This window comes from Ahaetulla prasina, chromosome 1, assembly GCF_028640845.1.
Source record: "Ahaetulla prasina isolate Xishuangbanna chromosome 1, ASM2864084v1, whole genome shotgun sequence".
Taxonomy (NCBI): Eukaryota; Metazoa; Chordata; class Lepidosauria; order Squamata; family Colubridae; genus Ahaetulla; species Ahaetulla prasina.
Window position 1 is genome coordinate 408230 of NC_080539.1, and position 140553 is coordinate 548782.

Here is a 140553-nt window from a genome sequence, read left to right on the forward strand (position 1 = left end):
AACTGCAAGCCCCACAACTCACACTCATCTCATCGTGATGGTCTTCTGGATACTGCCAAGGCCCACTGGGTTCTTCTTTTTGCCTAATCCCATCAGACCCCAATTGGCCCTTCTGACCCCTAACAAAGCCCCCCTGCCATCCTGTCTAGCCCAAGGAAGAGCAGCCCACCCCATGGGCAGCCTGACAGCCCCAGTCTAGAGAAGCCCCACTTCCCACCCTCTTCTTCTCATCTGCCAGTGACTTCAGAGCTTTACTGCCCCCCTGAAAGACCCATGTTGTCTAAGGATAAAAACCGGAAATAATGCTTAGTACGGGAGAGGACAAGGACCTGCCCAGCTTCCCCAGGACTGGCCAGCCATGTGGATCCAGAAGATTTCCTTTCTCCTGGCTCCCCAATTCTACAAAAATCTTCACTTTCCCATTTTTTTGGGGGGGGGGGGAGCTCCTTTCTTGTAAGGCAGGCACCCCAGGATCATTGTGATAAACAGGGTTCCCCCCCCAAGCAGTGTTTTGTCCTAACCATTAAAAGATTTTTACAAAACATTTCTCAGCCTGTTTTACTGCCTGTGGAAAAAGCTGATAACTTTTATCCCTCTGTGTTCACCCCACTGCAACCAAAGGCAGGCTCAGCCCAGCCACTTCTGGCCACTGTTCACTCCGTTGTCCTTGTACTCTTTTCCCCCAGACCTCGTTTATTCTGAGTGTTGCACAATTTTTCTCCAAACTGTTCCCTGGTTTTCCATTTTTGCTGTTTCTGAAAATATAAAACGCAACTAGTTCCAACCTCTGGATGGCTCCTTCTGAACGAATAACTAAGGTGAGACCAATTCTGACATTCCATCCAGTGTTTTATTATTCCTTCTCTGCAGGTCTCGGGACCTTCCTTCACCTCCACCTGAAGCCAGATTTTTATTCTTTAGCCCCCCCTCCCTCCTGGGCACCCTCATCCACACACCTGGCTCCTGTCTCCAGTCGAGCTGGGCACTCCCTGCCGAGCCACGTCTCCGATTCTGGCTGGTCCAGGCAGGACCACTTGGCACGCATCCTGGGCAAGGCATTCAGGGGTCCAAGTGGGCTTCTGAAGGCCACTTGAGCCAGTGAGGATCCCTGGCTCACCTGCTGCCAGCTGTGCCAGGCTGGGCTGGCAACTCTTGGGCTAAGCCCCCCTGCCCAAAAACTGCTTCCAATTGTTGTGGGGGCCCTGCAGGAAGATGGTAGCAGCAGGACCTACCACTCACCTTCCCTATGCAGATTTGCAGGCCTTGCCTCCCCCCCACTGTGCCTCAAGGGGAAATGCACACCTGGCAAGAGGCGCAATTGGTCCTCACTAACAGCTACATTAAGCCATGGTTTATTGACAGAGCCAGCTAGTGGGGCTCACGTGTGATCTATCACAGATCAAAACCAAAGTATATTGTAGCTTAATGTGATGCTGCTCAGCATTTTCCAAGTTCATAATATACACAATCTCTATTTGGATGGATGAGGACTACAGGCTTGTTTTCCTTCACGGAGAGGAACATCTTTTAATGACAGTCCCTGAGGTCACATTGATGGCGCAGTTCTCGCTCTCTGGCCAGGCTCGGGGAAGACCCCCTTGACCCATCTGATGGCATAATCACTCGAGATGGGTGATCCACCCATGGGGAAAGCCCGACAGGGGCTCCTCTACGGATCATGGCTCCCTGCTCAGGGCTTGGCTCCTGCCGGTGGCTCAGCTGCTGGACTGGTCCTGGGAACAAGGCTGGTCAGTCTCTGTTGCTGCTGGGCTCATCACAAGAGGCTGGGGAAAGCAGTCCTCCAGCTTGCATACCAAGGTGGGCCCCAGGGGGGGAGCAAGGGCCCAGAGCCCTAGGAACCATCAAGCTAAGAGGGGAGGCCTAAGGGGACTACTCCCTGCTGCAGACCACCTGAGGGTGAAGAGAGAGCCCCCATCCAACGCCTCCTCCTACTCCTACTACTTTGATGCCTCCCTGGCATCTGAACCCACCTGCTTCAGGGACCCCGACTCCATTTCATGCTCCCCTGAAGCTGAAGTTCCACAAACTGACCCCCAGCCAGAGCTCGCCCTCCCTGCCTGCCCCAATTCCAGACTGGTCTGTGAAAGAGCCAGCCACTGCTGCAAGGCCTCCCAAGCCCAGTGGGTCATCCCCCACTCACTCACTCTGCCCCTGATGGTGAGTGGGAGATGGGCTTCCAGTCTGGGACCCTTAAGTCTTTTTCTCTGCAGCTTCCTCTTCTCACTTCCTGATGCGTTTCTGGTGTTTCACTTATATGGCTGGCTGGCCCCCTGTATGATGTTGCCCCGTCCCTCCCTCCCTCTTTGTCCCCATCTTGTGTGGAAACAGGTGGGCTGTAGCTGCTGGGATGGGGAGAGTCCCATCTCCCCGGCTTCTCAGGAGTGCAGAAACAGGAGCCCTCTCCTCCCCGGAGGCAGCAGCCATGGCTGTTTCATGAAGAGGCTTTATTCCCTCTCGTGGCAAGGGTCCCGTTTGCTGTGGGTGGGTTGGGAAGCATCCAGTGCTAAGAGAAAGGATGGGACGGTCTCAGAGGAGGTGTGCAAGGCAGGCCTGACCACTCCCCAAAATTGGATCTGGCTTGGCTTGGCCTGCCTGTTGCTTGGTGCTCCTGCCCAGCTGCCTGCCCCCCTCCTTTATTCACCATCCAAGAATGGTTCCCAGACCAGCATTCCTAATGGCCTCCAGCCACCCTCAGGCAGGTCCAGCCCTCACCCCCCCCCACCAACCTCCCTGCAGGAGCTCAAGACCCTCCTCTTCCTTCCAGAATGCAGGTTGTGACCTCCCCAAGGAGTCCCTGCCACCCCAACTTTTGTCTCCAAGAGATGGTCAAACACGCCTTGCACAGAGATGCAAGGACTATTTTGTGCTGGGGGGCTCCAAGCCCCAGTCGGGAAGGTTCCCATCTCTCTTCCCCCACCCTACTTAGCTGAGGAAGAGCCAGGCACTGAATTAAGTCCCTCCCCCACATTTCTGCCTCCTGCCTGTCCTGAGCTCCTGGTTTCATCCCTGCCATCCTGGCACATCACGCAAGACACCTTTGGCCAAGGAGGACGGGAACCTGTGCACCGGTTTTACTTTATGTGTGAACACAGAGGTTACAAAAGAACGGACATACTTTTGCTCAAGAGTGTTTTGAGGTTCCCACTCTGCCCAGTCAGCCCGCCTGACTTTCTGTGGTCTGGGAGGATCCGGCTGGCAGCTGGTCTTTCGTGCCAGGGCTGAAGGTGCATCCTGATCAAGGAGGAGATGGAGGTCCTCCCATCCGTTGGGAGCCCTGGCCTACTGAAGCCAAAAGAGCAGCTAGTGTCCTTCCGGCTGGTCCAGGGGGGAGGCTGGGCAGCTGTGGCTGGGGCCTCCTCTGGTGTCTCTGGGGCCTCGCTTGGTCTCCTCAGGCCGAGAGTGGACAGGCCAGGGAGGGGCAGAGCCTGCCGCCCTGCTCAGGATGAGCCCCTCCAGGCCGGCTGGGGAGGGGCAGGGATGTCCTTGCCTTACTGGGAGCTCAGCTGGGGCACCAGGTGGGGGCTGGCAAGGCTCCTAACCCCCCATTCCACTTGCACACGGGGTGCAGGGCAATCCCAACCGAGCAATCCCAGGCCTGGTTAGCCATAGACAGTAGCCGACTGGGCTGGGGGGAGGCCGGTGGCAGGGGCTGCCCCACATGGCCGAGCCCTCCCCGGAGGGAAAAAGAGTACACCCTGGTGCTCAAGAGCGGAGGGTCAGCATGGCTCCAAGCGAGACCAGTCAGCGGAAGATCACTACTAAGGCCAGGGTCCAGATGAGAACAGCAGCACGGAGGGTCAGTGTGGCCTGGCCCCCTGAGCTCCGGCCCCCTCCCGCAGCCTGCTGGACTCCACTTGGGGGAAGCACGGGGGCCCGATGGCACTTGCCCTTCGGCTTAGGCAGCAGGCCCAGATTGGGCTGGTGTTTCAGGTCCTGCGCCTCCTCAGCACTCTTCCAGGGGCCCAGAGAGGCTGGCCGGCTGCTCCGGTTGCGGCTCTTGGTGCAGTTCTTGAGGGTCTTGCGGGATCCGGGGCGCTGCCCAGACTGGATGCCGTAGCCCCCTGCTGCGCCCTCCCCCTGTTCTGTGGAAGAGAGGAGGGGTGGGTGGTCCCTGGGGGGCAGCCGGGGCCCGTGGGTCTGGTGCAGAGACTCCGAGGCCGAGCAGCTCCGGAAGGTGTCAGCCGGCAGCTCCTTCAGGTCCCGGCCATGGAAGTGCTGGGGTACCTCGCAGGGGACGGAGGAGCTGGAGCCCCGGAAGCGGCGCAGCCAGTCCCAGAGCGAGCGGGCCCGGCAGTCGCAGCTCCAGGGGTTCCCATTCAGGCGCAGGTATTCCAGGGCGGCCAGGGGTGCCAGGGCCTCCCCCTGCAGCTCGGAGAGGCTGTTGTTGAAGAGGAAGAGGAGGGTCAGCTGGCGGAGGTCATGGAAGGCCAGCTGGGGGATGCTCTGTAGCCGGTTCTGGTGCAGCAGCAGTCGGTCCAGGCTGACCAGGCCCCGGAAGGAGTTGGGCTGGAGGCTCCGGAGCTGGTTGCCATGCAGGAACAGGTGGCTCAGGTTGACTAGGTCCACAAAGAGGTCCTCCTGCAGGTAGCCGAGGTGGTTGTCCTGCAGGTAGAGGTACTGCAGGTTGTGCAGGCCCCTGAAGAGCCCGCTGGGCAGGGCACTCAGGCCGCACTTGTACAGGTGCAGCGCATGCAGGTGGACCAGCCCCTGGAAGGTCTCGGCCGCCAGCTCCCTCAGGTGCCGGTTGTCGCCTAGGTCCAGCTCCTCCAGGCGGCTGAAGCCGCGGAAGGCCTCAGGGTCAATGAAGGTCAGGTTGTTGGAGTAGATCCAGAGGGTGACGATGGAGGGGCTGAAGTGGCCACGCAGCAGCAGCGAGATCTGGTTGTTCTGCAGGAAGATGCGCTCGCTATCCGCTGGGATCCCCTCTGGGATCGTCAGGAAGTTGTGTGACTGGCAGCTGACTGTCATGGGCGATGGGTAGCAGACACAGTCGCTGGGGCAGCCCTCAAAGGCTGGGATCACCACACCCAGCAGGAACAGGCAGAGCTCCAGGCATTGCCCTGCAAAAAGGAGAGAAGCCCAGAGAGTGAGTGGAGTCCAGGGACACACACACACACACACACCGTCCCCACAGGCTCTACTGGCTCCCTCCCTGTCCTGAAAGAGGTGGCCTGGGCTATCCCTTGCCCAAGGTCATTGGCTTCTCCTGTGCCCTAAAGCCAGCTAGATCACCTCCCAATCCCAGGGTGGATCAAGGCCTGGTCCTGGTAACCCTCACAGGAGGGTCACTTCCACTGTTTGTGTGTGTGTGTGAGAGAGAGAGAGAGGGAGAGAGAGAGAGAGAGAGACTCCCTGGCCATCAGGAAGGAACTTGTACTAGCCCGCCCAGCCCACTGCTCTTTTGGTCTCCTGGGCATTCATTTCTGAGACCAGCAGCAAGGTCATCACTCCCCCATTAGCCAGCCGTGGTGCCCCCCCCCTCAGGAGCCCCCCCCTTCTCCCTGGGTCCTGCCCCAGCTGCTGCCCTCCCAGCCTGTCTCCCAGCCATCCTATTCCCGAATTCTGCGGAAGAAGAGCAGGATCAAGGCCAGCCAGTCCCCCCCACCATAATCTATTATTTATTCTCTTAAATATTAATGCCCTGCCCTTTGCCAAGTGGCACCAAGGTTGCTATAGCATCCGACTGCAAAAGACCTTTAATTGCCATTTGGTTTTTAATCTCCCCATTAAATATTCACTTATGTTGGGAGAACAAGTGAGCTGAGGGGTGGGCGGGATACCCTCGATCTCCTCCACTGCTCCCTAAGATCAGGGGCCCACTTGATTATCTGGGGTGGGAAGGCAAATGTGGAGCGAAGGGATCAGGAAGCCCCCAGGTTTCTCCTTCTCTTGATCCCAAGCCTGGGACTACAATGCCCAGAATGCCAGGCACTCTGGCTGCTTGGTCCCAACACAGTGCAGAGCAGAATTGTTCATATTTGGGTGGGGGGTGGGGAATGTATGCTTGCTTTGGGTTGCGTTTCACGCGAATCCCCTCTTTTCTTAACTCTGCAGCTTCCGCTGGGCTGGGTTCCCTGTCCTTCCAAACCCCTACGCTGCCTCTTCCCTGCACTGCTTGGCGGCTGCGCTCGGGCACCGGCCGGCCTCGGAGTCGCGGGGGTAGCGCAGAACCCGCGCTGCCGCCTCGCCTCCCCCGGCACTGAGACCTGCAAGGGACGATCCATCCCGCGGCACCTCAGCCTTTTAGCCGAGCACCGGCTCAGGTGGGCAGCGCAGCGGCACCGCGAAGACCCGGCTCGTGCGAAGGCGGCCCCGACCTCCCCGGGGCGCTTCGGGGGACGGACGGCCCGGAGGGGGTTGTGGTCTCGGCCGCCCGCCGCCCGAAAAGCGTTCCGGCGGCCCCTCTAGGTGGCCTACCGGCGGACCGAGCGGCTCCAGCCTGGGCGGACTCATTGAGGGTTGAGCCTACCGGGAGCCCCGGCAGGGGACACGAGCCCCCCCCTCCGCCCGGGAGGCATCTCCGCGAGTCGGTCGCCGGAGTCCCGCAGCCTTGGTTACTGTCCTCCGCGCGGCGGCCGTGTCTTTTTTGCCGCCTCCCGGCAGGGGAACCTTTTCTGGGAGAAACTGTGCGCCCCCCAGTTCTCGGTGACTCTAAGTCAAAGGGCGTGGAGCTACAGGTTGGGATGCCCTCGGGGTGCCCCTTTCACAGACCTTCCCAAGCAGTTCCAGACAGACAGCGTAGGGGGGGGGGGAGATGGAACTATGGGGGCCACCGGTGAACTAGAGCGGCCCCAGTCTGCGGGGTGGGGCTTGGGCACACAAAAGCAGGAACAGGACTAGGGCAGCCCTTCCAGCCCAAGACCCCCCCACACACACATGGTTTTGCCACGTTTCTCTCCGTGGGGTTTAACCTGCTTCTGAGTGAAGAAGGCTAAACTCCCATGGACACCTTGACTGGAAACGGTTGGGAGAAAAGTTTGGAGAATAACTCCCCCCACCCCCTTCCTCAGTCAAGCAGGCCAGGCAGCTCCATGAAGGAGTGCAGTTTCTTCCCCCCTCCCCTTGAGTGGGCTTTCCTGCCCAGCTTTGGGGCCTTGGGCTGGCGGAGAGGGAGGGAGGGAGGGAGGGGCTGGCTTCCCCCCAGGCTGGCTGTATAACCACATAGCCAGCCTGGCCACTCAGGGTGGCAGCGGAGAGCCAGCAGGCCAGCTGTTTGGAATTAGGCTTTCTGATGGAGCGACAGCTGTTCCTCTGGTAATCACCCGGCCAGGCTGGAGCATAAAAATCATGAGATAATTTGGTCTTTGCCCGATTTGGCCAGGCAAGCTGTGGCTTAACAGCCCTTCTGACCTCCAAGGGTGGCACTGGGCAGCCTCGGGCCTTTGCTGCAGAGGGCAGCAAATGCTCCCCTTTGCCACTTGGACCGCCCCCCAAGCTCCCCCCACAACCCAAAGACATTGGTTGGAAGGGGAGGGGAGGGGCTCCCCCTTGTCAGATTGGGTTGTGCCCATCCCCTCCTTGTGAGCAGGGGAGGGTGCCCACTTGCTCTAACTACGGGCAGGTGGATGTGAGGGGAAGGCGGCCAGCCAAGTAGCACCACTGGGAATCCCTTGAGAGGCCTGAGGGTCTCTGCTCAGACCTCAGTTCTAGGTCAGGTGCCCCCTGGGCTCATTCCCACTTCAAGGGAAACCAGGAAACGGGGATTTTAAACCACAGTCGGAACCTGCTGCACCGGCTTCCTACCCACCATGGTTGCTGCCCAGAAAGATCCAGGTAGCTTGGCACAGAAGGGCGTGCAGGGCCCATTCTGGCCCAAACTGACTTCAGGTCTCCCTGAAGCCAGCAGGGTAAATGACGTGAGAACCTGATTTTATGGGTCTTGACTTGACTGAAGTTAGGATCTGGCATATGGTTTTATTTTGATTGCTGCTGTGGATAGTTTTAATTTAAATGCCTATTTTTTTGTTGCTCCGAATGACTGCAACCCACCAGGAGTCTGTTTCGGCCGCAGTGGGCATAAATTTTGTACATATAAAGAAAAAGATGAAGGAAGGAGTCAGCCTCTTCGTCCCAGCAGCCCCCGAGGAGAGCATTTATTGAGGAAGGGGCTGCAGGAAAGAGAATGCAGACAGCTCTTCTTGCCTGGGGGGGGAGAAGGTAAGGGAGGGGGTCTTCCTGCCCTGCTCTGCACATGCAGCCCCTCTTAGCAAGCGGGAAGGGATAGGAGGCCATTGTCAAGGACACAAGGGAGCCCCCCTGCTCCCCCGCCTCTCAGCTCGCCACTTATTGCAATTTCAAAGCTGGCCATAAATCTGAAGTGTAATAATAGGGAAAATCAATACTGGACAGGCTGAATCTTGCAGGCCGCCCAGCCCAGGGGCTCCCCAGGGCCCTTTCCCTAAGCCAGACGAATGAGTGCCAGGGGAGCCGCTTCAGGTGCCACACCAGCCTGCAGGGGAGGAGAGGGTGGAGGAGAGGCTTGCTCATCCCAGCCTCTAGATTCCTCCTTTCCCATGCAGAAAGCCCACTCCCTCCTTGCCTGGGCAACAGAATGGCCTGTGTGGCTGCGGAGGGCCAAGGGGGGGTCTTTCAGAATGTGCTCTCTGGTTGGGGGAGGCTGAGGGGGAAGGCTTGGAACAGTTGGGGTAGTTGCCTGATCACTGCAATTCAACTGGTTGGGGGTCACATAAAGGGCCAGTCAGATCTTCCCTGGGTGAGGGTCTCTCAGGCCAGCAAGGTCAGAGCCAACCTAGGGGGCAGCCCCTGGTGCCTTCAGGGCAAGGGAGGGCTAGGGCCCAAGTAAGATGGAGGTGAGATGGAAGGAGCCAGTTTGGCCTTCACAGAAGCTGTTCAGGGTCCTGACTTGGGATGAGTACTTGGCATTATTTTTATTTATTTATTTACATTTATATCCCGCCCTTCTCCGAAGACTCAGGGTGGCTTACAGTGTGTAAGGCAATAGTCTCATTCTATTTGAGTCAACCTTGGGCCTGGTGGGATTCGAGCCTGCAGTAATTGCAGGCTGCTGTGTTTTAATAACAGGCTATCTTACAGCCTGAGCCACCACGGCCCTTATTATGCTTCTCTTTCTGGACCACTCAAAGAGCTAACTCACCTTCTCGATGGCTTCCCTGGAAAAGGAAGATGGAGAATGGACCCAATTATCCAGGATTATTTGGGTCGAGCAACGGCTTCTCGAGGAGGCCATGTATCGCTACAAGTCAGGCAAAAATGTCCCTCCTTTAGCAAAGTGGCCACTGCTGCACGGAGCCACCCACGCCCCACTCCTGAGCCACCTCCACAAGTCAGAAGTGAGTAGGGCAGGGGTGAAATTCTCTTACCTTTCCTACTGGTTTGCAGATGTGCGTGCGCCATGCGCTTGCTCGCTTTGCTTGCGCCGTCGTCTGCACATGCACAAAGCCTTCTGTGCATGCACAGAGGCTTAACATGTCACAAAAAAGTGACATCATGACATCCACACAGATGGGCAGAGCCTCCCGCAGCCGCCACTACCAATTCGCCTGAGCCAGATAGAACCAGCTGAATTTCACCCCTGAGTGGGGGTCTCTAAAGGCGGCCAGGTTATAGTCCTGCCCACTTCCTCAAAGCCACCCCACCCAGATCACAACTCCATCGTGCTCCAGGCACGCAAATTCAAGTAGCTCCATTTGCTAGATGCCAGGGACACTCCTCCCCCTGGCCCTGCACATGGCCCTGGAACTCTTCCCACCTCAGCAACAGCCAACGGTCACCTTGAAAGAGGCCACTGGGTGACCATCAACTAACACAACAGCAGCAGAAAGAAAGAAACAATTCTGATCGCCAATTCATCCCTAATGGGGATCTCCGTTGGCCCAGTTCAATGTGCTCTGGGCATCTGGACTTTCTTGCAAAACCAGGGGACACTTTGATCCAATGCCTAGGGAGAGGCTGCAGGGTAGGGCAATTCCAGGCACTGGCAAGACCTCAGTCAGGCTCCCCCAGAGCCTCAAGGGCACCCCAAACTCCTTCTGGAGCCCATCCAGAAGGATGCCCTCGAGGCTGGGTGCCCCTCTGAGGGGGGAAGGGAGAAAACACCAGCCAGTCCAAAAGCCACCAGAGAGCAATCAGCCCCTGGCACTGACAGCAATGCCCACTGCTCCCTGATGGCATCACAATGGCCCTGAAACAAACAGGTGCGGCGTGTGACACCTGGCATGTGCCAGGCCCTGGATGACTTGGGATAGGCACACGGTTGCCATGGTGGCCCTGCGAACGTGAGTTGCTGCTGCTGCTCCCAACTCTTTGCATCCTTGTTTACCTGCCAAGGCAGGTGGCCTCTCGCTGCAGGAGAGGCCCTGGCAGAAACGAGCGAGCGAGCGCCAACCTGTCTCTCCTGAGAGTGCAGTGGCCAGGAGGGAACGGCCTCGGCGGGCAAAGGCAGGCAGCCTAGTTCTGTACCAAGGCTCACCTATGCAGGTGTCTCAGGAAAGAACCCAGGGCCAGAGCCTCCAGCAATTGCTACTCTGTCCTGGTGATCAGCTGAGGAGAGGGAGGTGCAACTGCTATAGCTCCCAGGTGTGGCCTGGGGGTGCAAGTGGGCACAGTGCAAATGTCCTTAAAGCCCCCCCCCAATGCATAAGGCCCTGTGCTTGGGCACCTGACCTATGCTGCATTTCAGCTGGGTGACATCCATTCCCCCCATGGCCTGGGGCCCCCCAGACCCCAGGCTCAAGATCATCAGAGTGAAGAGGCCCATTCAACATCATCCTCTGCCCCAAAGCTCCTTCTGTCCCACCTTTGGGAGAGAAGGGCCTGCTATCACTCAAAAGCTTAGAGGAGGCGCTGGAGTCTGGCATCTCCTACCCACCCTCCAAGGAACAGTGGGGCTGGGACCCATCAGCTCCTTGGGAGCCTTGGCCTTCTTCCTTCCCTTGTATGGAGGGCCTTCTTTCCTTCCCCCCCCCCATATCGGACCACAGCATCAGGCACCCTGTGAGGGCATTTCTGCTTTACCCCTTTCTCTGCCAAATTGGCACCACTGGCTCCCCTCCCCTTCCCATCCCTGAATGTACCAGGTGCGACTTGCTCTCCCCCACCCCAGAATAGCCCTTCCCGGCTCTTCCTATCCAAATCCCTTCCCCCATTGGTAGCTGCGCAAGGGGGTCTTGGTAGAAATGCCAGAGGCTTCTTCACCCAGGAGCAAATAAGCTTCCCCCAAGTCTCTTACCAAACCCTTTTGCGGAACCCAGTTTTGCCTGTGTTCCCCGCGTTCTCTCTTTCTGCTCTAATCCTTATGCTGCTTTGCTTCCCGCCGCTGCTCAACTCCAGCCGAAGGAAAGGCGAGCGGGGAAACCAAGGTAGGGGCTCCGGGTGGGGTGGGGCGGGAAGGCGAACGGGGGTCTGCCACGGCTCGGACCCCCGGCCGGTCTCCAACGGTGCCGCAGCCTTTGAAGCGCCTTGCTGGCGGCCCTTTCATCCCCCACGACGTGGCGGCGGCGGCCACGGCTGGAGCGGCAAGCAGAGCTGCCTGGAGAGGTGGGGGAGGCTGCTGCTCGCTCCCCGTCTGATGGCCGCTGATAGCATTGATCCCCCAGCGCAACGTCTGCAGCTCCCCGGCTCTTCCCTTGAAGTGCGCGGCTCCTTTGTGCTCGGCCCTTTGCAGGCGCTTTGCGGCGGCTCATTTATGCAAAACCGGCCTTAAGCCGGCATTAGCGGGGCGGCTGCGGAGCTGGGGAGGCCGCGCTAGGCGACGTTGGCAGCCGCCAAGCTTCCTAGCTTAGCTCTGGGCCGCTCCTCACGTGGGCCCGACGGGCTCTGCATGCTGCTCGGGCAGCCAAAGCTCTCGCTGCCTGCTAGTCGCGCTGGAAAGAGAGGTCGGAAGCTCCGGCCAGAGCGTTTCTTTCTGGCCTCGTTTTCGTGGGGAGCAGAGCAGAGCAGCTGCGGCCTGGGTCCAGCACCGGGGTCAGTGGCAGTCTACCTCTATGCCAGGGAGGACCTGATGCTGCCCTCATTCCCTGCAGAGGCACGCAAAGGCGTCTGAATGGCCAGAGGGGACCCAAAGCTTCTGGCAGGAAGCCTCGGGAGCCGGTCAAAGCCCCTCCAAGACCAGGCCAATGTGTGGGAGGCCCTTCTTGGTGCTGCCAAGGGCACCAGAATGCTGGCTGTGCCAGGCTCATCTTCCTTCAGCTGCCATGCCAGGTGGGCCTGAGCCCAGGAAAAGAAGCTTGGCATGGAGCCCTCGTCTCTGGACAGTGCCATCAGGCACTTTCTCTGGGCTGCCACTTACGGCCTCTCTCCTCCCTGGGAGTGGTTTCACTCAAGTCAGCTTTCCGTGTGCCAGGTGGAAGGACTGTGAGATCACAGCACCTGCTGTGGGACACCCCCCACCCCCCCTCCTGAAGAGACTGCTGGGAGGAATGGGGCAGGAAAAGGAGAGGCAGCAACAGCTGACACCCCATCCTCCGTTGTTCCATATGAAAGCAGGAATTCCCCATCCTGGCACGTTTTGTCTTCTGCACCCTCTGCGCTATTCCCAGGTTAGACCCCAATATGCAAGCGACATTGGCATTTCTGCAAGGGGGGGGTGTTTAGTGAGCTGCAATTTGCAGGGGAGCCAGCAAGGCCAGGCCAACCCCCTCCCCAGTGCCACCTTGGCAAATGGAGAAGGGGGCAGTAAGGCCGTGAAGCCTCCCCAGCAGGGGCACTAGTGCAAGGGCTGTGGGGACATGTGGGTGCAATGCCACATCCAGGATGGTGATTTGGGGCATGTTAATAGAACCCCCACTTCCAGGAACGCATCCTGGCTTCATATCTGGCTGGAACAGAACAAACCCCCCCAATTGGCAAACTCTGACTGATGCAGAGCAACCTGGTCCCAGCCCAGCTGCCCAAAGTCACTCACGTGGCAAATAAATTAAATTAATAAACAAAATAAATAAAAATATCTGTCTTCTACCAGCTTGGGCTTCCCCCTGCAATCCCCTCCTGCTGGGAAACAAAGGGCAAACTGTGACATCTGCTGGAAACCCCTCCTGGCACACACGCGGGGCACCCTCTAGTCCCCTGGCCAAGCTGTGGGGAGCCCTTTGCCACTTACCCCCTCCTGACCTTGTGCCTGGATGGGCCGCTCTGCATCCAAGAGGCCTCCAGCTTCCCCACTCAGGCATCAGAGAGACCTTGAGAGCTCCCCCCTCCCTCCTATGGCTGATGCAAATGCAGCCTGCCCACTGGCCCTGGTAGCTCCCCTCAGCCCAGTCTCAGCCAGCCGCAGTGCCCATTAGGAGCCTCTAATCCAATCACCCAGGCAAGCCAGCGAGAGTCGCAGGCAGCCGATCAATTCGCCCCGTTCAGACAGTCTGATTCACACATAATGGAGTTGAGCACCCGAGGGACCCTCCATTAGCCTCCGCCCTGGAAGTGGTGGGTTCTGCCATCCCCTGGAAGGGCAAAGAAAGGGGGAGGCGGGGACCCTCTTCCATCGTGGGTGGGTGGGTGGCAACAGGGCCAGTCAGCCTGGGGGGAGATAGGATTGGGGAGGGTTTAGCAAGGCACCCTTTGAGTCCCACAGCAAAACACTGCCTGGGAACAGCTGATGCCAATGAGCAGTGGCAACCAGGTGGCAACCTGTGTGAGAGAGAGACTGCGGGGGGGGGGGGGCAGAACTGGGCCCAGGAAGAGCCTTGGGCAAGAGCCAGATCTTAATGGCCCATTAGGGGCCTGGGAGGAGGTCAGTCAAATAGCCTTGCTCTCTGCTGGGGGGACAGAGGGGGGGCTACAGACACTCCAGAGTCACCAGGAAGTGTTTTGTTCACAGACGTCAACATGCCCACCCATCCCCCGAGACAAAAGCCAAGCTCCATGTGTGGCCCTGGCACTCTGGCTCAAAGCCCCCCTAACCTGGCTCAGACCCACGGCTGCACGATGGCCATGAACTCCCACACTACCTCTGAGGTTGCCCCCAGGATGGCAAGTTGAAGTGCCCAGACTGTCCGTCTGGAGGGGCTCCACTGTCAGCTGAAAGGACCTCAAGCAAACGAGCACGAAAGCTGGCACAATTGCAGCATACTCCGTACTCCTTCAGGCCCAGCCTCACCCCAGTTCCTGGAGTAGAGTCTCACTCTGGTTACTTGTAGGGCAGCACCCTGGGAGTCCTCCCCTCTCTTTGCTCAGCCAACTGTGCTGCCTGAGGAATTCTGGGAGTTGAAGTCCACGCGTGCTAAAATTGCCAAGGATGGACACCCCTGCTCCAGGGTGATGCCAGGGGCTAAGATTTCATTTGTTGTTCAAAAATGAAATGAAAAGCTGTAGTAATGCCTTTACAAGACTTTTGGTATCGTAAGAAAGTAGATTAAAGTAGAATTTCCTTCTTTCCCCCACTTTTACTCTCCGTCTTTTTTCATATCTAATTTGTTAATTTGTATTATTTATTTTATTACATATGCAATCACTTTGAGTTGCTAGTTTTGCATGTTTCTAATGAGTATTATTTAAGAAAATAAATAAAAATACTATAAAAAATTCAAGAGTTTTCATTCATTTACAACATCCATTAAAACACTGTAAAAATTATAAGAAAGCAAATAATAAAATAACAGAAAGCAAAGGAAGCAATTAAAAGTTTGAAAACCAGTGCAGCTCTGATTAAAAATGTTGATCTGTTTCTATCATTGATTGAGTGATCTGATTTTATTTAATTTGTATGGCTGCCCGTCCCCCAATTGTTCTATAGCTGGGCAGCCAGCAACCAGTTAAAACAATAGAAATGTCCAACACCCAACTCCACCCCACCCCCGCCTGGGGCAGCACACCTCCCCATCAAAAGCCCCAAAGGACCCCTCCCAAAGGGCTCACTTAACTTCTAGCCTGACCCCACCAGGGGAAAAATGGGTGCTTAAGGGCCAATGTCTGACTGGGGAAAGGCCAAAGAGGTTGTAGAAAAAATGCTTTTAAAAGGCTCTGATGATCCCAGCTGAACTGCGTGATCATCAGAGGCTTTTTTTTTTACTTTTAAAAGCATTTTTTTGGCCAAAGAAAAATTGCTTTTAAAGTAAAAAAAAAACCTCTGATGATCACACGGCTCAGCTGGGCATGGGTGGGAGGGATTTTTGCTACCGGTTCTCCGAACCACCCGCTGCCATCGCTACTGGATTGGAGCATTTTACCTCTGCTCGGGGTTGGGAGAGATGGGTTGCCTCCTTCTCCTGGCATTTGGTTTTGGCACTCTTGGCATAACCAGCTTGGGCCTGACCCTACTGGGGAAGGCTCAGGTGACTCCTGGCCTTACCTGCTGCAACAGCTGGAGGGAGGGATGGAAGAGCTCCTTCCTTTCAGAAACCATTGAAAGGAGCTGCCCTGCTGCAAAGGCCCAGCCTCCTGGCGGGAGGGGGAACAAGGGGGGAGCAGAGGAGCAGATACCACTTCTGACTGGCTGGCTGGCATCTGCTGGCTGCCTTGGGGCACCAGGCTCTTGAACTGTCAGAGCAGCAGCTGCTCCCCATTTTGTGGGGGGAGGCGAGGGGTGGTGGTCGTAAGCAGCAGCAGATGAAATCCAGCTCTTGACCCCTGCATCCGTGTTTGCCTGGCTCTTTGGGATTCAGCCTGTCCTGTGCCCCTTGGGCTGCCCAGGCAGAGCTAGCCAAGCCTCTTTGCCCTGAGGCTGGTGAGCCTGGGCATTATCTTGGCCCGGTCAAACTGGCGGGCTGGGCACAGGCAGCAACTGGAAGCCTGCAGAAGTCCCTCCTCAAGGGCTCGGCTGTCCTAGCGCCAACAGCACTTGGGCTTGAGTGGGCTTTTTAAGGCACCAGTGGCCATCGTGGCTCCAGCCTGGGACCCCAAGCCACCTGGAGGGCCTGAGTGAAGGGTTCTGGCGGCTGCTGCCAAGGAGCTGGCAGATAGGCTGGAAAACAGGTGAATGTGGCAGGGGCCAAGAGGGCAGCCAGCCCTCCGGGTTCCTTCTGTTTATTGGTCCTGGGTTACCTGCAGCTCCCATCAGGACCCCCGTCTGAGCGGCTTCCAGCCCTGCTGAAGGACCCAGGATTGATTGGCTGACTGGGTGCCCTCAAGTTGGTGTGGACCACACAAAGAGATTTCCTCTCGGGTGAGTATTCAAGATTAAAACAGAAAAGACTAGCCAAACAATAAACACTCTTATGTAAAATATTCTTCTGCTTGAGATCCTAAGACTAAGTAATCATGTTGAATGAGAATAATCTCTCTTTTTAAACAAAGACAGAGCACCACAATGCATTTTAACCTGAAATGGTTAAAAAAGGGAGAACACGTCAAAAATGCACCCCATTCAACATTAACTCAGGATCTTATTGTTATGCTACGTAACCCCAAGCTGTTGGCACACCCAACTGGGCCCTCCCTCTGGAGGGCCCCATGGAGCACCTGGGCAGTCCAGTTTGGCCATTTACTTTATGCCAAGGGGACCCCAGAAAGCCTCTGCAGGGCTTGAATGAAGGCCACTCAGGGAAGCAGCTAACACTTTGGAAGGTCGAGGCTGACCAACCAAGAACACAGAAGTGGGAGGGGTCAGCGAGTGTCCAGTGTGCCTTCGAACCCGTGGGCACAGCCACCGTGCCCCACAAAGGATCCTGAAAGGGGGGGTGGGGGCCAAGCAGCAGTGGGATCACTACTGAATGAGAAGCAGCAGCTGCAGACACAGGGCCCTTCTTGGCACCCCCTTTTCTCTTGAGGGTCCCCTGGCGCTTCCCAGCATGGTTAACTGGATGGATCTAGTTGTGGAGAAGCATTTTCTCAGGAAGAGGAAGATGGCCCAGGAGTCACTTGCCCCTGAGTGCCAGAAGTGGGGATGGGGGGCAAGCGCCCTCCCTTACATTTCAGCAACAGCTCTAGGAGGAGGGGGCCACGGAGGGGGGGGAATAGAACCATGCAATTTGGGCTTTGTAGCACCTCAAATCTGGGGGGAAGGAAAGGGAGCAGTGAAGACCCGTGTGGCTCCCAGGGGGTGGGAGATCCAGCTGCCTCCTCCTCCTCTTCTTTCCTCGAACAGCACGCGCAAATTCAACCAGGAAACGCCCCCGCCATGCCCGACTCCATTCCGCCCGCCCTCTCTCCTCTTAGTCTATTAAACCAGCAGGCAGTTTTGACACCGACCCCCACACCCCGTCCCTAGCGGCTCCACCTTTGCAGCATGGGGGTGGCGCGCGTATGTTATTGGAAAGAAAACAGCTCGGTTCAATCTTCAAAGCCCACCGAGGAGAGCGAGGAGAAATCAAACCGGCGGCCGGCCCAAAAGCACAATTAGGGCTGTGAAGCCTTTCCGCTCCTCCGTGAAGGAGGCCGTCCCTGCAGAGAGAGGGGCTGCCAGGCAATTTCCAAGCCCGCCGACTCTCGCTCCGGAGGCTTTTTAAAAAGAACGGAGGATTTGCGCTGCCTCTCGCCGGTGGGAGGAGAAGGAGGCGGGAGCCGCTCCGGAGCCCGAGAAAGGCCGGCAGACGCCGCTCACTTGGCCGGCGGGGGGAGCTCGGCTGTCAGGGAGGGAGCGGCCAGAGCAGCCTCTGGCGATCGTGCCCGGGGGAGGGGGGGATGACATCCCGGGGTCCGGCCTGGGGCGGCTGCTTTGCCAAAGAAAGAAGCGGGGTGCAGGGAGCCTCCGGACTCTCTTCCCTTCTTCTAACTCGTTGAATTAGCGGCAGACCCGAAAGCAGCAGGAGCTGTTTTCCTGTTGTTGATGTTTTGCACAAACACGTTTGCTGCTTGAAAAACAACTTCTGCTACCCGGGCCCGACCCGCGTGTGGCGGCGGCTGCAAGCTGCGCCCGGGACCGTTTCGCTTCTTCCGCAGCTGACGGGGGGCGGGAGGGACGCCCCCCCCCGGGGCGAGGTGGGGTAGAGTGCCCTAGCCGGGGCCTTCCAAGTGGGGCAGAGGGCCAAGGGAGCTGGCTGGGGCAAGGAGCCTCGAAGTTAACGCCTAAAAACATCCCCCCCCATTTTGCGGAAGACAGATGGCGACCCCCACGCGAGTGGCCGCAGGATGGCTGCAAGCTGCCCTGGTCCCCGGCAGTGGCTGAGCCGCGGGGCTTCCGAGCAACAAAGCTTGGCAGGCAGTGGCCCTTGCTTCCTTCCCGAAGCCCTCCTGCAGGTCAGGTTTCGCAGCCTTGGGCTGCCTGGGGATGGGGCACCAGCGCTGGGACCGAGGCAGAGTTCCTGGGTAAGGTTTGCTCTGCAGGCCGGGGGGGGGCTCCTCCTATACCCACAGCAGGTCCAGTCCACACTAGCGCTCTCTCCTCATAACTTAGCTGGCTACTCACGCTGCCTCCCTGTCCTGTTCTTCCAGGGTGTGAGTGCCCCATGGCTGCTGTGGAGCCAGAGGACCTCCTCCTCCCTGGCTCTACCTAGGGGGATGTTGGTCCCAACCACCACCAAGCACAGAGGACCCCCCATGCACCCCCCTTTGCAGAAGCATTGACTTGGCTGACCTGGGTGGGGAGGGGATGGAGGGTTTCACAATCTGCCCCAGCTGGGGGTGCCAGAGGCCAGCTTTGGCCAGGAGGGAAGGTCCCGCTTGGTGGGGTCACCCACTGTCCAGCGTTTTTCCCTGCCCTGCTGGGTCTGCCTCCCCCTCCTCAGAAGCCGGATTAATGGCCCTGCGCTGGTTCTGTCACATGCAGAGAGATGGATTCTTCCTGGAATTTACAAGTGGCTCCATCGGAGGAATAAACAGCCCAGATAAAAATTACATTGTCACAGCGCAGGTGTGATAGATGTACCAGACACACCACGGCATCGTTTGCCTGGCAGAGATTATATGCACGGGAGCCCTGGCCAGCAGGAACAAGGGCTGGCTGGCAGGGGGGCAGTGTAGCTCCTACACATCCCCCTCTGTCCTCCTCCACTCTGGCTCACCTGCATGGGGAAGAGGGAGGATCAAAGAGGAGGGGGCCATAGGACCACCCTGGGGATAGCATCCAGTGCAAGTTCCCAGGCTGAGCAGCTGCTTTGGGGGTCTGCTGGGGGGGGGCACTTTTATTCAACTGTGGAAAATAAAAAATTCTTTCCTCTTATTCAGTGGGGAAAAGTTTGGGTGCACACACACCCATAGAACACACACATGCAAAGGCAAGTTGGAGGGGTCTCTCTAGTGCTGCAGTTGCATGAAGAATTGTTAGCTGCATTGCCCATTGACAAGCCTAATCTATTGATTAATATCTTCTAGCAGAGAGTTCCACAGGATTAGAAAGTTTCACAAGTTGCAAATATCTACCTGCTTTGCCACGATTCTTGTATTTCTTTATTATTATTTTTTTATCACCCTGAGTCACTTGACAGTGAGATGCAGGGCCAGATAAATTTAATACATAAATAAATAATTTTTGTACGTAGTTCTGTATTATTCTAGCTGTGAGGATGATGACGATGATGATAGTGAGAACCTTTTAAAGCTGGCTGCTGCATCAGATGAGCTTGTCTGTCATCTGTTGGGTCATTGTCCTCCAGCCTTTTGTCCAGAGGTGAAATCCACTTACCTTCGCTACCGGTTCGCAAATGTGAGCGCACGCGCCTCCTCCACACATGCAGAGAGTTTTCTGCACATGCGCAGAGGGTCAGAAACGGGATGTGATGACAGCCGGGTGGGTGGGTGGAGCCAGCGCTACTGGTTCGCCCAAGCCAGATAGAACGAGCTGAATTTCACCACTGCTTTTGTCCTCCCTGATCCGCCACAGGGTGGCTGGGGCAGCACCCAATTGGTGGCATTTGGGAAGCCATTGGATTTTCTCCCTTTTTAATTCTCCCTATTTTACTTGTGTTTCACTCTAAGATTTTTTTGGGGGGGCTACGCGACATCTAATTGCCAGAAAGAGAGAGAGAGAGAAAACAGCCCCTAACCAAGTGGCAGAAGCAGCGGCCTTGTGGCATCAGTGGGGGAGGGAAAACTGGGCATCTCCAGCCAAGAAAGTGGGGGAAGGGCTGGTGGGAAGGGCTCACCGAGCCTTGGCTTTGGCTGTGGGGATCGGTACCTGTAATTTCTGTGCAGCTGGACCAGGCATCTCACCAGGGTGGATGGTAGCAGCACAGAAACACAGCCTATATCTGCTCTTTTGTCCCACAAACTATCCCTGCCAGCCTGCCCTCCTCTCCTGCATCTCCCCCTGGCAGACCCCCATGTCTTCCCCAGGGGGCTGGGGTCGGCCTGCCCCTTCTCATCCCTCCCGCCCTGCCCTGCAGTGCTTGGGCCCATTAATCAGCCGGGAACTGAGCAGCCCAGGCCGGCTGGCCTTAACCTGTCCATATTTCACAAGGGTTGCCAAGAGAAGGCAGGACGTAAAACCAGATTGAAATGCAGGTCTGTTTGCTGTTTTCTCCAATGAAATGGCCCTGGGTAAACAGCAGACGCTCCCGGTGGAATCCCAGCAGGCTTAAACAATAAACCTGGTTACAAACTCAATCTAGTGAAGATATCAGATCAGAAATTGCTTCAAAAACATGTCAACAGCCGCCCTCCCCAGCAGCGGGAAGACTTCTACAAAGCCAGCTTGCTGCCCTGGTGCCCTTCTCCTGCCACTCTAGCAGCCAAAGATCCCTCTGGCCCAAGGTGTTCCCCCTATACCTTGCCCCTTCCCCTGGAGGCCTCCAGAGACTCACGGGGGGGGGGGCAGCCAGCCACTCCCTTGACAGGGGCTGACCACAGGAGCGAGGGGCAGGGGGCTGAGCCCAAAGGGGGGTGCCTCTTGAGTGGAGACCCCAGGAGGTCGGGCAGCTGCGTCTGAGGCAGCTCCCCCAGAGGAGAGGGCCCTTGGATCGGCTCCTGTCATGGCTGCAGGCCAGAGGCCCGCCCTGGACTGGGTAGAGCCAAGGATTCCTTGGGCCCCTTACAAGCAGAAGGAGAAGCTTTGGGGGGATGACATGCTGTTCTTCTGAGCTGCTTGGCTGAGGGAGGGGATGATTCCTGCTAGCCAGGAACGCCTCACTCCCTCGGAGGAGCTGCCTCCCCGCCATCTGTGGCAGCTTCCCTTGGCACAAGGGCCATCCTGACTTTGCCACCTCCCCAATCTGGACTCTGCTGCTTCTCCCATCCCTCCAAGCCGTGGGGCACAGAACCCCCACATTTAGGAAGATGGTTAAGATGGTCAGCCTTGGGAGAACCCAGTCACCAAAGCCAGTCACCTTTTCCTTGAGGTGGGGTAGCAGTGAAGCAGCCCCTGGCTCAGTGCTCCTTCTGCCCCTGCAGCTGCCAGGCATCCTCAGGGCTACACAGACTCCCACCCTGCTGGGAGAACAAGTCCCATTATCCCCAGCCAGCCTGGAGCTGCAGTCCCACCCTTCTGGAGACCCAGGCTGAGGAAGGCCTGTCTGATGCCAGGGGGGCTGCCACTTTGGATGCAGGTCTGGGAGGGAATTCTGTCCAGGAAGCAGGCCCCTTGGTCTGCCAGGGGGATGCAAGTGCCCCCTCCCCACATCTGGAAATAGGCAGCTGCTCTGATGGCCAAGGCAGCAGGTGCTGCTGTGGGAGGGGGGCTGCTGGGAGGGGTCAGGGCCTGCTTCTCACAGTCAGGCTGCCTAGAGCTGAGTGGGGGCAAGAGGCAGGTGGGCTGGCTGGGTCTGTGGGAGAGTTGGGGAGGGGGCTGCAGGTAGCAAAGCTGGGGTCCTGACGGATCAATTTCCTTGTGCAGCTGCTGCTGCGAGTGGGAGGGGGAAGCAGGCAGGAGGAGGGGCGGGGGGGGGAGAAGCTCTCCCTGGATCCCATGAAATATTCACCTTGTTTTGATGTGCTGCTTCCCCGCTCTATCGATCAGAGGCAAGAGGCGAGAGTGGCTGCCAGCAAGAAGAGAGGCCGAGTGGCAGCGGGGAGGGGGAGGGTGTTGCACATGCCCCTGCATGAAGGGGGGCTTTGCTTTGCCTGGCTGCTCTTTGTTTCCCTTTGCCTGGCCTGCCCAGGGTGGGGCTGGGGGTGGCATCTCCACACCTGTCTTTCAGCCTGCAGCCCAGGTGTGCAATGGGGTGGGCTGCTGTCAGTCTCTGCCATGGGGTGCACAACCAGGGAGCTGTTGGGGGGTCCCTGCACTCCACTGGCCCAGCATGGATCCTAGTGTCTATTTTATAAGATTGCTGGGTGGGGCGGGGTGGGGAAGGAGGGTGAGCAGGGGCTCAATTGCATCAGCACCCAGCCCAGCTGATCCTTCAGGGTTGTTGTGGCAATGAAGAGGCTCAGCCACCTTGGACATCTCTCTGCCAACCCTCTGCAGAAGGTGTAGCTCTGCTATGGCAGGGCAAGCAAACCCCAGCCTCCCTTACACTGATGGTGTTCCCTAGCTGGGTCATGAAAAGTCTGCAAGAAAACCACCAAGCTCAGAGAGCACCATGGACCCCAGTCCTCCTCCTGCTCATCTTCCTCCTCTTCCTCTTCCTCCTCCTCATCTCCACAAACCCCACTCCTTTCTACCACTGATGATGTTCCCTTGTTTGGGTCATGAAATGTCTGCAAGGAAAACCACCCAGTTCAGAAATGATCAAGGACCTTGCTGTTCAACTGTGAGTGGCAGAAATTCTCCTATTGGAGTCCTAGTTTTTGCCAACTGGGGCACCAGCAGAGTCCAAGGGCACCCAGGAAAATCAAGCTAGTCCCTGCAGCCTCCCAGTATGCCAGCACAAGCCCATCTTGGTCAAGGCAACTGCATTCTGACAGCCCCTCAGACCTGTCAGCCTGCAATGTGCAAACATTTCATACCAAATGATGAATTTTGTGGGGAGAACGTGGCTTGCAGGGCCCATTTGCCTTCAGCCCCACTTTGCCAAAAGGGGCAGCTAATCAGGCACACCCGTGAGGGTCCTAGATCCACAGCTGGGGAGGCATCCCCCGCAAAGGGTTGTGGTTCTTGCGAGGTCTGAGATGCCTGTAAGCATGTCTTCGCACAAGCAGCATGGAGGGTCCCTCAGGTGAGGACACCCTTGTGGGCATGGAGTGCCTGGCAGGACAGGCTCTGGATGGGCACAGTGGGCTCCCCTCCTGAAGGGCAGGAGGGAAAGTGCGCCCTCCCCCCAGCCCCCCTCCTTCCCAACCAGGCTCAGCTACCCCTGGCTTCCCTGGGAGAACCCAGCCTCTGAGGAGAGCAGGGTGGGTACTGCACTGGCAGGCAGGCAGGGCCCCGTTCTGCAGTTGGCACGGCAGGCGCTCTGCCCACCAAAAGAATCAATGGGGCGTTTTTCTCAAGGGTGGGATGAAAGCCTCGGCATCTGTCTGTGGAGGCCACCTAGGTGAGTCTGGAGACAGAGGTTCAAATGCAGCCGAGGATGGGAGGGCAGAGGTGAAGTTTTCAAACTCATCAAAGGCCCCTTCAAGCAAGCATCTCCTTCCCAGAGGCTGCTGAGGTCCTGAGGGGAGCATCTGTTCACCAGGGAGGCAGCCCGGGCAGAAAACTCTCCCCACACCCACCCACTCCATCCCTGGACATCTGCAGGCGCTCACCCATTGTCAGGTGAGGCAGACCGGGGAAACGGGGCAGCGCAGCCGGTGAGAAACATGCTACTTGACAAACATCGGAATGTGGCATGTGTTATTTTGCTGCTCAAAAGGAAAAGGTTCAAGATGATCTGGGTCACCCGGTGACCCCTAAAGATCTGGCCAGGACCCAGGCGAGCATGCTGGGCTGCAGGCAGGATGTGGGGAGGCCAGGCCAAGGATCTGGGCAGCAGCAGGGAGAGGCAGCCCAGGGCCAGAGAACAGCCTGCAGGAACCGGTCCTCCGCCTTGGCCTGGACTCCAGCCGGGCTTGCTTGCTTGGCCCATCTGCCCCTCCCCCCCGCGGTGCCCCCTTCACTCGGCCATGTTATTTATAAGCCAGTCCTGGGCCAAATGGCCCCACAGCTCATCGCTTCGGAGGAGGCGCCTTCATCAAACATTTAAGCCTAAAAGCAGCCCTGGAAACCAAGCCAGGCAAATGGATCCAAAGAACCACCGGGATGGGGGGAGGATGGCCTGAATCTCTTGCACGCCAGCCCCCCAGGACCTGCACCCCCAGCCCGCCAGGCATGGCGGAACGGTGGTACGGCATCTCCGGAGGGGCTACCTGTCCAGGGCAGCCATTAGCAGAGGGGGAAGAGGGAGGGGACCTTCCACAGAACACCCCCCCCCCAAGAAAGCCTTGGCTCAATCAATCCTGTTTTAAGAGCAGCTTTGCAGGATGCGCTATGACTCCTGAGACCCCCGCAAGGCTCTTCTGTGAGGCACGCCAAGCCCATCTCCTCTGCTCTCCGCAGCCATTTTCCTTCCCCCCCCCCCCGCTTTCTTCACCAGGCTGCAAGGACCATGCTGAGGGAGGGGCAGCAGTCTGTACCCCCACCTCCATCCTGGGACCAGCCCTGACTCAGCAGGCCCAAGAGTGTGGGGTGGGGCTGGCCTGGAAAGGGGGCTTTGCCACAAGGGGGACGGGGGGGGGGCATCTGCCTGGCTGGGCTAGCCCCCTCCGCCCATCGAAGGCGGCTTCCCGCAGGAAGGAAGGAACTGGCGTCTTCGCAAGAGACCTACTTTCAGGTTTAATCCTGGTGCTTAAAGGATTTTTTTCACTCGGAGGGGAAGAGGCCGTGTGTGATCAGAGGAGAACTGCAGCAGGAAGACAGGCTGCCAAGGGGGGAAGGAGTGGGAAAAGGGGGGGGGCAGATTTCTCACCCTCTGAGGTTTCAGAAAGGGGGAGCAGGCAAGCCCGTTCCTGGGGGAGACTCCCTGGGCAGCCTGGACATTTCTCCTTAATTTCTGTTGATGTTGCGTGCCTATGTGTGTGCGGCGGGGGTGGGGGGGGAGGGATGCTGGGCTCCTGGCCTCTGTGCCCCCCTGCCCCAGCAGCAGAGGGCCTGGCCCCACAATCTGCTGACCTCCAGTATCTGTCCAAAACAGCCAGCAAACACAACCACAGCACAGCTGTGTAGAAGCCCCTCAGAGCCCTGTCTCGACCCCTTCCTCAGCTTCCAAGCTGTCCTTGGTGAGGTGGGGGGAGAAGCCAGAGGGTTCTCAGAGAAGCAGGTGCAGCAGGAGGCCCCAAGCCCTCCTCCCCTGATTTGCAGGGCACTGGCCCCATCTAAGGGGGGAGAAATGCAGCAGGAATGTGACCTCTTACTGGGGGGAGGGGTACAGCAAGCTGAGTGCAGACCCTGTGCTAACCTTTGTCAGCTACCCCCACTGCTGCCATGTGAAAGAAGGTGGGCTGCTGTTTCAGAAACTCCCCAGGAAACTGGCTGAAGCCAGGCTGCCTGCTAGGATGGCGTCATTTGCCTTCCTGTGCTTGGCAGCTGCCAGTTTAGGTCAGAAAAGGAAAAGAGAGCCCTGAGGAAAAAGACATGGGCACACAGGCAAGCCCTTTCAACTAAGAATGCTTTGCTAGCAAGAGGCGAGGCAACTGATGTGCCAGGCCTGATGCCCCATCATGTGTGTGCCAGGGCTCCAGGGGTTCTGGCGAGGAGGGCACCAGGGGCACAGGCCCTCCCAGCTGCACCCAAAAGGCCCTTCCCTACATGGGCTCCCAAAGGCCCTACAGGGGTCTCCCTGGCAAGCCTACCCACTGGCACCTCTATTTCCATGCTCCCAAAGTCCAGGGTCTGGCTGGGAAGTGCCTGAGCTTGGCTGGCTTGGGCTGGTGCAACCAGCCACGGGGGTCATGTGTGGACCCTAGGATGGGCTGAGCTGCTTGTAGGAAGAAAGAGGAGCCGTCTGCCATTCTCTGCCAGCCCTCAGAAGCTCTCCAGCGTTCCAGTCCCTCAAGGGCACCACAAGCAGGCAGACCCTTTTCTGCCCATCTGGGAGGGGGAAGATGAGGAGGAGTCCTGATTACCCCCCCCCCCCCAGGGTCAGCCAAGCAGGGCTGCCATGCCCTGGGGTTGGCCCAATCCCACCCTCAATCCAAAGGGCAGATAAGAGCTGTGCTGCTCCACGCAAGGGTTATGGGTCAGGACCCCCAACGCAAAGCTCCCTCCCAAGTGGGCTGTGACAGCAGCACCCCAAAGGGCCAGGGGGAGGAAGCCATGTCCTTCTGAGGACTCCAAACCCGGAGCTTTGCCTGAAGCCAAAAAGGGGCTTCTCTTCAGGACAGCCTTGCTGCTTTCTGCAGCCCACGCCCACCCCCCGCCGACTGTAATTTCTCCTAAAATAATGCTTCTGTTTTCTATAATGAGCCTCACACAGCAAAATATTATGCTGGCTCTTTGCATACATGGTTTTCCTCCCCTCATCTTTATTCAAAGATAGATTCTACCCTGAAATTACGCTAAACCAAGCTAAATCTCAAAAATAATAACACAACCATTGCTATATCCTGATGAAATTAAACACTCCCCAAATTAACAAATAAATCCCAGTTTGCTGGCTGAGGCATCTCATGGCATCGGCTCTTGCCGGGGAAAACTTCAAATCACCGTGGAGAAAGCAGTTGCTTTAAGTGCTTGGCATGCCAGACTTTTTCTGTGAGGAACTAAGTAGACAACCCCTCCCCCAAAGGAACCTTGTGCCTGATCAACCACCAGGGCCGAGAGCCCAGCTGTGCCAGCCAGGGAATACCTGCCTCCCCAATTCCCCCTGGCTGGCCATGGGGGGGGGGGAGGGTCAGTTGGAGGGTTGTCAATTCTTGGCACCCCAAGAGGCCCAGGAGCCAAGTTGAAGGCCCTGAACTCATGACAGATAAATCTCATGCCCCCCCAGAAGCCTCCCCTGCGCCCCATGGAGCTCCCCTCTGTGGCCACTTCAGCACCTCAGGCCAGAAGGACCCTTCCTCTTTCCTCCTGTGGTTGGCAGGCTGCTGAGGAGGCTGCGCCCGTCCCTCTTGGTTGCCTTCGTCTGCTTGGAGGCTGCCAATGGGCTAGACCTGCCTTTGCCCCCTGCCCTTGCTGTCTCTCAGCTGCTTGAGCAGAAGGAAAAGGCATGCCATGTCCGTTTGTGGCCAGCAAGAGGCCACACCTGTGGTGCCTGGCCTGTGCTCCAGAACAGTCTACCCATCACAACTGTCTTTGTATTCACTGCCTTCTTCCAGGCAGCCCCTGCTCAGTCCAGGGGATGGGAAGCCAGCTCAGTGCAGAGGCTCAGCCCTCCAACCTCGTTGACCTGGAGGGGGCAAGAGGGAGAAGGCCCCCTTCGTGAGTGCCTCATGGTGGCCCCATGGTGGCCAGGACCTATTTGGCGCAGAAGGCCGGGCTGAGTCAGAGGAGGCTCCTCTCACCTGGCCCAAAGGAAGACAGGTGCCCCTGCCCTGCCTGAGCCTGTCCCTGGGCAAGACAGACGATGGCTGACGGTTTAATCCATTTATAAGCTCTTCATGGCTGGATGACAAATAGTCATATGATGAATATGGTTGAGAACAATTACAAAGACAGAAAAACTAGCTAAGAATTCACACTGGGGAAAGCATCCCCAAATTGCACCGGCCACCATCTCAGTTTATTGCAGTCACTACACAAAGTGGTGTCAGTGGACTTTGGGGGATGGGAAGGCAGAGAGAAGGCCCTCCCTGCAGGGTGGGGCCCTCTGCAATGGAATTGCTGTGGCGATGGCACCTGGAGTAGGCCCATCCTGCCCAAACACCAATCATTAGGGAAAGATTGAGAGGGGGCAGATAATGGACCTGTCAGTCATCAACCTCCTTCCCAACACTTAAGAACAACCGCAGTCAAAAATGACCAAGCCATCACTTCCACCTTGGAAGTCAATTGTTCTATAATTGCTATCCTAATGCATATCCTGCACACCTGGAATACTGCATCCAGTTTTGGTCACCACATTATAGAAAAACATTGAGACTTTGGAAAATGTGCAAAGAAGAGCAATTAAGATGATTAAGGGCCTGGAGACAAGGTTGCAGGAATTGGGTTTGGCTAGTTTAGAGAAAGGAAGGCCTGGGGGTGATAAGATAGAGGCAGTTCTTCCTGCGGATTTGTGTTGATTACAAAAAGGATGTTGAGGCTTTGGGGAAAAATGTGCAAAGAAGAGCAACTAAGATCATTGAAGGTATGGAAACTAAAACATATGAAGAATGATTGCTGGATTTGGGTTTAGGCAGTCTAGAGCAAAGAAGGACTAGGGGTGACTTGACAGTGGTGGTCCAGTAGTTGACGGGTTGCCACAAAGAAAAAGGGGTCAACTTATTTTCCAAAGCACCTGAAGGCAGGACAAGAAGCAATGGATGGAAATTAACCAAGGAGAGAATCAACCTAGAATTAAGGAGAAATTTCCTGACAACAGTGAGAACAATTAATCAGTGGAACAACTTGCCTCCAGAAATTGTGGGTGCTTCATCACTGGAGGTTTTTAAGAAGAGATTGGACAGCCCCTTGTCTGAAATGGTATATAGTCTCCTACTTGAGCAGGGGATTGGACTAAATGACCTCCAATATCCCTTTCAGTTCTATTCTGATTTATGTCCAAATTGATGTGCTACCTAGGCAATGGATGGGGCTAGGAAAGTAGTTCTCAAAACCTTAGTAACTTTTAAGAAGTGTGGACTTCAATTCCCAGAATTCCCCAGCCAGCTGACTGGGGAATTCTGGGAGTTGAAGTCCACATGTCTTAATGTTGCAGAGGTTGAAAAATTCTGGCCTAGGTACAAGACCATCCATTCTGAGAGAACCCTGGCCTCGGATGGGTGAAAGCCAACCACCCCAATGGGGTTGTTATTGCTTTGGAAACTGGCTTCTTGTGTTCAGGAAGGTATTTCCCTTTTATGAAGGTAAGACCAGATGCGCTGCTGGAACTGAACAGCCACTCTGCTGAAAAGGTGAGCAGAGTCTGAGCCTTCTGGAGAGGAAGGGGAGGGAGGGGTTGAGGAGCCGGAGAAGATGGGGCTGGGGGCTGGGCGGGTCCTGTTCTGCTTTCCCAAGACCTGCATCAAGGGAATTAATCAATCAGAATAGAGCTGGAAGGGACCTTGGAGGTCTTCTAGTCCAACCCTCTGCTTAAGCAGGGGACCCTATACCAATTCAGACAAATGGCTGTCCAGTCTCTTCTTAAAGACCTCCAGTGATGGAGCGCCCACAATCTCTGGTGGCAAGTTGTTCCACTAGTTAATTGTCCTCACTGTCGGGAAGTTTCTCCTTAATTCCAGGTTGCTTCTCTCCTGGATTAGTTTCCATCCGTTGCTTCTTCTCCTGCCTTCTGGTGCTTTGGAGAATAGGTTGACCCCTCTCATCTTTGGGGCAGCTCCTCAAATACTGGAACGCCACTATCAAGTCACCCCTAGTTCTTCTTTTCTCTAGACTGGCCAAACCCAATTCCTGCAAATCGTTCTTCATATGTTTTAGTTTCCATGCCTTCAATCTTCTTAGTTGTTCTTCCCTGCACTTTTTCCAAAGTCTCAACATCTTTTTTTGTAATCAACAGAAGTCCACAGGAAGAACTGCAGAAGTGACCCAGAGACTGGCAGGCACAGCTGTGGTTGCAAAGGAGAAGGGGTCCCCTGGTCCCAGGGATGTCCAGCCATGCAAACCAAAAAGCCAGAAGCCCAGGCAGGGCAGCATGGGTAGGAATAGCCTTGTTTGAGTGGCAGCAAGCAGGAGGAGAGAAGAAAAAGGCCTGGGGGGTGGGAGCACTGCAGGATGGCTTTCCTTGACCATGGAGGGGCGAGAGCAGGAGGAGGAGGAGGAGGAGGCATCTCTGCATGAGACACACCCTCTGGCACACAGTCTCCAGGGGCCCGGCTGCTCTGGGCCCGAGAGCCTTGTGTCTCTCGGGGAATCCTGCAGCCTTGTTGCTCCGCAGAGCTGCACAGAAAACAAGGGCGGAGACTCTGAGGGTAGCCGGCCCTAAAGCATGGTGGGGAAGGAAAGACTCTCTAGGCAGGGGCACAGGGAGAGCTTGTGGGGTTCCTGCTCTCTGCCCCCTTTTGCAAAAGGACTCCCCAAGCCCAGGGCCTGGACGGAAACCAGCCTTTGCGGCCCACTTTCCCTCCTTCCAACGGGGTGTTTATTTAGTTTATGGGATATCATACATGGACTTGCAATATATTAACACTTCCCCTAAATAAAGAGCTACCTTCAGATAGGCCATCTAAGAGGCTTCTCTCCCTCCAGGTGGGAGCTTCTACCCTGCCAGCTGTCCTTCTCTTCTCTGTACCTCAGCTAGCCCTGGCAGCATCTCATGGCCGCACCGGGGCTGTTTCCTCTTCCCCTCTAGCCAACCTGGGCCGACCAGGCTTCTAGGCCCTTCGCGTTGGAGCGCCATTTGCAGCAGCTCCAGCCGGTCGGTTCGCCGCCTTTCCCGCCCTGCTCCTTTCCACCCACCCCCCAACCTCTTCACATCCCGCCGTCCAGGCCCCTCTCCATTCAGCCTCGAATCGGCCCTTTCGGCTTCTCTCAGGGGTCGTTGCCCGGGAAGACCCCCCACCCTCGGTCCCCGAAAGCTCCTCAGAGGAGGGTTGCCGTGCATTGGGTCTCGAGCTTCTCCTTCCCCCACTCTAGAGCCTGCCCTTCCTCCCTTCCAGCCCCAGGGAGATGCCGGCGCTTCAGCCCAGCTCCGCCTCTGAGTCCAGGATCAGCGCTGCCGCCGATCTCAGCGTGGGAAACGAGCTCACGGCCAGCCCAGCGGTGTCCCGGGGCACACGCAAAGCGCTTCCCGTCCGTCGTCCGCTTGCCACCAGGCAGCAGAGCCGGGGCTTCCGCAGCTAAGCTGTAGCCTCCCCCACTCCCTGCCGCCGCCTCCAGCCTGCTTTCGGCCGCGTTTCCGCGAAGGGAGGCCCGAGTCCGGGGCAAGCTGGGCAGCCCCGGCGGGTTCCGACCCCAAGAAGCGCCCTTCCGCCCTCATCGGCCAGGCCGCCGAGAAAAACAGCCCCGTGGAGAAGGGCGGGCAGGCGGCCAAGAGGCTCTTCTCAGGTCCGGCGGGAGCGGAGCAACTTTGACCTTGAACCACCTTCCCTCTCCGGGAGCGCCGCCGCCGCCGCTTCCCCACCAGCTTCTCACCGCGGCGAGTTTGCTCGGAAACTGCGCCCCCCAAGCGGCGCCAAAGCACAGCCGTCCCTCGCGGACGCCGCGGACCGAAGGGGCGCCTCGCAGGAAAATGAATCTGGGTTGACGGGATGAGCCGTCTTGCCTGGCGACTCCGGAATCCGGACCTGACTTGGATCCGGGTTGAAATCGGCACCCGACAAATAGCGATGCTTGCAAAGGGGCGCGATTGCAATCCACTTCAAAGGGGGCCAAACCCGGGATAAAAGCCACATGTCCAAGTAACACACAGCTGGGGGGGGGGCTGTCGCGGCGCCCATCACTCTCTGTTTGCAAAACGCCCACCCTCTTTTGATGGAGCTGAATAGGCTGTGCGTTTCAGGGGGGAGGGGCAAACTTCCTTGTCCAGGACCCACCTGTGTCTCCCCCCTCCCCCCGCTGGACCAAAGGGGCTGTGGAGTCCTCCTCAAAGGCCCAGCCCATCAAGCGCTGCTCAGCGGGAGGCCAACCTAGGGCAATAGGGTGCCCTTCTCTCCCTCCCCCCACCCCCACCGTGGCCTTCAAGCATAACTGGTCCTCCCATCCTTGTGATCCCATTCACCACCTTTGAGAGACAATTTTCAGCTGATGCCAAGATCGCTGCACCCCCAGAACTTGGATGCCCTTTAGCAGTCCCCCCACCTTTTGGTTGCGATTTTGGCTCTCGGCCATTTGAACCATGAGCAGAATTAGACTGAACTATAACCCTTATCACACACACACACACACCGTCTAGCCCCAAGCTAAAGGACCAGCCCCTGCCTGAAGAGCTTGCCCTGGTGTGTCCAGCACAAGAGCCTCCTCTCTCCAGCTCTGCTGGGTCCACCAGCCTTCCTTCCTTTCCTATCTCCCTCCGCTGGATGCATAGGCTTCCCACTGAGGCTCCCACTTTACAGATGGGACTAGCCCCCCCCCCCGCTGCTCCACAGGAGAACCCCAGGATCTGAGCCCCCCTCCCCCAGCCTTTAAAGCCCTTTCCTTAAGGCTCTCCTTGCAGGGCACTGTCCGGGGCTCCTTTTGGGGGGAGCAGAGCAGGGGGATCTTGCTTGGCCATCCAGAAGCCAGATCTGGAGGAATCCACTCTCTGGCCCTGTCCGGGCTCCTACCACAGTGACAACACAGCCAAGACCTGCTGGAGGGGAGCTGCTGATTGTTTTTCTCAACCCTTCCCTCTTATATTTTGCTTTTACCTCCTAATCTAAATATTTATTCCCTAACCCTTTCCCACAAAGCCCCAGGCGGCTTGTGATTTATTGTGACTCTGTCTGCAGAGAGGCTTTTTCCTCGCTGTGTTTCAGCTTCAGGATTTACCTCTCCTGCGGTTCCCCCCAAGTGTTGCCATTGAAGTAGGTTGACTCCTCTGCCCCACCTCTCATGCCTCACCATAACAGGCACAGAGGGGCAGGAGTTCGGGCGGGTGTGGGGGGGGAGGTAGCCCTGAGTTTGCCAGGCCAAGGCTACTCAAGTCCAGCCTTCTGCCTCTCACCAAGGCCACCCAGGCACCCCCCCCAGGACGTTCTCAATGGGAAGCCCCAAACCAGCACTTTCCCTTAGCAGCTGGGATGTGGGGCTGCAGTCTGGCACAGGGGAGGAGAGACTTGCTCCCCCACCAGCCTAGTAGCCTCTGGCAGCGGGATCCACCTCAGTGCATTTGTCCAGGATCTTTGAAAACCATGAAATCGCTGGGCAATTCCACACAGAGGCCTCCCATTACACCAAGCTGTCCTGCAAGGCACCTTGTCCTTGCCAGGTGCCTCAAACTCTGATGCCACCCGTTAGGCAGCTATGACCCCTCTGGATTTCTTGGGCCAAAACAGCACCGGCTTCTGGTGGGGGGTGGTTGGCTTTCAGCCACCCATCAAATGTGCCCCTTTCCCACCCCTGTTTCTAGGACATCCGTACAGGGACTGGGCTAGCCTCCATAGGTCACTGGGGCTGCGATGGAAGCCATGAGCAGCGTTGTTTGTATTACTATTATTAGTATTGTTATCACCGCTCAGCTCAAGTATTCCAAGGCTCGCTGGAGCCGGCAGGGCAGCCGGGATAGCCCCAAGACTTACAGGCCCGAGCAAAGGTCCATCTTGCCTCACTGGCCTATCTTTTGGAAACGGGTCACCGCCCTTCTGCCCACGCCCAGGGGGTCGTTCCCTGAGGGGAAAGGGGATGGCCAGAAACTTCGCCCCTACCTTCTTGCGTTTCCACCTCGCCCTAGCTTGTCTTCAGCACTTCGGACTGCTGCTTCGTCGGGCCGAAACCCCGAGCGACAGAAGAGAAAAACAATTGCCGGACGGCTGCTCCCGAGACCCCCGGCCGGTTGTTGCGAGGAGAAAAGAGGCGATCTGAGCAGAACAGTCCACGACCCTCGGGACTGCTTTTCGGTCCGCTCACGCCCGCACCCCGAACTGGCCTGCGCGATTCTCCCGCCGCCCCGCCGCCCCTTCTTCAGACGCACAAAGTAGCTGCACTCGCGCACACACACAGTGGTCCCGGGCCCCCCACCAAAAAAGCAGGCGACCGCGGAGTCGCAAGAACACATAAAACCCCTCGCCCGCCTGTCTGCCCCGCCGGATCACCCTCCCCACCCCCGAGGACCTGGTCTGGGGCTGCCCTCCCGATTAACAGCGGCCCGGCGCCTGCCGGGATCGCGGGCGGGCGTCGCCCCTCAGCCTACTCCAGCTGGAGAAGCTGGGTACGAAGCCCTTTTGGGCAATGCGCAGCGCCGGATTCCCACGGGCACCCAGCAGCTCCGGGGCCCCGGGGAGCAGGCAACGGGTAGACCAGGAGGAAGTGCGCGGGAGGAGGGATCTCCTCTGCCAGCCCCCAGCCCACTTCTAATTCCACGCTCTGGACTGTCCAGGTTAGACTTGCTGCCCCCCTCGGGAGCGACTGCAGTTTCGCTCCGGCCCCTCACAGGAGGCGCTGCTCCGCCCGACCCCCCCCCCGGGATTTACATCACGTGCCCCGCTGCTTTCCGTGGGTCCGCCCGGCCGGAGATAGGGGCCTTCCTCCCGAGGCCGCCGCCGCCGCCGCATCCATGTCCGGCGCTGAGCGGATCAGGGCCCTCGAAGATGCGGGCGCTCTGGAGCCGCGAGGAAAACAGAGGCCGCGGAGCCCGCCGCGCTCGCTAGGCCCCCACTCGCCAGGCCCGGAAAGTTTCCAGGGCCGGTCTCGCCCACTCGCCCCCTGTGCCTGCAGCCCCTGGTGAAGTTTGGCGGCCGCGGCAGCCCGGCGCCCTCCCAGACGCGGCTCGGCGGACTCACCTTGGCGAAGCATCTTGGAGGCGCGGAGGCGCCGCGGCCGGTCCCGATCCAGCGCTCACAGCAGTGGGCGGCGGCGACGGCGGCGGGGACTGCTGCTAATCCGCCCGCGGGTCGGCGGCGCTCCGGGCAGCGGCATTTCGCGGCCGCAGCTTCTTCGCCTGTGGCCGCGGCGGCTTCCCGGCTCCACTTGGCTAAGTGCCTGGCTGCTCGGGGCCGGCTTCGCTCGGCGGCGCTTTTAGGGGGGAATCCGCCCACTTGGCTGGCGCTGCCTCTCGGCTGGGCGTCTTCCTGCGCCCCCGGCCCTCGGCTCGCCTCTCCCCGCAGCAGCGGCAGCGGCGGCTGGGTAGGGCTGGGCTGGGTTGGGCAGGGCTGGGCAGAGCTCGGCCTCCCCTCCCTCGCAACAGCAGCGCGCCGCCTCCTCCGCTTCGCCTCCGCCTCCTCGCCCGCCTTCCCTGCTGCCCATCGAAAATTTATGAAAGTCTTTTGGAGCGCCGCGCGGCGCCACTCCCCGGAGCTCTCGCGGCTGAGCCAGGCGCAAGAGCGGGCTTGGCGGGGCTCCCGCTCCGGACGCCGAGCTGGGGCTGCGCAAGCGGGTTTAGGGGCCAGTGGCCGCGGGGCGCCAGCGGAGGTCGACTCGGCTCCCTGCAAAGGACCGCCGTCCACACGCGCTCTTTTCGTGGGACTCGAAGTGCCTAGGAGCTGGGGGAGGGCGAGGGGGTCACCGCCTTTCTCTTGGAGAATATTGGGGTGGGTGCGGGATGAGAATGGCGAGCCGAAAGCTTTGATTGACAACCACGGTCGGCATGGTAACGCGGCGGCGAGACCCTCTCCCTTCTTATTGCTATGGAAACCAACCTGAGCCGTCGGACCGCTCCCTCCGCCACACCTTTCGCCGCTGCTGTCACGCGGCCGCCTCCCGCGCTGCCATGGGTGGGAGGGTCAGGGCCAGGAGGGGCGCCTCATTACTTGAAGGGTAGGATTGAGTGCCCAGAGACCTCCGACGCCTGGCTGTCACCTTTCTCATCTTGACCTTTGCTCCGGAGGCCCCAGGTCCAGCTTGCAGGTGCTGTTGGAAGTGAACTGGTGTCTCTTGGTGATGGGGGTCCTAATGAGTCAAGGCCCTGAGCTTTAAGCCCACCACACACCATCCAAAGCCCCCCCCCCAATCCATGGGATGTAGGATCCTTGCTTCAGTTAATCCAAGTGGCTTAGTTTTGGATTGGGGAGGATTGGGTTTACTGGAGAGAAGCCCCAGGCTTTCTCCCACTTCCCCCCATAACTTCTGGCCTGGAGGCTCCATCTCAAGTGTCTGAAGTTCCACTGACCTAGCCGTCTGGCACAGAAGGACCAGCACAGGTGGTTCTACACAGCGCCTGCTTCGCCTTCTCTAGCTTCCATTCGATCTGTACAAGCCATCCTAGGCAGAACTGGCTGATGAGCAGTTGCAGAGGGCAGTTGGGGTGGGTTGAAAGCTGCACTCTCCTCCCTTCCCCACCCACAGCCCCTCTTCAGTTCTTCCAGCCCTGCAACTTTCAGTTTGAAAAGTGGGGGGCCCTAGCTTGGGAAGGGGATTCAAACAGGGAACGTGAACACAAGGAGGCCCATCTCCCACATGTGGCACCCAAAGCCTTCCTGCTTGGGGAAAATATTTCCCCCAGCCCCCAGCCCCCACCCCTCCAGCCTGGGCAGGGCCTGACAAGGGACACCACATCTCAGCCCTGGAAGGTAGGGAGGTCAACCAGCTGGGACTCAGGGAGCCCCTCCCCACACTCCATCTAAATGGAAAAAAGCAGGAAGAGGACATTCCTATGGTAGCCCATGGCTGCATTCACAGGACCACCCCCAGCCCCACCCTGAGTGGCTGCTTTGAGGGGGGTTGGGCTCACTTGCTTCATATGTGCAGAGACCCCCTATAATGTATTTAGGTTCGATGTACACCCAACTCAGATCCCTTCAGGAACTGGGAGATGTGAGAATGCAGCCACGATTCATCCCAGGAGTCACCACTTGAGCTCCTCCTCACCCCTTAGGGTGGGCATGGGAATGAAGAGGGGAGGGATTTCTGCAAAAGCTTCATCCTCCGGTTGCTTTGGGGAGTAGGGAGAGCAATACTGAACAGGCCTAAGTAGCCCAGAATCCACTCCCACCAGGGCCAGCCCACCTCTTGGCCAGGTGGAGGCCTGTGTGTGGTGGTCCATGCCATCTGCCACGTAAAGGGCACCAGCATTTAGCAGCCTCGGGAAAGGAGAAGCCCTTTTGAAGCCCTCCTGCTTTTGCCCCTGCTGGGCTCTGGGATTCAAGCTTCCTGCCAGGAAGTAGCAGAAAGACCTCTGATTCCTAGGTCAAAGAGTGACTGTCCACCTTATGGTGAGGCATAAGAGATCTTTTCCCAAGGGGTTTGGAGGTACCTTGTCTCTCCCTTGCATTTTCTGCCCCCAAAGCTTCTACCCAATGATTCCCTGGAGACCCAGTTCCAAAAGTTTAGCCAAGGAAATCAGAGACACACCTCGGGACTGTACGGATCGGGGAATCCATGGCTTGTTGCCCTCTTTCCCTCTGCCAAAAGCAGGACGGCCTTTGGAGAGGGACACTGCCGGCTGGCTCTGGAAACCGCCCCCCAACCCAGCTTCTGTGGGTACATGACGAATTAGCCCTTCTGTTCTGCATTGAGGTTGGGGCCAACAGATTGCAACGCACAGCACAGACTGTGTTGTTTTTGTGTTGTTCTCTTCGGAGGAAGGGGGCAGTTCTGGCCCAGATGCCGTCCCAACCGTCTCCCCACTGACCAAGGCAGTCCGGGCTGCTCCTTCCGTGGGGCAGGAGGCAGACATGGATGGGGTGCACTCAGCAGGCCACAGCTGGATTCTCCACCGAGGAGACCTTCCTCTCTTGTGGTGAAGACCCCGTGCCGTCTTTGGCAGAAGCCCTCCAAGATCTGGGTGGGGAAGGGGTTCTTTTGCCCCAGATTAAGCCATGGCCTTAATTGGTCCGCAGGAACCCCTTGGTTCAACCCCCGCCATGTGGGTGGTCTTAGCAGGTGGGGATCAGGCAGCCTGGGTGGGGGGAAGGTGCTTCCTTGGCCAAGGTGAAATGAAGTGTCCCACAAGTGGCTCCCCTCTCTCATCATCCCCCAAGCTCCTCCAGGAGGGGGAGGACAGCCGTGATGAGTGGGAGCTGCCAACTTGTGGGAGCTGGAAGCAGAGCCAAACCCACAGGCTGCCCAGCCCTAGAGAGGTGTTGTGAATTACTCAAGCTGCTGAGTAAGAGGAGCAGGGAGGGGGCAGAGCAGCTGCCACTCAACCAGGGAGGGGGAGAGGGGGCAGGCCCACGGGGAGGGGAAGGGTGCATGGAGCATGGCCCAAAACGCCCCAAAGGGGGCAGCCGGCATGGAGAGGCAGCTGCTCTGGCAGGTAGGCTCAGAGTGGGGGGAGCACAGGGGAGCCCTACTTCAGGGAGGCTGGTTGTGCCCAACTTTGGCCAGGGCAAAGAGGGAAGGAATACAGGCTGCCCCCTTTGGTTTGGGGGAGGGGAAACAAGTGGATTGTCCAAAGGAGAGAACAGCTTATAACAAAGAAGAGAGAGAGGGAGAGGGACAGACAGAAAGATCACCTTCAGCAGGCCAAGTTCTACCTGGATAAACAGGTGAGGCAGCAGCAGGTAAATCTCCTGAACTACAGGCTGGCCCTGAGGACACTGCGGGAGGGGGGAATCTGGGGTGGAAGGAAGGGCCATGTATCTCCTCCCCACCCCAGCCCCTGCATGAAAGAGGGACGCAGCCATCAGCTGTGGGGGCTCTGCTTATTCATGGAGCTCCTGCAGAAATCCTGGATGCCCCCTTCTCTTCCCTGCTCCAATTTTGTTCGCCTGTTTTCAGAGGGGCAGGAGAAAATGCTTTCTCTGGGCTGGGAGCACCTCCTCTCCTCCTCCTCTGGACATGCCAGGCTTGCCACGCTGTACTGGCAATTAGATTTCCCCTGGTACCGCTTGTGGGTGGCCTGGCTCCCAAGCTCCTATTTGCAGGGTGGCAGCAGGGTGGCTCCAGTGTAGCAAAGCAGGAGGGCTGGACCCCTGGCAGCCAGGCCTGGAATGCCCCCTCCCCGCTGTCCTTGTCAGGGAAAGTCAACTGAGGTCAGGGGTGTCCTCATGCCCTCCAAGGGTCTCTACAGAACCTTTGGCCTGACTGTCAAGGAAACATCAAGGAATTCTGACAGCCCGGATGGTTTTTTGCTGAGCCTGGCTGATTTGCAATCTCCGAGCTTCACCCCAAATGATATTTCTGAGCCCTCAGGATGTGAAATGCAATGCCAGCCGCATGTACCTCATTCTCACCCTCCCTTTGAGCACATAAAGCCAGACCCCCCAATTATTAATGCTACCTTTATATGTCATCCAGCTGCCTAGCTGCCAACTGCATGGCACAGGGCCTGATTAACTGAGGGACGCCTGTCTCCCATGGCGTCTTCCCTGCAGTTTGAAGCTGAGGCGGCCGGTGCCCCCCGTATCCCTTTGGTTAAACAGCACCATACTTTGGGGCCCTGGAAGCACCCCTGTTCTGTCACTGGCATGAGGCTCCCCAAGGAATCCAGACAGCTCTCATCCGGTGGCACTCTGGAGGGCCTTAAAGGCCTGTCTCTTCTCCCAGGTTTTGGGGCAGGGGGTTGGCATCCTTGTATACAGGATGTTGCTACATATAATTTCATTTAATATAACTGTCTTTTCCAGAAGAATCTTGGGCAGTTTACAAAATCAATAGAAAAGTAAGGAATTAAACCCACAATGATAGCCAGACCATATTAAGGCACAGACCGTAGATTTAATGAAAAAAACAGTACAAGGGGCTCAACCAATGAAGCCTCTCCCCCCCCCTCCCCGCACATTAACTCCAAGCCTGGGAAGGTCTTCAAGACTTCCCAAAATCCCAAGCAATTGGACACCGCCTGAATTTTGGGGGAAGAGGGGATGGGGAGAGGGATGCTGTTCTACATGTTTTAGCTGGATTTACCATTTTGTTCTCTATTTTTTTAAAAAAATTGATCCCTTCTTTAGCTTGTTTTTCGTTTCTTCCCGTAGGTATACATATTATATTTTAGTCCGTAATGAGCTGCCCAGAGTTGGCCTGGAATTAGGAAGCGCCTAAATCAAATGAATTACATAAAACATAACCAATCCAAGGGCAAAATAACACTGAGAGGAATCGCCTGGCGGGGTGTGTGTGTGTGTCACAGGTTTGCTGCCTTTGGCCAGAGCTCTTCCAGGACCCCCTTAGGAAAGGTTTCTCCACTCCCCAACCAAGTTCTGCTCAGCTGGTGGAGGTGAGCAAAGCCAGACTGCTTCCCAGCCATGCCTCAGGGACCCTCCATGAAAGGGGTAAAGGCAGGGGGTTGCACTAGAAGACCTCTAAAGTCATTTCCAACCTAGGATTCCAGAGCTTGCAATGTCCAGAGGAAGAATTGGAGACGGATCTCCACCTTGCTTCTCGGGGCAGCTCAACCGGCTCCCCCCATCCCGGGGCTCAGGAAAGAGGGTCTCCCACCCCAAACCTTGCAAAACTGAAGCCTAAAGGTGGGGGGATCTACGCGGGGGGGGGAGGGCAGGGGGCTGGTCTTTGGGATCCCCAGCAAAGGGCCCTTCTCCGCGGATGAGCCGGCCCGGAAGACCCTTTGCCCGCGGGGCCATAGGGAGGGAAGCACCGTCCAGTCCAGCTCCGCCTCTCAAGGAGCCCCCCCAGGCGAGGCCGGCTGGCCGTGGGGTCGCCAGGCTCCCCTCCCCAAAGCCGGGTCGCAGGAGCGAGGGGGAAGTTCAGCCCCCGACCGAACGTCACCCTCTGTGGACGGCCTGCGGGCGGGGACTATGGGAGCTGTAGTCCCCAAGCAGCAGCGGACGCCGCGGGAACGATGGGGGGGGGGGGGCTCAGCCCCGCCTTCTTTCTCGGCGGCCGCGAAGGCGCTCTGCGCACGCTCAGGAACCCGTCGTCTCCGCCCATCGGCGGCTCGGCGCTCCTCTGGCCGGCCTGGCTCCCCGCTCGATTGGCGCTGCCTTGGCGGCTCCACGTGGGCGCGACGGCCATGGCGGCGGCCGGGGAGGGAGGCGGCGGCGGCGGCGGCCCTCATGCTCTGGCGGCGGGTGAGCGGACCCCCGGGGTGGGGGGCGGGAAGGGGAGGGGCGCCCAGGTGGGCCTGTGGAAGGACATGGGGGGAGGGGAGGGGAGGCAGGAGGCTTTATCCCCCTTCCCCAAAGGAAGCCCAAGAATAACAGGATTGGAAGGGACCTTGGAGGTCTTCTAGTCCAGCCCTCTGCTCCAGTGGAGACCCTATTCCAGGGCGTCCAGTCTTGAAACTTTCAGTCTGTGGACTTCAACTCCCAGAATTCCCCAACCGCCCACGTTCCTCCCAACATGCTTGGACATGCTGATTAGAGGCCAGGGAACAATCTAACATTCCCTGCAAATCACCCAGATTCTTAGCCTGTATAGATAACGTGGCATCTTCTCATGCAGACATTCGTGCCCCAAACCAACATTGCTTGTAAGCCGCTCAAGAGTCATTGAGGGTGAGTGGTTGGCCATATAAATCTTAATTCATTAATTCCTGCAAGACCATCAGAACCATATTTATGGCTTTATTCACAGCTCCGTCACATATTCAGTCATATATCCTTGTCCTCAGTTCACGGAGCCATTTACTAAATGCTCCTTTTGTTTTCATTCATGCTTTTGCTGCATGCAGCGGTCAAGTGTTAATTCCATATTCACACACGGAACATGCCACAATTCAAGCTTACACATTTTATTCTGCGTTTTGTCTAAATCGGCCTAAACTCCCCTTCAGGACCCTTCCAGTCGGAATTCTGCAAATGGCTTCCCACTCGTGGGTGGCAAAGTAATAATCCACTTGGAGAGTTTGTGCTCCCTGTTGCTATGCTTCTCTTTGTGTAGGGGAACAAATTAACATTCTTGTAATCATCAGGCACAGACCCAGTTGACGTCTCTCTCACACACACACACACACACTCTTTGAATGTGTCACACGGCGTCTCTGCAAGCAAACCGCATCCATGATTTCAATATTTCTCCAGTTACAGCAAAGACACCTGCAGCCCTTTCAGCTTTCTCATGGCATTTATAATTTTCTTTTTCATCTGTTTCTTCCTTGGATGCTAATATTTATAGCAGGGGTGTCCAACTTTGGCAACTTTAAGACCTGTGGACTTCAGCTCCCAGAATTCCCCAGTAAGCCAGCTGGGGAATTCTGGGAGTTGAAGTCCACAAGTCTTAAAGTTACCAAGTTTGGACATCCTTTATTTATAGCTTTATCTTCAAGTCTGTTTCACCCCCAGTAATTTAATCCACTTGCCATTTTTAATTCTATTTCATTTAGCTAGTGGTGTTTTGCTAAGTTCTTTGTTCCAAATCAGTATTTTATCGCCATCAGAATTGCCCTGCGTTTTCTCTGCCTCTTTTAACTTTCCCCATTTCTTGTTTTCCTTTCCTGTCTTGTGAACTGCTGCCCTCAGCACAGGACCTGAGTGGGCACCAATTGCAGTCTGCCCGTTAGTGATGGGTGTTCTACTCGTTACTTGCCCTGAAAGTTTTTCTTTTCCAGATTCCAGGGAATGTTAAAATGGAGTTGCTTTAACTACCTTTATAAGACTTCGTGTTCACCTAACTCCCCACTGTCCTTGGGATAGAGAATAACAGAGTTGGAAGGGGCCCTGGAGATCTTCTAGTCCAACCCCCTGCTCAAGCAGGAGATTCTAGTCTATATCATAATTTCAGACAAATGGTTGTTCAGTTTCTTCTAAAAAAATTTCCAGTGTTGGAGCATTTACAACTTCTGCAGGCAAGTTGTTCCACTGATTAATTGTTCTAACTGTCAGGAAATTTCTCCTGAGTTCCAGATTGCTTCTCTCCTTGCTTAGTTTCCGTCCATTGCTTCTTGTCCTGCATTCAGGTTCTTTGGAAAATAGGTTGACCCCCTCCTCTTCTCCCTGACAGCCCCTCAAAGCTGCTATCATGTTCCCCCAAGTCCTTCTTTTCATTGGATTAGACAAACCCAATTCCTGCAACTGTTCTTCCTATGTTTTAACCTCCAGCCTCATTGAAGATAATAATAATGATAATAATAATAATAATGATGATAATAATAATAATAATAATAATAATAATAATAATAATAATAATAATAATAATAATATTTTAATTTTTATACCGCCCTTCTCCTGAAGGACTCAGGGCAGTGAACAGCCAAGTAAAACCATACAATATATTACAATAAAAACTATTTAAAAAACTTATTCCATATGGCCTAAATTTAAATATAAAATACATAATATAAAAATAAACCCCATTTAAAAGCAATTAAAACCCTATTAAGCCAGTCCTGCTCGGAAGAATAGGTATGTTTTCAGCTCATGCGAAAATTCGGAGGTCAGGAAGTTGTCAAGTCCTGGGGAAGCTCGTTCCAGAGGTAGGTGCCCCACAGAAGGCTCTCCCCTGGGGTCGCCAGCCGACACTGTTTGGCTGACGGCACCCTGTGGAGACCTCTCTATGGGAGCGTACTGGTCGGTGGGAGGCATGTGGTAGCAGAAGGCGGTCCCGAAGATATCCGGTCCTATGCCATGGGCGCTTTAAAGGTGATAACCAACACCTTGAAGTGCACCGGAAGACCACAGGTAGCCAGTGCAGTCTGCGCAGGATTGATGTTATATGGGAGCCATGAGTGGCTCCCTCTATCACCAGCAGCTGCATTCTGGACCAACTGAAGCCTCGGGTGCTCCCCAAGGGAGCCCCATGTGAGAGCATTGCAGTAGTCCAGGCGAGAAGTGACGAGGGCGTGAGTGACCGTGCATAAGGCATCCCGGTCTAGAAAGGGGCGCAACTGGCGGACCAGGCGAACCTGGTAAAAAGCTCTCCTGGAGACGGTCGCCAAATGATCTTCAAAGGACAACCGTCCATCCAGGAGAACACCCAGATTGCGCACCCTCTCCATTGGGGCCAATGATTCACCCCCAACAGTCAGCCGGTTGCAGCTGACTGTACCGGGGTGGCGGCATCCACAGCCACTCAGTCTTGGAGGGGTTGAGTTTGAGCCTGTTTCTCCCCATCCAGACCTGCACGGCCTCCAAACACCGAGACAACACTTCGACAGCTTCATTGGGGTGGTCAGGGGTGGAAATGTACAGCTGGGTGTCATCCGCGTACAGTTGATAACTCACCCCAAAACCACTGATGACCTCACCCAGCGGCTTCATATAGATGTTGAACAGGAGAGGCGAGAGAACCGACCCCTGTGGCACCCCACAAAGGAGGCGCCTCGAGGTCGATCTCTGCCCCCCTGCCAACACCGTCTGCGATCGGTCGGAGAGATAGGATGAGAACCACCGAAACACGGTGCCTCCCACTCCTAAACTCCCCAACCGTCGCAGCAGGATACCATGGTCGATGGTATCGAAAGCCGCTGAGAGATCTAGGAGAACCAGGGCAGAGGAATAACCCCTATCCCGGGCTCTCCAGAGGTCATCCACCAACGCGACCAAAGCTGTCTCCGTGCTGTACCCGGGTCGGAAACCAGACTGGAACGGGTCTAGATAGACAGATTCCTCCAGGTACTGGGGTAACTGATGTGCCACCACACTCTCAACAACCTTCGCCACAAAGCGAAGGTTGGAGACTGGATGATAGTTACCCAAAACAGCTGGGTCCAGGGAGGGCTTCTTGAGGAGGGGCCTCACCACCACCTCTTTCAAGGCGGTGGGAACAATACCCTCCCCCAAGGAAGCGTTGACAATTCCCTGGAGCCAGCCTCGTGTAACCTCCCGGGTGGCCAGCACCAACCAGGAGGGACATGGGTTCAATAAACATGTGGTGGCATTCAGCCGTCCCAGCAACCTGTCCATGTCCTCGGGAGCCACAGGATCAAACTCCTCCCAGATGGTCTCAACAAGACTAGCCTCTGTCACCTCGCCCAAAACTACCCAATTTTGGTCCAGACTGTCCCGAAGCTGATCAGGGAATTAGATTGAAGAGCAGCCTGTCTCCTCTTTGAATTGGGTTGGTGCGTCGGCAAGGGGGTCGCCGGATTCTCTTTGCCACCACGGACTACCATGGGTCTCCTCTGGCGGTTTCCTTGTCCTTGACTCCTTTGCTGAAGCAGGAGTTGGTTTTCTGGTAAAGAATCAGCCCAGTGGTGCTTCTACATCGGGGTGGGGAACTACGGCCTTTTTAATGACTTCTGACTTCCACTCCCAGAATTCCATTCTGGCTCAGGAATTCTGGGAGTGGAAGTCCACAAGTCATAAAAGGGCCACCATACCCACCACCACCTCTGCTTTACAACAAAGTTAATTCTTGTGCCGTGTGCCCCTCAGCAGAGCCTTTGAAAAGAGAGGGAGAGGCCTTTTCTAAGAAGAGACATGCAGAGAAAGGGCTGCCGTTCTCTGGCTCTGTAAAGGGGCCGCCTGCGTTTTCTTCTTTCCGGCCACTTAACAAATGTCTCACTTGACAAAAATTTTGGCCTTCATTGTGGTCATAAGTCAAGAACTGCCTGCGTAGCCCCAGGAGTCTGGATGGCCCCAGTTGATCCTTTCTGAGAGACATTTTGGCTTAAAAGTTTTATTAAATTTTTAAATTGGGGTTTTTATGTATCTTAGGGTTTTAAATTGTTTTAAATTTTGGCCATTTAAATTATATGCTTGGGTTTTTTTTTTTAAAAAAAGGTTATATGCTTGGTTTTAAGTTTTGTTTTAATGTGTATATTGTGGGGTTTTTACTATTTGGCTGTACACCGCCCTGAGTCCTTCGGGAGAAGGGCGGTATAAAAATCTAATAAAATAAAAATAAATAAATAAATAAAAATTCCCTGATGCTAAAGCCCCTCCACCCCCCTTTCTCTTCTGCCCCTGGTGTGGTTTTCCTCCCCCCCCCCATCTCTTGGTTTCCTAGAGGTGCCACCTGCCCATTTCCCTTTCCTTCCTTCCTTCCTTCCTTCTCTTGGCTAATTCCCGCTTTTTGCCCCCTCTCCCTTTTTCATTCCCAACTGGCAGAGGGCCAGGGAATGGTGGTTCCCATGGCTGGGCCAAGTGGGTGAATGGGCTTCGCCCTGCCTCTCTGCCCCTTGCAGCTTTGCCCGGACAGCTTGCTTGGAGTTCGGGTTCACCATTCTCTCCCTGACAGTTGGCAATAGAGCCAGTCTCTGCTTGCCCTCTTCCTCCGGAGCCTGTTGTCTCTGGGGCACTGCCATGTAACAGTCATTCCCCACCCCCAATTTCTTCTCTCCCTCCCCCCTTCCTTTTTCCCTCTGGAGAGCTTTCCCTGCCAACTGCCATCCTCCGTAAGGCTGTTGCTTTGCTGAGTCACAGAACGCCGACACACCCGTGCCAAAGGGGGAAGGGGCTGGGGGAGCCACTGGGAAGACCCAGGCCCACTGGCCCTTCTAGCACTGTAGGTGGTGGTGCCAACATCCCTCTTGAAATGTCTTTTAGCTCCTGCTGGCTGTGGCCCAATCTGCCTTTCTCTCCCCTCGGCCCCCAATCCTCCCTGCTGCCATCCGGACTGTAAGGGGCTACTCAAGGCAAGGCCCTGCCAGCCCAGGAAAGGCAAGGGCATCATCTTTTGTGGAAGATCCTCTGCCGCCTTCTGCTTCGGTCCTGGGGACCATCAGGGAGGAGTCCAGCCCGAAGACCCCCTCCAGGCAGTTTCATTCCCTGTGTTGCCAAAGCGATTGGCATTCTTCTGTGGGAGTTTTCCTGGGCAGTCGGGAGCCATCTAGATGGGAGAACCCTCTGAGCCCCACCGAGGACCCCTTGTTTCAACCCTGAGCTATTCTCCTTTGTGGAGACTGAGGCGCTCTGGTTCTGCTCTGGCATGGCATGTTGTCTGTCACACGCACATCATAGGCTCGCCTACAATAGCAGTAGCCCTCAGGCAGTGTTTTCCAGCCCTCTCTGAACGGTCCGCCTCTTGCCCGCAACCATTTGGGTCCTCATTACTGACCTCAGAAGGACAGAAGGTTGAGTTAACCTCTAGCTGGTCAGGATTGGCCTGGGATACTAGCCTGCCATACGAAGCCCCCCACTCCGGTAATCTGGCCTTGCGTTTGTGTGGAGCCCTCGGTGGCCTCCAGCTGGATGGTTTTATAATTTATCAGCCTCCAGAGGCAGCCGCTGCGGGGGGGGGGGAAGAGGGGGCGGGGGGGCAGGCCGGCCTGGCCCCCTTTATGGCCTGGGGTGCTTCGAGAGGCACCTGCTTAATCGTGTGTGTGGGGACATTGGCCTAAGCAGCCCGGCTCCCTCTTGGGGCTGAGTGTTGAAGTGTAAATGGCCAGGAGGGACCTCCGGCCATCTGCCCAGGCTTCTCTACTTGCCAAGCAATGGCACTCTGAACGAAGTAGGGAGGGAGGGAGGGAGGGAGGGAGCTCGGTTTCCCCCTTGTGTGGCCCTTGGCATCACTTCTGCCCTCCTGCAGCTAGGCGAGCCCCCCGCCGAATGGCCCACCATGTCCCCCAGGAGATTCTCTCTGATCCAGAACTCCAGGACGCCGTGGGACGCCTCCCTCACAACTACAACTTTGAGGTCTACAAAACAGTGTGGCGGGTCCGTCAGGCCCAAGCCAGGAGGGGTGAGTGCCTTGGGGCGGGAGAGGGATGCTCTATACATTGGGGAGACCCCCAGGCCCACTTTGCCCAAGGGGAGTGGGGGCTGAAGTATCCCTGCGTGGAAGCTCAGCTTCCGTTGCTTGCCTCAGCTCTGGGGATGGCTGCTCTGGGGAAAGTGGGTGGCCCCCAGGGGTGGGGATAAGCCACACGGAGCCACGTGCGATGGGGCTGGCTGCTGCCACACGTGCCAAGGAGATCTGGCTGTAGAGCCCTTGCCCAGGCAATCTGCATCCTGCCAGAGAATGGCTTCTCTGCTTAGGATGCTGCGTGGTTCTCACGAGGTGGGCGGCAGGAGGTGGTGGCACTGTGGGGGGGGGGGGCTTCCTGCACTTGGCTCTGCTGTGGGTGACTGGCAGGGCAGCACTTTCACCCTCTTCCTGATCTCAGCTGGCCATAAAGGACCAGAGGCCAGAGTGGGCAGCTGGATTCGGGGCTATGCCAGGGATCTGGGCATGTCTGGCAGAGTTTTTCTTGCCTGCCTGCTGCCTGAATCTTGCCTGGAGCAGAGCCGGATGCCATCCTGTCACTCAGCTCTGCTCCCCTCTGGGCTGGTGCCAGGGCTTCTTTTGGAGAACTCCAGAACTGGGCCACCCTTCGGCCTCTGAGGAGGACTCTGTCCCTGAACTGCAACCTCTCCTCACCCATCTCCTGACCTGATGCTCTCAGGTGGGACTGCAGCACCCAGAATCCCCATCCAGGGAGTCTTCCCAGGTCCCCTTCATTCTCCATGCAGGGGAGAGTTTGGCTTCTGCTGGCTTCTAGAGTTCCCTCTTGGCAGAGTCAGGAGTTTTGGGGGGGGGGGCTGGTGGCATGCTGGGAGTCACCCCCGGGGGTGGGGTGGAGCCCTGCTGTGGGAAGGGGAGCCCCAACTCCTAGGGGGGTGGCCTGGGTTGGGGAGCTGCTCTGAGACCCTGATGGGCCTCCTCTGCCCCCCTTTCCTTGCAGTGGCGCTGCAGTTGCCAGAGGGGCTCCTGATGTTTGCTTGCACTCTTGCCGACATTGTTGAAAGGTGAGTGGGGAGGGGGCATGGGGGAGGCATTTTGGGGGTGGATTGGCATTCATGGATTTCGGGGGGGGGGCTCCTTACCCCAGCCTCCTGGCATGTGGGATGCAACGCAGCCCTTCAGCTCTGCCTGCCCAGGGGCTGACTGAGTCCGGAGGGGTGGACTTGTGGGCTTGAGGGAGGTAATCTTCCCTGGGGGGCTGCTTCCGGAGCCAGCTGCCCCCAATGCCACGGTGCGTTGGGGAGCCACTGCCTGCTCAGCGAGGGGCCTCTTTCATATCTTGACTTCAAAGAGGGCTGATTATCCAGATCCTTTTATCTGAAGCAAAGCAGCAGCAGCCGCGGGCTCCCCAGCCCCCCCCCCCAGACTGGGAGGGAACCAGCATGCCCCCCCCCAGGCCCCCTCCCTTTTCCTGGCCCAGGAAGGGCTCCTTTTCTGAGTCTCCTTTCTGGAGCACCTGCCCCATTAAGACCTGTATGAGTTTTATTTTATTCATTAAAGGTCTTTTCTGCCTCTCCTGCAGGAGCTCCAGGCTGCTCACTGTTCCCTCCTCCTGCCCCCCTCCCGGCCCACAACCCTTTGAGGTAGGCCAGGCTGAGAAGGAGCTGGGTCCATGGTCCCATGGTCTTGGGGGCAAGGAACCAGCTTCCACCCTCTGGGAGTTTAGGAAAAGCCTTCAGGTCAGCGGGAGGGTCGTGGACTTCTGGTCTTGGACCCTTTGTGGGCACGCTCACAAAATGTCTCCTGTCCCCTCTCCCACTGCTGCCCTTTAACCTCCCCCAGGGCTCTCTTCCAGGAGAGGGGGCGGGTGTAGAATTGAGACCAGAATATCCGTTGCTAAGCAAGGCAGTTGCTAAATGAGTTGCCCAATTTATGTCCTTTTTGCCTCTGCAAATCAGTGCAGTTGCAGTTTGAAGTGTATCCAGCTTTCCTGCTGACTTTTGGGGAGCTGCCTGGGAGACTCATAAATGGTGATCACGTGACCACCCCCCTTCCCCCAGGGGGCAGCTGTCCTAAGTTTACGCCAGTTGCCAAGTGCCTGAATTTTGATCACAGGGAATGCTGCAATGGTCATAAGTGCGAGGACTGGTTGTAAGTCACTTTTCCATGCCTCTAACTTTGAACGGTCACTAAACGAATGGTTGCAAGTTGAGGACGAACTGTATGGCTATTGAACCCATTGTGGATGTGGGAGGGGCACAAGGAAGCTTCTGGAAGGGCAGCAGAACCGAGGATGGGTTTGGCTCAGCCCGGTCAGCCTCTGGCCAATTTGGATTCTCCTGGCAAGCGCTTTGACCGCTTCCTCCCCTCTCCATCTCTGCTCGGCCTCCTTTGGTTTGTCCAGATGCTTTCAGCCACGGTCTCCCCTCAGATTGACTGCCGCTATTGCTGGAGGCTCTCCAGGAGCTCTCCCTTAACCAGCAAGTGGCAGGATTTAGAGCAGGATCTCCAGACTTGGCCACTTTAAGACCTGTCGACTTCCAGAATTCCCCAGCTGGAAATGCTCTCTTATGCTGGCTGGGGAATTCTGGGAGCTGAAGTTCACAAGCTTAAAGTGGCCAAAGATGGACACTCCTGATTTAGAAGGAGGAAGCGATGGGGGGGGCGGGGGAGTATTTTGAAATTTCACTCTGTGCCAGGCAGGGGTGGCAGAGGGTGAAGCGGAGGGGCAGCCCAACCCCACAGCTGCCAGCTGCCGCGAGGGAGGGGGAGAGGGATGGCAGATTGGAGGTGCAACTGCTGTCCCCATTTGACCCCCAGGTTGGTCACCCAAATTTCCTGCCTCGGGAAGAAGCCAAACTCCTGGCAGCCCCGCACAGATTACGCTTGGCTCCTCTGCCTGCTTCGTGGCAGGAAAGGCGGCCTGGCATCTCCAGCTTCTAGGCTCTGCCCAGGCCTTCTCTCTGCAGCCATCGCCTGACCCTCTCGGCACGGCCAGCCAGCCCCTCAGAACGGCCCCAGGTCCAGCCGCAGGCCTGCCCGTCGGTGTAGCCAGTGGGGTGCAGAGATTCTCAGTTCTTTTGGCAGGGAGCTTCCTGGCCGTTGAGGGCCCCGGCCCCGGGTTCAATCTGGAATCTGGAAATGCTTCCCTTTTCTCTCCTCTCCCCATGAACTTTGCCTGGGCTCAAATCGCCTTCTGTGCTTTTAGAGTGGAGGACTTGTGGGGGGAGGGGTGTTTGCACAGCCTGAGCCTTGTGGGAATTTCACCCTCCCATCTTGGAACATAGAATCTTAGGACTGGAAGGGACCTCAGAGGTCTTCTAGTCCAACCCCCTGCTTACCTTGTCACCCTTTTTACCTTGTGAGCTTGAGTCCAGGGCTCTGGGGATGAAAGACCCTTTGTGTCCTCAGTCAGAGAGCTGCTGCAGCACCTGCTCTGTGCTCTGGCCTGGCCGGCAGCTGTCTATATTTTGGGGTACCCCAGCCGCACAAGCCAGTGCAAGGCACAGATTTGGGGATCATCTGATCTGGTGTTGGCTGGGTGGTAGAGTGTCTGCCTCACTTGAGTCCTGCCACTTGACTTGTGGTAGTCAGATGGGCACCTTGGCCATCCTTCCCTTCCCCCTTTGACCCTCTGCTGCTGGCACCTGGGGGGCACAGCCGGTACCCGCAGGCCCTCCATTTCCTTTGCAGCTAAAATGGGCGGTCTGTTTGATGGAGAGGAAAGGAGAGATGTGGTCGGAGGAGGCCCTGTGCCTGGGCTGCTGGCGGGGCCTCTGCCGGGGTGGGGGGAGGAGGAGAGGTGGTGCCATGGCCACCAGGCCCCTCTTTGCTCTGGGTCCTTGTGGGTGGGTTCTCCCAGGAGAGGAGCTGCATCGGTCCTTCCACCCGCCCTCTCCCTTCCTGGCCTTATTTCCAGACCTTTCCTTTGGAAGGAAGACCGCACACTCTTGCTCCCTTCAGGGGGTGGGGGAGTCACCTTGGTCATGGGGCCCAGCCCTTCTCTTTGGGGCCTTGTGGGGCAAAAGGCCTGGAGAGGGGTTTTTTAATCTGGAACTGGCTGGATTGCTAGTGAGCAAACGCTTGTCTTCCCTGGCTGAGAAGCTGCCCTTCCCTTTCCTTGAATCAGGGGTTTTATAACAACAACAACAACAACAACAACAACAGAGTTGGAAGGGACCTTGGAGGTCTTTTAGTCCAACCCCCTGCCCAGGCAGGAAACCCTACACCACTTCAGACAAATTGTTATCCAACATCTTTAAAATTTCTAGTGTTGGAGCATTCACAACTTCTGCAGGCAAATTGTCCCAATTATTAATGGTTCTAACTGTCAGGAAATTTCTCCTTAGTTCTAAGTTGCTTCTCTCCTTGATGAGTTTCCACCCATTGCTTCTTGTTCTATGCTCAGGTGCTTTGGAGAATAGCTTGACTCCCTCTTTGGGGCAGCTCCTGAGATATTTGAACACTACTATCATGTCTCCCCTGGTTCTTCTTTTCATTAAACTAGACATACCAGTTCCTGCAACCGTTCTTCCTATGTTTTAGCCTCCAGTCCCCTAATCATCTTTGTTGCTCTTCTCTGCACTCCTTCTAGAGTCTCAGCATCTTTTTTACATCGTGGCGACCAAAACTGAATGCAATATTCCAAGTGTGGCCTTACCAAGGCATTATAAAGTGGTATTAACACTTCACGTGTTAAAATGTGTCCAACCTGGCCACCTTTTAACAGCTGCGGACTTCAACTCCCATAATTCCCCAGCCAGCCATGCTTAGAGAGCACCAAGGACCCCACAGTTTTTTTCCTCCCTCCTTCTGCTCCCCCTCCCGGCTGGGAGGCAGGAGAGCCCCTGGACTGAAGTGGGCTGGAAACCCAACTTCCTGGGCCACTCAGGGAGTGATAATGGTGCCGGGGCAGTGCAGCCACAGCAGGACCCGCCGTGGGGAAGGGGGGAGGCTGAGCAGGACAGGATGTGAATTTTGCCCCTCCTCCTGCAGGTTCACCGGGGCAGAAGCCGTGGTGATGGGCGACGTGACTTATGGGGCCTGCTGCGTGGATGACTTCACTGCACGCTCCTTGGGAGCGGACTTCCTCGTCCACTACGGCCACAGCTGCCTGAGTACGTATGTGGTCCGTGGGGGCTCAGCTTTGTGGCTTCTCGAAGAGGGGAGTAGAGAAGCAGCATCCCTTACCCACAGCCTCTGGGAAGATGCCAAGTCATCCCTACACGGGAGTGGGCAGAGGGCAGTGGGAGAGCCAGGCCAGATGCCCCCTCCCCTTCTGGGCTCTCCAGCTTGCCAATTGGGGAGGGAGGGAAATTCATTTATTTGGAAGATTTCTACCCAAGGGGCAAAATGGGTGTTGGGGGGCAAGGAGGCAACCCAGAATGCCTGATCCCAGCTGAGGGAGCCAGGAAGGCTTTGGATCCCTTCTGAACGGCTCCTCTTTGAGCTGCCCCGCTCCAGGTGCCCCCTGCCTTGCATCCGGGTGGGCTTCTGCCTGCCTGCGTGGCCCTAGCGATGGAAAGGGGGTCACCTGCCCCACGTTGGAAGGCTGGTTCCTCCTGGAGAGCCTTCGCACGTCTGGCGCTTTGCTGGCTGGCTGACTGGAGGGGGGGGCGGAGGGGGGGCAAGAGCAGCAGCCTGCCGGCTCCCTAGGCGGAGCAGTACTCCAGATTCAGTTGCCATGGAAACTGCTGCTGTCCCAGATGCTGCTAACTTTGAAGTCCACCCAGGATGGAATTGGCTCAAAATCACAGAGAATTGGGCTGGGAGGGGGGGAGGGGGCTGGGCTGTATTATCAGCTCCTCCCTGGGTTATCATCCCCCTTCGGCTGAGTGGGGGGAGAGGGACATGCTTAATGGGGGAGGGGGTCAAGGTGTACTTTGGTGGCCTGTCTCCCAACACTCCTTCGCACCATCGTCCCCTGGCGCATAAGCCGCACTCTGTGTGTGTGTGTGTGCGCTGCTGCTTCATCCTCCGGCTCACTGCCTGCCTGGGTGGTGTTGGTGTTGCAGGTTGAGTGCCCTCCTTAAGCCTCAGATTACTGCCAAAGAACAGTCCTCCCCTCCTCCACCCGCCCCCCCCCCATGATAGGCCAGGGAGCTGCCACTCGCCACCCCACACGTGACGTCCGCCTCCAGGCAGAGGCTCTGCCGCACCAGCACTGCAGGGATGTTGCGGGGAGGGGTGCCTCCTGTTTCCATCGAGCCCATTTGCGAAAGCAACCCTCCCTCAAGACAGTTGGGGAGGGGATGAAAGGAGCCCATATTCCACTTCCGGGCGTCCTGCCCTCAGCTGGAGGCTGGCATCAGGGAAGCCAGGAGTTGGGCGGGGGGGGGGTGTACCAGAGATCTGCCTTGGGGGGTGGGGGAGGCTGATCTTCATGCTCAGGGACACCCCCTCAGGGTCTCCATCCCAGCCTGTCCCTGAGTTACGCCAGCAACCCAGCTGGATGTGCTGGAGACCCTCCGTTGCCCCCCTCCCCCACCCAGTATCTGGGTCAACCCCCTGGGGTCCCATCCCATGAAAAGCGGGAGGGAGGGAGGGGCTTTTCTGCAGAGGAGAGGACTGCAGGGACCCCTCCTTTGCCCTCCGGGGCAGTCTGGGGCTGGGGGGGCTGCGTGGTTCCTCCGTGACGCTGCCTCTCAATTTCCCCCCAACCGGGAGGGCAAAAGCCTTTTTGGGACTTACAGAGTTACGATCGCAACTGGGACCAGAACTGCCACTAAGTGTCAATCTGTGATTCCAGGCAGCGCAGCTCACAAAACACCTTCTCGTTGCGGTCGTTAATGAGTCACATGGTCGTTAAGCAAATCTGGCTTCCCCAACAGGCTTTGCCTTTGTGGAGATTGCAAATTTTGATCAGGTGACTGTCAGGACTGGTCACAAGTCACTTTTTTCAGTGCTGAGATGGTCACAAGTCAAGGACCGTCTGTAACTCTGTTTATTTCTTGGTTGGGGTCTCGGAACAGGCTAAGCCAGAGCACAGTGCAGGTAGTCCTTAACTTATAACAGTTCATTTAGTGACCATTTGAAGTAACGGCACTGAAAAAGGAGACATTTATTTATTTATTTATTTATTTATTTTATTTTATTAAATTTTTATACCGCCCTTCTCCCGAAGGACTCAGGGCGGTGTACAGCCAAAGTAAAAACAAAGATATATACAGTTTAAAACAACAATTAAAAAGAGCAAATTTTAAAGGCCGATTATTAAAATTTAAATTAAAAAGTTAAAAAATATTAAAAACCCAATTAAAATACATCACTAATTATGCCAGTCCCGCTTTAATGAATAAATATGTTTTGAGCTCACGACGGAAGGTCCGAAGATCGGGCACTTGACGCAGACCGGGGGGAAGTTCATTCCAGAGCGTCACTGCCCCACAGAGAAGGCCCTACTCCTGGGGCCGCCAGCCGACACTGTTTGGCGGACGGCACCCTGAGAGACCCTCTCTGTCTGGCGTCTGGTCGGTGGGAGGCAAAAGGTAACAGCAGGCGGTCTCGTAAGTACCCGGGTCCTAAGCCATGGAGCGCTTTAAAGATAGTTACCAAAATCTTGAAGCGCACCCGAAAGACCACAGGAAGCCAGTGCAAGCTACGGAGCAGCGATGTCACGTGGGAGCCACGAGCGGCTCCCGTTACTACTCGCGCAGCCGCATTCTGGACTAACTGCAGCCTCCGGGTGCACCTCAAGGGCAGCCCCATGTAGAGAGCATTGCAATAATCCAGCCTAGACGTAACCAGAGCGTGAGTGACCGTGCATAAGGCATCCCGATCAAGGAAGGGACGCAACTGGCGAACCAGGCGAACCTGGTAAAAGGCCCTCCTGGCGACGGCCGCCAGGTGTTCATCAAAAGACAGCCGTCCGTCCAGGAGGACACCCAAGTTGCGACCCCCCTCCTTTGGGCCCCCTACCCCCCCCCCAACAGTCAGCTGCGGATGCAGCTGACTGTACCGGGATGCCGGCATCCACAGCCACTCCGTCTTGGAGGGATTGAGCTTGAGTCTGTTTCTCCCCATCCAGACCCGTACAGCTTCCAGGCACCGGGACAGCACTTCGACCGCTTCGTTGGGGTGGTCCGGGGTGGAAAAGTACAGCTGAGTATCATCAGCGTACAGATGATAACTCACCCCGAAACCACTGATGACCTCACCCAGCGGCTTCATATAGATGTTGAACAGGGTGGGCGAGAGAATCGACCCCTGAGGCACCCCACAAGTGAGGCGCCTCGAGGGCGACCTCTGCCCCCCTGTCAACACCGTCTGCGACCGGTCAGAGAGATAGGAGGAGAACCACCGATAAACGGTGCCCCCCACTCCCAATCCCTCCAACCGGCGCAGCAGGATACCATGGTCGATGGTATCGAAAGCCGCTGAGAGATCTAATAGGACCAAGGCAGAGGAGCAACCCCTGTCCCTGGCCCTCCAGAGGTCATCCACCAACGCGACCAAAGCCGTCTCCGTGCTATAACCGGGTCGGAAGCCGGACTGGAACGGGTCCAGATAGACAGTTTCCTCCAAGTGCCGGGGGAGCTGCCATGCAACCACACTCAACAACCTTCGCCACAAAGCGAAGATTGGAGACTGGACGATAATTACTCAAAATAGCTGGGTCCAGGGAAGGCTTCTTGAGGAGAGGTCTCACCACCGCCTCCTTCAAGGCGGCGGGGAAAACCCCTTCCATCAAAGAAGCATTTATAATCCCCTGGAGCCAGCCTCGTGTCACTTCCTGAGCAGCCAGCACTAACCAGGAAGGGCACGGGTCCAGTAAACATGTAGTTGCATGTAACCTCCCCAGCAACCTGTCCATGTCCTCGGGAGCCACAGAATCAAACTCATCCCAAATAACCTCAACAAGACGCGTCTCTGTCGTCCCGGTTGGATCATCGCAATCTTGGTCCAAACTATCCCGAAGCTGAACGATTTTATCGTATAGATAACCGTTAAACTCCTCAGCTCGTCCCTGTAAGGGGTCATCCCGTCCCTCTTGATGGAGGAGGGAACGGATCACCAAACAGGGCGGCGGGCGGTTATCTGCCGATGCAATGAGGGTGGAAGCGTGAGGCAACCGCCTCCCTCATTGCCACTAGGTAGGTCCTAGTAAAGGACCTCACTAGTGTCCGATCAGCCTCGGAACGGCTAGACCTCCAAACACTCTCCAGGCGTCTTCTCCGGCGTTTCATCTCTCTCCGCTCCTCGGAAAACCAGGGGGCCAATTGAGATCTACGCCGGGTCAGGGGCCGCAAAGGCGCGACACGGTCCAAAGCCCCAGCCGCAGCCCGTTCCCAGGCCGCAACCAGTTCTTCAGTCGTGCCGTGGGTAAGATCCTCAGGAAGCGGCCCAAGCTCCGTCAGGAACCTCTCCGGGTCCATCAGGCGCCTGGGACGGAACCAACGCATTGGCTCCGTCTCCCTGCGGTGGTGAGCGGCGGTCTGAAAGTCTAGGCGAAGAAGAAAATGATCTGACCATGACACCGGTTCTTTCACTAAATCTCCTAAATCCAGATCATTTACCCACTGACCAGAGATAAAAATCAAGTCTAGCGCCTCCCCCAATGTGTGTAGGGCCATCAGTTACTTGAATCAGGTCCAAGGCCGTCATGGAGGCCTGGAACTCCTGAACCACCGTCGACGACAAGCCGGCAGATGGCAGGTTGAAATCCCCCAAGACCAGTAGTCTGGGGATCTCCACCGCCACGCCAGCAAGCACCTCTAGCAGTTCAGGTAGGGCTGTAGTCACGCAGCAAGGAGCCAGGTGCGTGATCAACAGCCCCATCTGATTCCGTGGCCCCACTTCACAAGGAGGATTCACAGCCAGCTATCTGAGGAACAGTGGACTCCTCGGCTCCAGACTTTCTTTAATCACAACCGCCACCCCCCCACCCCTACCTTGGGTCCTCGGCTGATGGAATGCACGGAAACCCGGAGGGCACAGTTCGACCAGGGGTACACCCCCTTCTGTGCCCAACCAGGTCTCCGTAATGCCCATAAGGTCCGCGGACTCCCTCTGAATAAGATCACAAATCAGGGGAGCCTTGTTAACCACGGACCGGGCATTGCAAAGCATCAGCCTAAGACCCAAGCTCTGAGGGTCTTGACCATCCGGGGAACGAGTGAGGACTGGGGGGCCGGAGCACGTGATCGCTTTTAAACATCGAACACGTGCTCCCAAAGAGCGATACGGCCCCCTGCCTCCGCCATATCTGCCCCTCCCACTCACCGTACAGATGGAATAATGTTCTCCGCTCTGTACAATCCCCTCCCGCCCCGTCTTCGGGCCAAGTGAAATAGTGTCGTGAGCCCGCTGGGACTGGACATACCTCCCGACGGGTCACTCCCCTACCCACAATCCCTCCCCTTTAAAAGCCCCTTATTAAAAAACCTATTAAAAAACCCCCAGAGATTCTTCTTCGAGGCATGCCACCTCTGGGTCCCAAGACCCTTCATTAAGGTAGGCCCTCGATAGAACAGAGGCCACTCCTGCGAGGCGGGGGAACCTCGCAGCCGTAAGAGCTCAAGCGCCGAGTAACTCATAATAGGATCAGGTAACAACGGAAAAAAAGGGTATCCCGAGCCAGCAGTTCCCTACAAGTGTAGTAAAACCGACCCCCTGTCCATATAAGATGTAAACGGGGATCAAACTGTCCAAGTCCACTGATGGAATTAGCGGACCGGTACACCACTGTCAGGCGAACACCATGAGGAACGACCATGTTTAAAGTTAACTACGTCAGACAGTTGACAGTCATGTCTGCAATGCCGCTGATGACAGAAATAGCGGCCATTATCGTTAGCTTAAAATCAGCCATAAAACTAGGCCTTTAAAGCCTAGGATGGTAAAAGGCCCAAAGTCGCTCACAGTCAGATGATAGTCCCGCTGATGTCCTTCGGTGAGGTGAACGCCGAGAGCTAAAACCGTCAAGCCGCCAAGCCCTGCCGATGTCAGGGCCAATGTCTAAGGCCGGTGTCCAGGTTCAAGACAGAGCCGATGTCCAGGCTCATGACCAGGTCGATGGTATTAGGACTTAAATCTAGCGGAAAAATTCCAGCCGCCGATGGTACTTGCGGCAGAACGACAATCTGGCAATCCGGCAATCCGGGAGGCCGACAGGCCGGAGACCAACAGGCCGGCAGGCCCGCAAGACAGCAGGGCCGGCAAGGCCGGCTGTCCATCTCCGGGGAGCGCCAAACCGCACTTCAAAGTGAGCGCCACCGTCCCTTTCCGCAAGCCAGCAAGCCCACAGGCCCGCAAGTCAGCAGTCCGGCCAGCCAGCAGATCGAAAAGCCAGCTGGCCGCCAAATCTTCAGGGGGCGCCATTCCGCACCCCCCAAGATGGCTACCGCCGTCCGCTGCCCAGACATACCACCCGAATCGTCCACGCCGAAAACCGACAGGCCGGCAGGCCGGCAGGCCAGCGGGGCCGGCAAGGCTGGCCGTCCACCACCGGGGGGCGCCGGACCGCACCCCCCCGAAGCGAGCGCCGCCGTCCATCCCCCTGCGAGCCGGCAAGCCCACGGGCCCGCAGATCGACAGACCGGCCAGCCAGCAGATTGAAAAGCCAGCTGGCCGCCGGAGCTTCAGATCTTCAGGGAGCGCCGTTCCGCACCCCCCAAGATGGCCGCCGCCGTCCGTCCGCTGCCCAGTCATGCCTCCAGCCTCGTTCTCGGCGGCCGAGGATCCCACGACGTCCAAAACCTCTCCATCGGCCGCCGGACAGCTTCAGCAAGAGGCGGAGGGCACTCGGCAGCTCAGCAGTCGGCTCCACGTGGTTTCCCGGCTCAGGAAACCCGACCCGTTGTCTCCACAGAGCTCAAGACGCTGCCATATCGGGCATGCGCAGAAGAAGAAGGCTCATGACCATTTTTCACACTTAGGACCGTTGCAGCAGCATCCCCAGGGTGACGTGATCAGAATTCAGGTGCTTGGCAACTGACTCGTAATTATGACAGTTGCAGGGTCACCTGATCCCCTTTTGCGACCTTCTGACAAGCAGAGTCAATGGAGAAGCCAGATTCGCTTAATAACCGTGGCAAGAAAGGATGTAAACTGGGGCAAAATTCATTGAGCAAATGTTAGCAACAAAAATTTCGGGCTCAATTGTGGCCATAAGTTGAGGACTGCCTGTGGATGCATTTGTGGAACAAGCTACATCAAAACATCAGATTAAGGTGGTTTGCACCAAATGCTGAAACCGCGGTGGGCTTCCGTTGACTGTGGACCACCCCATTTTCACCCAGCCCAGCCCTGCCCGGGGGGGGGTGCAGAGTCAGCATCCCTGGCTGCTTAAGGGGTGACTCATTCCGGGGGGCACCAGACACGCTCCCGTCTGAGGAGCAATTTCGGGCAAAGAGAAGCAAGAGAGAGAGAGAGAGAAAATGGTGCAGCCTCTCTCAAATCCGACCGGTGACTCACTCAGAGGAGGCAATTGGGGGATTTGGCAGCCATTCTTGGCCGTTCGGATTGATTGGGGGAAGGATAAAGAATTATCTGGCCACTAAAATATGAGGAGCTGCTAATTGTCTCCTTGTTTTTGAACTGCCTCCTTCAGTCGAATAATTAAACTGCATCCAAATTCCCTTTTCTTCTCCGCCTTTTGACTCTGAAGACCCCAGAGAGTGAGGGTGCTGGGCAGGGATCCCCGCCTGCCCCCTCTAGAGCCCCCTTGGGCTTGAGCCCTGCGCGTTGGGGGCATCGAAGGAGCAGCCAGGTGGGCAGCTGGCAGATGTGGCAGGCTTTGCTCCCTTTGGTGCAGGGAAAAGCCGCAAAGGTGACCAGGGGACTTGGAGGGAGGCTAAACCGTACGAAGAACGGCTGCGGGAACTGGGTTTGTCGAATTTAATGGAAAGAAGGACTTGGGGTGACATGATAGCCCTGGTTCAATTCTTGAGGAGCCGCCACAGAGAAGAGGGGGGTCCACCTATTTCCCAAAGCACCAGAGGGCAGGACAAGAAACGATGGGTGGAAACTAATGGAGGAGAGGAACGACTAAGGAGAAAATTTCTGACAGAACAGTTGACCGGTGGAACAGCTTGCCACCAGAAGCTGTGGTTGCTTCAACACTGGATGTTTTAAGAAGAGACTGGGGTCTCCTGCTTGACCAAGGGATGGAGTAGAAGATCTCAAGGTCCTTTCCAACCCTAATGTGCAGATAGACTTTGACTTACTATAGTCTGTTCAGTGAGCATTCAAAGTTATAGTGGCACTGAAAAAGTGACATGTTTTTACACTTACGACCGTTGCAGCATCCCCAGGGTGGCGTGATCAGAATTCAGGTGCTTGGCAACTGACTCGTAATTATGACGGTTGCAGGGTCACCTGATCCCCTTTTGCGACCTTCTGACAAGCAGAGTCAATGGAGAAGCCAGATTCGCTTAATAACCGTGGCAAGAAAGGATGTAAACTGGGGCAAAATTCATTGAGCAAATGTTAGCAACAAAAATTTCGGGCTCAATTGTGGCCATAAGTTGAGGACTGCCTGTGGATGCATTTGTGGAACAAGCCACATCAAAACATCAGATTAAGGTGGTTTGCACCAAATGCTGAAACCGCGGTGGGCTTCCGTTGACTGTGGACCACCCCATTTTCACCCAGCCCAGCCCGGGGGGGGGTGCAGAGTCAGCATCGTGACTCATTCCGGGGGGGCACCAGACACCCTCCCGTCTGAGGAGCAATTTCGGGCAAAGAGAAGCAAGAGAGAGAGAGAGAGAAAATGGTGCAGCCTCTCTCAAATCCGACCGGTGACTCACTCAGGAGGCAATTGGGGATTTGGCAGCCATTCTTGGCCGTTCGGATTGATTGGGGGAAGGATAAAGAATTATCTGGACTCGGCCACTAAAATATGAGGAGCTGCTAATTGTCTCCTTGTTTTTGAACTGCCTCCTTCAGTCGAATAATTAAACTGCATCCAAATTCCCTTTTCTTCTCCGCCTTTTGACTCTGAAGACCCCAGAGAGTGAGGGTGCTGGGCAGGGATCCCCGCCTGCCCCCTCTAGAGCCCCCTTGGGCTTGAACCCTGCGCGTTGGGGGCATCGAAGGAGCAGCCAGGTGGGCAGCTGGCAGACGTGGCAGGCTCTGCTCCCTTTGGTGCAGGGAAAAGCCGCAAAGGTGACCAGGGGACTTGGAGGGAGGCTAAACCGTACGAAGAACGGCTGCGGGAACTGGGTTTGTCGAGTTTAATGGAAAGAAGGACTTGGGGTGACATGATAGCCCTGGTTCAATTCTTGAGGAGCCGCCACAGAGAAGAGGGGGGTCCACCTATTTCCCAAAGCACCAGAGGGCAGGACAAGAAACGATGGGTGGAAACTAATGGAGGAGAGGAACGACTAAGGAGAAAATTTCTGACAGAACAGTTGACCGGTGGAACAGCTTGCCACCAGAAGCTGTGGTTGCTTCAACACTGGATGTTTTTAAGAAGAGACTGGGGTCTCCTGCTTGACCAGGGGATGGAGTAGAAGATCTCCAAGGTCCTTTCCAACCCTAATGTGCAGATAGACTTTGACTTACTATAGTCTGTTCAGTGAGCATTCAAAGTTATAGTGGCACTGAAAAAAGTGACATGTTTTTTACACTTACGACCGTTGCAGCATCCCCACGGTCACGGGATCAAAATTCAGGCGCTTGGCAACTGACGCCTCGTTCTGAGGGTTGCAGCACCCAGGGTCACGTGATCCCCTTGTGCGGCTTACTGACAAGCACAGTCAGTATGCAAAGCAGATTCACTTAAGAACTGTGTTACTAACATAACAACTGCAGTGATTCACTTAACAATTATTACAAGAAAGGTTGTATAATGGGGTAATACTGAACTAATGTCTCACTTAGCAACAGAAATTTGCTAAGGCTCAATTGTGGTTGTAGGTAGAGTACTACCTGCAATATGGAATAGAATAGAATAGAATAATTAAAGCTTATAATAATTAAAGCGAGCTTAAAACACACTTATTTATTTGCGCAGGACTGAGTTAGATTTTAAATTTATGGGTTTTAAACTGGGTTTTATTTTTATATTTTTAAATTTTTGGCTTTTAGAATAAGTTTTTTAATTGTTTTTACTCTGTATTTATGTGTTTTTAAGTGCCTGTTAACCGCCCTGAGTCCCTCGGGAGATAGGGCGGTATACAAATATGATTAAATAAATAAATAATAAATAATAATAACTTTATTGTCACTTTGAATGACCACTAATCGGCATACATTAAACTGAAATTTCGTGGCCTGCAGCTCTCAAAGGGTCACCTCCTTAATGTAGACTATTATACAACCACGTCTTCTGTCCCTGCAGTTCCCATCGACTCCACGCAGGGCCTGAAGATGCTCTACGTGTTTGTGGACATCAAGATTGACACGGCCCACCTCCTGGAGACCCTCCGGTTCAACTTCCCGGTTGGGGCTAAATTGGCGCTGGTTAGCACCGTCCAGTTTGTATCTGCGCTGCAGGTGGGTGGAACAGCCCACCGGTCCGAGGAGTGGGTGGGTGGGTGGGCGGGCGGGCATTTGTATGCCAGGGATGCTCCTTGCCTCTTGCAAGTAGGGCATCTAGGAGGCAGCATTGCTCCTCACTGCCCAGTTCTCCCAGGGGGAGAAGAAAGGAAGGAGCAACAACAGCTCTTTTGCCCCTCCCCACACCTTAAAATAAGGGGGAGCTGTGTCTGAGGCTTCTCCACCAGTTGTGGGTCTGCCTTTGTCTCTCACTGCGAACACAGGAAGGTCAGAAGGTCCTCTGGCCCCATTTTTGCTCTCTGGACAGGGGCAACCTCCCACGGTGTGTGTGTGTGTGTGTGTTCATGAGTGACACCCTTGGTGCTCTGATGGGTGTCTGTGCGCATAGCCAGTGCTGGCTTGTGTTACCTGGTGCTTTTCTAGCAACGTCCACTGTCCCCTAATCATGCTTATGTCCCCCCCCCCATTTCCCCCCTCCCCCCCCGTCCATCTCTGCCATGTGTGCTCTGCGGCTGTTTGGAGAACAACAGGTGGTGTGAAGGTAAGAAGATGCCAGCCCCACATCAGGCTTTCTGGGTCCTCAGTGGCCAATGGGGAGCCTTTCAGAGGCTGGCAAGAGCCCCACCCCCACCCCAAGGCCTATTGCTGCCTAGGATTCAGGAAGGAGCAGTCAGAGACCCTCAGGCCAGATTTCCCACTGGGAGTCTGCACTTAATTCCTCCAGTTGGCAGTGTGCTAGGTGAGAACCGGCACTGCTGGATGTCTCCCTGTGTCCCCTGCAAAAGGGCCCCTGGGGCCAATTCACTCCACACCCTCCTCCCTCCGCAGGCTGCCTCCCGGGAACTCCAGCCCGACTACTGCGTCTGGACCCCCCAATGCAAGCCCCTCTCCCCAGGGGAGCTGCTGGGCTGCACGTCCCCTCGGCTGGCTCAGGAGACGGACGCCATTGTGTGAGTAGCCCCTGGTGGTTTTGCTGGTAGGCTGGCATCCAAGGGGGAGGGCACTCGAGATGCCCCCGGCCCCCCCTTGGCACTGAAAAGCCACTGGGTCTTTCATTAATAAGGCGCAGACAGATGCGCCTTCATTTTGAAAACATTCCCTTTCTCTCAAGCTTTCCCCACGTTTGCATCAATAAGCAAAGGATGTTTAAATGTTCTCATTAAACTTAGTAGGTAATGACATTAAAATAGTTCTCCCAGGGCACTTTCTTCTAATTTGTCTCTTTTGATCCTCTGTGTTTGAATAAAGGATTGTACCACAAAATTGGGAAAACTGCACCAATGAAAAGGATAATTGTACTCCAGATTGCTTATTAGCACGGGGAGACCGAATTAAAGGCACTGAATGTATATTTCATAAATTTTACCTACATTCCAACTTAGAGGGTAGATTACAGGGGTCTCCCACCTTGGCAACTTCACGACTTGTGGACTTCAGTTCCCAGAATTCCTCAGCCAGCATGGTTGGCTGATGAATTCTGGGAATTGAAGTCCACAAGTCGTAAAGTTGCCAAGGTCAGAAACTCCTGGAGTAGAACACTCCCCTGGCTTGGGTGTACAATTTGGCTAGAAAACCCTCCAGAGGCTCAACTGTAAATGATTAATTTGTAAAGCTCAGGCTTCTGGTCCTTATGAACAATAGGGGTGAGCGTTTGGTGGGGTCCTTCTCAGCTTCCCTCAGGGGCTTGAGGGACAGAGTGGCCGTGTCCCTGCCAGTCATTCAGCTGCGCCCTTCCCTATGCCAGAATCCCAGGGTCAAGAGCCCAGCCCTGGCTGGTAAGGGTGAGGTCTTCCAAGGAACCAGGAATGGGGTTTTATGGGCCCGGGCGGGCTTAGCCACTCCAGGACCCATTGTGGTATTTGGGAGGGTAGGTGAGCTGGCAAGCCAAAGTTGGAGAGGTTGCGAAAGGCTGATCATTTGAGGCAGTTCAAGAATCAACGGATGGAGAGAAGCAACCTGGAATTAAGGAGAAGCTTCATGACACTGAGAACAATTAACCAGTGGAACAGCTTGCCACCAGCATAGAATGGAATAGAATAACAGTTAGAAGGGATCTTGGAGGTCTTCCAGTCCAACCCCCTGCTTAGGCAGGAAATCCTAGACCATTTCAGACAAATGGTTATCCAGTCTCTTCTTAAAAACTTCCAGTGTTGGAGCACCCAACCTTTTGAAGGCAAGTTGTTCCACTGATTAATTGTTCTAACTGTCAAGTTGTGGATGCTCCATCACTGGAGGCTTTCAAGAAGAGACTAGACAGCTACTTGTCTGAAATGGTATAGGGTCTCCGGCTTGAGCAGGGGGCTGGACTAGAAGACCTCCAAGGTCCCCTCCAACTCTGTTATTCTGGGGTGGTGGGTTCTGACATCCATGGTCTTCTCTGCCAGCCATGGGCTGTTCTCTGTGCAGGGCGACAGAGCAAATGAGCCGGTGGTCAAAAGAGGGATGGCCGACTTGGATGTCACAGCTGGTTCTTTTTCCTTAAGGACAGCAAATTAGGCAGGCCCCACAGGCTGCGTGCCTAATTATTGGAGCAGGGGAAATGCTTAATGTGCTGTAAATGCCGAAGGGCTGGAGGAGGTACAGAGGAGTGCTGGGGGGGGTGCGTTAGTGGGGCGCCCCTGATCAGGGACCTTCTGCCCTGCCCCAGCTTGCTCCTCCTCCTCCTGGGGCCCAGTGGGCCTTCTCCCTGCCAGCCTGTGCCCTGGCAAGGCTGCCTCCCCCCCCCTGCCCTTCAGCCTCAAAGACCCAGCTTCCACCCCAAGCTCTGGGAGAAGACTGGATAATTGCACATTAGAAGTTTGATTTCGTGCCAAATTTTTGTTGGTTTTTATGTCTTCATGTTTTAATCAGCTTATTTTTATAGTTTTAATATGATTTTATATGTCTTTTCATCTGTGATTGGGAGCCGGCCAGAGTTGGTTGGAAGAAGGGCAGCTATAGCAAGGTTTTTGATAAAATAAATAAGTGTTTATCTTCCTCTTCATGCAGTTGGTAGGCATTGGTGGGCTTCCTTCCTTCCTTCCTTCCTTCTTTCCTTCCTTCTCTCCTTCCTTCCTTCCTTCTTTCCTTCCTTCTCTCCTTTTTCTCCTTCCTCCGTCTCTCTCAGCCCAGCCCACCTCACAGGATTGTTGTTCTCTGGACAATAGGAGGAAGGAGTTATTTATAAAAATAAGAAGCATGAGATAAAATAATAGAATAATATAAAATAAATTGGAACCAGCAGCGTTGAATGCCCTTTTGGAGAGAGGTGGCATGGCTGCAGGAGAGCTGCTGGGGTGGGAGGGCAGACTCCTCCACACATCCCTCCACCCCCCCCCCCCCATAGGTGGGATTCAGCCCAGGTCAGAGCCAAATGCTCAGGCACCCCCTGCCCCCTTGAATGGTTTTGCAAATTCCCAGTTCTGGGAATCTCGAGGGTGCTGTTTCCAGAGACCAAGGTGTGTGTGTGTGTGTTTCCCACTGGAAGGCAGCTGGGGGCAACCTCCCCGGAGGAGTGGGCACTGCGCTACTTTACCCCCCACTGTCAGGCTGGGTGCTGCCACCTGCTTTTAGTTCAGCAGGGTTGGGGCAACTTTCTCTAAATGGCCAAATTAGCTTCGATCCTCCAAATTGTCACCAAAGCCAGTCAGGTTTTCTGTCTGGATCCATTTTCCGACTTCTCCCTCCACCAGGCAGCCAAATGGAGGAGTTGGCCAGGTAATTGCTCACTTGAAATAAGATTAAAAACAGATCCTGAGATGCCTCCTGATTAGATGTGGTCCCCTCCCCCCCGCAACCCAGCATCTCCCCCCATGCTTGGTCCGGCTGCTTTTCGTGGAGTCACAAGGACCTTGGAGATGCCAGGAGTTTCCTGGCTGCCCCTTGGCCCACCCCAGAGAGGGGCTCGGGAGGGTCATCTTGCTTCAAAAACTGGATGTTTGATGTAGAGCAGGGCTACTACCAATGTCTGGCCACTTTAAGACCTGTGGACTTCGACTCCCATAATTCTCCAGCCAGCACAGCAGAGCTGGGGAATTCTGGGAGTCGAAGTCCACAGGTCTTAAAGGGGCCAACATTGGTAGTAGCCCTGATATGGAAAGAAAAAAGCTTTTCTCTCCCCTGTGTCTCTTGGAATTGGCCTCTTCAGCAGCAGGGAGTCTGTCAGCTGCCCTAGAAATAAGTGGATAAATAACTGCTGTTTCTTGTTTTCCAGTTTATGATTGCTTTTTTTTTTATTAAAGCTCAATGCAGCTTCCCATTAACAAGGCAAAGGGAACCCGCATATTTTCATTCACCCGCCTGCGGGTTGAGTTTGCATAGTCCTGCCCATCCCCCAAAAGGGTGGGTGGGTTCCGAGTGAATTAGAGACCTGTGAAAGCAGATGAATCAAAAGCTTTGCCAGATCCCCGTCTTGAGCCCGGCGTGTCCAGTGGGAGTTCAGCAGGGTCTGGTGTGGATGGATGGCTGCGCCTGGGTGGTCTCAGCCGGGCTAAGCAGGGTCAGGTGCAGAGCGCCCTTGGGAGGGGGACCTGGCACGTAGCCAGAGGGCAAATTTGAGGAGGGGGCTTCAGTGGCCAGATGCCAGCACCGCAGAGCCTTGATTTGGGAGAAAGCCTGGGTGCCCAAGGAGAAGGTGACCCAGGAGATTTCAGGATTGTGGGTGCAAACGGTCCATTTTTAAAAAAGGTTTTTCCCTGCCCGGCCATGCCTGACTCTAGGGGGCGCCATTGATCTCCCTTTCTTAGCAGAGGGAGCCAGTGTGGTCTGAAGATGGCTCTGTGGTCATGTGGCCGGTGTGATTGTAACCAAGACCGAAGGGTGCCTATTTCTCTACAGGTAGTCCTTGACTTATGACCCCAATTGAACCCAAAATTTCTGTTGCTAAGCAAGACAGTTCTTAAGTGGGTTTTGCCCCATTTTACAACCTTTCTTGCCACGGTTGTTAAAGGAATAACAGCAGTTCTTAAGGTAGACACACACGGTCGTTAAGCGAATCCACCTTCCCTGTTGACTTTACTGGTCAGAAGGTCCCAAAAGGGAATCGCATGACCCTGGGTCACCGCAAGCGTCGTAAATAGGAGTCAGTTGCAAAGTGGCTGAATTTTGACCCCGTGGCCATGGGGATGCTTGCAACAGTGTGAAAAGCATAAGTGCCGTTGTAACTTTGAACAGTCGCTAAACGAATTGTTGTAAGGATTGTTTCTACTTGCATGTGCTTTTGAACTGCTAGGTTGACAGACGGTTCATAACGCCCCCTCCCTGCCCTTTGCAAGGCTTCCCATGGTTCTTGAGCCCTACAAGGATTACTTCCCAATCCACTCCCCACCACCGCCATATTTTGCTGACCCCCTCTTTCCGTTGCAGCTACCTGGGAGACGGCCGATTCCACCTGGAGTCCATCATGATCGCCAACCCTGAGGTTCCTGCCTACAGGTATCTTGCGGCTGGGAGAGGAAGGGGCCTGGGCCGTGCTCTCTATGTGCGGGGGGGGGGGGAAGGGGTGCCAGGAGTGGGGGCTGTGGCTAGAGGGAGTCTGAGGCCAGCCGTGGGGGGAAGGCCAGGTAAGCCAGGGTTCTTCAGTGGAGTGAAGATGGAAGCTAAGAGTGAAGCCAAATCTGATCCAGCCATGTCTTTCCCTAAGAAAACGGCTGCTCCCCCCAGGAGCCCAGAGCCCTTCCTGCCTCTGCTCGTTCCTTGAGAACTGGTGGCAGTGACAGATACATTGCCTTGGACTCTAGAGGGTCCGTTTAGGACTGCCTAAGCCTGCAGTTGTTGCCCTTCTGGGCAGAGAATTCAGAGAGTGAATTGTCCTCCTTCCTGAGGGCCCCTCCCCTCCCTCCCTCCCTTGCAAATGTCTCTTCTTGCCAGAGCTCTTGTCCCCCCCCTCCCCACTCCCGCCCATTGCCCAGATGCAATCTCAGGTTGGCCCCTGGCAGCCCTCCCCACAAAGCCCACTTGTGCTGTGTTTATTAACTTATTTATCAAATCTGTATAGCTGCCCTTAAGCAACTTCTGGGCGGCACATGGGAACTGGATAAAAACCACAGATAGAAAAGCCACAGATACAAAAACTAAATAAATCTTCATTAAGAAATAAATAGTATGGAAAACAAATAATGTGAACCTCTCGCCGAAGAGGATAAAAATGGGCACCTCAGTCATGGAACCATCTAAGCCAAGCTGCTCCCTGGGACCCCCAGGCTGGAGGGCTGGTGACGTTTGGTGAACAGGCAGCCTTCCAAATCACCTGGCGAACGGGGGGGGGGGGGGGGCGGCAAAGGGGTTGTTTTCAGGAGCATCTGGGGAGTTTGGCCAGGGAGGGGTTGATGGGAGGGAAGGGGCAGCAACCGCAGGACGGCCAAACTGCTTGCCATCTGCCAGAGCTGGTCCGTAAGGCCACCCTCTGCCACCATTGAGGGCAAACCCAAAGAGCCAAGAATGACATGAGAGGTTACTCGGAGTAATTTATTGTTGCTTGCCAATATACGGGGATCTTCGCAGGAATCGGTGCCTCTTCTGCTAGGCAGGGCCTTCCAGCATCCTGGGTATGGCTAATCTAATTAAAAAAAGGACCGGGGTGACATGATAGCAGTCTTCCAGTATTTGAGGGGTTGTCAGAGAGAAGAGGGGGTCAACCTCTCCTCCAAAGCCCCTGAAGGTAGTACAAGAAGTAGTGGATGGAAACTAATCAGAGAGAGAAGTAACCTAGAAATAAGGGGAAACTTTCTGACAACAATTAACCAGTGGAACAGCTTGCCACCAGAAGTTGTGGATGCTCCATCCCTGGAGGTTTCTTTAAGGAGAGACTGGACAGCCACTTGTCTGAAATGCAGGATCTCCTCCTTGAGCAGGAGATTGGACTAGAAGACCTCCAAGGCCCTTTCCAACCCTATTCTGAATTGAAAATTAAAATTGAAATAATTTTGGTTGCCCTCTTCTGTACTGTTCCCAGCTCTGCAAGACTTTGCACACGTGGTGAGCAAGGAACTTCTAACAATTCCTAGCATGGAAACCAGGGGTGAAATGCTACCAGAACGGAACGGATCGGGCGAGTAGGTAGTGAAGACTGCGGCTGGTTCGCTGAACTGGGAGCAATGGCTGGCTGGCCACGCCCCCGAACCGATCCACGGCCCACAGTCCTGCCATGCTTGCCTGCCTTCCACGCTGCCTTCCCGGCGTCCCAGTAGCCAGCTTGTGAAGGCAGGCAAGTGGAAGCCCCTGTGGAAGGCAGTCAAACATGGCAGGGCTTCGGGGAAGGGAGTAAGCTTCCCTTCCCTCCCCCCCGCCACTTTACCACTCCATCTCTCCCTCCTTGCCAGCAGCATCCACTTGGCCAATCTCCCTGCAAACTCGGCTGACGCTTCCACACCTCCACATTCTTCCTTTCCTTTCCCCCCACCATAACCTCCCCATGCCTGCGCAGCATCTGTTTTTGCAGTAAGGCAGCCACGGGAATCGCCAACCCGTCGGCAGGAACCGGGAGCCCAGGAGGGGAAAGCTGCACTTACGAGAAGGGGCATGGTCCTCTCTTCTTTATGGAGCTCGACTTTGCCAGACTCTTCTCTTCTCTGCTCACTGTTAATGCCGCCGATGCTGCTGGGAAACTGGCTGGATGCGGCCGAATGAGGCTTGCTGTCCTGCCACATTTACTAGAAAGTGCCTAGGATCTAGGCTACGGTCAGGATCGCAATGGCATTAACCCGGATCTGCCTCATTACAGGACTTCCGGGCTGCCTGGGAGCTCTGAGAAAAGAGAGCATCTCCCCAAGAATTGAACCTTTTTTTAGCTGACTTGGAGCTCCCATTGGTCCCCCAGACCCCTTGCCTTCCCCTCCTTCTCGGGTCCCTCTGCTTGCATCCAGCCCATGACGGGGGATCTGAAAGAGAGAGAGAGAGGAAGGAAGGAGGGAAGGAAGGAAGGACGTCATGTTGGCATGCCCACCCAGTCACACGCCCACTAAGCCATGCCCACAGAACCATTGGCAAAATTTTTAGATTTCACCCCTGATGGAAACCACCTTCTTCGCAGCTGCCGGACCCTTGCGACGGCTTCACTTAGTTCTCTGCTATGTCTCTGAGTTTTTTTCCTCCGGTAGTTCCTGACCACTTAGCCTTGATGTGAAATTAGACCGAGAGGTGTCCCTTTCCCCTCACCCCTATCTGGGGTTCAGTTTCCCAAATCCGATGTCACAAGGAGAGTCCCACCTATTCCGCGAATGTCACGTTGGATCTGTCTGTGGATCCCGTCCCAGTTAGAGAGGACACTTGACAGGGACAAAGCAGGGATCTTCATAGCTGGCTGGCCTTCGCTTTGGGCTAATCGGCAGAATCTGGAAATGCCACTGCAAAGACCCCCAGGGCTGGGAGAGCAGCTTCCCTTTCCTGCCTCGCATCTCAGCATTATTTTGGCAAAGACCCAGGAAGAGTTTTTGCAGGGTGCCCATTAAAGCCCTCCCCTCCCTCCTGAAATGGGGCTGCAAAAAGCCACACCTGTCACCTAGGAGACCCTGAGCCCCTTCCTGGACTCTGAGTTTCCTAGCAGGCCCTTTGTTACCGACAGGCGGAGATTACAGTTTTATGGGCTTGGAAGGCCGGCTGGCCCAGCCTGCAGTGATTTAAATTCCCTTCTTCGCTATAGGCAACAAATCGCCTGTTTCCTGAGCGGCAACAGAGGGAAGCAGGCAGCATGTGTGGCTGGCAGGAGGAGACCCGCTCGGCTCGTGGTCCTTCTGTGTCTCCCTTGCAAGGCCGGCCTCAGTGGCTCCCCAGGGGGTCCCAAAGCGGCTGGCATGGTTGAGGGAGCACCAGGCAGGGGATGCTCCTGGCACAGGCAGCGCTGGGCAGCAGCATTTCTGGGCAGAGGGATGCCCACTTGGACGTGGAGCTCTGGAAGAGACCCAGAGGCTTCTTCTGTGGGCCAGGCGCCCCACTGATCCAGAGGGTGGGATGTCAAACAACCAAGGAGGGTCTGTATCTTGGGTCTCCCACAACAGGATGGGCAGTAGTCTCAAGCCACAAGGGCACACACAGCCTCCCCACCCCAGGCCTTTCTGACCAGAACTGTGGAATGTTCTCCTGTCCTTGGGGGCAACAAATCCTGCTCTTTGAAAATCAGTAGCCCAGGAAACCACTAAAAGAGGCTTCATGTGATAATATGGAGCCTTATTTGTGGTCCTGGGACCAATTCTGGGGACCATGGCCCAGACAGGACAGGGGTGATCGCAGCCGATGCTCAGGAAGGTTATCAGGATGGTGAACACGCTAGAAGGATGAGAGGACTCAACTAGGTTTCACCTGCAGAAGAAAAACGACTGAGGCCTCAGAAGAAAGGAAGGGGGCTGACCTCTGTGTCCCCAGCGGATAGGAACAGAACCAGAAGGTCCAACCCAAAGGCTCAGCACCAGCAGGAACTCATTCCCTGACTTCTGATGGAGGCTGGAGGGTCATCTGCCAGAACAGGGCTTTAGGACAGGGTCCCCCGAAAACGGCATCCAGTTTTGGTCACCATATTATTAAAAAAGAGCAACAAAGGTGATTAGGGGATGATTGGCAGTTAAAACGTAGGAAGAGTGGTTGCAGGAATTGGGTATGTCTAGCTTAATGAAAGGAAGGACTCGGGGGTGACATGATAGCAGTCTTCCAATATCTGGAGTGCTGCCCCAAAGAATAAGAGGTCAACCTCTTCTCCAAAGCACCTGCAAGCAAGACAAGACATTGGCTAAAAAAGCCAACACAATCCTAAATTGCATTAACAGAGGGCATCTATAAAGCCCTAGTAAGACCACACCTAGAGTACTGCATCCAGTTTTGGTCACCACACACTATAAAAAAATGTTGAGAGTCTAGAAAAAGTGCAGAGAAGAACAACCAGGATGATTAGAGGACTGGAGACTAAAACATACGAAGAACAGTTACAAGAACTAGGAATTTATTTATTTATTTATTTATTTATTTATTTTATTTGATTTTTATACCGCCCTTCTCCCGAAGGACTAGTCTAGTCTAGTGAAGAGAAGATGGCTAGTCTAGTGAAGAGAAGGACCAGGGGAGACATGATAGCAGTGTTCCAATACTTCAGGGGCTGCCACAGAGAGGAGGAAGGGGGTCAAGCTGTTTTCCAAAGCACCTGAAGGCCAGACAAGGAATAATGGATGGAAATTGACCAAGGAGAGATTCAACCTAGAAATAAGGAGGAATTTTCTGACAGTGAGAAAATCAACCAATGGACCAGAAGTTGCCTTTGGAAGTTGTGGGAACTTCATCACTTGAAACTTTCAAGAAAAGATTGGACTGCCATTTGTCAGAAATGGTATAGGGTCTCCTGCTTGAGCCGGGGGTTGGACTAGATGACCTCTAAGGTCCCTTCCATCTCTGTTAATCTGTTAGAAGACCTCTAAGGTCCCTTCCAACTGTTGTTCTGTTACTATTAGAATCCCAAGACCATTGGGGTGGGGGGGAATGTAAGACTTGGTCCATGCGTCTGAAAGTGACTGAGAGCGGAGTGGATCACGCACTGACCCCATCCGGTTCTGTCGTTCTTGTATCCTAAGAGCTGCTGAGGACTGCCCACTCCCCCTTAAAAGCCAGGGAGGAGAGTGACCCAGTTAGGGCTGGCTGGGAGCAGGTGACGCCAGGCTGTCTTTGTACAGAGGGACATTCCTAGCCAGAGGCGCTCGATGGGTCCAGCTTTCTCAGCATCTTTTTTAGTGACTTGGGCGGGGAAAAAACGGAAGAACTGCTTATCAGGCTTGGGGCTGACGCAAAACCGAGAGAGAGAGCTATTGTATTATTTTTGAAATAGCTAATTACACGCTGAATGTGGGTTACCAGTGTAATATAACTGCAAAAAAAATATATGCAGTTTTAAACTGCATTAGCACAAAAATAGTTTCTGTCCAGCAGAAGTTGGCAGAGGCTCTAATCTGGGCTCTTGCCCCATGATCAAAATGTCAACGTCCAGTTCTTACGATTATAGGCAGGTATCTTATGTCCACTCTATTCCACATTCCCAGCTTTTGCAGCTCGTGACTGGCTGTGGCTGGGAGTTGAAGTCTACAGATCTTCCGGTGGCCAATGTTGGACATCCCTGATCTAGTTGGCTAGGGAATTCTGGGAGTTTTAAAGTGGCCTAGCAGAGTCTGGCTTTGGTACTCCAGAGAAGGCCTGCTGCCAACCCTTCCTGTATGGCTTCAGGGAAGACGCACAACCTGGGCACGGAGTTGTGGGTTGCCTTGGTTGGGCCAACGTGTCCTGTGTGCGGCCTGGACACCATCAGCAAAGGGGGGGTTCAGTGAAGGGCCATTGGGATGATCCAAGGAGCAGGAAGCACTCTTTTTTTTTTTGAACAAGTTTTTATTGATTTTTTTAATTCACACACGCACACGTGGTTTATGAACAGAGTATTGGCCATATCATGTCTTATACAATTCAGTATATTCAAATATATTTTACTTAGTTACAGTTTTTGCCAAAATATTCTTTTTTCATAATTTTTATTCATATCCTAATATTTCCTTGCTCATTTCACTGTCGCATCTTCCTTCACCCTCAAATTCTAATTTTTCCTTTATATTGGTATGCATTCTCTTTCATTCTTTTTTTTTTAACTGTTTCAATTTTTATCCTAATATATTCAAATATATCCAGGGTTGGCTTTCTTCCATTTCATCTTTTCTTTTTCACGGCAATCTTTTCTTCTTCTCAATCCTCTTCCTCCCTTCTTTCATCCTAATTGCTTTCTTCTCTCCTCTCCTGTTCCTTCTCTACTTCCCCTTCCTTTCTCCCCCTCCTCCCTACTTCCTCCCTATCTAACCTACTCTTATTTCCCCTACCTTTGGAGCAGGAAGCACGTGGCTTGGAGGGCCTCCTTCAGACCCCTGGATCTGGCCCCTTGGAGACTGATTGAATAGAATAGAATAACAGAGTTGGAAGGGACCTTGGAGGTCTTCTAGTCTTAACCCCTTACTCAGGCAGGAAACGATACCATTTCAGAAAAATGGTTGTCCAATCTCCTTAAAAACGTCCAGTGTTGGAGCATTCACAACTTCTGGTGGCAAGTTGTTCCACTGGTTAATTGTCCTCATTGTTAGGAAGTTTCTCCTTAGTTCCAGGTTGCTTCTCTCCTGGTGAGCTTCCATCCGTTGCTTCTTGTCTTAGCCTTCAGGGACTTTGCAGAATCGGTGACCCCTTCTTTGGGGCAGCCTCTGAGATATCGGAAGACTGCTCTCATGTCACCCCTAGTCCCTCTTTTCATTAAATTGTGAATGTGAATGCAGGAACTGAGATAGGAGTTGAACATACCAGAAGGCGGGTTCCTCTCCGAAGCCCCTTGGGCCGCAGAGCCAACACCTGGAGGGCTCCCTCTGCTTCAGGCAGCTCCCAGCCAGGCTCGACTGTCCAGCAGTGGCCGAAGCCTTCAGGTAGTGACCCTGCCACTCAGTTCCCTCAGCCCAGGGAGCTACAGGTGTTCCTTGATTTATGACCACAATTCAGCACAAAATTTATGTTGCTAAGCAAGACAGTTGTTCAGTTGAGTTTTGCCCCATTTTACAACCTTTCTTGCCACAGTTGTTAAGTGGGTCACCGCAGCTGTTAAGTTATTAACACGGTTATTTAGCAAATCTGATTTCCCCATTGACTTTGCTCATCAGAAGGTGGTCCCGTTTCACAGGCAGGGTCTGCAGGGCCAGCAGGGCTTGGCCACTGCCCACTCAGAGTCCCCTCCTTGTGCTCCTCTCTCAGGTACGATCCGTACAGCAAAGTCTTCTCCCAGGAGTTCTACGCCCACCAACGCATGCAGGAGTCCCGGAAGGCAGCCATCCGCCAAGCGGCCGGTGCCCGCAAGTGGGGCCTCATCCTGGGCACCCTGGGGCGGCAGGGGTCTCCGGCCATCCTGCAGGTGAGTCCTCTGGCCACACCTTGCAGAGCAAGAGCCAGTGGACCAGGCAGGGCTGTGCCCGGCGGAAGCAAGGCTTTCCGCTCGACTGCTGTCTGTGGCCCACTGAAGTTGGGGAGAAGCCTCTTTGGGCATTCTCTGCAGGAATGGGGCTGGGTGGGGAGACACCCCGATTCAGAGTCCTGCCCTGGAAGACCCCCGAGAGGCTGCAAATGCAATTTGGGCTTTGAGGAGACCCTGGCTAGTTCCATGGAGGATGAGCCGTGGGGGAAGGGGGGGAGTCCTGTCCCCAAATGGAGGCAAAGGAGATCCCTGCCCCCTCCTGCTCTCCCGACTTCTTTTGGGGAAGCCTTCATGGGAATCCCTCCTTCTGTTTGGGAAATGTTCACCAATCAGCTGGCGAGTGGACCCCCCACTCTGAAGCTCCTTGACCAAGGAGGAGGCAGCAAGGGTCCCCAGAGTAAGCCCCCTCCCCTTTTTGGCAGCACCTGGAGTCGAGCCTGGAGACAGCAGGGCGTCCCTACATCCGGCTTCTCCTCTCTGAGATCTTCCCCAGCAAATTGCAGCTGTTTCCAGATGTTGAGGCGTGAGTACTGGAAGACCCTTCCCCAGCATGCTGGTCTGTGGACCGTCTCCACATCTTTTGCCTTCTGGCTGCACGGTGTGTGTGTGTGTCAGTGAGGGACTGGAGAATCCCAGGCTTTTTTTGGGGGGAGGGCGTTGTCTTTGTTTTCTTAAATACAGTGAGATCGCTTTGCTTTCGTTATCTCTTTCCCTGGTGCTGCCCAGTTCCATCGGGGCCGTCCTGGCCCTCCTAAACTGGGGGCAGGAACTGGACCAAGTCTGTCTCGCAGGTGACCCCCCATTTTCTTTCTCCACGCAGCTGGGTGCAAGTGGCGTGTCCCCGCCTCTCCATCGACTGGGGGGAGGCCTTTGAAAAGCCACTGCTGACACCTTATGAGGTAAAGCGGGGGGCATGGCGGTTGAGGGAAGGAGAGGGCTGGGGGGGAATTGGAAAGGGTTCACGGTAGCCAGGGATCCCTCCCCTCAGAACTGGACACTTGTGGCGGGATGCAATTTATAAGGGGGAGGGAGGGACAGACATCCAGCCTCTTCTGGCCCCCAGGTGGGGGAAGCTGATGCCAGGACCCTGATTGCTCCAACCCATCCTCTCCCCCCGTCACAGGCTGCGGTGGCTCTGCAGCAGATCAAATGGCAGGAGATCTATCCTATGGACTTCTACGCCGGTCAGTCTCTAGGACCGTGGACGGTGAACCACCCCAGCCACCAGCCCCAGAAGGGGGGCAGGACCAAAGAGGTAAGCTCTGGTCTGGCACTCATTCGGAGAATGGGGCATGGCCACCCTGGGCACACAGACACATCCTGGACTTCAAAGGGACCGAGGGACCTTGAACCTCCCTGCTCAGTGACGGAGGACCATCTCACCTCCTCAAAGGAGAAGTGCCACTTCAGGCTGTTCCATGGGCTAACCTCAGCTGAGCCTTCTTCCTTGTGGTCTGGTTCTGCTCTCTGGGGCAAGATAAATTCTCTTCTGGGTCAGGACACTCCTCCCCCCCAAATCTCTTCTGCAGATAGCTGGATCTCTTTCCTGGAAGACTTGGTTGCCAGATCCTCTGCCCATTAATGTAGCCCTTCTCTCCGTCTGCTCCTGGTTGTTACTGTCTGTTCTGAACTGGGGAGCCCATAACCGCCCCACAAATAGGATCTGCTTCAGGGGGACAATTACCCTCTATGAACATCTTTATGCCCTCGGGAATGGCATCGTCCTTTTTAGCAGATGTACCACACTGCTGGCACAAGATGACCTCCTGTTCAGTAAGGGCAGCCGTGTCCTGCTCCAAAGGGAAGGGGCTTCCACCATCCAAAATTTGCCTGTTATAGGGATTTGTGGGGGGGGTTAACTTCCACTGCACATTTGGTCCCATAATTTAATGACAATTAATAGCATGCTCGCCTTCCTTTGCCAAATTCTTTTTGGGTACATGAAAAAAGAAATGAAAAACAACAATAATGCAGTTATTTTGAAGCCAGAGCTGCAGGCTCCTAAACTTTTAAAATAATACTTAAGTATTATTTATTATTGCCGTCTCTCAAGATAGGTAATTTTTTAAATCTCTTGATCCGAGTATGAGAAGTCAGTGTCTGAACTAGGCGTTATATTTTGGACAGGTCTGCCTTTATTTCATGTTGTACAGAGGGAAAATATTTCAGAAAATAATAGATCAGTCCAGACAGCCACCATACAAGGTGGGCTGAGCTATAGTTACCTTAATTGTATTAATTACCTCATGGCAGATAAATGGCGGCTCCTTTGATTGGCACCAGCTTCACCAGTGGGAGACTGAGGGCCGACCTCCATGCCCTGCTAATCTCACTACTGAGATTGTCCCAAAGGTGGGAGTTTTTCAAGAGGCAACTGGACTTTCTGGTTTTTCTTTGAAGACATTTTGCTTCTCATCCAAGAAGCTTCTTCAGCTCTGACTGGATGGTGGGGAAGGGAAGGATTTATACTCCTTGCAGACAGCTGGTAATTTGCATCCTTTTAGTAAGTCATTGAGGCCACCTGGAGGTGTATTTGTGTCTTCAGGGTCACCCGAGTGGTGCAAATGGGTATGGAGCCTTCTTGGAACTGCTGAAACGACCATGTTGTAGACTGGAGATGGATGATGTCGCATCCCTCCATCCCCCTCTGTTGAGGGAGGGCTGTTCGATTTGGGCATAAATGACCTCTTGGACCCCTCTTGCAAACCAGCAGTCCTCTCGGTCCAAAATGTGGACTTTTCTGTCTTCAAAAGAGTGGCTTTTGTCTTTTAAATGGAGATGGACTGCTGAATCTAGTCCTCACTACTGACATGCCTCAGTGACTCACTAAAGCCAACTCCAACAGCTCTTAAGTCATGTGGATTTCAACTCCCAGCATTCCTCAGCTGCCCCTTGGCACATCCCTGCTCCCTCCATCACTGGCAGGCCCTGCATGGTCCTTTTGGCTCCAGAGAGCCCGGATACCCGGCTCCAGAGGGCATCTGCAGTGGTAAACCTTAGATGGACTCTCTCTATGCGCCCTGCTTGGTGCTTTTCTGGGACAATGCCAGGAAGACTGGCTCTTCGGTGGATGTAACCTGAAGAAGAGAGAACCAGCTTCTGCCACTCGGTTGTCCCAGTTGTGTGCATCACAATATGGAGTCTCACCAGGCTGTATTTTGTATGAGTTGTAACCTTTGGGGCAGATCCTATTCTGCCTACCGTAACATCACTTTCTGTATTCCACCGGCTACTTCTGGGTGCTGCAGGCCATGTCATTTGCTGAAGGTTTTCCAGAATTTAGCCCAGGGATATCTAACCTTGGCAACTTTAAGACCTGTGGACTTCAACTCCCAGAATTTCCCAGCTAGCAGGGGAATTTTGGATGAAATTACTGATCAGTTTCTGAATGGTCCACTGAATTATAAATATATGCTACACACAAAAGCAGTTGTTGCCCCTAAACAACATGTCATACTCCATTTGGGAAGTTGTTGCTGCTGTGTTGTTTAGAATAGAATTTTTTTTTATTGACCAAGTGTGATTGGACACACAAGGAATTTGTCTTGGTGCATATGCTCTCAGTGTACATAAAAGAAAAGATACGTTCATCAAGGTACAACATTTACAACACAACTGATGGTCAATATATCAATATAAATCATAAGGATTGCCAGCAACAAGTTATAGTCATACAGTCATAAGTGGAAAGAGATTGGTGATGGGAATTATGAAACGATTAATAGTAGTGCAGATTCAGTAAATAGTCTGACAGTGTTGATGGAATTATTTGTTTAGCAGAGTGATGGCCTTCGGGAAAAAACTGTTCTTGTGTCTAGTTGTTCTGGTGTGCAGTGCTCTATAGCGTCGTTTTGAGGGTAGGAGTTGAAACAGTTTATGTCCAGGATGCGAGGGATCTGCAAATATTTTCACGGCCCTCTTCTTGATTCGTGCAGTATACAGGTCCTCAATGGAAGGCAGGTTGGTAGCAATTATTTTTTCTGCAGTTCTAATTATCCTCTGAAGTCTGTGTTTTTCTTGTTGGGTTGCAGAACCGAACCAGACAGTTATAGAGGTGCAAATGACAGACTCAATAATTCCTCTGTAGAATTGGATCAGCAGCTCCTTGGGCAGTTTGAGCTTACTGAGTTGGCGCAGAAAGAACATTCTTTGTTGTCCTTTTTAATGATGTTTTGATGTTAGCTGTCCATTTGAGATCTTGCGATATGATAGAACCAGAAATTTGAAGGTTTCTACTGTTGATACTGTGTTGTCAAGTATTGTGAGAGGTGGAAGTATGGAAGGGTTTTCCTAAAGTCTACCACCATTTCTACGGTTTTGAGTGTGTTCAGTTCCAGATTGTTTTGGTTGCACCACAAGGCTAGTCGTTCGACCTCTCGTCTATATCGGATTCGTCATTGTCTCGAATGAGACCAATCACTGTTGTGTCATCTGCGAACTTCAGTAGCTTAACAGATGGATCATTGGAGATGCAGTCATTGGTATACAGAGAGAAGAGAAGTGGGGAGAGCACACAGCCTTGGGGGGCCCCTGTGCTAATTGTACAGGTATTTGATGTGATCTTGCTTAGCTTCACCTGCTGCTTCCTGTTTGTTAGGAAGCTTGTGATCCACTTACAAGTCTGTTCCGGTACCTGTAGCTGGTTTAGCTTAGTTAGAAGAATGTCTGGAATGATGGTATTGAATGCTGAACTAAAGTCTACAAAAAGGACCCTTGCATAGGTCTTTGGAGACTCAAGATGTTGTAGGATGTAGTGCAGAGCCATAATAACAGCATCATCTGTTGATCTATTTGCTCGGTATGCAAATTGCAAGGGGCCTAATAGCGGATCTGTGATGGTTTTCAGATAGGAAAGCACTAGCCTTTCAAAGGTTTTCATGACTACAGATGTTAAAGCAACTGGTCTGTAGTCATTCACTTCCTTGATGGTTGGCTTCTTCGGCACTTCTTCGGTTTTGACAGTGTGTGGAAAATTATCTAGCTTTGCAAAGAAGAAATGTATGGGCTAAGGAGAAATAAGGCACAGAAATATTTTTAATTGAATGAAAGAACTTGCATGGGATTTATGGTGAAGAAAGTGCTCCATTTATCTACGTGACTATGTTATCTGTAAGTGGGTAAAGAAGAATGAAGGGGATCTAGTCCAAAGAAATCATAGAAGTAAAAAGAGACAGACAGATAGACAGACAGAAATCTCCCCCCCCCCGCCGCCATTTTGCCAATAGGTAGCTGGGGCAAGATTGGCAGTTTCTGCCTGTTTTAACTCAGGGCGCAGATCAATTGGGTGTTGCTGGCAGATCAACTGAGCTTTGCCTGCCAGAGGACTGGAGCCATAGTGTGGGAGTGGGCTACAGCAAGCGGGGGGATTGCTAAACTTCTTGCAACCCCCCTGCTGACCCTGCAGCCTCTCTGTAGGGCTGCTTGGAAAGGCCTCTAGCATGCTTCTCCCTGGGTGATGTTGGGCAGCTTTAGCGTCTCTTCCAGAAGACCGAGAGGCACATTTTGAAAGAGTTGGGTTCAGAGGAGACCCAGATCGTGGCTAGGAAGAGCTTCAGCAATATGCTGTCTGTTAATGGCATTGACTGGCAGCTGTTTCTCCATTGAGGCTGGGCAGGAGAGGAAACTCGGCTGGGGCATCTGCCTGGCACTGCTGTTGAATTGCCTCACATGCAATGCCTGAGTTATTCTGCCCCAAATCAGGGGAGGCCTCTTCATTTGCTCAGTTTACCTGTGCCCTCACCCCACCCCCACCCTGCCCGGGGACTTTGCTTAAGGCTGGCTTCGAGAGGGGGCTCCTTGCCTGGAGCGTGGGCTGATATGCCCAGCAGAGAAGGCCTTGCAGGGATCCGGGCCCGGGTTATGGCCACAGCCGTTCAGCCGAGAGAGAGATTGCGGCACACTGTCTGGGGCTGTTGGTTTGGCCAGTGGGGATTGGGGGCAGGAGGCTTTCCCTAGTGAGCTCCGTGTTGTGCTCCCATGCCACTTGGCACTGGTTATCTGGGGAACAGGCAGTAGGTCTTACTGGCTGAGCCCCTAACCAAAGGGTGACTGACTGATGGCAGCTTGTTTGCCTGAGGCCCTCTGGCCTGATATGCTGAGGGGCTGCAAAACCTCTGGTCCTGATTGATCAGTCACAATAGCTCTTGGAAGTCCCCCTCTGGCGATGACGGGGCATTGTGCCAATGACGCCATTAATCCACCCTCATTTTGCGGTTTCCTGCTTTCCAGGTGAACCTGGCCAAATCTGTGCTCCCACTTGGGAAAGAAGCCCTGAAGAGCTGCTCCTGCCAGCAGGAGACGGAGGAGGAGGAGGCGCCATCAAACCTCGGAATGGAGTCGGGAACTCAGATTGGTCCCGGGCAGTGCGTGGAGGAGAAGCAGCAGCAATAGGGGCCAAGACACTTTGGGGCGATTCCCCCATCCCACCCACCCTGTTCCAGTGGAAAAAAAGCACTGTTTGCAAACTTTGGATAGGAGGAGGCTGCATTCCACTGCCAGCTCTTTGGGAGGCCTGGTTTTGCCTTCGGGCCTTCCTGCAACCACCGACTTTTGGGGTTCAGAAGCTGGAGAATCAGAAGTACCTTTGCTGGAGTAATTATTGAAGAGAACTGGGGCTTTGCCAGAGACAATGAAACTGAATATTTCAACTAATAATATTAGTGACTAAGCACAGGTACCTGAAGCTATGTGGCGAGGAAGGCCTGGCAGCAATAGGCAGAAAGGGTAGGTGTGCCTGGGGGGTGGGGGTGGAGAGAAGAGCCCCCACAATCAGATGGTATCTGGGAGTGCAAGAAGTCCTCGTATCCATCCATGCCAGTTGGTATCAGAGGCATCCTTGGGACAAAACGTTTCTGCCTTCCGCTCTGCTTTTTTATGGCGCAGTGGTTAGAAGGTAGCATTGCAGGCTGACTGTGCCCACAGCCAGGAGTTCGATCCTGACAGGCTCGAGGTTGATTCAGCCTTCCATCCTTCTGAGGTCGGTAAAATGAGGACCCAGATTGTTGAAGGCAACATGCAAATAATGCTGACATTGTAAACTGCTCAGAGAGCACCGTAAAGCACTGTGAAGGGGTTCCTAAGCCAAAATGCTATTGCTGTTGTTGACATGCCTGAATAAGACTTGTCATCATTGCTATCAAATCAAAACTGGTGATGCATTGTTAAGGAGTTAAAAGGGATGATAACCCGGAAATGTCTCGATTTCAGTTCTCTGGCCTCAGCAGGGAAACAAATCTGAGCCAGCATCAGATGCTTTTTGCCAAGGGTGCTTTCTGAAGCAAAAAAGGTAACTTTTTAGAATAGAATAGAATAGAATAGAATAGAATAGAATTTTATTGGCCAAGTGTGATTGGACACACAAGGAATTTGTCTTTAAAGTACAAACACCGAGGGAGGTTGCCCTCCACTGATCCAGTGTCCCAGGCCCTTTTCTCAGCCTGAAGAGAAGCTCCTTTTGCAATCTAGGGAATGCTCTGGACACGACAGACTGGAGGAATGTCTGGTTATATTAACCTATTTTTGTTATCCCATCCTTGTGCCTCTTTGTGTCCAGCCACACATTATCTCTTTCCCATTAACTAGATTGGGGGCAGGGGTTTGGAGCCGTGGGAAGGCCACAAAAGAGTCTACTCCTCTTTGATTTATTTTTTATTTTATTTTATTTATTTTTGTCACACGGTATATATAAGCATAAGTATGAAATAATTATACAATATATAAGCATATATATGAATATAATAACTATATTAATTGGATATAACGAAGGAAAACAATAGGACAGGAAAGGTAGGCACATTTGTGCTCTTATGCACGCCCCGTACAGACCTCTTAGGAATGGGGTGAGGTCAATGGTAGATAGTTTTTGGTTGAAGTTTTTGAGATTTTGGGAAGATCCAAACATGCCTGGGTTAATCCAGCTCCCATTTCAGTATTGAGGCTAGGGTTAAGGAGTTCCTCTCCAGGCAGCTGAATGTTTATGGAGATTCTCAGTCCGGAGCCCTCTGGGTGACCTTGGGCCAATCACTTTCTCTCGGCTCTAGGAAGAAGGCAATGGCAAGCCAGTTTTGAAAAACCTTGGCAAGAAAACCACAGGGACCAGTCCAGGCAAACCCCAGGGACCAACAGAGACACCAAAGAGGAACCACCACCACAAGTCAGCTCCACCAAACCCAGTGCAGTGCAGGGACAGCAGACCTTGCCTGGTCCTGCTGGGGGGAGAAGACAGGCCTCCCCCTTAGAGAGCTGGGACTCCTTCCATGGGGCCCTGGTTGCATTGCCTCCTCCAAACGCGGAATGGCTGCAATGGGTGCAGGCCTGGTGCGGGGCCAGTGGGCATCACCGCGGGGGGTGGGGGCGCTGTTTCTTGCTAGTCCCTCTCCTCTCACAGCAGATAAGGGGGGGGGCGGGGGGAGCCTCTTCCCCTCCTGTTTTGCCCTTGAGTCACGCGTCCGTTATTCGGGCTGGCCGGCTTCGCGGGGCGGGTGCCGAGGGAGGCGCTGGGCCGGCCCATGCAGAGCCAGGAGGGAGGGAACCGGAGCTGGCCGCCTTCCCCAGTTGTCTCGCGTGCCTGCCAGAGGAAAAGCGGGAGGGAGGCGTCCGCGATCAGCGCAGGGTCTTCCCTAAGGACGACCACCACGCCCATCATCCTCAGCCGGTCCGCGTACCGGGAGCCAGAATAGGGCCGCAATACGGGACCGGGGGCGCCAGGTTGCAGAAGCGACATGCGGACCGGCGAGTCGCGCATGCGCACGCTCCGGCGCAGGCGTCCTTCCAGAGAAGGGACTCGGATTGGCTGCCCGTCTCCTCGCGCGGTTGCCGGGCAGAAAATCGCGCGGGGCTTCCGTCGCGCGACCCGGAAGGTGATGGCTGCGCCGCCGCGCGGAGGGGAGCTGCGGCTGCTCTGTCTCCACGGCTACGGCCAGAACGCCGAGCGGTTCCGTGCCCGGACCGGCGCGCTGCGAAAGGCCCTGCGAGGCCGCGCCCGGCTCCTTTACCTGGACGCGCCGCACCGCCTGCCCGCCGAGGAGCAGCCGGGGCCCGAGGGCGGCGGCGGCGGCGGCCCGCGCGGGTGGTGGCCGGAGGCGGCGGCCCGGCCTGAGCCCGAGGCGGCGCTGCGGGCGGTGGCGGCGGCGCTGGCGGAGCTTGGCCCGGTGGACGGCCTGCTGGGGTTCAGCCAGGGCGCGGCGCTGGCCGGGCTGCTGTGCGCGCTGCGGGAGCGCGGGGACGGGCGCTTCCCCTTCGGCTTCGTCCTGCTGGTGGCCGGCTTCCCCGTGGCCGAGGCGGCGGGGGCGGCGGCGGGGGCTCTGCGGGTGCCCAGCCTGCACGTCTTCGGGCGAGACGACCGCGTCATCCCGGCGGCGGAGAGCCGGGCGCTGGCCGAGCGCTTCGCCCGCCCCGCCCTGCTGGCCCACGACGGCGGCCACTTCGTCCCAGCAGCCGCCGCGCAGAGGGCCGCCTACCTGGGCTTCCTGCGCCGCTTCGAGGGCCCCGCGGAGGACGAGCTAGGACCGCCCGGACCGCCGCCGACTCCCCCGCGCGCCTCGGACTCGCGCTCGGCGGTTTCCCTGCGGGGCTCAGGCGAAGGTCTCTTGAATCAGGCGGCGGCTGGAGGAGGAGGAGGAAGAGGAGGAAAGCCCCGCACCGGAGACCCGCAAGACACCGAGCCGGCCTCTCCCTCAAGCGGTCTATAACGGCCCCTGCCTGCAGGCTGCACTGCTGCAATTAAGGGACTTTTTGGGATACAAGACCAGTCCAGTTTGGAGCCCTGGAAGCCGTGCTGTGCTTCAGGCTGACTCTCCCAAGTACCAGGCTTGGCTGATCACAGTGGCGGGACTAGCCAGGCACCCAGGTTGCAGAACCGCTTTTCATCTTGGCTCAGGGACAGATTTCAGGATTAAACTGAAGAGGGGACTACGAAACCGACTTTTGTCCTGGGATGTAGGACCTGCTGTTTGTCAGTATGTTTGGAGGAAGAATGGGCAGGTCTGCTTGACTCATCTCAAAGGCTGCAAGATAAGCGTCTTCTTCCCAGATAAGAGGATTCCTGCCTCTCCTGCCATCTGAATCACAGCCCTAATGAGGGTGTCAACAACCTTCCTTTGGTCCTCCTTGCTCAGGTCCGGTCCTGAGAGAGGAAGGAGGAAGGCTGGGAATCTGGGGTTTTCCATCCCAATAGAGCCTCCATAACAGGTCTGGATGTTCTCGGAAAGCTATAACCAAGTCAAAGTGACAGTGGATTAGGCTTTTGATTCCAGGGATTGTGGTTGCAGTTTGCCTCCAGAAGTTAGAGTTTGCCTCCAGAAGTTAGAGGTTTTTAAGAAGAGATTCGACAGCACCTGTCTGACATGGTATAGCAGGGGACTATTCTAGAAGACCTCCATGGTCCCTTCTAGCTCTCTTCTGATTGGTTGATAAGGATTTTAAGCTTTATTTTAATAGGGGTCATTAAATGATCTTGTACTTGTGATTCTTGATTCATTTAATGTTCTTGGCACATGCTCCATTTGGTGAGGTGCCCTTTTGACCCTCTTCCCTCTCAGTACCTCCAACCATAACAAGGTGGTATCTCCTCTCACAGTCTGCCTCTCAAGTCTCGCTTTCCTGTAAAATTTAAGGGAGATTATTGTCAAAAATACTGGCTGTGATTCTGGGCTTGTCTTCTCCAGCAGTGATTAAGAACAGCAGAAACTCCTTCAAGTTTTTAAATATATCATATCATATGTCATTTGTCATTGCTACATGCCACTCCTAGGGGAAGGAGGCAAGTTTTTCCATCCCACATATTGCAAGGTCACACCACCATTGAGGAGGCAATGTGGGAGAAGTTGCTGCATTTTTAGACCTCTTGATTTTTTGGGGTCTACCAGGCCAGACTGTGGGGTTCTTCTCCCCAGGGGTTAAAGAGAGGGAGGGGATTAGCAGCACAAATACTCCAAAACTGTTGTCCAAAGGCAGGCCAGCCAGAGAGTGCAAATCCAGAGAATTCCTGGAGTGGAGATGGCGGCTTCTGACCCATCTGTCTGCAGGTTCAACCCCTGGCTGGGCTTGTGTAGTGAAAACTGTAGATGTTGAAGCAAAAGGCAAAGAATCCTTCTGGAAGTGAGTGTGTGTAAACTTTCTTTAACCACAAGAGGGCAGTGCTGCTACCGGTTTCTGTATTTTCCCACCTGTAGGACAGACATCCAGACTGAGTGTCAGGCTACCCCCGACGGCAAATAGGAAAGAATTCACCTTGACTCCATTTGGATTGGAAACAAGTACTTTTACTTTTACAGTCTGGTTAGCAGCCAAGCAAAGCTGGAACTGAGACAAAATATGGCAAACATATCATATCCCCCCAATTGTCCCTCCTCCTCCAGGAGGTCAGGCTGGTCTGGTCCAATGCCAACTCCTTCACGGCCCCTCGTGGTAATCTTCTTCCACAAGTCTCTGGATGTCAGTCAACTCAGGAATGCAGTGTCGGTTAGGAAAGCGCGCGCTGATAACACTCAATCATTAATCACCCCTCCTCCCAGTTATGTCAGCCGACACTAATAATAAGCTCCTTTCCCTTACCCGGACGGTGGTATGATTCACCTCATGATCCTAAAGTTTATAATACAGAAATAAACATTTTACATTCTATCTACTGATATAATCATTTAAAAGTAAATGAAGAGTGGAGTGGAGGCTGACATTCGCCCTCCTGCAACAAGGACGTCAGTCCTAGAAAGAAAAAGAGAAGTTAGGGTTTGTCAGGATATTTTTATAGAATTGTGCTATTTTTCCGAGGCATGAACATCTTCTTTGTTCACCCATTCAGCTTGGGATAACGGGAAGTGTTTCCAAGAAATAAGATATTGAATTTTATTTCTATGTTTTCTTGAATCCAAAATTTCTTTTATTTCAAAGTGTTGTTCTCCCTCTATGAGAATTGGTATAGGAGGGGGTGTATGGTTAGGACGGAAAGTAGATGTGTGTTCAGGTTTCAGCAAACTGACATGGAAAACGGGGTGGATTCTTCTAAGTGTTTTTGGTAAATCTAGTTGTACCGTCACGGGGTTGATGATTTTTACTATTGGGAAAGGTCCCACATATTTGGGTCCAAGTTTCTTAGATTTCTGAGTGGTTTGAAGATATTTGGTGGAAAGATAAACTTTATCGCCCACTTGATATTTGCTCTCAGGGGACCTTTTTTTATCTGCTTGTTTTTTATGCGCACGGTGAGCGTCGTCGATCGCCTTGCGAGTCATTTTCCATGTGCTTTGTATTTGATCTATCCATTCTGATAAAGAGGAAACAGTAGTTTCTTCCTGTGGGAGTTCCGAGATAGGAACAAAATCTTGGCCTGAAGCTATTTTAAAGGGAGTAAATCCGTGCTACTATGAATTGAGTTGTTGTAGGCAACTTCAGCAAAAGGTAAGAGATCAGCCCAATTATCTTGCTGGTAGTTAACATAACATCGGAGATATTGTTCTAGTACAGAGTTCGAACGTTCACAGCTTCCATTAGTTTGAGGATGATGGGAGGAGCTTAATCCTTGGGCGGAACCAATGGGGCGTAAAATTCTTTCCAAAATTTAGAAGTGAATTGAACTCCTCGATCTGAAATGATGCGATCAGGCACTCCGTGAAGTCTATAGATGTGTTGTACAAACAACTTTGCTAGAGTCTTTGAGGAGGGTATTTTGAACATGGAATAAAATGGACTTGTTTGGAGAAAAGGTCAGTCACTACCCATATAACAGTATTGCCGGAACTTTCAGGTAATTCCACTATGAAATCCATGGATATTTCTTTCCATGGGGTTCCTGGTCTGGCTACCGTTTGTAGTAGTCCAGGAGGTTTTCCCGGAGGTCTTTTGGATGATGCACAGACCGGGCAACTTGCCACATATGCTTGAATGTCTTTTTTAAGACTTGGCCACCAAAATTGTCTTTTAAGAAGATGCAAAGTTTTCACAAATCCAAAATGCCCTGCCATCTTGGCATCATGGCATCGTTGTAGGATGGTTTCTCTGAGTGATAGAGGAACATATAGTTTTGTTCCAATCCAAGCTAGTCCATCACGGAGTGTGCATTCATGGGAATGCGTTAAGTACCAGTCATCGGTGTTTAAAGCTTCTTTAAACGATTTGGTTAGTTCATCTGGGAGTGAGGGGTCAGCTTTCGAGTGGCTTCTAGTTATTGCTGGGGCCGCCAACTGTTGCACGGGAAGTATTGGTTGAACCACCTCGGAGCGAGTGCAATTGTATTGGGGTAAACGTGAAAGAGCATCTGCTAAGAAGTTTTTCCCTCCAGGAATATACTGTAAAGTAAAATTAAAGCGGTTAAAATATTGAGTCCAACGGGCTTGTTTAGGCGAAAGTTTTCTAGGAGTCTTTAGCGCTTCCAGATTTTTGTGATCAGTCCAAACTTCAAAAGGATGATTTGAACCTTCTAAGAATTGTCTCCATGTCCGTAGAGCCCAATGAACTGCAAACGCTTCTTTTTCCCAAATAGCCCATCGTCTTTCAGTTTCAGTCAATTTTCGAGAAGTGAAAGCACAGGGTTGTAAATTACCATCAGCATTGTTTTGGAGCAAGACGGCTCCGACTGCTACATCACTTGCATCAGCTTGTATTACAAAAGGAACATCCATGTCAGGGTGCTTTAAAATAGGTTCGGCGGCAAAGAGTCGTTTCAATTTTTCAAATGCTGCTTGACATTCCATTGTCCATTCGAGGGGTAATGATGGTTTGGGTTTCGTGTCTCCTTTAGTTTTTAAGAGGTTAGTGATTGGTAAAGCAATTTGAGCAAAGGAGGGGATGAATTGACGATAGAAATTTGCAAATCCCAAAAAACTTTGGAGCTGTTTGCGTGTGCGTGGGGGGGCCCATTCCAAAACAGCTTTCACTTTTCCTGGATCCATTTCTAACCCATCAGCCGAGATGCGATATCCTAGGTAGTCTATTTTGGTTTGATGGAAATCACATTTGGATAGCTTGCAATACAGTTCAGCAGATAATAACTTTTGAGAACTGCTCTTACTAGTTTAATGTGTTCTTCCATAGTTTCTGTATAGATGAGTATGTCGTCAAGGTAGACAAGAACTCCTTTGAACAAATGCTGATGGAGTATTTCATTTATCAGTTGCATAAAACTGCAGGCGCCCCTGCAGACCAAAAGGCAGTACTCAAACTGGAAACACCCTAGTGGACAGTTGAAAGCGGTTTTCCATTCATCCCCTCCTTTATACGGACTCTGTAGTAAGCTTCTCGAGGTCCAATTTGGTGAAGAACTTCCCTTCGCTAAGTGTGCTAACATATCTTTCATGAGCGGCATGGGGTATATGTTTTCGCACACCGCTCAAATTTCTATAGTCAACTATAAGACGAAATGAGCCATCTTTCTTTTCCCGGAACATCACAGGTGCGCCACGCGAGGCCTAGCTGGTTGGATAAAGCCCCGCTCTAGGTTTTTGTCTATGAACTTTCGCAGTTCTCCCAATTCTTTTTGGGTCATGGGGTAAGCTTTTGGTTTTGGAAGTTTTACCCCCGGTAGGATGTCGATGGCACAATCAATAGGCCTATGGGGAGGTAGAACGTCTGATGCTTTCTCACTAAAGACTTCCCGCAGGTCCCAGTACTCCTTAGGTATCCTTTCCTCCCCATCTATCCGTTCAACCATTGCCCCCCATTTATCTTGGAGCATGGCCATAGTCTGACTCTTCTTGGAACCCCCTTTTCCTCCTTTTAACGCTCTTGAGCGGAACCGTAAGACTCCCGTTCTCCAGTTAATATGGGGGTTCCATTTCCGCAACCACGACAGTCCTAGTACCAAAGGTTGGTCCATTCCAGGGGCTACTATGAAGTTTAAAATCTCGCGATGGTCTCCAATTTCCATTTCTATGGGTTCTGTTACGAAATGGGCGGGTCCTCCCCCTGCCACACTGCCATCCAACTGGGCAAATGCTATGGGCCTGCTTAGGGTTCTCAACCTTAGTTCCATTTTTTCTACTAGTTCGGGACTGATCATGCACCTAGTACATCCCGAATCTAATAATGCTAACATTTCCCCCTTGTTGCCCGAGGAGGGAACATGCAGGTTGACTGGAATGTCCAAGGGGCCCCGTGCCCAACTCACCAGAAAGTCTTCGTCGGACTCCGATGTGGTTTTGCTGTCATCAGTGTCGGTCGACGCTTCGCGGTCCTCTTGGATGGGCGTGCCCTTCTTGGCAATGCCGCCTCCACTTTAGCCGGTTTTCGCGCCTTAGCAGTTGGTTTCACTGCTTCCTTCCCACCACCAGGGGTCGTGCTTGGAACCAACTTCACTCGACAGTCGGCTGCCCGATGGCCCTCTTTTCCGCATCTGTAGCACGCAGTCGATCGTTGTCTCCCTCCCTCTGGTCTAGGCGTGTCCCTTGAGGGCCACCCAGGAGAATGGGCCGGGTAAGGTCTTCCAGTGCGCTGCCTTCTGCTACGGTCCTTCGCTAGTTCAATTTCCATCTCTGCTGCCAGGGTATACCAGCCATACAATGTGGTTGGAGACGCTCGTGCCCGGCACAGTTCATAGAGATCTCCATTCAGGCCCTCTTTGTAAAAGTCGACCAGGATCACCTCCGACCACCCTCTCATCAAGGGGACTAGATCACTGAATTCCTGGGTATAATCAGCCACCGGTCTCCTCCCTTGCCTGATGGTTTTCATTCGACCTTTGGCTTTCTGCTCCGCCAGGGGGTCCTCAAACCTCCTCCTTAGTGCCGTAATAAAATGCTCGTAATTTTGCAGTAAGGGGGAGTGGTTTTTATACAGCGTCACAAACCATGCAGCTGCTCTTCCGGTCAAATTGTGGGTCACAGCTCTAACTTGTGCTGCCTGTGACCAATAATCTCCCCCCCAGTCTAACATGTGGTCATTCACTATCGCCAGGAACAATTCCAGCTCCTTCGCATCTCCATCAAATTTTTCTAATATGGGGGGAATTTTTGGCTTTTTCCTTCCCCTGCGCGGCCTTGCATGGTCAGCAGGTGGCGCCTGCCCCATCCAATTCAGCTTCCTCTGGGGAGAGAGTTTCCGTCTCTTCAGGAATCTCACCCCCCTGGAAATCACCTCTAACGGGCCTCTTTGTAATTTCTTCTTCCTCTTCCCCTCCCCCCTTGGAGGACTGAACAGGGGATTCATACCTTTGGCGAGCAGCTTGCCTTACTTTCACTTCACGCAATAGGCGTAGTGCTTCTTCCAATTGGAGGCTGTCTCTGGCTTTCTGCTCCTCAGCCCACTCGGAAAGTCTCACCGTTTCTCCTTTCTCCTTGTAGTTACTCCAGAGGGAGGTTCCTTGAAATCGGGTTGCCTCCTCTCTTCTTCCAACTGCATTATCTCCAGCTCAGGGTTAAAACTGACAGAAGAAATACCTCCGGACGCCTCCCCCAGCTCAGCCGGCAGCAGGCCTTCTATCACATTTGGGTTTTCTTCCCCCCCGGTATTGCGATTGCAATCCTGGTTGGTAGACATGGTGTGAGTTCCAGCTTAATGTGAGGCTACCTCCGACGGTAAATAGGAAAGAAATCACCTTGACTCCATTTGGAATGAAAACAAGTACTTTTACTTTTACAGTCTTGGTGGCAGCCAAGCAAAGCTGGAACTGAGACAAAATATGGCAAACATATCATATCCCCCCAATTGTCCCTCCTCCTTCAGGAGGTCAGGCTGGTCTGGTCCAATGCCAACTCCTTCACGGCCCCTCGTGGTAATCTTCTTCCACAGGTCTCTGGATGTCAGTCAACTCAGGAACGCAGTGTCGGTTAGAAAGCGCGCTGATAACACTCAATCATTAATCAGCCCTCCTCCCAGTTATGTCAGCCGACACTAATAATAAGCTCCTTTCCCTTACCCCGGACGGTGGTATGATTCACCTCATGATCCTAAAAGTTTATAATACAGAAATAAACATTTTACATTCTATCTACTGATATAATTATTTAAAAGTAAATGAAGAGTGGAGTGGAGGCTGACACTGAGTGAATTTAGAGAAACTTTGGCCCTGTGAGGAAACCCAGAGCTGTAGGCTGGACCGGGAAGTAAGCAGGCAGTGGTAGCCCATTTCCAGGATCCATCAGGGTCTGACCTCTTGCAGCTGTTGCCTGATTGGCCTGGCTGAAGTTTGCAAAGAAAGTAGAACCCCCCCCCCCCATTAACCTGTTCATATTCACCAGGAGAGGAATGAGAAGGAGGGGGTGTTCATTCTTCTACACAAGTCTGTTTCCTTACCTGGCCATCTCCACTAGCTTTCCACAACCTGGTGCCCTCCAGATGTATTCAGCAGTACGGCCATTGGCTGAAGACCCTGGGAATTGTAGGTCAGCTGGTGACAACAGGAGCTTGGCCACGTGCAAGATGGAATCTTTCCTGCAGTAGGGGGGTTGAGCACACACTTGGCAGGGAAGATCAAGTCCTTCCTCCCAGAGCTCTTCTTTCCTCTAGCTGGGGAGCAGAGCACCCCCTCCCTTGGAAGGATGTCCCGGATCCTCCAAAGATCTGGCCAGCAGAGGCTGGGGCTGGTATGTGGAACCAGGCTAAATGGAGAGGCCTCAGCAGAGCACCAAGGCCTTGGTGTACAAAGGTTCACAGCTTTCTCCTGCTCCTCCTCCAGCCCTCAGTCTCCAGCCCACCAGGTTTCAGCCTTAGGAGGAGGATGAGACCCTGCAGCCTCCTCAGTGGGCAATGCTGAGCGGGGTGTTACTCCTTTCTCTGAGTTAGGGGAACAGGACTGTGCACAACCAAGTCCTTGGCTTGAGATGTGCCCTGAGGGGGCAAGGTGGGTAGGCTGGATGGTACCTCCGTCCTGGGCCTGCTCAGTAATGGCAGCAGCAATTCACCTCCCAGAATCCCTTAGCAGCCTGGCTCCCTGAGGAATTCTGGGAGTTGAAGTCCACATGCCTTAAAGTGGCCATGGTTGGAGCATTTCCACAGGGTAGGCCTCTATTCCCCAAAACATCCAGGTCTGTGAGGCAGCCTGTGGGTTGGTGGGGAGAACCAGAAGACTTTGGCCTGCCAGAGCCAGAGGGGTTCTGTTCAAGCACCCAAGAAGGGCCCCAAGTTTGGGCTGTTCCTTAGAAAATGCCCGAACCAAGGCCTTGGGAGCGTGCCCAACAATGCCAGGGCTCCAACCTCTCCTGCACCTCATCTGGCCCTGGGCACCCAGTGAACTCCCTACCCCACAGATGGATCAGCCCCAGGCCCTGCTGTGCTGGGGCAGTTGCCGTAGCATTGAAGGCCACTGCCCCCCCCCCTGAGGACCCCAGGCAACCAAAGCTGAGCAGAGCCGAGTCTTCGGTGCTTCTGAGCAAAGAGGGCTAAGCAGGCGTCGTTTGGAGCCTATCGCTGGACCTGCGAGGTGAAAAGGGCGCTTGGGGTCCTGGGGGCCAGTGAGGAGGAGCAGCTTCCCAGCAGAGCACTACCTGACTCTGTGGGCTCTTCTCAAGGTCCCCAAAGCTTTAACCAAAAACTGTCTACCATTGACCTCACTCACCCCTTTCCTAAGATAAGGGGCGTGCATAATGTCGTGTCCCACTCCTCCGCTGACGGCCAGGTCAGGGAAATCCGAATCAGGTGTGCCTCTGCAGCTCTGCCAAAGTCCTAGCAAAGTCCTCAAGGCAGGCAGGAGACCAGAAAGTGACTTCAGCAAGATATGTTTAGACTTTGCCTGACTCAGAGAATGCCAGAAAGCAGATCCTTTATATAGGCCATGGGGTATGGCTCCATGACTCAGCACTTATCCAGGCCTGCCCCTCCCTTCCTTCTGTTGCCTCCGCCTATCAAGTCTTCTGATGCGAGGGTCACTCCAGTCGGCAGCTGTTGGTAATAAACCTTCCTCAGGCTCACATGCTGTGGAGGAGGGGGAGGGGTCTAGTTGCTCCGTTTGCCTGGGCATGGAGCCAGAGCTGGGGGCTGGAGGTATTTCTTCTTCTTCAGCCTGTCTGGGCATGGAGCCAGGGCTGGGGGCTGGAGGTATTTCTTCTTCCGTGTTCGGAAGCAGATAAGCAGGCCCCGGCTGAGGTGAGATTGGACGAGACACAACACATAAGAGCACAAACGTGCCTACCGTTCCTGTCCTACTGTTTCCTTTCATTATATCCAATTTATATAGTTATTACATGCTTATACTCATATATATGCTTATATGTTGTATATAGTTGCTTCATGCTTATACGTTGGTTCCGTCCCAGGCGCCTGATGGACCCTGAGAGGTTCCTGACGGAGCTTGAGCCATTCCCTGAGGATCTGGCCCACGGCTCGACTGAGGAACTAGTTGTGGCCTGGGAACAGGCCGCAGCTGGGGCCTTGGACCGTATCGTGCCTTTGTGGCCTCTGACCCGGCGCAGATCTCGCCCGGCCCCTTGGTTCTCCGAGGGGCTGAGGAAGATGAAACGCCGGAGAAGACGCCTAGAGAGTACTGAGAAGCTGATCGGACACTAGTTAGGTCCTATTCTATTAATGTTTTAATTATCGGCCGCATAGTAATAGTTTATTTTAAATTCTTTTAATTGTATATATTCTGTTTTTTATTTTGGCTGTACACCGCCCTGAGTCCTTCGGGAGAAGGGCGGTATAGAAATTTAATAAAATAAAATAAAATAAAATAAATAAATACCTAGTGGCAATGAGGGAGGCGAGGCGTTCCTACGCTTCCACCCTCATTGCGTCGGCAGATAACCGCCCGGCCGCCCTGTTTCGGGTGATCCGCTCCCTCCTTCATCAGGAGGTGCGGGATGACCCTTTGCAGGGACGTGCCAAGGAGTTTAGTGGTTATCTATACGATAAAATCGCTCAGCTCCGGGATAGTCTGGACCGAAATTGGGATGATCCAAGCGAGGGAGAGGAGGCACGTCTTGTTGAGTCTGTTTGGGATGAGTTTGACCCTGTGGCTCCCGAGGACGTGGACAGGTTGTTGGGGAGGCTCCACGCCACCACATGTTTACTGGACCCGTGTTCTTCCTGGCTGGTACTGGCCACTCAGGAGGTGACACGAGGCTGGCTCCAGGAGATTATCAATGCTTCTTTGTTGGAAGGGGTTTTCCCTGCCGCCTTGAAAGAGGCGGTGGTGAGACCCCTCTTCAAGAAGCCCTCCCTGGACCCAGCTATTTTGGGTTATTATCATCCGGTCTCCAACTTTCGCTTTGTTGTGAAGGTTGTAGAGAGTGCTGTGGCATGGCAGCTACCCCAATACCTGGATGAAGCTGTCTATCTAGACCCGTTCCAGTCCGGCTTCCGACCCAGATACAGCACGGAGACAGCTTTGGTCGCGTTGGTGGATGATCTCTGGAGGGCCAGGGACAGGATTATTCCTCTGCCCTGGTCCTATTAGACCTCTCAGCGGCTTTTGATACCATCGACCATGGTATCTTGCTGCGCCGGTTGGGGGGATTGGGAGTGGGAGGCACCGTATATCAGTGGTTCTCCTCCTATCTCTCCGACCGGTTGCAGACAGTGTTGACAGAGGGGCAGAGGTCGGCCGCGAGGTGCCTCACTTGTGGGGTGCCGCAGGGGTCGATCCTCTCGCCCCTTCTGTTCAACATCTATATGAAGCCGTTGGGTGAGATCATCAGTGGCTTTGGGGTGAGATACCAGCTGTACGCTGATGATACTCAGCTGTACTTTTCCACCCCGGGCCACCCCAATGAAGCTGTTGAAGTGCTGTCCCGGTGTTTGGAAGCCGTATGGGTCTGGATGGGGAGAAACAGGCTCAAGCTTAATCCCTCCAAGACAGAGTGGCTGTGGATGCCGGCACCCCGATTCAGTCAGCTGCAGCCGCAGCTGACTGTTGGAGGTGAGTTATTGGTCCCAAAGGATAGGGTGTGCAACTTAGCTGTTCTCCTGGATGAACGGCTGTCGTTTGAAGATCATTTGACGGCCGTCTCCAGGAGGGCCTTCCACCAGGTTCACCTGGTTCAGCAGTTGCGCCCCTTCCTTGATCGAGATGCCTTGTGCACAGTCACTCATGCACTCGTTACCTCTCGCTTGGATTATTGTAATGCTCTCTACATGGGGCTCCCCTTGAGGTGCACCCGGAGGCTTCAGTTAGTCCAGAATGCAGCTGCGCGGGTGATAGAGGGAGCTTCGCGTAGCTCCCGTGTAACACCGCTCCTGCGCAGACTGCACTGGCTACCTGTGGCCTTTCGGGTCCACTTTAAGGTTTTGGTCACTACCTTTAAAGCGCTCCATGGCTTAGGGCCTGGGTACTTATGGGACCGCCTGCTGTTACCTCATGCCTCCCACCGACCCGTACGCTCTCACAGAGGGACTTCTCAGGGTGCCGTCCGCCAAGCAATGTCGGCTGGCGGCCCCCAGGGGAAGATCCTTCTCTGTGGGGGCTCCCACCCTCTGGAACGAACTTCCCCCGGGTTTACACCAAATACCTGACCTTCGGACCTTCCGCCGCGAATTGAAAACACATCTATTTATTCGCGCGGGGCTGGCTTAAATTTTATTGGTTTTAAATTTTTATTATTAATTTTAAGGGTTTTTTAGTTTTACATATTTTAAAGTTTTTAGGCCAACTATAAGTTTTTTAATCTGTATTTTAATTGTATATTGTAACATTTGTTTTACCCTGGCTGTACACCGCCCTGAGTCCTTCGGGAGAAGGGCGGTATAAAAATCGAATAAATAATAATAAATAATAATAATGCTTATGTATGCTGTTATGACAAATAAAATAAATAAAAATAAATAAATAAAAGAGCGCTCGGCTCCTCTGAGCACAGCGCTCCTTCTGTTTCGAAGTTCCTTTGAGCGGCTGCAGCTGGATCCCCGAGCTGGGCTGCTGGGGCAAAGCAGGCCAAAGACACTGGAGGCACCAGGGCAGGAGTGGAGACCTGCAGAGTGGCAGGGATCAGCAGGTTCTGACCAGTTCTGGAGAACCGGTAGTAAAAGTTCTGACTGGCCCCACCCCCATCTATTCTCTGCTTCCCGAGTCCCAGCTGATCAGGAGGAAATGGGGATTTTTGCAGTAACTTTCCCCTGGAGTGGAGTGGGAATGGGGATTTTAGAGTATTCTTCCCCTGCCACGCCCACCAAGCCACACCCACAGAACCGATAGTGAAAATTTTTGAAACCCACCACTGGCGGGGATGGGACAGGGAACGAATCCAACGTCCGGCCGAGGTGCTGGCAGGATGGAGCCAAGCGACGGGGATTCTTCCCGAGCGAGGCAACCCCGGCGCCGCCTCTCTCAGCACGTGGCCGAAGGCAAAGGACCGAACGAGCCCAGCCAAAGGCGGCCGCAACAGGACGGCAGCCTGTGACTCCGCCTCCCCCAGACAAGAGGGGTGGAGTAGAGAGGGGGAGAGGAGATGCGCCTGGATGTACCTTCCCCGACCGGAGCTTTCTCCCAGCTTGGCCGCCCGCGGGGGCTGCTGCTGGAAGGCCCACGTCCGCCTCCCCTTCCATTCTTGAACTGCAACGCTCTCAGAGTGGCCAACGAAGGGCCCGCCAGCCACACCTGGAGCCTTGGGGCGCGCAGGCAGAGGCAGAGGCAGAGGCGCGGCCGGCTCTGTCATAGCCTGGCTGGATTGTTCAGGGCGAGCCGCCAGGAGGTGAGGAGCGGATTTCCGAGGCTGCAGGCTCACCTGAGCGGCTTCTGACTGCCGAAGCTCTTCCTGCACGGGCAACGGGATCTCCTACTTCCAGGCAGGCCCGCGGAGGTGCCACATTGCACAGCTCAGAGCCAAAATCAGTTGTGGAGCCATGTGTGCACAACCATGTTTGTGAGGCAGTGATGGGGGGGAGGGAACGGGAGGGGGGAGTTTTGTCCCAAGAGCACCCTGCACTCACCCACCCTGGCCCACTTTTCCCAACAGGGTCTGGTCTGTTGGCATCCGAGCCTTTCCCTGCCCTGGCCTCAAGGGAGCCTTCCCAGAGTGTGCCAGTTCCCCACCCCAACTTTGTCACCTGTTGTTGCAACTGGAAGGAAGGATGGAGACAGCTCTGCTGTTATTTTGCTTTCCTTCTCAGCCTGCCCAGTCCTGGTCCCCCTCTACTGCTTGCTTGTGTTTGTGACTGAGAGAGAAGGCCTCTTGCCCCGGAGAGTGTCAGCAGAGATGGTTCTTCTTTCCCAACCAGTGAAAGGCTTCCTCTCCCGGGACAAGAGCAGCCAGGCCTCTTCTGCCTTTGTACTTTTGAGGTTACAGGAACATCTTTGTTGCTGAGCTGATAGCTCCACCTCCCCACCACCAAGTATTTGGGGCTGTCATAGATAGGGGGAGTGGTTTGCTGTCTCCCTGGGCATGCTGAAATCTGGCCTGGATGCCTGGCAGATCCAGCTGGAGGGCACAGCCCAGCAGGGACCTGTCTCAACTGATTTCCCCCCTTTATTGGGGTCAGGATCCTTCTAGCAACTCCCAGCCTCTCCAGAGATGAGTTATCTCAACTGAGTGCCGGTTTTCATCTGGGGTAATTGTCCCACCACTGCTCTCCTTGAAAAGTGGCAGGTTTCGTGATGCATCTTGTCCAACCGGTAGAGACAGAGGGAATTACTCAAAGTCCAGAGGAAGGCCTAGGGGTGGGGGCAAGAGAGGCTAGAATAAACTGTGCCACTTTCACACACAGTTTAAATGGCTTTTTTGCTCTGAGTGAGCAGCTGGGATCTCTTCTGATCATCCACTTGGAATTCATTCTGGCGGATTAAGGATGAGAAGTGGAGACTGCAGGCAAAGATCTAGCCAATGCAGTAGATCTGGAGGCCTCAGAGGAAGGGAGGGTTGCCTGGAAATCTTTTCAGAAGGAGCCACAGGACGAATTGAAGCCTCGCTGAGCCCAGCCTGGGGACGGGAAACTCCCTCTCCTGCCCTGTTTGCAGCTGTGGGAGGCTGCCCTGTGCAGGGACCTGTTGCACCAGCTGTCTGCAGAGCCTTGGGGCTTGCTGGCAGGAATGAGAACCTGTAAGAGAGCTCATAAATAACTCCACTGGTGTTGAGGAGCCTCTTTTCCAAAAGCTGTGCCTGCAGCCCTTCCATAAAACACCCTGCAGCCCCATTCAGAGGGTCCCTGTGGCTCTGCTGCCCCCCCCCCGCCCCTGTAAGTGGAGGGGAATGACTGTGAAGGCAGAGCAGTGTGTGTATGTGTGTGTATGTGTGTGTATGAGAGAGACAGAGGCACATAGAGAGACAGAGAGACAGATGCACCCTTTTCTACTCAGGCACAGAGAGGCCTTCCTCCACCTGACCTCTTTAACCAGAGGAGTTGTGGGGCAAACCTGGGTCCTTATTCATGCACAGGGTTGGCTTGGCATTTTCCTGAATGACGCCCCACCTGCCCCATGCCAGGAATGGAAGCGTGGTACCCATCCTCTTGCTTCCTAGTATTCAGCAATTCATCCTGCCCTCCGTGCATCCAGATAGTTCAATGGACACACAGGTCTGTTTGGCGACCAATGAGCAAATCAGATTTTCTGAATGCTGCACAATCACGAAGACCACAAGCCATAAGACTTCAGAGAGGAGGGTTGCAGCTGCCGGTCTGCTGCTCAAACACTTCAGCTGCATTTTGAGGTAGAAGGTCCTCTCGGAGGGTGAAGCAATGCCAGCAGAACAGCTCACTGGTTACCCTTGGCCCCATCTCTCCATAGGGAAGCGAGGGAGGGATGAGTGCCCCTTCCCTTCTAACAGGTGCACCTGAGCTGCTTCACAGGCCCAGCACCGGGGAACGTCCAGGGGATGTATGTGGGAGTCACCTCGGCTCCTTTCCAGGCAACCCCACACATTCTCCTGCTCTCCACCTTCACCGATGCTATGGCGTCCAGTCCGGGCAACCATGGCTGTAGACTGTTACCAGCCCACATCCACACAGTAACAATCTAAAGCCACGGTTGCCCTGGAGACACAGGATGAGCTGGCATGGTGGTGAATGGCATCCTGAAAACTCAGTCCTTGCTAGGAACCAAGAACAGGGAGATCAGCCCTGCTGGGAATCCAGGGACCCTGGATACTTTCTCTGGTCTCCCTCCCCCCCCCCTCGAAGGCTCTCCCCAGCCCCCACCATCTCCAAAAACATTGTGTGAGGTCCCAAAGGGAAATTTTCCATCCTTTGGACAGGATCCTGGCAAATTCCCACCAAATCATTTCATCCAAGCTGATCCAGAAAATCAGGCAAAGCTGAGAATGGCGGCAGAGTCCTCTTATTGTTGAGATGGGTGGCATCTCCGTCTTTCACCATGCTTTGCTTCCTCCTCCTTCCTTGGCATCCCATTTAGGACACTCACTTGTGTGGGTCAGCCACAGCCCCTTGGCTGAAGTGGGAACCAGAAAGAGGAGTCCAGTTTCTTCTTCCTGCCAAGATTAATTGGGAGCCTTTCCTCCTGGGCCTTTCCACCCCCCACCTCCCCCCATGGAACAAATGTTTCCCACCCTTGGCTAATAATGCTAATAATCTAGACATGGATACCCATCCTGACTACCTCCTGTCTGCCTTGTTTTATAACTGGGCTGCTTCTGTCAGTCCCAGCCACATTGCCTCCAAGAAAGCGAACTCGGGAAGTCTTCTGAGCAAAGAATGTCTCAACCCATCATGGTTTCACAACATGGGTCCTGGCTGGACTTCTGGGAACAGACAGCAACTGAGTCTTCAAAAAGTTTCTATTGCTTCACTAGGAAGTGCCTGATTCTACAGGGGTGTACTTAGGAAGGAAGTTCTAAAGCAGGGCTGTCCAACCTTGGTAACTTTATTCCCCCAGGCTGGGGGATTCTGGGAATTGAAGTCCATAGGTTAGCCAGGGTTGGACACTCCTATTCTAAGGGAAGTTCAGCAATGCAAGAGACCGGATGTTGGGCAACCTCAAACGTTCAAGGCTGGAGTTCAGCACCACGGACAGCGTCCACAGCCAGTTCCTAGCGCCCTCCCTATAACCCAGCGCCCGGCCAGGGGAAGTGTGGATCTTAACAGAATGACAGAGTTGGAAGGGACCTTGGAGGTCTTCTAGTCCAATTCCCTGCTGAAGCAAGAAACCCTATTTCATTTCAGATCACATCTTTCAGACTCAAAGTCCCTTGGAAGAACATCCAGACTGCCGGGCGGTTCTGCTTATCTAAAACTTTTGAGTGTCTTTGTCCGTTCAAAAGAGAATTGGATAAGAGAAGGGGTCTTCCTTTTTGATTCTGGATGATGAGCGCTTTCTTCACCCTAAGAGGCATAGAATTCTATTGTACAAGAATCCTCAGAGGCAGAGAGAGAAAAGGGAGGATTTAAAAGCACGGCAAGCCAAAAGCAGATGGACATTTCAATCTTATTTTGTTAGCCCTTCAGTTCAGCCGGTGGGGAGCAGGTTCCAAGGGCTCAATGAAGAACATCTTAAAGGAATTCACAAACAAACAAGTGCTGGAGTTTTGCTTACAGGTAGAGTTTTGACTTACTACCACACATTTCTGTGGCTAAGCAAGACATTTGTTAAGTGAGTTTTGTCCCATTTTACAACCTTTCTTGCCGCAGTTATTAAGTGAATCACTGCAGTTGATCAGTTAAGTTGTTAAGATAGTAACGTGGCTGTTAAGTGAATCTGGCTTTCCCACTGAGCTTGCTTCTCAGAAGATTGCAAAAAGTGATCACATGACCCTGGGACCGTCATAAATAGAGGCCAGTTGCCACGTGCCTGGATTTTGATCAGGTAACCACGGGGAGGCTGCAATGGTCGTAAGTGTGAAAAATGAACATAAGGCATTTTTTTCACTGTGTTGTAAGTTTGAATAGTCATTAAGTGAACTGTTATAAGTCAAGGACTGCCTGTATTTGGTTTCTGAGATTCTGTATTTTTTCTCCTGGCTTTAAATCCATTAAATGGCATTCCTGGGAATCTTGCTTCATTGTTTCGATGTTAGGGGCTTGAGATTAATCTTCCTTCTCCTTTTAGGAGAAATTCTACTCTGGAATCCTTGATTTGGGGGGTTCCCTTGAGATCATCAAGTCCAATTCTCTTCTCAGTGCATGAAAAGCATCCCAGCAAAAGGGATTCCAACCTCCATTTGAACCTCTCTAGTGAAGGAAGCCCACCACCACTCTGGGTGCTTGACTCAGTCTGGGGAAAAATACTTAGGAACTTTTTTTTTCTACAAAACTGCTGTCCCATAACTCAGATCCGTGATTCCATCTGTCTTGCCCTCTGCAGGGTGGGAGGCCTCGATCTCGGGCTGACTTGCCTCAAGAGATTAAACATTCCCAGCTGTCTCAGAGAGTTTAATTTCTAGTCCTCTAATTAGAATAGAATAGAATAGAAACGTATCTTTTCTTTTATGTACACTGAGAGCATATGCACCAAGACAAATTCCTTGTGTGTCCAATCACACTTGGCCAATAAAATTCTGTTCTATTCTAGTCCTCTAATTACCTCATTCCTCTCCTCTGATGTGGTTCTGAATTCTCTGTGACTATAAAGCAAGGTGCTCAAAACGAGATACAGGAATTGGTGGGCCTGACCAAAGCAAAAAAAAATAAAATAAAGTGGAACACCTCACCTGTGATTTGGAAATTGTACTTCTGCAGAGGGATGCTAAGCTTAAATTTAGCTTTTTTATAGCCATATTGGCCTACTGGCTTACAATTCATTTGTAGTTAGCTAAAACCCCAAACTCTATTTTCATTTATAATTGTTTTTACTAGTCATGAATGAAGGCGAATAAACATCTACCTAGGATAATGTTGCAGGTTCCAGTGTGGATCCATCACCGGAACCAGAGGTTTGCCTTCCAGGCTTCCTGACGTGTGCTGAAGCCCATCATCCTGAGGGAACTTCTCTCCAGTGGAGTGTGTGTCACAGAGATTCCCTTAGGAGGGGCTCCAGCACGAGTCAGGAAGCTCGAAAGACTAAACCTCTGGTCCCAATGACCGACTCACACGGATCCTGCATTACTATTGCTCTTTATTAGCAACCTGGGTACCTTCATTTGATTTCTGTTTCCTAAGTAGAGAATTGTGCATTAAATTTCAGGCTGTTTGCTTAATGTATCAAGATTGATTGTAATCTAATCCTTTCTTCTAGCATATTATTTATCCCAGATAATGCCACATTATTTGAAAATCTGAAAAGTATTCCCTCATCTTTTAATCCACACAATTAATAATGCTATAGAAGGAGAACCCAGCACAACTGAACCTTGTGTTAGCTCTCTCTGTTTTGAGCAGGGATCACGGACGAGCAATTCTGAAGATCTTTTCAAGCCAGATCCAGTACAGATCTCTTGAATTCTCAACCATCCAAACAATTAAACAGTTTCCTAAAGAGCACAATACAAGGGTACTTCATTAGTCGCTTTGCTGAAATGAAGATATATGATGTGCACAGCATTCTGACTGTTTTAACTAAATTACTTGACAAAAATAAAGTTTAGTCTGATACATTTAGTCCATTTCTACTACGTGTTATTTCCAAGGTGCCAACTGATTGATCTCTTCATTTTCAGCACTAGAATATTCCCAAATATCAAAGTTAAACTGACAAGTCTATCATTTCTCAACCAAATATCTCTACCCTCTGCCTGTGCTTCCAGAAGTTGGTGTAGCAAGATTTCCCTTTGAAGAATCCATGCTGACTTTCAGTAAACCTCAGTCCACCATGTGGCTAACACCTGCACATTAGATCAACATTCCCTCCATTCCTCCTTCATATGATGAGCAGAAGACTGAATTTATGACAGGCCCAAACTCTCTCTAATTTGTTGAGGATCCATGACCGGCCTTTGGTCACTGTTCAGATCAGCTATGTAATCACTTTAATATAAGGAAATCCACTTCCCACTTAACTAGACAGAACAATTCATCAGTGGAACAAGTTGCCTCCAGAAGTTGTGGGCGCTCCAACACTGGAAGTTTTTATGAAGAGATTGACAGCCGCTTGTCTGAAATGATATTGGTTTCCTGCCTCTGCAGGAGGTTAGACTAGAAGACCTCCAAGGTCCCTTCCAACTCTGTGATTCTGTGAGATTGCTAATTGTAATTTGAAACCAAGTTTTGCAGAAATGAAGACATATTACACTTACAGCATCCCAATGGTCTACTGAGGAAACTGGCTGATCAAGACTCCTGTGAGAGCTGGTTGATGAATTGGTTAGTAGCCATTTCCAAGCTATCTACAAATCCAGGCTGGTTCATCTTCCAAAGATCCAGGCATCAAACAGTACAAGAAAAAGAACCAGTCTCTAAATGTTTTGATTTCCCCCTCCATAGAAGTCTGAAAAGGAAACAAGGGCCTCTGGTGGCTCAGACTGCTAAGACAGTCTGCTATTAACACAGCTGCTTGCAATTACTGCAAGTTCAAGTCCCACCAGGCCCAAGGTTGACTCAGCCTTCCATCCTTTATAAGGCAGGTAAAATGAGGACCCAGATTGTTGGGGGCAATAAAGTTGACTTTGTATATAATTTACAAATGGATGAAGACTATTGCTTAACATAGTGTAAGCCGCCCTGAGTCTTCGGAGAAGGGCAGGATATAAATGCAAATTTTTTTAAAAAATGTTTATAACAATTGCTGTATTGCCATTAATATTTTCCTAATAAATCTAATCAGATTCCTAATAAGTCTGTTAAAATCTCAGACACCCATTTTTTGGATTGCAATCCTAGTTATTACCAGAGAAAACAGACAAATATGAGATGAAGGATAATCTGGCAAACCTTCTCCTTGTCAAATCAACACTAGTAAGCACTGTGTTCCTTTAAGGTGCTTCCAGATTGATTGTTCTTTAATCATTTATTTCTACCCCTAGGGAGTCTTCCTTGATATCCACCAGATTGATGTCTATGGAGAGATTCCACCATCCAGGTCATAGTTGTCCCAAAGATGTTTTTTCCAAAAGGCAACTGGATATTCTTGGCTTTTTTTTCTTGAAAAAAATTTTTTTTTGTCCCAGAAGCTTCTTCAGTTCTTAGAAGTGAAATGTTTTTAAAGAAAATACCAAGAAAGTCCAGTTGCCTTTTGGAAGAAGCACCTTTGGGACATCAGATTGAGGGTCTCCAGAGGCCATCCTTTCCTCCCTTCCTGAAATTCACCCCAGTCACCCTTCCCTCTCCACCGGTTCCCCAAGGCTTATCAGTCAGAGATGACCCAGAAGGTCTCTTCCATTTCCCTGGGACTCCAAGTGTCTCCAACACTTTGGCCTCAGGACCCTTTTAGATTCTTGTAAACAACTGAAGGCCTCTGGTTTATGCACAACACTGTCCATTGTGTCCATTTTCACTGTTGGTGATGTACAATACAGGAAGTAATCCTCAATTTACAACCACAACTGAATCCAAAATTTCTTTTGCTAAGCAAGACAGTTGTTAAGTGAGTTTTGCCTGATTTTACAACCTTTCTTTTCAAAATTGTTAAATGAAACACTTCAGTTTGTTAAGCTCGTCACCCGGTTGTTAAGTGAATCCGGCTTCCCCATTGACTCTGCTTGTTGGGAGGTCGCAAAAGGGAATCACGTGACCCTGGGACGCTGCAACCGTCATAAATATGAGCCATTGGTAAGTGTCTGAATTTTGATCATGTGACCACGGGGACCACGTGATCATGGTGATACCACAACGGTTGTAAGTGTGAAAACCACGCTTGTCATTTTTTTCCACTGTACCACTGTACAGTGCCACTGTAACTTTGAATAGTCACTAAATGAACCATTGTAAGTTAAGGACTACCTGTATTAGAAATGTTAAAAAAACATTTAACAATTTAAAAAACTGAAAAATGTTTATAATTCTCCCTGATCCTATTTCTTACAGTCTCTGGCTTCCATCTTGCCCTTTTGGTCTCCTGAAGGAACACAAATTGCTTGCGTCCCACAAAATAACAAAAATTGGGTCCTTTGTTGCCTTTAGATTTTGCCTTCTGAAGTGAGGCGCTGGCTTCCTGATTTTTTCTTTCTCTCCAAGGCAACTAAAAGAAGCCCCTTTTTCCTTCCCGAGCGCTCGTGCCCCAGGGCTATGGGATTTTTGGGGCCACCCGGGGGTCCTCTCCTCTGGATCTCCCTCAGCCTGTTGGCCTCCATTTTCTTTCTGGATTGACCACAGAGCTTCTGATGTTGCCCACTGGGGGTCATCGGTTGCCATCTTGATCAGGGATTGATAACCACCAAGGCCCCCTGTGACTGCCCTCCGAAAAGAGAAGACCTCCGACACTGCAGGGCCACCTTCCCGTGTCCCTCACTGCCCCCTCCTTACCCAGTGCCCTGCCTGAAGGACAGCTGGTCCTCTGTGCCTTCCTCCCCACCAAAGGAGAAAGCAGCCAAAGGAGAGACAAAGCAGCAAAGGACCACTGGCGAGTCCTCCCTTAGCCCTGCACAAAGATCTCGATCCACCCCCCCCCGCCCTTGCCAACAGCCTCCCCCCCTCCCCCCCAGTCTTGATTAAAATGGGCTCATTTCACACTTGAAGCCCCATGAGGGAGTTGAGAGGCCCTGCTTGGCTTTCTTCACAGAATCACAGAGTTGGAAGGCACCTTGGAGGTCTTCTAGTCCAACCCCCTGCTCAGGCAGGAAACCCTAGACTGTTTCAGACCTGTGGCTGTCCAAACTCTTCCTGAAAACCTCTAGGGATGGAGCCCCCACAGCTTTTGTCAGGCTTCCACAGCCCCAGCAAATAGGGGAGTCTAAAGCTGCAGATACAGTACAAGGAGCAGAGAAAGCCGCCCAAAGCTCAGAATCAGATCAAGGAAACTCCACCGTCCACTTATCACCCCATTTTAAAGGAGAGGAACACTGAGGCTGATAAATCAAGGTCCACACCAGCCCTACCAAGGTAGAGATTAGCTGGGGAGAGAGATGGGGAAATTTAATAAATAAACTATGGGGCTGAAGGACTCTAGACTTGGGAAAGCATTGAAGTTCCATTTCTCAGCCAGAAATACCGAGGCACAGTCATGTGACTTGCCGAGGTTTCCACAGCCCCGGAGCTTCCTTGTGGTGGTGTGGAGCGTTGTTCCTTGCTTCCGCCCCCACCTCACACACACAAACGGCTGCTGGAGAAAGCCCCGTTGCCGCTGCCAGTCTTCAGTGGCCATGACTGTAGACTGTTACTGTGTCTCTCACACCTGTAGCAGTAAGCAGTCTAGAGCCAAGGTCCTGACGAGCTGACCGGGGGCGGGAGGGGCGGTTCGGTGTCTTCGGGCAGAGCCCCCTGGGCACACTTTCTTTTGTCACCAAGGGGGAGCCAGGGGCACATTGTTACTTCCTGGGCAAACCTCTCAACAGGCAAAGACTCCAATAACCTCCCGCCCGGTCTCCGCTGCTGTTGTGCCATTCAAAGTAAACACGCTTGCTTCTACTTCTCACGATCACTGCTAATCCTCGCTCCTGGCTTATTCTGCGCCTAGCGTCTAAGCACTTCGGACCCTGCCGACTGCTCGCATGTCCACGGGAACCTCCACAGCTGGATGCCCAGCCTCAAAGGTCCGGGGTGTTTGGAGGGGAGGGGCTCCTTCTGCTCCACCCTTTAAAAACTCCGATTCATGATCACAATCCGAGTGTCACTTCCGGAGCTGAGGACGGTCTGTGCGCGCTACGAAAGGCGACAAGAGAGCGAGCCCCTTCCCTAGACTTTAAATCCCCTCCCACGCACAGCCCTCCCCAAATGGATAAGGCCTGGAGTGGGGGTATCTGGCCTTTTTCTCTCCCCATCTTGGCAACCCTGCATTTTGGGGCACTCCCCTCCCTCCCTGGGCGGAGACAGAGGCGAAAGCTTGGCCTCGCGGGCCGAGGGAGGTGGCAGAACTGGCTGGCGGCTGGCGGCTGGCGCCCCCAGTCCCCGGCTTCCGGCAGCCTCTCGTTCTTCGGCTCAAGGTGATTCGAGCGCCTCCCTAGCAAACGCTGCTATCCCCCCGCCGCTGCCGCCTTTCAGGTAGGTTGGGGGCGGAGAAATAGGAGTGCCCCCCACCGCGGCACCGAAAGAGGCAGGGACGGCCGGTGGACGCCCGGCAACAGGTAGCAGTGGAGGAGAGGCGGATCCGCAGGACGGAGGAGGGGCGCCAAGAAGGATGATCTCCTAGTCTCCCCCCCCCATTCTGCTCTCTCTGGGTTAGGGAGGCGTGACCATATCTAAAGGTAGCCCCCCACCCTCCGCGTGTTTGTTGCTACCAGACTCTAATAGGCTTTTGACCGCGGGGAAAAGAACCGCCCTCCCCCCCTTCGGCCCTTGTCTGCGCAGCTGAGCCCCCCAAAGGTTCCGACCCTTCTCGGAAATCAACCCCACGCGCGGGACTATTCGGGGGAAGGGGAGTCGGACCCGGTGCCCCGCGCCTTGCGGGCTGTTCTCCGGACCCACGTGCTTGCCCTTGCAGCCAATGGGGTCCGGGTTGACTCACACTGAGCCGAGACGAGCTACGGGCCCCACTCCGCCTGGGACAGCAAGCTGGAGGGCTCGGAAGTGGCGCTCCGTCCGAAGCCAGACGGCGCGGAGCTGGGGGAAAGAGCGGAGCCTGCGCTGCCAAGGGGCCGGGAGGCGCGGATCCGTCTGGCCCAGGGTTTGGGTGGCCCAGTGCAGTTCTTACCTGCCCGGACGGCAGTCGTCCCCAGCCGGTGTTCGAGCTGTGCTCCTTGCCGTCGTCTCTCCCTCCGGTCGTCCCGCGGGCAGCGCCCGGCAGAGGAGCGGCGACGTCCTTCGGCCGCGGCTGGGCTGCGGAGCTGCTTCTGGCGCCGTCGAGGTTTTTATAGAGATCGGCTCGTAGTAACGGGGATCTCGCGGCTCATTCACAGAAAAGCATCAGCCTACGCAATGACGTGGGCGCGACGTCAGCGGGAAATTTAGGGAACGGGCAGAGGCAGCTATTTATAACCGGCGGACGGGAGGGGCAGCGAGAGGGAGTATTGGGGGGGGGGCAGCTGGTCTGCTAACGAAGCAACCAGCCAAGTGGGGGGAGGTCACTGGAAGGGGCTGCAGGATATGGGTCCCGCCTGGGGGAGCTCCGCCATGCCTTCGTGGCCACTTTGGAGGCACCGGACATTCTTGGGTGAGATTCAGCCAAGTCCGGCAAAGGATGGAGAGGAAGCGATGCCTAGTAGTTCCATCTACCATCCTTTGCTTCCCAGATCCTGGCTGCATGTGGGGGAGGGGGAATCAGCCCTGGAGACCCTAAAGAGGAGCGGCGCCTGCTAAAGGACGGTGGGGGAGGGGCAGCTTCTCGGCTAGTGCCAAGGTGAGCAGCGTCCCGAACTTCAGTTAACTTCATTTTCCTTTCCAAAGTCTCGAGTCATTTCTCAAATATGTCTTGGAGGAGGGGCCGTTTTTGGCCAGAGAAGATCAGACCAGACCATCTTATCTCTGGGTCTCTCAAGACCAGGCAACGTCCACTGCTCAGCTCAACATGTCTTTCCTTGGGTCTCCCTCTGGTTTCTCTAGGTGACACCTGTCAGTCAAAGCCATCTGCAAACCAGGGGTTATACATGGCATTCGGGACGCTTCGGACCTTTCTAGACACGAGATTGGGGAATGGGGAGGCAAAGGTGGCTTGGTTGCTTCCTCTGCCCAAGTTTAGCGAGTCACGAACACTTTAAAGTTTTTTTCCCCCTATTACTTGCGTTGTGTTGCTGCTGTTCCTGCGGAGCTCCCCTCCCCTCTCTAAAATGAGTCCTGAGGAGCTTGGCTGATTCCCAGAGGGTGTCGCACATCCAACCGCGAGGAGGGCAGAAGGAGGGCCCGGCCTGGCTTGAGGGCATCAGCACTTCCTTGGGTGGACAGCTCCCCCATGAGAACCACACAAGTGTGATGGGTTTCCCGATTTCCCCTCAGTTCCCCTTCTTTACCTGCCGGGCTCTTGACATCTGTTCAGGTGCCTCCCCTCTTGCTCCCCTCCCCCGACACTGGGGTCCTCACCTGATTCCACCTTCAGACTCACCTTTGGAGAGCATCAGTCACATATGTACAGGTGGAGGGTTTGTATTAAGGCAGCCAAGTGGGCAAGGAGGAGGAGGAGGAGAAAGAAGAAAGGAGGAAGGAGGGTGGAAGGAAGAGGGAGAAGGGAAGAAGAAGGAAGGAGGAGAAGGAAAAAGGAGAAGGAGAAGGAGAAGAAGAGAGGACAGCAAGAGAGGCACAGCCACTAGCCCCCACTCACCCCTTTTCTCCCTTCCACCTTCTGAGGAGAACTGAGGCTGTCAGTTGAAGAGGCTTGGATTTTAGCCATCCCAGGGCTCTCCTCCTCCCTTGGCCCTTCGGTCACTGCCTCTCACTGCTGAGTTTCTGTATTGGATGCAGGTCCGAGTGGCATGAAAGAGGCTAGCCTTCCACACAACATACCCCCATAAACTGCTTCCGGCTCCCCCTTCATTCTAAGGCAGCCATAACCTTACCTCCAGCCCTCTCAGCCCAGCTCTCCAGGACCAGAAGCTGCGTCGGAGCCCCCTCCTATTCCTCCAGATGGACCGCATCCCCCAGGGCGGTTCCAGGTCTGGCTCCTCTTCTAGCTGGGTCCACCTTGGCTGCCTCCACCCCATGCGGCTCGGCTCCCCCAGAGTTGCGCATCGGATCAGTGGCTCTTTCAGTCATTCACATCCCTGGGTGTGGGTGTGGGTTGTTGATTGCCCAGGATGCCTGGTTTGGCACTTGCTTGCAAAAATTTGGTGTCACCAGCCTACGGGTGGCTCCTTCAGGACTAACCTTAGGTCATTTATTTACAGATTACAGTAAATTTCCCTATCCAGTTCAGATGCTCAGATGAGGCCACTTTGCAGACCTGTGAATGTGTTTTGCTCCAGTCTCAGCTACTTTTCCGGTTATCTCATGGTTGAGAAGTTTGCCCAGGAAATAAGTAAAAATCAAGGAAGGGCTGTTCTCCACAGCATGTTGACCCTGCTAAGAATTCTAATAATTCCCAGATTTTAATAAATTCCAGGTGCCGGAAATTGGCAGCTAGAATTTAAATTAATGAAGAGGAGAAAGAAAGAGGGAAGGAGAGAGGGAGGGAGAGGGATGAGCAGAAGGGAGGGAGGGAGGGGGAGAGAGGGGGAGGGAGGGAGGGGGAGGGAGGGAGGGAGGGGGAGAGGGAGGGAAGGAGAGGGGGAGGGGGAGGGGGAGGGAGGGGGAGGGGGGAAAGGGAGAGGCAGAATGCAGGGAGCATTCTCTATTTGGAAAAACAGCAGCCTCCCGCCTCTGAAGCACTGTGGAAAATTCCATTTGAATCAACTCCCTCCTTCCAGCAAAGGGACAGTAACCTCGGATGCTCCTGTCTGGGCCAAACGAAGGACCTTCTGGTACCCAATGAACCACCTGCAAGCTGGCTGAGAGGCAACCGGGCAGGGTTGGGCTGAGCAGGTCACAAGGAAACAGGCAATTCCCTCCTCTGTAGAATTAAAACTCCTCCCTTCCAACCCCTGAGAGCTGTATGTGGATCTATGTCATTACGAAAGTGATCCAGACAGGAGACCCTACGGCTCCTCTGACCACAGAACTGGTCCCCAGAGAGGATGGAGGGATCTTGGCCAAAGACGGGGAGATCAAGGCTTGAATATTGCCAAGTGGCCACACGTGAAAACCCCCCTGCTGAGTGTTGCCATTTCCTGGATGTTTTGGGGTCCCTCCAACAACCTCACAGGCTAAAGGGGTTCCTACCAGGAGGCAGAGAACTGGACACACGAGCGGGCTCTGTGAAGGGCGACCTGAGAGGGGGCTTCATTTCCTTGGGCATCAGCTGAAACCTCCCAGGGTCTTCCTCCCAGGGCTGGAACTTGCTAAGGCCTACAATCAGGCTGTGTGGTCCAGAGAGGCCATTGCTATGGACTGGCCGGGCATCGCGTCCTGCCACCCATCTCGAATCCAGGCGTATGCCCAGGAGGCCCTTGGCAGTGGGCACAGGGCTATCTTGCCTCTCTGCTTGGTAGTCGTGGTCCACCGCCCCACCCTCTGGACAGGAGAGGCTTCAGAGCCGAGAGGAAGGCTGCAAACTTCTCCGCACTTCAGTATTGCAACTCAGAGCACTGTCCAATGCAGTTCTGCCCCCGGATCCCATGTGGCCTCCGGAGTGGATTTGTCAGCCTCCCTTGGTGAGCAGCGTCGCCCCCCTCCTCACTCTTTCTACCGCCTCCAGTCCCCCATTTAAACAGGTGCTACTATATGGCATTTACGGAACTGGGTTTATTTACTTGTATTTATATTAACCGACAGACTTAAATCCCACCTTAGCTAAAACTTGGCGTTTTATAACAAACCAGACCAACAAATCTGTTATGTGCAGTTATTTATCAATGATGTTTTATTGTAACTTAACCTGAAAACAGAAAAACGTACAAGTGAAATCAAACGGGGTTGAAGCCCACCCAGCAGGCCTCGTTGCAGGAAATCCCCCACACCTTAGAGTCCTCCTACCATCCCCTGACCCGGGTTTATACATCGGACCGAGTGTCGGTTTCTTTAGGTCGGTTCAGAATTGACCGGTTTACACAGCAACGTTAAGCTGAAACGGAACCGACCGTTATGCGCTTCTGCCATCGGCCGAAGCGGCGACCCCCCCTTTGCTTCTGGGGCTGCCAATCAGCCGCTTTCGGCAACCGATGTACGTGCCCCTGTCCCAAAATATCCCAAGGACCGACCGAGGGCCGGCGGCAGGGGGCCTGCCCCCCCCCCACATCCCCAGGCCTTACGGCATCCTCCAGGGACGCGCCTAGCCTTACAGCCTTTCGCCCGAGCGTTTTGTAGGCCAAGCGCCTGGGGGGCCTGGGGATCGCCTCCCGTCCGGACAACCGTCCACATACACCCTCGGCGCCTGCGAGCGAGCTCTGGGGCAGGGCCGTCTCCTCACTAGGGAGCCCGAACTCCCTGCATTGCAGTGCGGCGGGCTCTCTTCCTGCGGGGATATGAAGTACTTAGGCAGGCGCGCAGTGTGGGCGGCTGGAGGGTCCATTATTCCGCAGAGAAAAGCAAGCAAGAGAGGGGAGCGCTCCAGGCAGGCGGCACCAGGCAACCTGCGGAGGGAAAAGGGAGCCCGAGCGCCTCTTGTGCAGCTGGGGGGAGGGAGGATGGGAAGGTGCAGCCTGTCCGGGAGACAGGAAGGGAGCTGTCTTCCTGAAGCCACGCAGTCCCTTTAGGCTCGCCTCTGCTTCCCCCCCTCCGAGCCACGGGTCGGACTAAATGGCCCCTGGGAGTCCCAGCGGCTGCCGTCCCGAGCTTCAGGCCATTTCGCTACGGATCGGGGCGGGACAGACCCAGCGCCCTTTTGGGGCGAGAGGGGCTGATCGCAGGAGCTTCGCTCGGGCCTGTGAACCGCGAGCCCCCCTTCCCACTCCACCGCTCGTTTTGCGGCATGCTGGAGGAAGAAAATGGGTCTGAGGCGTCAGTTCGCCCCGCTCCCCACTTGCCTTGTTCCCCACAACAACCCACAGCGCTTCATCGCTAATTATATTCAGTCGGAGAAAGCCTGAACCGCGTTCGGCAGTTACGCAAACGCACCGGAACCGACAGCCGAGCCCTCCCTTCTCCGACCCCCTCCCGCAGGGTCAAACCGATCCTTCTCCAGCGCAAGCAGAAACAGGGATGCGGGGAGGCTGTCCGGGCTTCCTGCAGGACTTCTAAGGTTTAGGGACTTCGGCGGGTCGGATTAGATGGCCTCGGAGGCACCTTCCGCCCCGAGTGGCCTTTGGCGAGCTAGTCCTACCTGTCGGGCTTCTGCAGGCGTCAAGGGCGAGGAGGACTCTTCTCTAGCCTGGCAGGCTCTCCTCTCAAGCCCCGTGGCTGCCCGGCCTGTGACCCCCTCCCCCGCGAGCCCAGCCTGGCCCACCGTGGAGGGGGCGCGGCGAAGGAGGGGAAGGGGAGAAAGAGACCTGCAGGCATCGCGGGCAGCCTTTTCTTCCCACTGCCCGCGCTCCTCCGCTTCCCCCGCCGCCCCCCTCTCGCTTCTGCCGCAATGAATGGCGAGCCGGCGCTGCGGCGCCCAAAAGGCGCCGGACCCCGGAGGAACGGCGGGCCCCCCGGCTTGGACCTGGGCCGGATTCTGCTGACGGGGGAGGCTCCCGGGGGGGGGATCCGGGCCCGTCCCAGGGAGAGGCCCCTCTCCTCTTCTTGGAGGGCTTTGCATGCCAGAGGCTGTTTCCCCAATAACGTGGCGTTTCTGAAATGGTATTTCAGCTCCCTGGGCTCGGACTCAGCGGTCCGGGCTGGTCCGGAGCCCCCGGCGGGACAGGAGAGCCAAAGGGCCTCGCGCGGCTGCTCCACTCGGGCTGCGGCGCCCTTGAGAAGCGCGGAACAGATTCGCTTTTCTCTCTCGGGGGGGACGGAGAAATGGCTTTCCCACGAAACTCCTCGAGCCGCGGAGGATGGGACGACTGGAGCGGGTCCCCTCCGCGGCCGCTTACAGAGGGGCCTGGAAGGCGCGCTTGGCCTTGCCCCCCCACGACAGCTTGTTTGCGTTGGAGGCTGCCCCCCCCTCCCCCTGACCTCACTCGCTGCCCTGGAAAAGCATCCGCACTATCGCCATGGCAACCGCGGATGGAGGCGGCTGCGCCAGGAGTCTGCGGAACGTCGCTGCCGGCCCCTCCTCGGGCGGGTGATACCAGCCCCCCCCGCCCCCCCGCTCCTGGCTCCGAGCCCCCCGGAATCCGCCTTTCCTTGCGGCGGAACTGCCGGGAGGGGGCAGGGGAAGAAGGGCCTGTGAGAAAAGGGCGGCGGGGGTGGAAATTCGGCTTTGCTGCCCCCCCTTCCGTCCTGCCCACTCGCGACCCCGGATGCTCCCTTCGCCCCGCTTTATTGAAAGTGGCTTCGATTTTAAGCCGGGTCACGGCGGGGGACAGGGTTTCCGAAGCATGGGCAGAATGCATTTCTTGCAAAAAAGAGTCAGGCACCCCCCACCCCCCCCCGCCTCGTTGGCATCTCCCAGGGAGAGCCCAGTCTAGGTGGAGTTGGGACAGGCCCTTTCTCTCACTTGCCTGGCTCTCCTCCGAGAGGCTCGCTGGGTAAGGGGTGGCCCACAACCCCTTCCATCAGTTACCAACTACTGCCATTTGGGGGCTTTTCTGGCCTCCCCCCAATCACTAAGGATCCCAATTTAGACGCTCTGCCGGTCTCCCTAGTTGGTCCCTTCCAGCGTTTTTGCAGCTGCAACTCAAGGAAAAGGGGGGGAGGCATTCCCAAGTCAGGTCCAGGTGCCCCCCAACCGCCTCTTGGCTGCTCTGCTCAGACTTTTCTTCCTGGGAACAGCTGGGTCAAGAGAGAGAAATTGGGGAGCAGCAGGCGGGCCCTATTCCCCCAGCACTGCAGCCCTTGACCTGGGCTGGGGTCTTCTTCTCCCTGGGAGTGGGGGAGCGGGCTCCTTTCCTGACCATTTCCTTCAAGCAAGGGCAAACCTGGGGCGAGTCAGCATTCCGCATCCTTGGGAGGAAGCAGGCGAGAGTGGGGTTCTTCTCCAGCTGAGGAGCTGAATTTGATTCCTGCCCCCCAAAGAGAAAGGCTGGGGAGGAAAGAGGCTTTGACCAAGATGGGCTGTTTCCCTTTGCTTCAGCCGGTGCACTGGGGAAGACCTCACAAGCAGGTATACACACCACGCACACATACACCAGGCACAGGCGTGACCCAAAGGGCCCCTGTTCTTGGGCTGGAGGGGGAACACGGGTCCACACAGGGTCTTTTTTTTTCTTGAAAAAGTTTTTTTTTATTTTTTAAAACAAACAAACATAAAAACATCTTCAATCTAATTACAGTGTGTCAGTAGGGTGGTAACACACCTCTTGTGCAATTTCAACGTAAAATTCTCTTCAATTCATCTAGCATTACATTGCTCCCATCTGATATCTAATCCTTTAATTAACCAATGGCAATAACATTTCATTCTCATTTCTTATAAGTTCCCTCAGATTAATATTTTATCTGATAACATCATTCATTCCATCTTTCTAGATCAATTCAATTAATATTTCACTTAAAAGTGACCCTTCTTAGATCTTTTCTAACATATCCTTCCTTCTAACCATTGATAAATCCCATATCTTATAATATTGTTTATCTTCCTGTTCTCTAATTTCAAATGTCAATTTGCTCATTTCTGCACATTCCATTATTTTCCTAATAATTTCTTCTTGCAAAGGTAATTTCTCATTTTTCCAATTTTTAGCAAACACAATCCTGGCTGCTGTTATAACATTCACCATCAAATATCTCAATTCTCTACTATATATTTCTGGTATGATCCCTAATAGAAAGACTTCTGACTTAAGTAAGGCCCACACAGGGTCTTCATTAGGGCCCTCCCCTTTCTTTGCCTAAGGAGAAAGGTGGATCTGCCCCCCTAAAGCAGGGGTCTCCAAACTTAGGAACTTTAAGACTTGTGGACTTCAACTCCCAGAATTCCTCAGCCAACACGGCTTCTTGGATGATGTATGGCTGGCTGAGGAATTCTGGGAGTTGAAGTCCACAAGTCTTAAAGTTCCCAAGTTTGGAAACCCCTGATCTTAAAGGCCCCCTGGGCCAGTATGAAGGGGCTCGGGGATGCTCTCCCCACAGCCCTCTTCCTGCAGCACCTGGCAACATAAGAAAAGTCCCCCTCTTAGACCAAAAGGAGGCAGAATAATTTGCCCCCCAAAAATGCAGTGTAGCCAACCCACAAAACAGGCTGAGCTGAATCCCAGCAGAGATCAGATGGAGTGGGGAGCAGAGACTGGGGGGAGGGGTTTCAACAAATGGAATCTTGGGATATAATCTTGGACAATATCTCCCTCTGCTAGATTTCCCGCTGCAAATGTGCCTTCAGACTCATCTCTTCTCTTTCTTTTTCATTGCTGTATTTGGATCGGAGGCCTAAGTCCCTTAAAAGCACTCCTCTCCTGGTGCTGTTCGCTGTAGTTGAATCAGAGGCGAGTGCCAAAACCTCCCTGCTATGAGCCAAGGACCCAGAGGCTCTCAAGAAATGGTTTAAATGGGCTTTGTCTTTTTCAACACAATGGAGGAATTGTCTATAATAAAAAGAAGGACCAGGGGGGACACAAGAGCCATTGTCCAGGCTGCCACAAAGAAAGACAGGGTCCACCAAGTCTCCAAAGCACCCGAAGGCAGGACAAGAAGCAACCTGGAATTAAGGAGAAACCTCTTAACTGTGAGGACTGTGGAACCAATGGAGCAACCTGCCACCAGAAGTTGTGGTTGCTCCAACACTGGAAGTTTTAAAGAAGAGATTGGACAACCATTTGTCTGAAAATGATATAGGTTCTCTTGCTTGCACAGTGGGTTGGACTAGAAGACCTCCAAGGTCCCTTCCAGCTCTATAATGATCGATTGAGGAAACATTGAGCAATGAAACAATATCATTTTCTTACACAAAGTAAGCGGGAAATGTTAAATTGTTATGCTGCCCATCCTACTGTTGAGGCAAATGCTGGGGGGGGGGGGTGTCCATAGGTTTTATGGCAAAAAAAAAAAAGGTCAGGATAAATAGCAGGCAGTGTTGTTATCACACCATGGCAGCCACAACCACACAGACCCTCTGGCCCCTCAGTCTCCATTCTTTTGTTAATTTGATTATTATTTATTTAGCATATACAATAAACAAGGATATTAGACATTTTAACGTTTTTATTGTTTAATGGTTTTTAGTGTTTTATTTATTTATAAGAGCCATGAAGGCGCAGTGATCAGAATTCAATATTGCAGGTTGACTCGGCCTTCCATCCTTCCGAAGTGGGTAAAATGAGGACCCTGATTGTTGGGGGTGGGGCAACAGGCTGACTCTGTAAATTGCTCAGAGGGGGCTGCAAAGCGGTGTGAAGCGGTATATAAGTCTAAGTGGTATTGCTACTGATTTAAAATGTTCTTAAGATTTTAATTGTAATATGTGTTTTTAATTGTGAGCTGCGCAGAGCACCTGAGTGGTGCAAATGGTTCCTGTAGTCTGCAATTTTTTCCTCTGGAAATCCCTTCCTGCTCCCCCACCATTCAAAGGGTGTCTATGACCTGGATGACTGGGAATCTCTACAGATGTTTGGCTATACAATTTGGGATGAACACCCTTTGAACAGTGGGGGAACAGGAAGGGATTTCCAGGAGCAAAATTGCAAACTACAGGAACCATTTGCACCACTCAAGTGACCCTGAGGACACAGAGAAACTTCAAAGTGGCCTCGATGACCCTCCAAAAGGATGCAAATGACCAGCTGTCTGCAAGGAGTATAAATCCTTCCATTCCCCACCTTTCAGTCCGAGCTGAAGAAGCTTCTTGGGTGAGAAGCGAAACGTCTCCAAAAGAAAAAACAAGAAAGTCCAGTTGCCTCCTGAAAAAGCACCTTTGGGACAGCATGACAAGATGGAAGAGAATCCTTGGAAGCAGCTGGACTATCAATGGCTGGAGAAACAGTGAGTGAATTCTCTCTGAGGGAACCCAGAAGGAAGCAGCTCCAGCTTAGAACCCCAGTCCTGCTCCAGTATGATCTGGTGAACTTGGTTGTAGGGCCACCAAGAGGAAGTTGAACCAACCATCCAATGGTTGACTTCTCTGGTGAGGCTCCCAACCCTCAACCCAACGGGGAGTCCTTGTGTCAACACAACCCCAGGCCTGGCCCAGAAATACCAATCTTAATAAATCTGTGCCAGTCCTGGAACACTTGGGCTCATGTGCATGGGGAAGATGGGATCTTGAACCACAAAGGCCAAATCACTAGGTAGAAAAATGAATTTATTTAGAAAAGAGTCAAAGCAAGAAGATTCTCAGCTATCCAGGTAGACTTGTCTGAAGGTTTAGTCATGACAACTGGATTCCTTTCCTTGTTGGTTGGAAACCATTTGAATCCACAAGAAAAGAAGTCCAGTTGTCATGACTCAACTTCCAGACTGAAATAGCAAGACCGATACTTGGCTGCAATCAATGCAATGCCATCAGTGACCACACAGTATCAATTCGATTCGGTGGAGAGTCCTGTAAGAGGACCATCATCCAAGCTTTTGCTCCAACCGCTCAGGCAGAAGAAGAGAAGCTGAGGACTTTGATCATCAGGTCCAACTGGAGATTGACAGAACATGCCAGGCGGATGTGTCACTTGTGACTGGAGACCAGAGGGCCGAGTTGCAGGTCAGGAAGCATGAAGAGAAATTTATGTTGCTAAGTGAGACATTTGTTCAGGGAGTTTTGCCCCAATTTATGACCTTTCTTGTCACAGTTGTTAAATGAATCACGGCAATTGTTGAGTTAGTAACATGGTTGTTAAGTGAACTTGGCTTCCCCGATGGCTTTGCTTGTCAGAAGGCCGCAAAAGGGGATCACGTGATCCCAGGATGCTATGACCGTCATAAATAGGAGTCAGTTGCCAAGCGGTTGAATTTTGATCATGTGACCCTGGGGATGCGACAACAGCCATTAGTGTAAAAAATGGTCATTAATCCCTTTTTTTCAGTGCTATTCTAACTTCGAATGGTCATTAAATAATGTGTCATAAGTCAAGGACTACCTGTATGAGGGAAAGTTGGTCAGGAGAAGATGAAATGAGTGACAGCAACATCTCTAACCTGCACTACGCTGGAAGCTGAAACTGCAAAGGATCTGCAGCACCAAGGCATAAAGAGTTCTTTCCATTTGACTTAGGAAGCTGGCAGGTTAGTAACGGTATTGGAGTACGAAATGGGGCCTTTTGTTTGGAGGGAGGAGGGAACAGGAATGGAAAGGAACATCTGGGGGGGGGGGAATGGGGGCAAATGCCAGGACACCCAAAGGTGCTTTTTCAAAAGGCACTTTGACTTTGTTTTTCCTTGAAGATGTTTCACTTCTCATCCAAGAAACTTCTTCATTTCTAACAGAGTGGTGGAGTCAGAACTGAAGAAGCTTCTTGAATGAGAAGTGAAACATCCTCAAGGAAAAACCAAGAAAGTCCAGTTGTCTTTTGAAAATGCACTTTTGGGACAACCATGACCTGGATGAGGGAGACCAACGCTGGGACACCCAAAGGTGTTTTTTTTTCAAGAAGCAACTGGACTTTCTTGGTTTTTCTTTGAAGACGTTTCACTTCCCATCCAAGAAGCTTCTTCAGCTCTGACTGGACTCTTGAAAATGCACCTTTGGGACAACCGTTTTTTATTTTTTATTTTTTTATTTGCATTTATATCCTGCCCTTCTCCGAAGACTCAGGGCGGCTTACACTATGTCAAGCAATAGTCTTCATCCATTTGTATATTATATACAAAGTCAACTTTTATTGCCCCCCCAACAATCTGGGTCCTCATTTTACCTACCTTATAAAGGATGGAAGGCTGAGTCAACCTTGGGCCTGGTGGGACTTGAACCTGCAGTAATTGCAAGCAGCTGTGTTAATAACAGACTGTCTTAGCAGTCTGAGCCACCAGAGGCCCTTGACACCTCTGGTGGCTCCAACTGTGAGACCTGGATGATAGAGAATCTCCATAGACAAACATTAGGACAGTTGAGCTGATGGGCAGCAGGACATGAGCTGAGAGACAAGGGACCAGCCGCTCTCGGGAAGGTGGCCTGGCTGGTTTTTTGTTTTTTTTTTAATTTACATTTATATCCCGCCCTTCTCCGAAGACTCAGGGCGGCTTACAATGTATAATGGTTAATCCTGACTCTGGATGGAAGGAACTACTAGGGAAGGTGTAGGCCTATAAGTAAGAGGAAGCTGATTAACTCATTATCCTAAATGTCTCCACTTTAATGTACAAAGTAAGGGAAACCAACAAGATGAGCTAGGTGTCATAAGGTGCCAGGATATGTGTGGCATAATAATGATGGCAGAAAGGTAGCGGGATGAACCAGTGGCTAATTGGCTGCAAGAGGACACCTGTTTCAGTGGCACCATGAGAGAGGTGGGATTTTCTGCCAGGAAGAAACTTCTCTCTGCAGAGGTCCTCTGATCTGATAAAGCATCAGGGTTAGGATAGGATCAGAAGGGATCCAAAAGGAGAGGGGCTTTGCCAGGAGAAGTAGATGAAACTGTATTGAGGCAGATAGGAGAATTCACCCACCCAGGGATCTGCTGGAATATTTATTCTGCCAGAAATAGATGTCAGAAAATGTATCGACTTACATTGGTAACTATTTCCTATTTCAAGAGTCTGTGGTGGGTATTTGCTACCTTGGATTTGATCTTGGAGTCCTAGTAGACAATCCTTTCAATATGAGCCAGCCGTGTGCTGCAGCTGCCAAAAAGGCTGACTCAATCCTAGGCTGCATTAACAGAGGGATTGAATCACGATCACATGAAGGGTTAGTACCACTTTATAAGGCAACACCTGGAATGCTGCATCCAGTTTTGATCTCCATGATATTAAAAAAGATGTTGAGACTCTGGAAAGAGTTCAGAGAAGAGCAACAAAGATGCTTTTAGGGGGTTGGAGGCTAAACTATATAAAAAATGGTTGCCGGAATTCGGAATGTCTAGTTTAACAAAAAGAAGTACTGGGGCAGACATGATACCAGTCTTCCAATATTTGAGGGGCTTCCAAAAGAAAGAAGGGGTCCACCTATTTTCCAAAGCACCTGAAAGCAGGACAGGAAGCAACAGAAGGAAACAGCACCACCACCAGATGGATTCGTAACTGGCTGACCAACCGCACTCAACATGTAGTCCTCAACGGAACTACATCCACATGGAGGGAAGTATGCAGTGGAGTACCCCAAGGCTCTGTTTTAGGTCCAGTACTCTTCAACATCTTCATCAATGACTTGGACGAGGGGATAGATGGGGAATTCATCAAATTTGCAGATGACACCAAGCTGGCAGGAATAGCCAACACTCCAGAAGATAGGCTCAAGTTACAGAAGGATCTTGGCAGACTAGAACATTGGGTGCTATCTAACAAAATGAAATTCAACAGTGAAAAAAGTAAGGTTCTACACTTAGGCCAAAAAAACAAAATGCACAGGATATGTGGTACCTTGCTCAATAGTAGTACCTGTGAGAGGGATCTTGGAGTCCAAGTAGATAATCATTTAGATATGAGCCAGCAGTGTGCAGCAGCTGCCAAAAAAGCCAACACAGTTCTGGGCTGCATAAACAGAGGGATAGAATCAAGATCACCTGAAGTGTTAACATAGTGTTTATAATGCCTTGGTAAGGCCACATTTGGAATATTGCATTCAGTTTTGGTCGCCATGATGTAAAAAAGATGTTGAGACTCTAGAAAGAGTGCAGAGAAGAGCAACAAAGATGATTAGGGGACTGGAGGCTAAAACATATGAAGAATAGAATAGAATAGAATAGAATAGAATAGAATAGAATAGAATAGAATAGAATAGAATAGAATAGAATAGAATTTTTATTGGCCAAGTGTGATTGGACACACAAGGAATTTGTCTTGGTGCATATGCTCTCAGTGTACATAAAAGAAAAGATACCTTCATCAAGGTACAACATTTACAACACAAATGATGGTCAATATATCAGTATAAATCATAAGGATTACCAGCAACAAATTTACAGTCATACAGTCATAAGTGGAAAGAGATTGGTGATGGGAATGATGAGAAGATTAATAGTAGTGCAGATTTAGTAAATAGTTTGACAGTGTTGAGGGAATTATTTGTTTAGCAGAGAGATGGTCTTCGGGAAAAAACTGTTCTTGTGTCTAGTTGTTCTGGTGTGCAGTGCTCTATAGTGTCGTTTTGAGGGTAGGAGTTGAAACAGTTTATGTCCAGGATGTGAGGGATCTGTAAATATTTTCACGGCCCTCTTCTTGATTCGTGCAGTATACAGGTCCTCAATGGAAGGCAGGTTGGTAGCAATTATTTTTTCTGCAGTTCTAATTATCCTCTGAAGTCTGTGTCTTTCTTGTTGGGTTGCAGAACTGAACCAGACAGTTATAGAGGTGTAAATGACAGACTCAATAATTCCTCTGTAGAACTGAATCAGCAGCTCCTTGGGCAGTTTGAGTTTTCTGAGTTGGCGCAGAAAGAACATTCTTTGTTGTCCTTTTTTGATGATGTTTTTGATGTTAGCTGTCCATTTCAGATCTTGCAATATGATAGAACCTAGAAATTTGGAGGTCTCTACTGTTGATACTGTGTTGTCTAGTATTGTGAGAGGTGGAAGTATGGAAGAGTTTCTCCTAAAGTCTACCACCATTTTTATGGTTTTGAGTGTGTTCAGTTCCAGATTGTTTCAGCTGCACCACAAGGTTAGTCGTTCAACCTCTCGTCTATATGCGGATTCGTCATTGTCTCGAATGAGACCAATCACTGTTGTGTCATCTGCGAACTTCAGTAGCTTAACGGATGGATCGTTGGAGATGCAGTCATTGGTATACAGAGAGAAGTGGGGAGAGCACACAGCCTTGGGGGGCTCCTGTGCTAATTGTACAGGTATCTGATGTGATCCTGCTTAGCTTCACCTGCTGCTTCCTGCTTGTTAAGAAAGGTTGCAAGAACTCGGTATGCCTAGTTTAATGAAAAGAAGGACTAGGGGAGACATGATAGCAGTATTCCAATATCTCAGGGGTTGCCACAAAGAAGAGGGAGTCAAACTATTCTCCAAAGCACCTGAGGGTAGAACAAGAAGCAATGGGTGGAAACTAATCAAGGAGAGAAGCAACTTAGAACTAAGGAGAAATTTCCTGACAGTTAGAACAATTAATCAGTGGAACAACTTGCCTGCAGAAGTTGTAAATGCTCCAACACTGAAATTTTTTAAGAAACTGTTGGATAAACATTTGTCTGAAATGGTGTAGGGTTTCCTGCCTGGGCAGGGGGTTGGACTAGAAGACCTTCAAGGTCCCTTCCAACTCTGTTATTATTATTATTAATCCAGGAGAGAAGCAACTTAGAACGAAGGAAGAATTTGCTGACAGTGAGAACAATTCACCAGTGGAATGGCTTCCCTCCAGAAGTTGTGGATGCTCCAACACTGGAAGTTTTTAAGAAAAGACTGGACAAGCATTTGTCTGAAATGGTATAGGATCTCCTGCTTGAGCAGGGGGTTGGACTAGAAGTCCTCGAAGGTCCCTTCCAACTCTGTTATTACAGGGAGACGATTGATGGTGTTTTAAAGAGTCAAGAATTTTGTATGCAGGTGGCCACAGATTGTTAGCATTCTTAACAACGGATTGTGTGTCATCAAGTTGATATTGAAGCTTAGTGACCTCAGAGGTAGACCCGAGATGATCTTTCCCTTCAGGTCTTCCAGGGCTGCACCCGTTGCCCAAGGATTGAATCTGCCATCTTGCTGCTGTTTTTTTTCTTCTTCTCTTTCCACCACTCTCAACATTATGGACTTCTCAAAAGAGACCCTTCTGTGTTCAGTGTCCAAAGCATAACTTGAATCTGGTCATTTGGATGCCTTCTGGGAGTTACTTTTTTCTGTTTTCTTTCTTGCAAATCCACTGTATTCTCTGGAATCTTACAGAACAATTTACAGAATTATAGAAGGGACATTGGAGGTCTTCTAGTCCAACCCCTTGCTCAAGCAGGAAACCCTACACCACTTCAGACAAATGGTTGTCCAACCTCTTCTTAAAACTGATGGAGCACCCACAACTTCTGGAGTCAAACAGTTCTACTGGTTAATTCTCTCTGTCAGGAAATTTCTCCTTAGTTCCAGGTTGCTTCTCTCCTTGCTCAGTTTCCATCCGTTGCTACTTCTCCTGCCTTCTGGTGCTTTGGGGAACAGGCTGAGCCTCTCTTCTTTGGGGCATCCTCTCAAATGCTGCTATCACCTGGAGACTTCAGTTGGTTCAGAATGCGGCCGCGCGGGTGATAGAGGGAGCCACTCGTGGCTCCCATATAACACCGATCCTGCGCAGGCTGCACTGGCTACCTGTGGTTTTCCGAGTGCACTTCAAGGTGTTGGTTACCACCTTTAAAGCGCTCCATGGCATAGGACCGGGATATCTTCGGGACCGCCTTCTGTTACCACATGCCTCCCACCGGCCGGTACGCTCCCATAGAGAGGGTCTTCTCAGGGTGCCGTCAGCCAAACAGTGTAGGCTGGCGACCCCCAGGGGGAGAGCCTTCTCTGTGGGCGCACCTACCCTCTGGAACGAGCTTCCCCCAGGACTTCGACAACTTCCTGACCTCCGGACCTTTCGCCGCGAGCTGAAGACATATCTATTCTTTCGAGCAGGACTGGCTTAAATAGGGTTTTTAAATATGGATTTTATTGGGGTTTATTTTTTATATTTTGTATGGTATTTTAAATTTAGGCTATTTTGAATAAGTTTTTTAAAATGTGTTTTATTGTAATATATTGTATTATTTTATTTGCCTGTTCACCGCCCTGAGTCCTTCGGGAGAAGGGCGGTATAAAAATTAAATTATTATTATTATTATTATTATTATTATTATTATTATTATTATTATTATTATTATTATTATTATTATTATCTCACACACACACACCAGTCCTTCTTTTCATTAAACTGGACATACTGTAGCTAGTTTCCCCAAATGTTCTTCATTGTTCTAGCTCCCTCATCATCTTTTTTGCTCTTCTCTGCACTCTTTCTAGAGTTTCAACATCATTTTGATATTGTGGTGACCATAGTTTAAGCCCTTCCTCTCTGTGACAGCCCCTCAAATATTGGAAGACTGCTGTCACATCACTACAGTATTTCTCTTTGTTAGACTAGTAGATATTCCCAGTAAGCATTCATTCATTATATGTTTTATCTTCCAGTCCCCTAGTTATCTCTGCATTCTTTTCAGAGTCTCAACATCTTTTGTACATTGTAGCAACCAAAACTGGACGGAGTATTCCCAATGTGATCTTATCAGTGCAGTACAAAGCAATACTAACACTTGATGTGATCTTGATGCTTACTATTTCTCTATTAATGCAGCCTAAGACTAGCTTTTTTGGAAGCTGCAGTACAGTGCTGGCTCATATTTAAGTGGTTGTCCAGTAGGACTCCAAGATCCCTCTCACAGTTACTGGTATTGAGCCAGGTACCACCTATTCTATACTGGTACATTTTTCTTACTCAAGTGTAAATCCTTAATTTTCTCACCACCAAATTGCATTATGGTGGATAGGGCCCAGTGTTTGGTTGAGCCAAGTCTGTTTACATCCTTCTGGATTTTGAGCCTATCTTCCGAAATGTTAGCAATTCCCCCCAGATTAATGTCATCTGCAAATTTGATGAATTCTTCTTCTATCCTCTCATCCAGATAGTTTATGAAGAAGTTGAAGAATATTGGATCCAAGACAGAACCATGGTGTATCCCACCGCGTGCTTCCCTCCATATAGATGCTGCTCCATTGAAGACTACACAGTCAGTGGGTGGTCAGCCAATTGCAAACCCTACATTTTTCTATCTTACCAAAAAATAAGTCTGCTTTGTTGAATGCCTTACTGAGGTCCAAGCAAATTATGTCCACAGCATTTCACCAGTGCCCTAATTTAGTCACTTTATCAAAGAATGAAAAATAAGGTTTGTCTGACATGACCTGTTTTTAACAACCTGTGCTGTTTTTTAGTAATCCCCTTGTTTATTTCTAAGTGCTCACAAATCCTCCATTTGATCATCTTTTCCAGGATTTTCCCAGGTATTGATGTCAATCTGATTGTCCTATAATTTCTCAGATCCATTTCCCCTCCTTTCAGTATAAAAAACTCCGTTTGTAACAATCCACAAGTAACGCTGCTTCATCGTACTAAAAAATTTTACTTTCACTTTTAGACGCCATTTTAAAAGTCAATTAATCAAAGACAAAGAAAGGTTTCAAATTTCAAAAAGGGAGTCGGTACTTGCCGTGCTGATTCTACATCAAAGTTCGAACGCTTGTGAAATTCCGTCTGCTTGGAATATCAATCAATTTAATAAGTTCTCTAGAGCAGAAGCAACATTCCTCTCCTTTTCCTGATAAAAACAGGGGCGTGCTGAAGTTGGAAGGAGTGGAATTCGGTGGGGTCATAAATCCAGGAAAATTCGCTCTTAAGAGCAAACCCCCTGTCAGACCTGCCACTCTTCCACAATTCTGATAATCTCTTTCACCCAGAGATTATGCTAAGCTCAGTGAACAGTGATTTATTTTCTGTTTCACTGACTTTTACAATCTTCTAACACGGAGTGCTCTGTTTGAGCACCCAGCAGGAGGGTGACGTCACTGGAGCCTCCTAATATTTGAAATTTATTTTTATAAAATGCTTGCAAAATTCCATACCTAATCCTTTTATTTGTAAAATAAATAACCACATCTCTCGGTAAACACTTCTGCCTTGCCCACCAGGAATTAACACGATAAATTTTTTCAATATTAACTTCAAAATCTTCTGGTTCCATTCCCTCTATCTGGGCAAGGGCCTGAATAAAAATCTCTTTCAAATTTTCCTCTTTAAATTCTCTTAAACCCCTTACCCTTATAGCATATTCCATTAATTTATATTGTAATATAACCCTTTCTTCCTCTGCCTTATCAGCCTTAACCTGAATATCATCTATTTTATTTTCTAAATTCAAATTAATTTGAACTTCATCTATTTTCCTTTGCAAATCTAAATTAATTTGGTTAAATTCATTCAGTCTTTCTTCTGTCTGTGTACTAGATAACAATAATGGAGTAATTGATTCCTTTAATTTTTTCATCTCCTTACTCTGCTCTTCCACCAAATCTTTAAAATCCAGTATTTCTCTCCCATTTCATTAAATTTTTGATCTATTTCTGAAAGATGAGCCTCCATAAGCTCCTGTAAAAAATTCCTTAGACTGTCTTTAATATCTTCTTTCAATTTCCGTACCTGAAAGTCTGCTTTGTTGAATGCCTTACTGAGGTCCAAGCAAATTATGTCCACAGCATTTCACCAGTGCCCTAATTTAGTCACTTTATCAAAGAATGAAAAATAAGGTTTGTCTGACATGACCTGTTTTTAACAACCTGTGCTGTTTTTTAGTAATCCCCTTGTTTATTTCTAAGTGCTCACAAATCCTCCATTTGATCATCTTTTCCAGGATTTTCCCAGGTATTGATGTCAATCTGATTGTCCTATAATTTCTCAGATCCATTTCCCCTCCTTTTTCAGCTCTTTTCCAGTCCTCTGGTAATTCCCTGGGTTACAGGAGCTTTGAAGATTAATTCAGTAGCGGGAAGATTACTAGTCTGCCGGCTCCTTCAGAACCCTGAGCTGCAAACCCTTTGGAGTAGGTGATTTGCACTCGTCCACAGGGGATAAATATTTCCTTACTAATTCTTCCATATTTTGACTCTTGTACCTCTTCCGTCCTCCTCGGTGCTGCTTTTGATAGGTTGGGTTGTTTCTTCCTTTTGCGTAAAAGCAGATGCAAAGAAGGAATTTTTAAAAATTAAAGAAAAAAAAACCCAGAAAGTCCAGTTGCCTCTTGAAAAAAGCACCTTTGGGACAAGGAATTAAGGAGTTCTGATTTCTCTTTGCTGCCTGTCTGCTTCTTGCCATCTGCTGCCATTTGCAAATGAGGAAGGCAAAGGCTGAAAATGAAGCAAAGCTAGGATAATAAGAGGCAAAATTTGGCAAGAAAAGCTTCTTCAAATATGAAAAGAGCAAGAAAAAGACAACAAAAATGGTGGGCTCACTGTTAGGTTTAGATGAAAATAATGGCCAAGGAAAAGCAAAGGGGTGGTATTATACCCCTCTCTACTTCTAGAGGAAATGGAGGCCTCCCTCCAGAAGTTGTGGGAGCTCCATCGCTGGAGGTCTTCAAGAAGAGATTGGATAGCCATTTGTCCAGAATGATATAAGGTTAGAGTATCCAACCTTGGGATCTTTTTGTGGACTTCAGCTCCCAGAATTCCCCAGCCAGCATAGCATAGCTGGCTTGGGAATTCTGGGAGTTGAAGTCCACAAGTCTTAAAGTTCCAAGGTTGGACAACCCTGGTATAGAATCTCCTATAGACCTGTACCAACCCTCCTCCTTGAGCAGAGGGTTAGGGTTAGAATAGAAGACCTCCAAGGTCCTTTCCAACTCTGTTATTCGGTTATTCTTCTGTTATTCTGAGATGTGAAAAACCCAGAGCAGAAATAACACAAAGGGAACTGGGCAATAAGTGTGGTTGGAAGCTCTGGGAGGTGGGGGTGGGCAGTACATGCTGTGCTGTTCTGCTCCTTCCTCCAGGGCTCTTTTCGGGGGGGGGGAGGGGTCCAGTCCAGACCCCTCCTTTGTGCTGTGCTTGAGGGCTTTCTTCCCTTGCTTCACCTCTACATGAGGACACGGAGGAGGGGTGAGGGGTCACCAGGAGGCTGATGAGGTCCAGCTTTACATCTCCAGCCCAGGTTTAACAAAATAACAGAGTTGGAAGGGACCTTGGGGGTCTTCTAGTCCAACCCCTGCTGAAGTAGGAGACTCTATAGTTTTCCAGACAAATGGCTGTCCAGTGTCTTCTTAAAAGCCTCCAGGGATGGAGCACCCACAACTTCTGGTGGCCAGCTGTTCCACTGGTTAATTGTTCTCACTGTCAGGAAATTTCTCTTTAGTTCTAGGTTGCTTCTCTCCTTGATTAGATTCCATCTGTTCCTTCTTGTCCTGCCTTCAGGGGCCTTGGAGAATAGACTGACCCCCAACTCTTCTTTGGGGCAGCCCCTCAAATATTGAAAGACTCTGCTATCATGTCCCCACTAGTCCTTCTTTTCATTTAACTAAATGTACCCAATTCCTGCAACCGTTCCTCATACATTTTCATCTCCAGTCCCCTATGGCTTCCTAACCGATGCCATAGACATCCTGTCCCAGCGTCTGGAGGCTGTGGGGACCTGGATGGGGCACAACAGCTTTGGCTCAACCCAAGCAAGACTGACTGGCTTTGAGTGTTTGGACCTTCTGGTGCTGGGACCTTCCATCATTGTGCTTGGAGGGTGGGCTTGGAGGGGGGGTGGGCTCGCATAGATCCAGGGTGCCATCTGGGAGATCCTCCAGGTGGCAGCTGTGGCTAGAAGGGCTTTTGCACACCTTGTGCACCAGTTGCATCCATTCCTGGACTGGGAGGGCCTGCTCACTGTCACCCGTGACCTGACCTCTTGTCTGGACTACTGCAATGTGCCGTACATGGGATTGCCCTTGAAGAGCATTCGGTAGCCGCATGGAGGGTAAATGGTGCCGGCTATTCAGTCCATGTAACACCACTCCTTCTTGAGCTGCATTGGTCGCTCGGGAGGTTCCAGGTGCTGCTGTCACCTTTAAAGCCCTTCCCGGCTTGGGAGGGGGTTGCCTGAGGGACTCTCACCACTGCTGCTCATTATCCCACTGATTCAGCATCTCTCTACAATGCCGGACAAGTCAGGCCACAACTATCCAGCATCAGAAACCCCTGCCAGGCTCCTCCTTTACATTTGAAGGGACAGGCAATTATCAGCTTGCAACCACAATTGAGCCCAAAATTTCTGTTGCTAAGTGAGACAGTTGTTAAGTGAATTTTGCCCCATTTTATGACCTTTCTTGCCATAACTGTTAAGCGAACCACTGCAGTTATTAAATACATAACATGGTTGCTAAGTGAATCTGGCTTCCCCATTGACTTTGCTTGTCAAAAGATGACAAAAAAGGGATCAGGTGACTGTAACCGTCATAAACATGAACCAGTTGTCCAGCATCCTAATTTTGATTACATGACCATGGGGATGCTGCAATAGTCATAAATGTGAAAAATGATTATAAGTCAGTGATGTCGTAACTTTTAAACGGTCACTGAACGGTTGTAAGCTGAGGAACACCTGCATATGGGAAAACAGCACCTGAAACAGAATAGCTGCTAAATACTGTCCACATATATACAGCCAAGATATTGCAGCAGAATTTAGATTGGACAAATGGGCCACCCTCACCATCCAAAGGTGAAAAATGGTGAAAACTGAAGGAAACCAGATGCCTTATGGAAATAGTCTCAAGAGCCTGGGTGACAATGCCCACTACAAACACCTGGGCATCCCCCCAGCACCCTGAAGTCAAGAAGAAGGTTAGAAGTGAATGCGTAATACTAAGAGTAGAGGAGATCTTAAAATCCAAAGTCAGTGGAGGAAATGCCATCCGGGCCATCCCAGTCGTCAGCCATACTGATGGAAGAGTGGACTGGACTGAAGCAGAACTAAAAAACCACAGAAAAATAATGACAATGACTCATGCCCTTCATCCTCGCAACGATGTTGACAGTCTGTACCTACCAAGGAAAATAGGTGGGTGTGGAATGTAACCATCACACCCTCAGCTGAAAAGGAAAAAAACAGCAGAATATCTGAAGGACACCGAAGAAGAGGCTCTGGAGCTGGGCCACCATGAAGCCTTGCTGAAGAGAGGCCAAACTGGCCTATAAGAAAGACCAAATGAAGGAAAGACCAAAAGAGATAAGGCAAAGTATTACATGGCCAGGACATTTAAAAAAAAATAAATCTAGCAAGCAAAGCAGCAAAACCTGCAATGGCTAAGAGCAGGGAAGTTGGAGAAAGAGGCAGGCGGACTAATTCTGGCTGCACAGGACGAAGCCTGACTGGCCTTCCGAGTAGATGCATGCAAAGCCCAGACTTGAGAAGCCGGCAACAGGTGGCCAATGTGGCCTCTGCAAAGAAGCTGAAGGCAGAGTGGACCACCTGGTTAGCCGCTGCCTCCAGGATCACCGGCTACAAGCAACGGCACAACAAGGTAGCAACAATGGTGCATTGGACAGATCTGCAAGAAATGCCACTTGGCTGCAAGCAAGAATTGGGGGGGGGACCCACAAAGAAGAATGATGGTCCAATAAAGTATGAATCGGCTACCCACATATCAGTCTGCCCTAATATAGTCACCACAATATCAAAAAGATGTTGAGACTCTAGAAAGAGTGCAGAGAAAAGCAACAAAGATGATGAGGGGGCTGGAGGCTAAAACATAGGAAGAACGGTTGCAGGAATTGGGTATGTCTAGTTTGATGAAAAGAAGGAGCAGGGGTGACATGATAGTGGTTTTCCAATATCTGACACAGGGAGCTGCCACAGAGAACAGGAGGTCAAGCTATTCTCCAAAGGACTTGAGTGCAGAACAAGAAGCAACGGATGGATGCTAATCAAGGAGAGAAGCAACCTTGAACTAAGGAGAAACTTTCTGATTGAACCATTTATCAGTGGAACAGCTTTCCACCAGAAGTTGTGGGTGCTCCATCATTGGAGATTTTCAAGAGGAGACTAGACAGCTATTTGTTTGAGATGGTACTGTAATTCTGTAAATAATTCTGTAAGAGGCCTATGAATCACCCCCTAAATGACCACACTCTAGTTATATTTTGGACCCTGAATGCAAAGATGTAAATCTGTTGAGAAGAGATCATGAGGAACGATGCATAGATGAGGTGGAGGTATGGCCTTCTATCAGTCTACTAGCCACTTCCAAAATGGGCTGCTCCATTGGGGCCACTGGCCAGTTGGGAAAGCCAGGGTTTTAGGCTCCTTTAGAAGGCTGAGAGGTGAGCCGAGCTCTCACCTTGGAGGGTACGACATTCCAAAGCGTGAGAGCCGTGGTTTAAAAGCCCCTTGGCCTGGACCCCGCCAGCCACCGGTCCTTGGCTGATAGGATCCAGAGCTCGCCCCTTCTGCTGGAATAAGTGGGGTGGGCTGGCCCCATTGGGCTGAGCTGTTCCTGTTGTTGGAGGGAAGCTGCATTTTCAGATCAATGTTCCTCCAACCGTCTCCTGATGGTGAGAAAATTAATCAGAGGAACAGAAGTTGCCTCCAGAAGTTCTGGCTACTCCATCACTAGAGATTTTCAAGAAGAGACCACATAGCCATTTGTCTGGAATGGCCTAGGACAGTCATGGAGAACCTTTTCTGCATGAAGTGCCAAAAAGGGAGCACACGGGCTCGTCTGGCCCAACCTGGAAAAGGAGCTGCCCAGGGAGCATGTGCGCTCCCGAAAATGAACTTTGGGTTTCCGGCACACGCATGCGTTCTGGCCAGCAAGTTTTCCAGTTACTGGCACGCGTGCATACGTGCCGATCATCTGGCCAGCACGCAGGAAAACAGAAGACCGGCTCTTCCAGTTTCGGGCACTGCCGCACACATGAAGACCAGCTGATCGTCACGCGCGCATGCGCACCAGAAACCCGGAAGAGGAACAGGCGGTGCTGCGCATGCTAGGTGACATGGCTTTGTGTGCCACTTCGGGCACGCGTGCCATAGGTTCGCCATCATGGGTCTAGGGCAAAGGTTCAAACTCAAGGCCCGTGGGCTGGATGTGGCCCACAGGATGCTTAGATCTCACCCGCGGGGCCGCCCTGGAAACAGCTAAGGACCAGCCGGCAGTGACTCTGCCAGTGAAACTGGAGCTCAGGAGGGCCGTGCATGGCCGTGCTCCCAAGCTCCGTTTTCACTGGCAGGGCACTCGAGCCACCACAGGCACCCCTGACAGGAGTGACGTCAAGCTGGCCATGCCCACCCTGGTCATGCCCCCAGTCCCCCCCCCACAACCCGAGGTGAAACACAATGCTGCTGCCGCCCTCAGTGAAATGGAATTTGACAGCCCTGGTCTAGGGTCTCCTACTTGGACTAGAAGACCTCCAATGTCTCTTTCCCACTCTTTTATTCTGTTATTCTGATTTCTCTTAACTTGAGAAAAGGCTATTTTCAGTGCTGATGGAAAATGTGATTTTCCTTAACAATAACCCAGGTATCCTTAGCTAGAGTTATTCAGTTTTCCCTGTAGAATCCCAAGATCCTGCTGGCAAATCAGAGCCATAGAATTTCCTGCTCTGTGGTCCAATTCTTATAAAAGCTCCTGCCTTCCTCTTGTTCTCTGTTCTTCTTGCTTCATAGGCTGGAACACAGCAGTTGGGTCCACAAAGCTTCCTCCCCAGAGCCGAGCTTCATTTCATGACAAACGATCTGCAGGAGGGGATACGACTGGAGTCTTCAAACATCAGAAGAGATATTGCAGAGAGAGGGAGGCCTCCGACAGCCTGGCCTTGAGGGAAGGGAAAGAGAGAGGCTGCCTAGGAAACCACCAGAGAAGAGAGGCAGGAGCCCAGGCGCTTAATGGTCAGAGGAAGAAACCCAGGAAGGACCCTCCCTGATGGATCAGGCAATTAAAAGTGGAGGCTGGAAGTTTGTCCTTTCTGTTAATGCAGTCTTGCAATCAAGGGTGCAGAGAAGAGCCACAAAGAGGATGTGGGGGCTGGAGGCTAAAACATAGGAAGAACATAGGAAGAACGGTTGCTGGAACTGGGTAGGTCTAGTTCAATGAAAAGAAGGACCAGGGGTGAGATGGGAGCAGCCTTCCAATATCTCAGGGGCTGCCACAAAGAAGATTTGGGGGATCAAGCTATTCTCCAAAGCACCCCAGGGCAGGAGAAGAAGCAATGGGTGGAAACTCATCAAAGAGAGAAGCAACTTAGAACTAAGGAGGAATTTCCTGACAGTTAGAACAATGAATCTATGGAAATGGTTGCCGTTGTAGAAGATGCTCCATCAATGGCAGCTTTTAAGAAGAGCCTGCACAGCCATTTATCTGAAATGGTCTAGGGGTCTCCTGCATGAGCAGGCAGTTGGACTACAAGACCTCCAAGGTCCCTTCCAACTCTGTTATTCTGCTAAATAGAATTAGCTCCTTTGGGTGTGTTTCCTGCCTGGTTTAGCTAGGACACTGACCGGGCAGGAGCAGGTACCAGGGGTCCAAGCCAAAGGCTGGATATCAGCAGGAAGTTCCCGGCTGGGCCGAAGGAGCAGGTTTTCTTCAGAGAGGATGGATGGTCATCTGGCAGAGATACTCCAGGGGTTCCTGCAGGAGGCAGGGAGGGGTCTACATGACCTCTGAGGGACTTCTGAACTGGTGATCCTGATGGGAAGGCCACTTGGTCGAACTGTTGTGTGAAAGAGGCGGGGGGGGGGAACCCAAGAGAAGGGAATGTGGTGCATTAATGTTAAGAAAGACTCAGATGTCCTCAGAAAGAAAGAAAAAATATTTAAAAATAATTTAGCCGAAGAGAGCAAGAGACATTTCATCTAAAAAGGAGCATGAACAATTAAAGTGGTGGAATCATTTGGGATGAAAGTGAAAGGAAGGAATGATCAGAGAGCAGAGCTGGAGGAAAAACCAACTAGTCCCCTGGAGGGGGAAGAAACGGGGGGGGGAGAGGAGTGGGGCAGTGAGTGAAAGTCAGGCAGCTGTGGGAATGTTGGAAAGGATGTGGTGGCTGCAGGTGTGGACTAATATAGAAACTTGGTCTGACTTATTCATGGATCAGCAGTGTATCTTTTTTAACATACCGTAACATGTATGTGGCTGGCATTTGTACCAACAGAAGAGAGTATTTGTAGCTTAGGGTTGAACTGTGGGGTCCTTGGTGCTCTCTGAGCTGGGTGGTTTTCTTGCAGACGTTTCATGACCCTATTAGGGAACATCATCAGTGCTAGAAGGGAGAGGGGCTTGCGGAGAGGAGGAGGAGGAGGAGGAGGATGACAACGACTGCGGGGTGCTCTCTGAGCTTGGTTGTTTTCTTACATCGCATTACCCAACTAGGGAACATCATCAATGCTGGAAGAGAGTGGAATATGCTTCCTTGTTTATATATAGTAGTTTGCCCTGCATGAACAGGGAGCAAACCCCACCCTCCCTTGCACTGATGATGTTACTTAGTTCGGTAATGAAATGTCTGCCAGAAAGCAGCCAAGCTGAGAGAGCACCGAGGAGCCCACAATTCTCCTCCTCCCACAATGCCCCTCCCTTCTACCACTGATGATGTTACCTACTTGGGTCATGAAAAGTCTGCCAGAAAACCGCCCAGCTCAGGGAGCCCCGAGAAGCCCAGGCTGGCCTTCGTGCTGAGAACAGGGAAAGCGGCTCTTCTCCTCCGTAGGCAGACCGGAAGGGGAGCAGCCATGAAGACAAAACCTGCTGCAGGATCAGCTTGTGCACCTTCCTCCTGGGAGGGCAGGAGAGGAGACGAGCCCTCGGGTGGGGGGGGGACCTTGAGCAGGTCAGAGAGAAAGGTGTGAATCTTGACCTTTGTTGTGCATGTCTTGATTTGGAGAATGAATACGGTCACATGAATAGGCTTAAATGAAGAAGTGTCTCCTATGAATATGGCATTGAAAGCTGCCTGCTGAAAGTGAAAGTTGCGGTGAATTATGAAAATAAACCATTGTGTGAGAATATGAAAAGGTTCAATGCTGAGCTAAACAAGACTCTGATGGTCTCCATGGTTGCTTAACGTAATGCACGTTGAACAGAACAGAATATAGAAGAGAAAGGAGAGGAGAGGAGAGGAGAGAAATACTGTAGAAATAGAATAAAATATATAATAGAACAGAACAGAATAGTTTATTTGACCAAGTGCGATTAGACCCACAAGGAATTTGTCTCTGGTAAACAAGCACTCGGTGTATATGCAAAGCAACAGAATAAGAGGAGGGAGTAAAGATGATGATGATGATGATGATGATGATGATGATGATGATGATGATGATGATGATGATGATTGTGGTTCTCTGACATGGTGTATCTCTGCCGCTTCTGAGGTTGTTCTGCTTCCAGTAGCTCTGCAGGCCCATGCCGTGGTTGCTCAGCTATGGAACCCATGGCCTGCAGCCCACTTGTCGACGGATGCCCAGGTTCCCCAACATCCGACGCAGTCCTAGTTAACCCGGGTGATGACCAAGACGGTAGAGGCTTCGTTCGGTTGTGTTTCACCATGAATCGTGGCATGGGTGTTGGGTGCACTAAGTTCTGCTCCTTGGCCTAGACCTCTCTGGCATGGTTGGACTTGCTGGTAGTTTACACTACTGCCAGCACAGCTCTCAGCTTCATTGGAGCAGTTAAGCCCCCCGCCACGTCAAGGCGGCTCCCAGTGGGGGGATGCTCTGGCAGATTATGTGAAAGACAGTGTTGAACCAGCTTTGATGGAGGTCAACAAGAGGAAGTTGCTAAAAGTATGGCAAACCAAGTATCAATATAGAAAAACAGCAATGCAAGCTCGAGCTGACAGCTGGTATAACAAAGCACTGCATGGACAGTTCCTTGAAAAGATCCAAGGAAAAGTAGATAAGGAAAAGACCTCGTTATGGCTGACCAATGGAACGTTGAAGAAAGAAACAGAAGGCCTAATTCTTGCGACCCAAGAACAAGCCATTAGAACAAATGTAATCAAAGCCAGAATAGAAAAATTAGCTGATGATCCCAAATGCAGACTCTGCAAAGAAGCGGATGAAACCATTGATCACATACTGAGCTGTTGTAAGACAATAGCTCAGACCGACTACAAACAACGTCACAACACAGTCGCTCAGATGGTCCACTGGAACTTGTGTCACAACTACCATCTGCCTGTAGCAAAGAACTGGTGGGATCAGAAGCCTGAATTGAAAATGAGCATGCAAAATTACTGTGGGATTTCCGAATACAGACTGATAAAGTTTTGGAACACAGTACCCCGGATATCACAATTGTGGAAAAGAAAAAAGTGTGGATGGTCGACATTGCTATACCTGGTGACAGCAGAATCGATGAGAAACAACTTGAAAAAGTCACCAGATATCAAGATTTGAGAATCGAATTGCAGAGACTCTGGCATAAACCAGTGCAGGTGGTTCCAGTGGTACTCGGCACACTGGGAGCTGTGCCTAAAGACCTAGGCAAGCACTTAAAAGCAATTGGCACTGACAAGATCACCATTGGTCAGCTGCGGAAGGCCACCCTACTGGGATCTGCTCGCATAATTCGCCGATACATCACGCAGTCCAAAACGCTTGGGAAGTGTTCGACTAGTGATCTGTGATACGAAATCCAGCATAGTTATCTCGTTTGCTGCGTATACTGTCATTTTGTGTAAATAAAATAATAATAATAATAGATAATACTAGTACAGCCACACTATATGGGTTCATATACATAGACATTAGGCAGCACTGTGAGAGATTGAGCTGTTCAAGAGAGTGAGGGCAGGAGGGAAAAAACTTTCTTTGTGTTTAGTTATGTTGGCAAGCAATGCCCTGTAGCGCCATCCTGAGGAGAGGAGTCGAAACAGTTTATGTCCTGGAGGTGAGGGGTCTGCAGTTGTTTTCTCAGCCCTCCTGTTGTGTCTTGCCCGCCCTCAGAGCAGCCGGGGCCTTCTTACCTGCTCCCGAACACTGAGGAATGTATGCCTCCCGGCCCAAGTCCTGGCTCCATGCCCACACAAACTGCAGAAGAAGGAGCATCTCCCGGCCCCAGCCCTGACTCCATGCCCAGGCAAACGGAGCAGCTAGACCCCTCCCCCTCCTCCACAGCATGTGAGCCTGAGGAGGGTTTATTCCCAACAGCTGCTGATTGGTGTGACCCTCGCATCAGAAGGCTGGATAGGCGGAGGCAACAGAAGGAAGGGAGGGGCAGGCCTTAATGAGTGCTGAGTCATGGAGCCACACCCCATGGCCTATATAAAGGATCTACTTTCTGGCAGTCTCTGAGTCAGGCTTGCTGAAGTCACTTACTGGTCTCCTGCCTGCTCTGAGGACTTTGCTAGGACTTTGGGCAGAGCTGCAGAGGCAAGCCTGATTTGGATTTCCCTGACCCGGCCGTCAGCGGAGGAGTGGGACACGACACCTCCTTTTGCAATACACAGATCTTCAGTGGAAGTCAGGCACTCACAGACAAATACCAAGGAAATTATCTTGGTGACCGTAGGGGAGGGTGAGGCCATGTCATAGGCAGAGCATCTGGCTGAAGCTGTTGTATGATGCAGTCGAGTGTCAGCCCTGAAGCTGGCCTGACTGAGGCCATTTTGAGATTTGCAGAGCTGACACACTGGAGAAGAGAGATGGGGAGGGGCGGGAATAGAGATAGTTGGGGTGATGTAGCCAAAATGAAATACTTTCTCTTGGGAACCAAGGACATTCCTGCAGGTGCTCAGAAGACTGGAGTCACTTAGCAACTGATTATACTGATTAGACCATGTGACTGATTGTTTTGAGGAAGTGGAAAAACTTTTAATTAGGTGAAAACTGCAGGAATAATCAGAGCCAATTTTCACCAGCCTGTGCCAATATGACATATCCAATAAAATTATTCTTTGAGGAATTTATCTGCCTCAGAGTTTTGTTTGCTATGGGTATGTTACTCTGACACAGAGAGCTTGGCTCTGCCAAGGCCAAGGAATTTGGGTCTGGCAATGGAGGCCATCTCATAGTATACAGAAGGAGAGCAATACAATGGCTGAGCCTCCTCGGAGGGGAATGGATGGAGGATGGAGGGTACATGAAGGAATGTTTGTGGGAAAAGACAGGAGTGTCCGTGTCCATGAGTGGCCATTCTGCCCACTCAGTTACACAGGGTTGGGGGGTGGGGGAAGAGGGGCAATAGAGAGACTGGTAAGTTGGAGTCTTAGGGAGGAGGTGCTTGAGATGTTTTATAATGAAACAAGGAAAATTTTTATTTTTGAAATTTGTGCAGCACCTTAGTTCAACAGTTCAAGTCTCTTGAAGCTTATCTAATCTTGGCCACTTCAACACCTGTGGACTTCAACTCCCAGAATTCCCTAGCTAGCAAGGTTGGACCCTCCTGTTATTCCACAGTGAACGGTGCTATCCTCACTTCCTCCCATATCCACTCAGCACATCATCTCTCTCGTCTCTCCCTCCCTCCCTCCCTCTCCTCGGTTTGGGGCTCTGTTCTGTCCCTATCCAATCACAACCTTCTCAGTCTTCCTCTTCTCCTCCACCATCCTGTTCGCTCTGCTTTCCAACGTTGGTCTTGCAGTTCAGTCTTCGTCCCTTGTCTCTGCTCAACCCCTTCGGAGGGACTCCATCCTAGGCACTCCTTCAGCATTCAGTCTACATTCATTGGTCACCTGCTCAGTCTTGACCTAATGGTTCATGCACTTAGTGTGTGAAATTTGCTCCCCGGTGAGCTTGTGCACTGGATACCTGCCCTGCCAGAAAACAGAACACAGAGTAACAGAGTTGGAAGGGACCTTTGAGGTCTTCTAGTCTACCAGCCCACACCCCGCCTTGTCCAAGGCAGGGGACCTCATTCCCCAGCCAGCCATGCTCAGGTTAGCATTTTCTCTGGCTTTCATTACTTTTCTTTGCCATTTCTTACCGTTCTCCGCCCCCTGCATAATACTTCCTACTCCAAAGAGAAATCACATTGTTGGTGGGCAAGACTGGCAGAAGACCACCCAACCCCCGCCGGTAAAATAAGGTAAAATAAGTCTAGTATTTGGATTCCTCAGGACCTCTTTACCCGGAATTAGCCTTCAGGAAGCCGCCTCTCCAAAGAGCGGAGCTCCGGTTCTGGAGAGGCCACGGGCCCCCTCTCCCGCCCAGGGCCCCCCCAGCCCTTCCGACTGAGTGGGGGGCAACCGCTTCGCACAGACAGTCAGGAGCCTTGAAGGTCTGTAACTCACCGGGAAGTCGTGGGGGCAGTCGAGGCCGCGGCTGCGGTGGGTGATCTGGCAGACAAACTCTGGAATAAAATCTCTTTAAAGAAATCCGTGGCAGAACCGCACCTGGAATTGCGTCCCCGCCGCTTTTGCAAATGGGATGGGGCAACACAGAGTAGGCAACGCCGCCTCCCCTCCCTCGGGCACAGCCGCCGCGCCCACGCTCCGTCCCGGACACGCGAGGCTCCCGAGAAGTCCTCCGGGCGCTGCACCCGAAACGCCACGGCTGCCCCTTTTCGTGCTGGTCGCGA

The 140553-nt window shown here is 52.7% G+C and overlaps 3 protein-coding genes across 4 annotated transcripts; 2 read left to right on the forward strand and 1 right to left on the reverse strand.

Moving 5' to 3' along the window:
* Window positions 1–2376: 2376 nt before the first annotated feature.
* Window positions 2377–34546, reverse strand: RTN4RL1 (reticulon 4 receptor like 1). 2 transcript variants are annotated; one of them, XR_009152834.1, is made up of 3 exons: window positions 34177–34546; window positions 3137–5081; window positions 2377–2524 (listed from the first exon to the last, which is right to left on the reverse strand). XR_009152834.1 is itself a non-coding variant. In XM_058164316.1 (2 exons), exons 1-2 carry the CDS (start codon window positions 34187–34189, stop codon window positions 3763–3765), a joined length of 1332 nt encoding a protein of 443 aa, XP_058020299.1. In that variant the 5' UTR covers window positions 34190–34546; the 3' UTR covers window positions 3079–3762. The 2 variants fall into 2 exon arrangements, 1 of the variants encoding a protein (XP_058020299.1); XM_058164316.1 differs by lacking the exon at window positions 2377–2524 and having other exon boundaries at window positions 3079–5081.
* A 5509-nt stretch (window positions 34547–40055) lies between these two features.
* DPH1 (diphthamide biosynthesis 1) lies at window positions 40056–83493 on the forward strand. Its single transcript, XM_058163906.1, has 12 exons — window positions 40056–40299; window positions 46637–46789; window positions 47772–47835; window positions 51767–51888; window positions 62055–62209; window positions 63041–63162; window positions 67556–67624; window positions 74933–75089; window positions 75572–75672; window positions 75970–76048; window positions 76273–76404; window positions 81378–83493. Exons 1-12 carry the CDS (start codon window positions 40071–40073, stop codon window positions 81537–81539), a joined length of 1545 nt encoding a protein of 514 aa, XP_058019889.1. The 5' UTR covers window positions 40056–40070; the 3' UTR covers window positions 81540–83493.
* A 60-nt stretch (window positions 83494–83553) lies between these two features.
* OVCA2 (OVCA2 serine hydrolase domain containing) lies at window positions 83554–85614 on the forward strand. The gene has a single exon (XM_058163907.1). It carries the CDS (start codon window positions 83870–83872, stop codon window positions 84836–84838), a length of 969 nt encoding a protein of 322 aa, XP_058019890.1. The 5' UTR covers window positions 83554–83869; the 3' UTR covers window positions 84839–85614.
* The last annotated feature ends 54939 nt before the right edge of the window (window positions 85615–140553 follow it).

Coding starts and splice junctions, on each gene's coding strand:
- OVCA2 (XM_058163907.1), top strand. CDS start 83,870: ATGCGGACCGGCGAGTCGCGCATGCGCACGCTCCGGCGCAGGCGTCCT.
- DPH1 (XM_058163906.1), top strand. CDS start 40,071: ATGGGGGGGGGGGGGCTCAGCCCCGCCTTCTTTCTCGGCGGCCGCGAA. Junction 40,300..46,636: donor CCCTCATGCTCTGGCGGCGG/GTGAGCGGACCC, acceptor GCCCTCCTGCAG/CTAGGCGAGCCCCCCGCCGA. Junction 63,163..67,555: donor CAGGAGACGGACGCCATTGT/GTGAGTAGCCCC, acceptor TTTCCGTTGCAG/CTACCTGGGAGACGGCCGAT.